Raw genomic sequence first — 144,179 nt, 5'->3', positions numbered from 1 at the left:
CCTATGCAATGCATGCAGATCATCACAGTGAACAAGTGTGTGAAGTTTCAATCCATTCCCAATAGTGGGTACTGAGATACCAGCTTTAATATACGTACAAAAACTTAAACAAAATCTGCCAAGTCGAAAAAGGGGCATAATTTTGTAAAAATGCAAAGTAGAGCTATGGAACCTGTGCAATGCATGTCAGCCTCATCACAGTGAACGGAGTGTGTGATGTTTCAATCCATTCCCATAAGTTAGATACTGAGATACCAGCTTACATATAAACCTTAACCAAAACCTTCTAAGTTGAAAATCGGGCCTATAATTTTGCTTAAAAAAGCAAAACAGAGTTAATTGAACTGTGCAAGGTAAGTCAGTTTATCACAGTGAGTAAGTGTATGAAGTTTCAATCCATTCCCAGCTTACATACAGAAACTTAACCAAATCGGGATGCCGACGCATGGATGAGTCCAATAGCTCTACCTATTCTTTGAATAGTCTAGCTAACAATTATATTAAAAGCTTCAGACCAAGTTTGATAAGATTCAATAAGCAGGTCATGAGAAAATAGGAAACCTTTAAGTTTAAACCTCTACAGACCCAAGTTTGACAAAGGTCCATCAAGTGGTTCATGAGTTATTTTTATTCTGGCAATCCCTAAAAGTGGTCAAGCAAAATAATTTGAAGGACCATACAAGGATACTACAGACCAAGTTTGGTAACAATCCATCAAATGGTTCATGTGAAAAGGTAGTTTTTCTATTTATAGCTCTGGCACCCCTTGAAAGTGCCCAAGCCAAACAGTTTAAACAAAACTGAGATGGAACAACACCAGGGCACTTGTTTGGAAAATTCCCCTGATGATAGGTTGTTTGACACAACTAGATATGATCTCTTTTTCATGTAATATTATAGTGCCTCTAAAGGAAGATGTGTTGCAATACTAGTTACATCAGTTAGGAATGATGAAAACAGTATTAGTAAGTGTGAAATGTAGTTACATATACATGGCTAAAACTTCCCCTTTTCGTCTTAAAACGTCGAAAAATTCCCCTTCCCGAGGGTATGGGTACCTGTCTCCAAAAGTTGTCTAGTGCCCTGAACACACAAGGATGGTTCAGACCAAGTTTGATAAATATTCCATTTATCATAAGCAGTTCATGAGGGTCAATCAAATGAACAGTTTACTATTTTATGCTTGGGCAGTCCCTAAGGGGTCAAGCTGAACCATTTCAACAAAACTGCGAGAATCCCACAAGAATGCTATGGAGGACGCTTGGTGACAATCTATCAACTGACTAAAGAGAAGTTTTTTTTCTTCTCTACTATAATATATTCATGTAATATTGACAAAAAAAAAAAACACGTAATATAACGGAAAGTTTATTCACAAGCACAATCCACGTTTTAAATTCTAAAGAAAACATTAAGTTTCATCAGTCACAACAAAAATAAGAATTTGATAAAAAAAAGCTTCTGATTACGGCATTCAAATAGTTATTTATTATTTATTGCATTTGCGATCGTATTTTTCAAGGAATTGAAGAATTATAAATACTTCTGTCTTCTGTTTCCTGTCATTCGCATATGTATTTAAAACGACAAAAATACACTTTTTAATTCGTCTCCCGTTTTCAAAGATGAAATATAGTCTCCTGTTTCTAAATACTGTTCTCAGTATTCATATTGATTATCAGACCATTAAACAGCCCTGTACAGCTTGTCTAGCGGTCCTGTCACCGGATGTCTAGACTCCAGGTCTAGAGGTCCGGTTACCAGACCCCTAGCCACTGCCTATTATCTAGACCATGAAACAGCATTTTATTAGTTCTGGCTACCATAACTTGACTGACGCTGTTTTTATTTTCTGATGGTCACGTCCATTAATACTACGTTATGGCGAAACCCCAAATTTGGTTAACTACCAGGTCCAACCGCAACATCTCGCACAGTCTCTCGTGAGAGGAGAAAACTGATGAGGTCATCCAAAAGTTCAGAGCATGTGGTTATTTTTGAAAAATCAAGATCAAAAAATTTGCTTATTTATGACATGTAATTTTATAACAGGAGCTGTCCGTAAGAAGCCAAGCTCGACTTTCGAAATATTGTCACAGAAGCAGGAAACTTATTACCCAAAAATGTTATATATCAAAATAGTTTTTAAGTTCGAAACGGGACATAATTTGACTAAAATGCATATCAGAGTTATGGTCGGACTTGATGCTATCAACTAGTTTAATAACCCGAAGAAACATGTTAAGTTTCAATTCCATTCTGCATTAGTTTTTGGAGGCATAGTAACTTGCATGTAAAATTTTTTACCAGAATTTTAAGTCCAAAAGGGGGCATAATCTTTGCTCAAAAATACATCGGTAAGGTTATGGAACTTTGACCCAGTGAGAGGTTGAGTAACTGACCTAGAAAAAGAATAAATAAGTTTCAAGTATATGCCTTTTGGGTAATAGCTGTATGTACTTGCACGCAAAAACTTTAAAACCAGGATTTTCTAAGTCCAAAAGGGGGCATAATTTGCCCAAAATACAAGTCAGGGTATGGACCTTGATGATTCTATCAACAAGTTTTATAACCCCGAAGACACATGTGAAGTTTCAATGTAATATCTGCATTATGTTTTGGAGATAGTAACTAGCATGTAAACTTTAAACCAGGATTTTCTAAGTCCAAAAGAAGGGGCATAATTTGCTCAAATACATGTCAGAGTTATGCGACTTGGCCTCTCATGTGAGGGATGGTAATTGATATAGAAAAAAAGAAAAAATAAGTTTCAAATCAATATGCCTTTAGTATAGCTGTATGTACCTTAGCACGCAAACTTTAAACCAGAATTTTCTACGTCCAAAAGGGGGCATATTTGGCCAAAATACTTGTCAGAGTTATGGGACTTGACCCAGTGAGGTAGGTAATTGCTCTAGAAAAAGAAAAAATAAGTTTCAAATTATATGCTTTTAGTAATAGCTGTATGTATTGCACGCAAAACTTTAACCAAACATTTTCTAAGTTCAAAAGGGGGATATTTGGCAAAATGAAGGTCTGAGTTATGGGAATTGGTGCTATCAACTAGGTTTTTATAACCCCGAAGACACATGTGAAGTTTCATTACAATATTGCATTAGTTTTGGAGATAGTAACTTTGACATGTTAAAAACTTTAACCGAATTTTCTAAGCCAAAAGGGGGCCATAATTTGCTCAAAATACATGTTTTAGAGTTATGGAACTTGACCAGTGAGGTTGGTAATTGACCTAAGAAAAAAGAATAATAAGTTTCAAAGCTCTATGCCTTTTAAATGATAGCTGTATGTACTTGCATGCACAACTTAACCAAGGTGTGAGCGGCGCCGAACGCCGACGCCGACGCCAGGGTGAGTAGAATAGCTAGACTATTCTTCGAATAGTCGAGGCTAATAACCATAGTCATTTTCCCTAAAGTTCATAAAAAAATACCTTAGACTTCTCGGGAGAAAAGGTTAATTACAGCCTATTGGTTTTCAAAATGAGGACCCTGATCAGGTGACAACTGCAATGGCAGACAAAATATGGCAGACAGGGGTACCAAGATTGCAAAATGTGTGGATAACTTGTGTTCAAATTAGTTGCATGTCTTTTTTTATGTCATATAAAAGAAAAAATGGATTAGAATATATTTTAAAGTAAAAGGCCAGTCATTGATGTCATTGATGAAATTATTGCGACCTGACAGACTTCTGGCACAATTTCTGGCTATGTTTCAGTGACGCGGATTCGTTTAGTCAGAGATCCGTTAAGCATAATAAACATCTCTGCGCTCTGATTTTTTTTAGTAGATCTCATTTTAATAGAAAACTACGAACTTCTTTATATTAAAATGATAACCTCATGTCTAGACGACCCCTTAAAGCGACCTGGTCTATATATATAGTTAGCGAGAGGACTAGAATTATATACTATAGACATCAGTCCACCAGTCAGAAAAGTCACTAATTAGCTATTATAGCTAAAATTAGCTATTATAGCTAGAAATATGCTATAAAAACCAATAACAAATGTTTAACATATGTGTATAATTAAATGTAAAATAATTCTTATCCCATTCAAATGGTTCATGAGACAGAGACAATCACAAAGATGGAGATCTATGGCAGTAGTTTTCAGTACATGTTGCGAATTTCTGACAATTGAAGCCATTTATAAATTTTTCTTATATAGGGCTGTCATTGCTTGTGTCTTTAGGCGTATTGACGATACGATATTCAGGAAAGACAAATATCGACGATACAACGATATACTGATTATTAAGTTAGGGATTAACGACTATTTGTTCATATAATACTATACACCTTCCTGTAAATGCTATTATATGTTTTTGGCCTACTTTCCATATTTCTGGTTGATTGGTGTTTGGTTGTATTTGCTATTTATGAAATAAAAAGAAATAAATACTAAATTGATAACATCTTTATTTTTAATTTTGCCTCCACGCCTTTTTTGCTTCTCCAAATTTACAAACTTTGTGGGACTTAAGTGTTTTTTGTGTCTGAGAGTTTATTTAGGTAGTTTTTTTCTCCCTGTAAAATATCGATTTTGAAATGTGGAATCGATAATCGATCGACAAAAAAAAAATCGTGATACAACGATACTGTTTCTATCGTTGACCAGCCCTTATCTTATACTACGTGGATTTATCACAATCGTGACTAATTCAGTGACGATTTATTGCAAAATACTGCCACAGTTATTGAAAATGTGACTACAAAGATCTTGGATTTGTGTTACAGTTGGTTCGCGGGTTCCGCGTTTCGCCGGTTTCCGAAGAATTCGGAATTAATATCGAGTAGTAAACAATAAGTATCAGTGATCAAATTTTGCTTTATGATCCCTCAATTAACAAGTAAACTATTCTAGAAATTTCAATCTCTCGGAGTTGTTTTAAAGATAAACAAAAATATGAATTATATTGCGCCAAATGTGTTGGGGTAAATGACGGTGTCCAAAGTGACGCGTTTTTGAAAGAAAATTTTTCACGAAGCAGTATATTTTTTTGTAAGAAACAAATTCCATTTCTTTTTTTTATCAAATTGTACTTTTATTTTGTCTGTATTTAACCACAGAAAAAACTCTTGGAAAAGAAAAAAAAAAAAAAAAAAAAAAAATCTTCAGAAGTTACTAACATGTGTATTTTACACGTTATCTCCTGTTCTCAGTTCCGACAGAATGTGTTGATGAAATGCCCCATATAGAAGAGGTATCCAGCGGGGGGATCAAGAAAGCTGATTTCATTATTCTTTGCAAAGAATATGTTAACAACATTCACTTGCCTTCTTGAATTAAATTTACTGTGCAGTCTGCTTTCAAGCTTGTCTGTTTGTCTGCTGTGCAGTATTTCCAAATGTTAAAATTTACTATCACCTGAATATATTTGCTATGCTTCTATAGGCATTGTAACACCTTTTGTAATATTTTTAGTTTTAAATGTCATGTCCAATTGCAGCAAAAACCCCTTCAACCTCTACACTGGTTGCACAGAGTATCATTATTAATCTTCACAAAAGAAGCATTTACAAGTTGATCAAGGAAAACACATTGGGACGGCTGTCAGTATTGATTTTTAAGTTCTTATATGAATAAATATCATATTGGTGAGTTTTGTAACTATTAGCATCCAAGGATATAGATTCCATGATTTGAGATTTTGAGTGGACTTATAGGTCTAAATGCTGAAGTATCAGTGAAAATATAAATTGTCAAGGAACTGTATTTCATGTTTTCTTGAAAGAAAGATAACTGACATTATATTTGTGGACAAAGTTATTTCTCCATTTTATTTAGTACCATATAGGGATTTCCAGTTAGATGGTTGTATTTCATTTGTGATGACATTCTTAGCCAAAGTATGTTTCTTACTACCTTATTCATGCTATATAATTTATATCAACTTTGCTTTATGTAAATGACACTGTTCACCGGTTAGAATTTTAAACATGTTTCGCGGCTGTCTGTAAATGATATGTATGAAATAAAGGCATTATACACATGTAAAAACATGTGGTTTTGTTATTTTGAAAATACATTGTAAAAACATTGATCCTCCGATTCCCAAAACAGCAGGACTAAAGCCAATCTTCTAGCCCCCATGTTCATGAGTATTGGATTTTATTATTAACATACTTCAATTAGCTTTCATAGACATGGATGAAAGCTCTGGCATGAATGTTGTTCTCATTGGACTTTTTTTACTGACAAAGCGCCATAGCCTTTTTTATATATTCAAATTTCACATTTGAATGACAAACAGGAATGAACGTTTTAAAATTTTAAGATTCAGCCGACAGTCTTTTACTGAGCTGGGTCTTCATGCATGCTTGGATGTGAACCCTTTGTAATAGCTAGGCATCCATACCAAAAGCAAAAACAGCATTTTATCTTCATACATTTTGTATTGATATATTACAAACCTACCTTTTCACCCAAAGTGTTCATTGTTTGCTTTTATCTATAATAGTCTTACGTATATTCTTACAATTTTTATTGTATCCTCAAACATAATTTTCTATGGGGGTTGTTTTTTCAAGATGATAAATAAACAGAACTGGCTTTATATATATTTTGATGTGACTTTGATGTGTATTTTGCACTTATGAACACTTAAGAGTGTTGAGCCTATCTTAATACTTTGTAAGTTTCCCCTTCGGGTGCCCCTCGCGTAATTTACACGGAAGTATAAAAAACGACGGAACGGCGAACACAAACGGAACCGGATAAATCGGCTGCAGTAAAACTTCATTGTTTTTTGTAAATTCGATTTATATTTGACATTAAATTAAAGATTGATTTTATAAAGGACTTAACACCTACTAATATGTATTGTAATGATTTACAGTGCAATCGCTCTCTTTAATTTACGCGCATTGTTATAAAATGTCCGTCGGAACTGGCGAACCAACTGTATTTTCTTTCATCTTACAAACCTTTTGGACGTAATTATGACCATTTTGCATCTTGTTTTCACATATTTTGCATTATTGGTATTGGTTTTATAGCTACTTCTAGCTATATATAGCTAGATTTAGCTATATAGCTAATTTGTTACTCTTCTGGGACCTGGTCACCAGGCTAGACACTTCAACTTTATACTGCCATAAAATCAACACTGATTACACTTACACTTCCAAAAATTATTATGACAAAGTGACTGACACAGTTATTAAATGTTATTTACTGACTAAAATATGGTTTATGTATAGTTTGAACATAAACAAGTGTGAAATACATGATAACATCCATTAGGAAATTAAAAGGCAACACGGAATCATTTAGCTCCGGAAATTGGTTTTCCCGCCATCATATTTTTTTCAACGACAACCGAACTATTTTTCTTTTCTAGCAAAATCTATTGGATATATGGAAAATCCTGTTACTCAGATATATCCCTTAAATCGTATACTTGTAAAAGTTGGAAGCAATATGCGATTGATGCACTCTAAAGCTTGGAAATATTTACAATTTTCTGTTTTTATTTGCAAAAGCCACCTGTTTTCATTTTAAGACCGGTGCGAACGTGAATGTTTAACATCGTGAGAAACATAAGCGATATGGTCTCCTGCTACCAAGATCCCTACAAATACTATAGGCACATATGCCTACATAATTCATTTTGATAAAAAGTTAAACTAATGCTCCAAAAATAGTCTGGATCTAAATAAAATGATCTACCACTTTCCCCAAATTTTCCCTTACTTTACCTTATATAATTAAGATATTTTGATTACGAACGTGAGTCTCAGAATGTTTATATGTTTATGTTAAAGATGGTTGAGGATATTTCATTTCTCAATATTAGAAAGTTCACATTTTACATTATATAATATGCATGGTAAGCTCACTACTTTTAGCATTCTGTTTCATGTTTTTTGTGAAGTTATATATGTTGATGCCCATATCATATGAAAATAAACTTGTAAACTCATAAAGAAAACCAACTATTTTCAAGTGGAGCGTGCCCCCAGACGCCCCAGTAAGATAAGATAAGATAAGATAAGATAAGATAAGTTTTATTTTAAGTCAGCAAAACATAATAACAATACAACATAAGCTCTGACTGGGCTTTTTAACCGACTACAGTACTATAAGTGCCTAATAACATTCAATGTAATCAGACTGGTTTCTGAAACTTTATTGACTAAATTTATTTAAATTTATCAATTTTATTCAACGAGTCTAATAAATTCAAAGTGGAAAGACATAGGTACGGTTTTCCTGCTGAAACATCATACAATGACGTCAACGTCAAAGCTTTATAACACTAGTGTTGAACCTTTATGTAATGGTTTTATTTCACTCCAACGACAAAACATGTGATAAATCGGCTTTAAAGTTAAAGGGCAAGGAATGCCTGACAATAAGTTAATTTGATATGAAAGCCAACTTCAAACCTTTTATAACGAAGAAAGATTTTTTCAAAATCGGACCACTATTGAAAAAGACATGGCAATTTGAAATTTGAGAAAATGGCTGATCGTAGAGACAGCCATTTCAGTGTGTTTGTGACGTCATTTACATACTGCTGATTTTTTTCATTTAGCAAATAACCATTTAAAAAGATTAATTTTATAGGTTTCTTGAGTGTAAGATGTAAAACATGGTAATTTCTTTCATTAAAGCTGGAAAAAATAGAGTAATAACTTTACGGAAATTAGTAAATATATACAGTTCAAATATGCATCTATAAATTTAATAAATCCACCATTTTGTTATTTGTTGCCATGAAAACAAAATGGTCGCCATTGTTATAAATATTGAAATGCTCATAACTTTCTCATTCTATAGCCGACTTTGAAAATTCTTTCACCTCTTTTAAATGATTTAAGAGATCCTAGCAGACAGAAATAACATAAGAACAACATCGCATTTTCCTTTAATTGCACTCCTCCCACAGTTTAAGTTTCTTTTTATACATTTTTGATAGTATACATGTGCTCTTAAATTTCTTTTCACCGTAGTATTTGAGCTTAAAACAAAAGTATGGCACAGTCTGTGGCTGTGGGTGTCCGTTTTCGGCGTTTTTGTGTAAGAAAAGAAAGAATGACGCACGACATTGTAACAGACTTTTGCATCTTTACATTATATATATTTATGATTTAATATCACATCGCATCCTACAAAAACGTTTTTACTTAAATACCGGTGGTATGTTAAAAACTGCGTTAACACTTACCAGACGAACAACACAAAACTGATAAGAGATCCTGTATTAATCATAATGTGCGGCGAAAAAGGCAAATGCATGTTTAGTGTATGTAAATATATACAACTTATAGAAATATCACCAGAAACATATCTTCATATGTACCAGTCCCAACATGTATAACACGAAACACCATGCAACATGTTTCAAAAGATGAATCTACCCAATCCTGTTTATGTTACGCAGCCAGTAAATTTCAAAGGTATACTAACGTATTCTTTTGCTGTGTTTATGGTTCTTATATTCATTTAATCCTATGCTCAACACCTAGTTCTTCCTACATCACTCCTTTTGTTATATTAAGCGTTTGTTCAACAGTCAACTCTTCCTACAACGCTCTTTTTATTATATTAAGCCTTTGTTCAGCAGTCAACTCTTCCTTCAACACTCCTTTTGTTATATTAAGCCTTTGTTCAGCAGTCAACTCTTCCTTCAACACTCCTTTTGTTATATTAAGCCTTTGTTCAGCAGTCAACCTTCTTCAACATCCTTTTGTTATATTAAGCCTTGTCAGCAGTCAACTCTTCCTTCAACACTCCTTTTGTTATATTAAGCCATTGTCACAGTCAACTCTTCTTCACATCTTTTGTTATATTAAGCCGTTGTTCAGCAGTCAACTCTTCCTTCAACGCTCCTTTTGTTATATTAAGCCTTTGTTCAACAGTCAGCTCTTCCTACAACGCTCCTTTTGTTATATTTACCCTACACTCAGTTCTTTCTACAACACTCTTTTTGCTATACTAACCCTATGTTCAGCATACAGTTTCCTTTAACAACATTCTTCCCAGGAACGCATAGTTTCTTTATAGAACTAACCCAATGTCCTATAACATTTTTTGTCTGAAATTAGTCCTATATTTTACAACCAGTTTCTTACTACTTCATACAGTCGTTTTTGCCATGATAACTTCCATTTTATTGCTGTACAAAATTCTTTTCGCTTAATTAATTAATACCATGAATAACTGAAACTTTAACTATCCATTTAGATATATAGGCGATTAAATTGACGAGAGCTTAGCATGCAAATTATACACTGGAAGCTTTTAAACTTTATAAATTATTACGTTAAAATGAACAACGATATATGTAAACACGTAGTACAAATTCAGTAAAAAGTTGCAAATTACATTGCACATCTTCCCTACTATTATTGATTTCAATATTTTGTCACCTAGCAACAGTTTGGTATGACATATTTCTGTGAAAACCAAGGTGTTTGTTTGTGACAGATCTCGCTATGGGTGCCACTAGTTTTATCTTTGTAAATCGTATAAAACAGATGTACATATTTAAAGACCCAAACTTTCTAACCTTTTCACAATATATATGCTGCAAAAATGGCACTAGCAGATTTGGTGATGAACAAAAGATGCTATGCTGTTATTTCATCTCTCCTCTTTAGCAGAAGCTTACATTGATTTCAGGAATCTATTAAAATATCACATTACGACACCTCAGCTATAAGAAGGATAATTTGAGATTTAGTAAATTTTGTATAACGGTTAAATACTCAAAAATACTTCTGACTGGGTTGACTTTAAATTTTGAAAAATTCAACTGGAGAAGTTGCTAAAAGAGCGCCCCGTGACAAGGTGTACTGCACATGCGGATCAAATTTAAATACGCAAAGGACAGTACGTAATTTCAAATACAGACACGGGTCAAGGATCTGGAATTTTATTATATTTTTTGAATCACGTAATGGGTAAACAGCCAGAACACAAAGTTTTATTTTGATCAAGTATCGAATGAACTTCAAGCAGATTAAGTCACACACGCATTGCATTGTGTATATTGTATCATGAACCGATTCTCCGGAGGAAAAATAAAAACATCTTAAACCATTTGATGTGCAATGCAGGGTGTGGAATGACGAATTTGTTGGGGGTTTTTTTTATTAAAATAGTTGATCCATTTATTGTATAAAGACAGTGGTAGCACGAGTTTGCAAAAAAAAAAAAGATGTAAAGAGAAAACATCTGGTTTTGTTATCTATAATCCCTATATTCTAGCATTTAATTTAACAAATAATCAATAAAAACGTAACAAATATTTATAATATTTTATTGCATCAAACACGTTTTACAAAATTATATAAAGTTTTTTCATTAAGCGCGTCTTGCAGTTTAAATTTAAATGATGACTTGCATCGATAATATAATAAGATTCCATTAGTCAAAATGGAATTTTTGCTTAACTGGAAACCTGTCGTACTGTCTGCCCGACTTCATGACCACCCCTCTCACTTGATTGTTGACGTAGAGAGCCATTTTCTCATTATCAGGGATATTCCTAAGCCGGTGCTATGAGAGCGGCATTCTCATTCATCAGCGGTAGACCTCTGGTATACATTTGAATGGATGCGTGATGGATGTTTAACCATTTAATAGTTCTCATGCACGAACAGGCTAAAGTAAACAAAATATCATACTGTTTTGCTTGTTTGCGTTCTTTGTTCCCAAAGCAAGATTTAAAAGATACACGTAACTTCTCAATTTGGCGTAATTTCGGATGTAAAAACACAAACCTTCCAATTTTACGTAATTTTGGACTTAAAAACACTAACCTTACAATTTGACGTAATTTCGGACTTTAAAACATTACACTTTTAATTTGACATAATTTCGGACTTTAAAGCACTAAGCTTTCAATTTGACGTAACTACAATGATGGTTACAAGCTCCGAGATTACATTCAAGATAAAACTAAGAATGTTATTGAAATCAACCGAACTTCGTTACCGCTTTTAGGTAATTGCAAAATAAAAATCATTTGCAACATTGCCCATTCTGTTGTCGATCTGTGGTCAAAACAGTTAAATACCACCATTCATTTTAATGTAATATATAAGATTTTTGAGGTCTGTTATAGACCCTCCTCAATAACTGCACAACAAAACAAAATATTTACATGTGAAACTCCGATTATAGGCTGCTTTTAGAAGATTGTATATGCTAAAACTAAAGTTTTGTTTGACTAATCTGTTCAATTTTGAGACAAATTGTATGATATTGTCTGGACAAAAACAACGGAAATAATCTTAAACAAAAATACAAGATGATCTACATAAGGGAGATATACTTTCAAAGAAGGCACCCCTTCTTATCCTCCCTTAGACAACCGTGTAAATTATGTCAGTGTGTACACATATAAACACAAAGCTATAAAGATACGTTGACAGCGAGGACAGAACAAACAAATACACACAGTTGGTGCGTATTGAAATGGTCACTGGCATATATATGAGGCCGCTTGAAAGTTTACCACAATCCACCATGTTCAAAAGTACAGGATAGTGTGATTAAAATGATCGCCGCCAAATGAGTCCCTAACACGTGCAATGGAAACAGAAGGCATGATATTTTAAACACAGAAATGCTCATGTAAATTTAAATAAAAAGAAAATGCATAGAAGGTCGATCACCATTATGGGACCGAAAAACATTACAGAAGGTAGATACCAAAATGGCATAGTCCAAATTGACTTTAAGGACTGTCTTTCTTGGCGTTTAGCACCTTCCCCGTCAGACACAACATAAGAGTGAAGTATGGCATTCACTACCCTTGCGATCTGTCTCAAAACATTCGAAAAATAACATATCATATGAAACTATTTATAATTTCAATGTGCATCAGAGGACAAATTTCATGGTCCAAACTATTAAATTCTAAAATCTTTTCAGTAAGGCAGTAAACGTTTTTTGATAGTTCTGACCAAACTCTACGGTACGGATTTGGTACGGTATGGGAGAATATGTCAGGTAGCCGGATAGCTCTGTCGGTAAAGCACCGCCCTGTAAGCAAATGGTCCCGGGTTCGAGCCCCATACATACTGCACATTTTTCTCACCCTGATAAGTGATCATGAAGTCTAGTATTACCACTATTTTGAAAGCTAAAAGAGCAACCAGCGAACTGATCTAACCAGTAATTAGATAAACAAAGACTGTTTAATTAAGGTAATTCTTACAATATATATATATATATAATTTAACGTTATTTCCATCAAATAGTGGAACATCCTTCGACACAATACAAAACATTTGTTTTTCAATTTTACTATTTATTAGATTACACTAATCTTTAAGAACTCTACTATTAATATGGACTCCTGTTGTTGATACCTTAACCACTAGACTATTGCCCCTTTTTAACTGATTAACTAACACTGAGAGAATGGGAGAATATGTCAGGTAGCTGGACAGCTCAGTCGATAAAGCACCGCCCTGTAAGCAAATGGTCCCGGGTTCGAGCCCCGTACATACTGCACATTTTTCTCACCCTGATAAGTGATCATGAAGTCTAGTATTACCACTATTTTGAAAGCTAAAAGAGCAGCCAGCAAACTGATCTAACCAGTAATTAGATAAACAAAGACTGTTTAAGGTAATGCTTACAATATATATATATATATAATTTAACGTTATTTCCATCAAATAATGGAACATCCTTTGACACAATACAAAACATTTGTTTTTCAATTTTACTATTTATTAGATTACACTAATCTTTAAGAACTCTACTTTTAATATGGACTCCTGTTGTTGATACCTTAACCACTAGACTATTGCCCCTTTTTAACTGATTGACTAACACTAAAATAGCATTTCTACACATTGTTCAGATGAAATGAGCGTTTTCTACATATTAAATACTGCCTAGGACTAGCTTTTGAAACTAACTTTGCACTGGAAAACAAGCTGTTGTATGAATTTGCAACAGAAGTTATTTACTGTTGTTTATTTTTCTTTAAAATATCTAGTACAATTAATATGTAGAGTCAAACCTGATTCAGGCTAACTACCTTTTTAATGTTGATATATTTTTGTGTTGTATTGTGTGTCCATATCATTCTGTGATATGTAGTCTGTACAGCGCTTTTGGACGTTTGTTTCATAGATGAAAAGAGCGCTATAAAAATCTGGTCAATAATAATAATAATAATAATAATAATTTACCAGTTTATCACCGCGTCTTCCTGGATCAGTAACGCATGACCTCGGATCAGATGGAGCGGTTTTGGTGACTTTTTAAAAGAAAACTGTCCTTTTCGATTATTTAGAAATTATTGGCAAAGACGGCATACAGCGATAGATGTGCTCCGGACATTGCGGAATACTCCTTGCTGTAAAGTTGTTTTCCAGCAAATCTAAGCACTTTTCTTAATTACTTTGGAAAACCATGCGAAAATAGCAGGTAAACAATGCCGTGACTCAGGAAAAAGCATTATTTTCAGTACGTTCCCTAATAAACATATAACATTACCTATTCCGTGATATCACTGATACATTCATGACCGAACTAATAGGTAACGCAGTCCTGAGTAAAAGGATCAGCGACTGCAAAATGCAGCAACGCAGGAGCTTGAACTACTTTTTATACTAAAATAGAATTTTATTTTTTTACAAAAACACATCTATTAATGCGTTTCTACCAAAATGACAAAAACAAATAACACTGGCAATGAAAGTTAAACATGCACGCATAGCTCTAAGGATTTCTCAGTTAAGAAATGGTTCGCCTATAAGTGACTATACTCAGATGTTTCTCACCCTGGTGATTTTCCCATGTAAATTTTCCTTTTTTCAGACTAAAAGTATGTTGATTTGAACTAATGCAAAAGCTTTTGGTCCGTGACCACAATCACAGACATTTCACTACGAACTATTTTACAATGATATCTAAATTATCTAATTATGGACTTAGCAATTCTTTGCGAGTTATTTTCTCAAAATCAAGGCCTGTAAAAACTGGCATCACACCTCATTATGGAGATGAGTTCAAAAAAGACTTCAAAGCCGGCGCTAATTACCGGAACTATATGAGTCCTTTATGTCAGCAAAGAAAGAGGGTGAGTCGTTGCATTATTGTTTCATTAATATAGCTTGATGTAATATATATGCTTTCATATATGCTCATCATAATCAAACCTGAAGAGACATATAGACACAAAGACAAAATTCTCCAGTGTAACAAATGTAATAAATGGCAAGCTGATATTGCACAATGGAAATATTCATGGAACAGGAAACCACAGTGTGGGACGTTTTTTTTTACCACAACCAGCATAATGTACACACATCAAAAATCAGTACTGATTTCGAGTTCTTAGATAAGTTGAAGCCACCGTGCTTGTTCATCTATTCAATTTTCATACACTTCAATTTAGTAGCAACATAATTATTATTAAAGTGATGTTACTATTACCAGAGTAGGGCGTCAAACATCTTTTTGATGATGTTGTTCTTTGGGTTGTCACTACTTATCACTATTTTCATAAATATGTTAAGTGAATAAATGTTTGTTTCCCTTAGAAAATATATGAAAACGAACACAAAAGAAAAATCCGAAGCTCAGGACTACGTTACTGCATTTTGCAGTCGCTGATCCTGTAGCTCATGCGTTACCGATCAGTTCGGTCATGAATCACCTTATACCGGTTTTCCAAGAAAAATTCTTTATTTATGACAAAAATATGTTACAGGAATGTGTCGGTGATATCATGGAAGTGGTTATTTAGTATTAATAGGTCCGTGTGCTCAATTTTGAGATATTTGACCATGATTAAAGTAAACCGCACATTTCACGGTAATTTTAAGACATTATTTAATATAATATTTTAACTTTAACAAGGTAGTATCAGTGCCATTGTAATAAATTTACTCCGAGGTTGCCATTAATTCATAAAATGATTTTCATTTCCGTACACCGAAGCCAGGCTTTATTCTACGTTTTCTGGATAATTGACGTTACGCCATCATTTCCGTTTCCGGTTTATCAAGCGTGCTGAACTACCTTAAGCCTTTTTTTGCTCTTATATAAAAAGTAGCATTTGTATCAATTTGCATTTGTATCAATTTATTTGAGCTATTTGTCATATGGTCATGTAGGTTATCTGTACTATGTTGTGATGCGAGCATGTGTGTTATTTGAGCTCTATTGTGATGTGAACACGTGGGGTATCTGAGCTATGTTTTAATTTGAGCATGTGGGTTATCTGAGCTATTTTGTGATGTGAACACGTGGGGTATTTGAGCTATGTTGTAATGTGAGCATGTGGATTATTGGAGCTATGTTGTGATGTGAGCATGTGGATTATTGGAGCTATGTTGTGATGTGAGCATGTGGATTATTGGAGCTATGTTGTGATGTGAGCATGAGGATAATCTGAGCTTTGCAGTGATGTGAGCATGTAGGCTATCTGAGCTTTGTTGTAATGTGAGCATGTGGGTTATTTGAGCTTTTTTATGATGCTAGTATGTGAGTTATCTGAGCTATGTTGTGATGTGGGTTATCTGAGCTATGTTGTGATGTGAGCATGTGGGTTACTTGAGCTCTATTGTGATGTGAGCTCGCGGGTTATTAAAGCAATATTGTGATTTGAGCATGTATGTTATCTGAATACCATGTGAGTCAGGCTCAGAAAAAAAACTAAATCGAAATAACGAAAGATAAAAAATAATTTTATCTTCTGAAAGTTGAAATCTACAAACTCCTGTCTTACTCCTGTCCTGCTCCTGTAGACTACATAAAGGTCGACCAACATGAATAAAAAGAAAATGTTGCAGGCTTGGTTTGATTGTCCCCATGTTAAGCAGAAGGGGTCTATGCAGAACTCAGCATTTTTCACATGCTACAAGTAGCACAAAAATACAATCTACAGACATCTTGCAGATGTGTTAATATGCATTTGATGTTAGAAAGTTGCCGTACATTGTTTTAGAAATTGAATTGAATTGAATTGAAATTCCAAAAACAAAAAAAATGCACAGACTACTGATAAAATTTTCAAATGATTCATAAATCAGCAACATAAATCTTTATATATATGTATGTTTGCTTGTTCATGTACAGGTCTTTACGTTGACAAGGATGAATTGTTAGAACTTGAAAAACATGTGATGGAATGTTCAGATAAAGGTAAACTTTCTAAATATGCAGGACTGGGTTCAAGTAAACCCCTCATTTTAGTTACAAAGATTAAAGTATAAAATATTTGATTGTAAAGTGATTGTGATATGTGCAATTAATTAAGTTAGATGTTGCAATTCAGTGGTGAAAATGTGCAATATAATTGGTTTATACGTCAAAAAAAGCAGTACAATGAAAAGAGAAAGGATCGTCATAATATACATGAATCTGATACAGAAATAAGCTTATTTAAAATTGTACGCTGTCATAAAAATGCTGTCCTTCTTGTTTTCAGAGTCTGTTTTAACAGGAGAGTAAACATGTGTACACAGAGAGATTCTCTTACCAATTACACATATAAGATACATATAAAAAGAAAACATTATATGTAAAATATAAATCGAGGTTAAGCAGCTCGTGCAAGACGATTCTGGGCTGTCTCCATTGAAGACAAGCTAATCAGTATACTTGTACTGTTATATGTAATGACTGGTACCAGTGTATGTGAAAACTGTCGTGGATAAGCTGAAATTAGTTGTCATAAAGTTGCTGTTAATACGACTTTTTATGTTCCCTGAAGGGGAAGCATATAATCGCCGCTTTGTCCGTCCTGCATTTCTTGTCCGGAGTATTTCTCGGCAACCGCTGGTTGGAATTTAGCAAAACTTCATAGGAAGCTTCACTAGGTCGGCATTAAATCTCCCACATTGAGTGTACGCACGCATTAAATGTACACTATTAAACCTATGTTAAACCTCTTACACTCAATACGTGCGTACATCCAATAAGGGCGATTTGATGTTGACGAGCTTCACTATCAAGTTGTCTTCGTGTTCCGATCGGATAATTTTTCACAGAGTAATTGCCCTTTAATTGATTATTCAACAGTAGTATACTATTGTACAATTCTTGTCCAGAGTATTTCTCAGCAACCGCCGGTTGGAATTTAGTAAGTCTTCATAGTAAACTTCACTATCAAGAGGAAATGTGCATATTATCTTCGTGTTCCGGTCAGATGGTTTTTCATTGACTTAATTATTGCCCTTTAATTATTCAACAATAGTATACTACAGTACAATTCTTGTCCGGAGTATTTCTCAGCGTGTAACTACTAGCTGGAATTAGGGAATCATCATATGAAGCTTTATTATCAAGAGGAGATGCGCATATTAGCTTCGTGTTCCGGTCGGATGATTTTTCATCGAGTTATTGCCCTTTGATTATTCAACAATAGGATACTATAGTACAATTCTTGTCCGGAGTATTTCTCTGCAACTACTGGTGTCATCATAGAAAGCTTCACTATCAAGAGGAGATGCGCATATTGTCTTCATATTCTGGTAAGATTATTTTTCACCGAGTTATTGCCCTTTGATTATTCAACAGTAATATACTATAGCCCAGTTTTCTCAGCAACCACCGGATGAAATTTAGTGCATCTTCATAGGAAGCTTCACTCTTAAGAGGAGATGGATGATTTTCACCCAGTTATTGCCCTTTGATTATTACTATAATACTTTGATATATCGTAGGAAGCTTTACTATCAAGAGGAGATGCGTTTCACTGATTTATTGCCCTTTGTTGAATTGCTTATTCAACATTAGTAAACTTTAGCGCCATCATAGTCAGGAGTATTTCACAGCAACCACTGCCTGGAATTCAGTAAAAATTCATAGGAAGGGATTGTCCAGTCAGTAAATTCCACTTCACTTTTAATATGCAAATTTCGGTGAGCATCCATCGGTTTTACCGATATGTCCTGTTTGAACTCATTAACCTATCAAATTGATTAAGATTTAGCCATCTAGGATACAGATGAGTAGACGTATTATCCCCGGAACCAAACAAGCAAGCGATAAGATGACAACTTCCGACTTTGCAGATACATCTACAAAACTAACGATCAGCGCTTTAACATATGAGCCGCACCATGAGAAAACCAACATAGTGCGTTTGCGACCAGCATGTATCCAGACCAGCCTGTGCATCCGCGCAGTCTGGTCAGGATCCATGCTGTTCGCTTTCAAAGCCTATTGCAATTAGAGAAACCGTTAGCGAACAGCATGGATCCTGACCAGACTGCGCGGATGCGCAGGCTGGTCTGGATCCATGCTGGTCGCAAATGCACTATGTTGGTTTTCTCATGGTGCGGCTCAATTATACGTTATTGTCAAATATACAAGTTCATTGTGTATAATAAAACCAGTAGTCCTTCCGAAAGTTAAAGGTATACTAGACCCGAATTACATATTTGAAAACATGAACAAATAATACATATAGTTTTTGTGCACAGTATAAATGTGTATTACCAATAAAAAACAACAATCGATTGCTACTGCAAAGCATTTGGTTATGAAAGTAGCCTTACATGCACAATTAATTTATGTATTTAGAAAAGTTAAATATATTTGATGAGAATTTTCTACATTTGAAGTAAATATCTAAATATAAACTATTTTAGTAAAAGATAGCCATTGGTTACCTCACTCTCACTTTTCAAAATGGCGGATATCCTGAAAAAACGCTCGTACATTCTTTGTAAGTGATACTCAAGTTTGAAGTTTTTTTGTGTAATTTAAATATTATCCAAGTTATCGCAATTACAACAGTGACCGATTATAAAAGTCTATGAGTGTATTTTTCTAAATGTAGTTTTTGCATGCGCTATTTGTAGAACTGTGTCTGGTCATGCATATTAGATGAAAGTATTCAGGCAACATTCAATACAAAAGTCACAATACGGATTTTTTTTCTGCCAGTTTGTATTTACTTGTGAAATACAAACTGTTTTCTTGACAATTTATATAGGTATACAATAAATATTAATATCAACATATCATCATGTGAAGATATAGCTGTAGGGACAAAGTGTTCAGCTACCAATCACGGGGATGTCGGTTCGAGTCCCTTTGTCTGTTCATATCATTTTTTATTTCATCTGTAAACTTAACAGGCAGGACAATTGTCTTACTTATCTTGTTTAATCATTCATTTATTCAAAGAAATACTCTACAATTCAGCTTGAGTACATGTCTGTAAACCGTACTAAAATCTTCAGGACCGAACAATTGTTGGTTCTTTCAACGAATAATTTAAGGAACTGGCGTCAGTATCCGAGAAAATGATATGTTTGATAAAATATTGTAAGAATAAATTCAAAGTAATATCGACAGAACTTACCATTACGCCATAACGTGGCGAGGACGCGTCCATTTCATGATAACTGATACAATAACAACTCATATTTCTTGTACATTATTTGACAAGTAAACGTCAGTATTTGTTTCATTTTAACTGTCACGTTTAGATTAGTCGGGTAAAATGCAGATAGCAACCGGAATTCTGCAAATCGTTTTGCATGAGTTCGAATTCTCATGAGGATTTTTTCATATATTTTTGTCTTCATTTTCATTTCTGTTCCATTCAGTTCTCGTATTCTTCGTTTCTTTCTTTGATTGTTTATATTTGCATATACATGTCTTTATATAACATAATATTGTGTTCATTATTTGCTATAGTACAGGCATTAAACTAATATCATCTTTGATGTTGTACTAAATATTTTTCGTCTGCCATACCGACTGCAGATCTTTATTTCTCTGTCGTGGCGAAGGAATCTAAATTTTTTATGCAAAAATGAAAAGGAAATTAACTGTCCTTGCTGAGTTTCGAAACATAAATAGTATGCTTATCTCTGAGCTAATTTGTTATCACTACAAAAAATGACATACGTAAGTTACAAAAATGTTAAATTCCCTACATTTACATACATTTAAATCTATTTATAACATAACGTTATCGTTGGGGCATAATAAACTTTGATATTGTGGCAGTATCGACACTGCTAATTTATGACGGATTATCTTTAAAACACCCTTATCAAGGTTTATGTTATGGAACGCCGTGGATGTCTTATATGGACATTTTTCATGTTAAGAAAATATAGGTTAATTCACTCGTTACATAAATTGGAAAATGCAATATATGGAACCGCTCTGTCTTTAAATGGAACCAACTTTTCATTATATGATAGCAAAACCATACATACAATATATTACATTGTGAATGCATATAAAGGGAAATCGAATCTAAATAATAATGTTTTGCTATCATATAATGAAATGTTGGTTCCATATAAAGACAGAACGTTCCATATAATACATTTTGAATGCATATAAAGGGAAATCGAATCTATATAAATAATGTTTTACTATCATATAATGAAAAGTTCGTTCCGTATAAAGACGAAACGGTTCCATACATTGCATTTTCCAATTTATATAATTTATATAATGAGCGAATGAACCTGTATACTCGGTATTCTTAAAACGAATGAATAACATGAAAATGTCCACATAAAACAGCCACGGCGTTCCATAGTAACTGCAAAAATGTTTTAGTTACAATACTATGTGTACTGATAACGCGAGATAGCTGGCGATTGATTTCAATACGGATTTTAATTAGATTATATACATATATAATATAATATTCTGTGTATGTGAGATATCTACATATGATAAATATAATACATCGATGATATTCAAGTATCCGCATAAATGACTATTGATTTTCTTGTCCAGTCAACCAAGAAGCGTGTTTATTATCTGGAGCAATACTATGTTTACTTGCAGCTATGTACAATGACTTTGATACATAAATGTTTAAAAACGAGAAAACGTGTATGTAATTATCCGCGTATTATTGTTTTGCTAACTCTGTTTGTATGGATTTATATATTCAAGACATCGAAACTTGTGTTAAAACCGTGTAATATAGAACGGCTTGACCCATGGGATCTGTCGCTGACGCAGTATTTTTCAAGGCTTTCTCCAGTGGTGTGTTCTCACAGGCAGCAGTTGATTTATGTAGACAAACTAGGTTTTCTTAGATTCAACGACTCTTTGGTGAAGGAATATAGAATTGATACAGCCGTCTTGCAGTGTTCATATTATTCACTGAAAAGAGGACTTGCAGATACTAACAATGTGACATTTGATGCGAAAATAAAGATTACACTCCCAGTGTTCGTGAAATGTCACATGTTTCGGATACAGTGTGTAAATCCCTCAAATATAATTATTTACGATTTTTTACATTTCAATGCAGCATGGAGTGAAAATGCTAAGAAAGAAGACGACATTGAGGATGAAAGCGAAGATAGGCCCAGTGTCATAGTGTTTGGAATCGATTCTGTTTCAAGGTCTCATGCGGTAAGGGCCCTCCCTAAATCATATGAATTTCTTTTGTCAGAATTTCAAGCGTACGATTTTTTGGGCCATAACAGGGTTGGAGAAAACACGTGGCGAAATTTTATTCCTCTCTTAGCGGGAAAGAGTCACAGGAAGTACCTGGACTTTCTGCATATGATTTTTCACGTAGATTCTTTACCTTTTATCTGGTATGAGAAAGAGATGGCCAGAATCGCAACATTCTATGCCGAGGATAGACCAGAGTTGTCTGCATTTACTGTATTTGGGCAGCTGGGTTTCAAGCGCCCGCCAACTGACTATTACTTCCGTCCATTCACTCAAGGTGTTCATACATTTGTACCCAAAATTGTCGACCATGTCACAAAGTCACATGACTGTTACGGGCCAAAGACAATGTTCGACATCCAAGTTGATTACTTGAAAGGCTTTTTACAACGCTACGAAAATAAAAGAAAGTTTGCAATGTCTTGGAGTACGCAGATTAGTCACTCCAGTTACAGTTTATTAAGCCGTGCTGATGAACCTTTCCTTAAATTCTTAAAGTGGCTGAAAGTAAGTAACCAAACAAAAAATGCGGTATTTATTGTAATGAGTGACCACGGTCCTAGACTTGGAGGGGCTGCACTGACACATGTAGGACGGGCGGAGAATAACAAACCGTGGATGATGTTACATATACCTAACAGCTTGAAAGCGAAACACAAATGGATTGATGAAGTGATATCTCAAAATTCAAAACAGCTGACCTCACATTATGATACATATGAAACCATATTGAACATATTTCAAAATAAAGCTTTCACTGGAAGAAGGACAATACCAGGGCATAATTCATTACTTCGCCGTAACTTGTTTAACCCAATACCCAGGGATCGAACATGTGCTGATGCCGGTATCGAAGAGCAGTTCTGCACGTGCGACGAAAAAATTCAAATTTCACCGTCAGTTGAAAGAGTTCAGTCAATTGCAAAGTTTTTAGTTGAGAAAATAAATAAATTGTTGTCGGGCTTTTCTCATCTGTGCCATACATACACTCTTCACAACGTGTCAGAAGTATTAGTGTCCTACTCAAAACCTGAAGAAGGTCTTGGAATTTACGAGCAGTTTGTGAAACATTTTTATTCAGACAATTCTGGACGCTATAAAGTAGTATTTTACACAGCGCCTGGGTATGCTTTTTTCGAAGGCACTGTGGATTTTGTTGACAAATCTGCAAGTAAAAAACAGAACAGTATGACTCTGATAGGTGAGCCAATCAGGTTGGATAGATATGACAGTAAGTCAAAATGTATACAAAATAAAATTTCACGGCCATATTGTGTTTGTAAAATTTAAAATGCAATGGAAAATACTGTAAACCTAGAAATGTTCGCGGATACAATATTTCGCGTTTTTCAAAACATGAACATTTTCGCGGATACAAATCTTCGCGGAATCACATCCATCGCGAATCCCGCGAATATGAAGTCGCAAGTGAACATATTTAGTATAATAAGGTAAGTATCACTGCATAGTTGCATTTATACTATTCTCGAAAACATTCAGTTTTATTGTACCCTTCAATTATAAATGCACCCTACGATTGTGCCCATTTGGTTGTAATGCTGTAGAATCAGAGATACATGTTATTCTATGCTGTCCGCTTTATACTGTTGAACGAAGACTTCTATTAGAAAAGGTTACTTCTATATTTGTAAACTTTGAGAGTCTAAATGACAATGATAAACTGATTCTGTTATTCACACATCCAAATTTGATAAGAATAGTTGCAAAAATCGGTTATGATATACTTAAAAAAGAAGTAATACTTTATATAATATAAATACAGTTTAATGCACCTGTATAGATAGTCTTTTATTTATTTATAATTTTTTTTTACTAAATTGTATGTAGATTCTTTTAAATAATTACAGTATTTTAGTGTTAAGTAAGAGATATCTGCTAATCTGTTCTCTACCAATCTGATTGGTGGGGATACTTGATTCTTTAAGCCATTTTTTACTAGCGCACATTTAGTGCACCTGTCTAATCTGGTTCAGTGTCTTATAACTCTTTTTTTAATTAAATTTTAGGACACATCTTTGTGTTATGATTAGCAGACATGTCTTGCTTTTTTTTACTGTAATATATGAGAATTGATTAAATTGATAAATATGGTGATAAATTGAAGAGTAATGCCGTGTGGTGGGTGATGTGGATTTGGTCGTCTGGTGTCTCTGTATGGCCAGTTAGGGGACTGCAGTGTTCTCTTATCAACTACAACAATTGCGTGTGGTGGATGGGAGGATGCTGTGGTTTTGTTCCTGGTGGCTTGGATCTGCTGGCTATATAGCTTGTTGGACCACTTGCATTGGCTGTCACACGGTGGTGCTCTTTCGATTATCATTAGAAACATATATTGAATAATGTGAAATATGTGATATGCAGAAATTTTATATATATAGTCTCTTGTAATTCAAATTTGAGTGGCCATTTACTTGTGTTTTATTATGTATATGTCATGTTTTTATACTGTAAACATGTAAATGGATGAGACTGAAATAAATAAACAATAAACTCTATAAACCCCTAATCATTTTCATCCATATCAACGGTTATTTACACCTCCGATTATTGGCAGTCAGTAAATTGCTGTTACATGTGTTATTACACTGTCATTTGTTTGCCATTTGAATAGGCGATTAATCCACACTTAGCAGAAATAGACACAATATTTTATTTACAAATAATATATCGTATTGACTGCCGACTGCAATTTGCATGTATATGTCGTTCGATAGATGCATATTGTTTTTGTTTTTATCCCCTGTTTGCCTTACGGATCGATATTGAAAATGCTGTTGCTTCATAAATAAGTAAATTGTTGATCAATTGAAATAATGTGGATTTGTGCACTCATGTTATACAATTACGGTACTAGAATATGAATTATAAATATCCAGGTATGTGTAAGCACAGAACCATTTTAAAGCTGAAGCTAGAATCTTTCGCGTTTTTGTTAGAACAGAGTTTTTCGCGGCTATTTAATTTCACGGAAATATACTACCTGCGAAAGGCGCTAATTTAAAAAGCGCGAAAACAATTCTAGGTTTACAGTAGTGTTAGATATGAGATTGTTGTCCGACTGCTGTTCCGAGTGTCGGCGGTTCTTGGTTGTCCAAGTCTGGCCGTACAGATTACTGCAAAATATTTGTAAATATCCTAGATATTTATTATCATAGACTGGTACAACATAACATAACTAAATACATCAATGTCAAGATATCATGTGCCATAAAAAAACTACGTAAAGTAGTATACATAAGGGTACCTCTGATATTTAGATTTCATAGTTCATTCAATAGTTTCAACCACAATCTAACAATTACTAGGCCAAAAGATGAAAAAAAAATCGTTTCGCGTCCTATGACATATGCCTAGTAGAACATGATTTTGCTTCAAATCCGACTGGTCGATATTGCGATACAGATTTATGACTGATGAAATGTTAAAGAATTTGACATGTAGTATTTGAGCCGTGCCATGAGAAAACCAACATAGTGGGTTTGCGACCAGCATGGATCCAGACCAGCCTGCGCATCCGCGCAGTCTGGTCAGGATCCATGCTGTTCGCTTTCAAAGACTATTGTTATTAGAGAAACCATTAGCGAACTGCATGGATCCTGACCAGACTGCGCGGACGCGCAGGCTGGTCTGGATCCGTGCTGGTCGCAAACCCACTATGTTGGTTTTCTCATGGCATGGCTCATTTATCTTTCGAAGTTAAATTTAAACACTTAAGTATATCAGTAGCTGGCAAATACCATTAAGGTTTGGATGTAGCATTTGGCAATTAGCACGTGGCACCAGTCTTCCATACATACATACTTAGCTATGGAAGGCCGAGCGCCATGCTAACTGCCAAGTGCTAAATGGCAAATTGTTAATGTAAATGCTACTTGCCAAATGCTGAAAGTCAATTAATGACAGTCACGTGGTAATTGTCAAACGATAAATGCTAACTTATACCAAATGTTTATTGCTAAGTGTTTATTTAAAAAAAAATGCTGAATATACCAGTGTATGAATCCATCCTTTAAATAGTCATTGGTCTTCGTTACATAACTTTGTCTCTATTAAAAAACTTTTTCAAAACATTTTAAGAGTAAACAGTGTCGGTCCTATGTTCATACACGGTATATGGCCGGCAGAACATGTTATTGTTTCAAGTCAAACTTGTGGAAACTATATGTCTTATATAATTGAAGGTTACATTCCTGAGGTTAAGAAATAGGAATCATTAATTCATAAAGTTAAAGAATTTGACGATTAGCATTTATCATTTAGCAATAAGCATTATCTATTTGACATTAAGCGTTTGGCATTTGGCATAAAACATTTGGTATATAGCATTAAGTAACTGGCATTTAGCATTAGATAATTGGCATTAAGCATTAAATAATCGGCATTTAGCATTAAATATTTGGCATTTAACAGTTAGCATAGCGCATCGACCTTCCATACTTATCAACGCATACTACTTTTTTATAATTTAAGTCTTCAATTTTGAAGTTTACATTTTACAATTCGCATTTGGCATACTGCAGTTTTAACAAAGAGAGCTACCGGTACAGTTTTTCACTGTCGCTCATATAGAATATATAAGGATAAAAAATAGAATTGCGACTTTGTCCAAGTTTAAGGGTTTATTTCTACATTTAATAATAAAATGCCAATATTTTATAACCTTTATTCTGTATCTACATTTTCCGATCTTTTAGACAATGCTATTTTGAAAAAGATATTTTGTTAGGAAATTGCTTCCAACTTTTTGTCAAATTGCTGAATTCATTTCCTCAGTTTTTCGGACTTAGAAAATCAGCGGCCATTTTGGTGAATTGAAACCGTAGTGATTATTTATAGCTTGAAGATGTTATTGTAATACGTTTATTTGAAATACAGTTTTAATTTTAGATATATTTATATTTGCTTGTATGGGAAATTGTCCTACAATAGTTTTAAATATGCCATAAAATCACTAAAATTCTTGTATTCTCACACAATAACAGCACAATTGTTGTTAAAGAAATTGAGTTTCTTGCACATGTATTTCATTATTATCATTATTAATTTCTAAATCGAAGAAGTATGTAACACATTTTAATCAATTTGAAAAAAAATCAAATAAAGGTTTTAAATGATTTATTGTTATTTTGTCGCGGGTCTTTTAAGGTTTGTCTGTATGCTTTGATCAGTGAATTAAAAAAGAAACAAAAATCAAATGTTATTAAACTATGCTTTTCCTCTGTTTTAATGATCACAATAAATATCACGATCACATTTTGGCCAACGTTTGTTCAACTAGTGATTTTGAATGAAATGCATTTTAAATGTGAAATATTTTATACGCACACTGATTTCCCTGGTTAGATTAATCAAAGCCTTGAAATGTCTGATGGTTGCGGGTTTTTGGTAGATTTATTTTCTGTTTAAATGCCAGTCTATGAATATACATGAATGAGAAACAAATACAAATTTAATGTGCCTCATATCTAAGATGAACTCTGCCTGACCCAGCTTGTGATGTAACCATGGGCTGGAATACCGTATCATTGATAGATCTTATATAATCTAAATTATGCGAGTGGATACAGGTTGAATAAGAACTGCATGTTCATTGATAATTCATCCGCATTGTTCATGAATGGGACTATTTTGTGTAGCACATGAACATCCTTTGAATGTGATTCGGAATAAAATAAAGATGCTATGATTGTCAGAAATACACTTTAACTTTGGTAGCGAGATAAACCCGCAACCAAAAATCTTCATAAACTAAGCTCTCCTTCCGTTTGACCGATCTAAGGGAAATAACTGTGACAAGCATAAAGTGTCAGTTTTGAAACTGAATGTATTAAAAAGACAATACACTTTTACACATTTTACTGCTGTTAATTGTATTTTCCTCATTGCTTTTATTTCACGATATCCGTTATAAATGCAGCATAATTTGAATTGTTGAGAATTCGTGACAAAATTGATATGCAATTCAATATGCTTGCATGTTTAAATTCGCGAGCGGCACACACTCGCGAATACTAGTAAAATATAATGAGTGCAAGTTTTGGGAAATCTGCAATATAATAGGGTTATTATAATTGCAGCTCGGTCTGGGATGGTGTATTCGGCTCGAGTGGATTTTGCCAGATTGGATCTCACGAGGCGCGAAAGCGCCGAATGTGATCCGACCTTGCAAAATCCACGAGAGCCGAATACAGAATCCCAGATATAGATAACGACCCTTTTACTATATACATTCAACCTTATTTTGTTATCGAATGAAATCTTCGAAATCTTCGAAGTTTAAACAGAACTGAGTGAAGTTTTTATGTTCGCTATTTATAGAACTGTTTCAGGTCATGCATATTAAATGAAAGTAGTCCGGCAACATACAATACAAAAGGTACAATACGGAATTGTTTTCTGCCTGTTCATGTTTACTTGTGAAATACAAGCCGTATTTTTGACAGAATTTATATAGGTATAAAATAAAAGGAAGTCTCATATAAAAAGTGATCAGCACCACCTATGTATTTCAAGGCAAACAAGCTTTATATTCAAGATATTGAGCCGATACGGTTTTTGTACTGACAGGCACTGTGAGCTGTACCTTTGACCTTCAAATTTCAAATTCAGCAGGGATCATCCGCTGGGCAATGTACACATTAAGTTTGAGGATCATAGGTCAAAGCATTTTAAAATTATTGCGCGGAAACGAAGTTGCTAGCACACAGACGGACGACTGGGTTATCATATAATATGTCCCTCTAGGCGTATGATAAATTGATTATTCAGAAGCGCCAGTAAGAGTAAGCGAATAAATGTCAATATAATGGCGGTTAAAACTAGCAGCTGCCCTTAAAAAAAAGATGCATGTCCCCTCAAAAGTTGTCATTCAAATGGAACGATGAACTGATAAAATGTCTTTGTGTTAAACGAGTCCACACGAAATAATGCATGAAGTCAAGTCGCGTCAATAGTTCATTTTAATTTTAGTCAATTTTTTCAAGCATAATATAACATTCTATAATACAATCGATTGCTTCTAGATGAAACGAAGGAGAAGTGCAAATCTACAGACCATTTGAGCCGCACCATGAGAAAACCAACATAGTGCTTTTGCGGCCAGCATGTATCCAGACCAGCCTGCGCATCCGCGCAGTCTGGTCAGGATCCATGCTGTTCGCTTTCAAAAGCCTATTGCAATTAGCGAAACCGGATGCGCAGGCTGGTCTGGATCCATGCTGGTCGCAAAAGCACTATGTTGGTTTTCTCATGACGCGGTTCATATAGATGTATCAAATAAGTCAGATTAAATATCTTCATGCATCAATAAAATTCCAAATTTTATAACAATTATTGAAATACTTTTTTTTCTTAAATACGGAACTGAAAGGGCTCGTTGATATTTTTATACCTTCTGATTGACTGGACTATTAGTTGAAAAATTTAAATTAAGCAAGCAACCTGATAACTCTTTGATCTTTGAGAAATTCCAAATTTTATAACAATTATTGAAATACTTTTTTTTTCTTAAATACGGAACTGAAAGGGCTCGTTGATATTTTTATACCTTCTGATTGACTGGACTATTAGTTGAAAAATTTAAATTAAGCAAGCAACCTGATAACTCTTTGATCTTTGAGATCCCGCTGAATACGATATAGTGAATACAACAGAAATTCATTTATTTGCTTGTATATATTCTCTTTATTTACATATTCTCTTCCCACCATTCACAAAGGCTGAATCAATCGTGTCAAGCATGATAAGGGTTAAGACATGACATTAAATATTTATACGAAACATGCAGACATGATTTGTGACACTCCATATTGACAAATGATGCAATGGTTCTTCCTAATATAACTTGATATAACATTTCATCATTTAACAATTTGCCTTTTGAAATAAAGTTTACCAAGTACTCTAAGTCATCTTGTGTATTATTTATCTTGAACATACACGAATATCTTCACATCAGATCGTTGTAATACCAGATCTTTACAAATGTATCGCAAAATTCGACTTACATGTACATCTAGTTAAATATGCTCAAACTGGAATGTTTTCCAACAAAATACTAACGAAAATCAATTGTCAATAAATCTGTGATGCAGAAACATTCAGCAGGAATGAACAGAACAAGACCAGCGATTGTTTATAACTGTATTGACGATTCATTCCGGTCGCATGAAGCATATGAAATTGCTAAACTATGGACAAAAGTAACAAATAGAAGTATTTGTTAGTGTGGCTTATGTAATGTGTAAGAAAGTGGCACAGCCAGAAGTCAAATATCTTTTTTGTTTGTAATTGTGCATGCATATTACACAGTCTTTGGAAGAAGAACAACTTTTGTTTGTCTATTTCAGATACTATACTTAACCATCTAAGCATTGTTAAGCAAATACCAGTGCTGTATTATATATCATACCCTGCATTGCTTTTGTAAACAGATTTATTGTGACCTTAAGAATTGACAAGTCCTCTTCAGAGCCTCGTTACCGCCTACACTGCACCTACAACCAGTGAAGGAATCTCAGTGTATCCTTCTGCTTGAAGATGGCTAATCTCTGTCTGTGTTCTAAAAGTTAGGAATATTTCCAAATAGTTGACTGAACTGTTGTATTTCTTATTTAGTTCATCTACTCAAACCATGTTGTAAGTTGAAATGCTAATTCATTTTTTTCACATCATATCTCCATAATGATGATGTTCGCCCATCGCTCAGCGAAGATTACCATGGCATCAGACTCTTAACTAGTTGCACGGGTTCGGTGTGTTCGAAGGTGACTCGTCAGGCCAATTCGGGCACGAAAGTACCTCCCACAGGTCGGGCGTTAGTGTTCGGTGTCTGTAGTTGAGGTGCTAGCTGACCTCATCTTGCGAAGCGTACGTCTCCACTTGGACTCCTCCAACCGTGCTGTCTCTGCATTTCTTGCTCCTGTCGATATTGCAGTACTCCACGCTGCGCGATCCGTCGCCAATTCCTCCCATGTGTCTATGTCAATGCCAAGTGTCTTCAGGGATGCGTTCAGACTGTCCTTTAAGCGTTTCCGCTGACCACCTAAGGACCATGTCCCAGCAGTTAGCTCACCAAACAGAAGTTGTTTGGAGATCTTTGTTTCTGGCATGCGGCAGATGTGACCAGTCCAATGTACTTGTGTTCGCTGAAGGATGACATATATCGAGGGGAGTTTAGCTCGAGTGAGTACGTCGGTATCTGGGATTTTGTCTTGCCATAATACTTATACTTATTTATCAAAGTACCATGTTTACTTTATGTGTGCGTGGCGTTCTAACTGGTCAGCCAGTTGCATTGTCTATTTATCAACAACCCCTCAATTTGACAAGATAACATGTCAGTTTCATAGAATTAAGGATTTTTTTAAAACTATATACTGACAAAACGACACGTTCCTTGTAAAGTAATGGTACAAAATATAAAGAGGATAATTATGCTATGACATAATTACAGAGGTTACAATCGAAGGCCAAGTAACTGTATTCTGAAGTTTAACCGTTACCCTGCTAAATTTCTATAATGAACTGGTCCATCTTTCAATTTGGACAGTACCATTAATGTTAAAAGGGGTGCTTACCAAAAAGATACTGACTGAATGGCGAACAGTGCAGATCTTGATCAGACTGCACGGATGTGCAGGCTGATCATGATACACACTGGTCGCAAAGATAGAATCAATCGTGCCCAGCATGATAAGGGTTAAGAATACGTTAATGTTAGTTCTATTGGTTTTTAAACATGTATGGACAAAAGTAGTAAAAACACCAAAATAAAAATAAATCACGTCTGTTTATTACCTATAAAACAATATCAATGTGGAGAAACAAGAACGCAGCGTCCTCATAAACATTATGAGCTATACATACAAAGAATAACGACGCTTCAGGTAAGAAACATCTTGTTACTTTTGAAATATTACAGCTATTGGATGAAAACCTCCCTGACTGTACAACAGTATACATTTTAAACATATAGCTTATTTTCCCCCAAAACGCGAACAGTTGACAAAAATTACACGAGTCCTCCCAAACTTGCAATAAATTTGATTTGAACCTATTTCGTGAAAAAAGTATGTCTAGTAAATAACATAATTGTTTGATTTTTTTGTGTGTATTCATATAAACATTTTACGATATTTCCTTGAAAACGATGAACTCCTTTTGAAAATGAGAATTACGAAAGTTCAGATTTTGATAGGGAACTCCCACACTGTATTAGCACTAAATGAGCCCGAAATTGTAATTCGAAGTTCACAAAGTCATCAATAAATGAACAATACCTGTTACAGTATATATCTTTTGCTGTCATTTTATTTTCATTTTATAAATGACAGTTAGTCCGTCTGTCCCGTACACAGCTCCTTTCGTTATACATTTATTAATGCTAATACAAGACTTGATGATTTCAAAACATTTTTGTAAATGCTAACAGCCAGAGAAAATAAATAAAAGGACGTACACTGTGACATTCTCCATATTGCCTCTATCTGTTTATCATTAGACGGGAAGTAAACCACTGGGTGTTTCCTTACTTTCCGAACGGGAAACTTGATATTAAATACAGTAACTTGCTTTCCGTTTGAGAAATAAAATTATCCGTTTTTTTTTTCACTTCTTGCATTTAAAAGGCCCGGTGCGTAAGAATATGCATGGTATCATTTAAGGCATCGCCACAGTCACAACTCAGTATCAGTTCATATTTTCAGGCAGAGTATTTTTCTCTTGAAAATTGCACTAAAGCCTTAACAGCTGGTCAAATTATCATCAACATAAGAAGCATATGATGATTTATAGTACATATGACATTTGTAAAATGTTAGAGTCTCATTTAGACCGAAAGATTACCCCAAAATATTGAAATTTTATGTGCAGTTAAACTCCAATATAAGAAATATTACAAAGACAAATTTTAGTTAATTTCATAGTACAATATGTATACTGCAAACTCTTATGGATTTTTGTCGAAATTGTTCCTGGTTATTGCATTAGACACAAAAAGACAACCCCATGTAAATTTAATTGTACATGCATTACTGACCACAGGTAGCCAGGTAAACCTATACATAATCCTATAATATCACCTGTTTATATACATGTAAATTATGTGTAAACAGATAACACAAATTGGATAAATTGATGGTGTTGGGATTTTTGTGTATAATTCAGTAATCAGGTAAAATTTCAAAATAATTTCTGAAGACTTTATTCTTCACAGTCTGCTTTACAATTGGCTGTAATTATCTTTGAAATGTATTGAATATATATTGAGTTTGACTGCACGTAAAATTGCAAAATTTTGTCATAGAAAAATATCGAATAAAGGCATAATACAGAGTGAAATGCACATCCTTTTACTTGCATATGTTCACATAGATATTTAAAACATAATTATGACAAATTTATTGACTTTATTGTTACCACTTAATCATCTTTTATTTTTATGAAAATTTGCATGTAAAATTTTGAGTCAAATGGCCGCCACTGTAGGCGATGCCTTAAGGACTATGCTATTTCGACAATGCAAAATTCGTATGTAAAACTGAGATTGTCGTAACAACGCGAGAAATGCACGGGGATCAAAAAGAAACTAATAATTATAAGAAAATGTATCTCCGAATAAATTATAAAGTATCAATGACACTCAAAAACATGTCCCAACAGTGCACTAGAAGAAAATGCATAGAAATTTTTGGGGTAAGTATTTGGTACCGTAAGTCTCTCATATATATACAATATATATATTCTTCAATCAAGGATATGTCAGTGTAAATGAGCTGAGCGTTAGCTTTCTAAGAAAACGCCGTTAAACTATGTTACACGAATCACACGTGCACCGCTCTTTTACAAAACTGTGTCCGCCATGTTTTCTTCAGTGAACGAAATAAAAGGAGTATTTTACCTTAGATTTCCTTATTGTAGAGTACGATTGACTTTCTAATCTAAATGAAACATCACTTTTTTATAACATCCCACTGTCCGATCTTTCTGATCACTTAACGATCACTCACAATTACAAAATAAAACCAACGTATCATCAAAATTATCACTTTACACGGCTTCATGGACATCACGGCCTACTAACATTAAATTTGTAATCATGCGCCAACCGAACAAATGATGAAAGATCGGTACTTTTTCAAAGACATGTTTTATTTCCTGTAATTTTCTGATATTCTAACCTTCAAACAACCGAATTGTATGCACAGAAATAACGAAACATTTATGCAATTATAGCTTTTAGTATAAATTTTGGATCTATCTTTTTCCAGCCCAACAACAGACATGTATATGTCACAAACCCGGCCTGTCCTCGAAATCAGTGTCAAAGGTTACTAGAACATAAATACAATAAATAAACAACCGCTTACTATGTTCTTGTAAGTCCTGTAAGATGAAACGGCTCGTGTTTATACATTCATATATATCCGTATCGGGAACATTGACAATCACAAGTCGATCCTTACCAGAACATGAAAACAGTTACTTTTATGCCTTTGTTTACATTTCAAAAGTAACTATCACATATACGTTCAAGAACGTAAATTTCGTGCTTTCCGACCCACATGGTGTGTAAACTTCTGTATTTAAAAGTATGGTGTATCGGCAAACCATTTGTAACTTCCGACGTGGTAAATGTCATTGTCAGTTATATTTACGAAATTTAATTGAATATTTATGTTTTATACTTGCAAAAGAAAAACTTGATGGGTCATGGTCGCTGCTTCGAATTCCTCGCCCATCACCGACGTGGGATCAAAAACCCACTTGAGGTGTGAAACTTTTCACGTAAGGAAGCCATCCAACTGAGGTTAGTGTCTCGATCTAGGTACTAGTCTGAGCCTCAAAAAATGTCTGGAGGGACCCTGGAGCCTTTCACCACCAACAAAACCTGGGAAAAAGTTCATTGTGTCGTTTCGGTGTTACTCACAATCAAACAAAATAAACATTGTTCCCGTTTTTGTTTGTTTGTTTTATATAAATGAATATGCAAAAGGGTTTGTTTGTTTCAGTGTAACGTCAAAATATAATATTACAAATTATATATCAACTGTGAATGCCACATGCATTATTGTTCACGAGGGGTTATGCTTTATCTTACAGGTAAAACAAATTATATTCCTATTGTATAAAGGGTTAAGGTAAATATACATGTATATGTGTGTGTACTCGTGGAATTAAATGTTAAGTGTAAAAAGTATATATTCACAGTTCAAATCATCCATGCTAAATAATACGTACGATATGTTTGCTTTCTCACTGTCTAACATGTTCGAAATGATTTATTCGATTTTTATCATAGAGTTCTAGTTTATTTTTCACCTTAAATTAAAGCAAACGTGTTCAAATATAATTTTAAACAAACTCTGAAGTTTAGTAGGTTGTAGCATTCTCTAGGTCAATGGGTATTTTTATTACCTTCTGTAGTCAGTCATATCTATTGTGAAAAAAAACTCTTTTTAACCAAAGTGGAAAAATTCAGGTACTTGAAAATGCAGCTTTCTAAAGTTAGAATTCTCGATGTCATTTGTCAGACATACCTTGTAAATAAATAATATTATTACAAAATTAATACTGCTATTTCTTTTATGCACTTTGCGGACTTATGATAATTATTTATGTGCATCTGTTCACAACGAAGCACTGACCCTGAGGACTATTGTATGGGAAAATATAAGAGTGAACTAAGTGTTGACTGAAAAAGGGCAACATTTATTTTGCCGAACAATACCTTAACAAATATATATTTTCACATATCTGGGCGAAAAATACCGCTTAACAAATTATATATTTTCACATACTGGGCGAAAAATACCGCCATTGCAAAACAATACATTAAAAAAATATATATATTTTCACATGTCTGGGCAGAAAATACCGCCGAAAAATACCTTACACATTTATATTTTCACATATCTGGGCGAAACATACCGTCCTTAACAATAGATATGTTCTCATATCTGAATGGAGTTACAGTCCAATACCATAACAAATATATATATTCACATATTAGGGCGGATATAACCGCCGAAAGCATATTAAGAAATGTAAATGAATTTGCATATAAGAGAAATCTTTCAAAATTAGAAAATTGTCACTTGAAAGAGGAGCGGAATAGCATGTGGTGGTAAGATAAAACCAGAAATTAGCCAAAATAAAATTAAAGAAAGAAGCGTGCTATTCACTCTTGAATGCTGACGAAGAAGGAAGATGCCGTTTCACGATTGGTTCAACGGTATAAAAGAAATTCATTGATTGGCTTTTACCGTAGTATATAAATTAACATATTTCAGAATAGGACCGATTTGCTCCAAATGTACAACAATGACATAAATAATTTTATCTACCTATAAAATTCAATATATATATATATATGAACAGTACAATCCTGTAAATGAGCACTACGTAAGCGCTCAGGCCCCTCTCGCACACCATACCTATAGTTCGGACTTCTTTAATGTGTAAAGGCATGTGCACAAAAATGACAAATTTTGCCAACACCTGGTAAATTGTAATGTGTTTTTTAGAAAAGTAATAAACGGAAATAGAAAAATAGCTCTCAGTTCATTTACACGGATAGTTTAGCTTTATTATGTATGTTATAGTTTTTCGCAGTTATGAACGATGACATAGAATACTTACCCCGAAAATTGTGACACGAACATACTGATAACTTTTCCCACTTTACTTTTTAAATTAAAGTAAGAGTTCAGCACTTCATGGTTTTGATGTATTGTCACATTGGAATAACGTTTGTTTTACAGTAACTTCGAAATTAATCAGAAATAATATCATGTACCCCACCCACCTAATTCATAATTTCAAAATAGCATAGGCCTTAATGAAACATACCATTGTAATCTTGATAAATATATATATGAATTTCTACCGTTCAATCTTTTTAAATGTCTTAATAAAAATTCTATTTAACGTCGAAATTACTTGATAAAAAAATCTGGAAACTTGACTTCCCGATCGGGAAGCTTATTACATGTATATAGATTTATATTGAATTGATTGACTTTCATAGAGTACTTAAGGTAGAACGCGACACTTTGCGAACTTTCGAGTAGCGTCTTGAAATTTGGCCTGTGTAAAGTTGACCATATTTCAAACAAGGTGCAGTTTATTTTATACCAATAGAGCCAACCAGTTTTTGTACACGACACGTCAAAGTTGACTACCAAAGCCCGTTTTTGAAAATGACGTCGCCGCGTATCCTTGGCAACTCTTACGGGTACTGCATGCAACGGCACCAGCCAAAAGTTTTCTTAAATTCTACACTATTCGACGAGAGTTAAGTTTTCCTTTATGCCGATATAAAATCATTGTTTTACGCCGACAAATATTTGAAAAAATGGAAAGAAAATCGCCGTTTTTACTAAAAAATTGACGTTCAGTTTCAGTTTCGCTACACTTTTCGGCTTTAAAGCGGCATATTAAAAATCCCTGAATTGAATTTTTGATATTTTTTTTATTAAACGGTGTTTAAAATGTATACCGAGTCCAAATGACAAATGAAATTGGAGGGTCCCCGACTCAAGTTTAAAATGAATTTCCCGAACGGCAAGTTTCTCTTATTATGTATCAAGTTTCATTAAAAAGATATCATGCACTGTTAAAGTTATCACAGGATCTCATTGCGTGACTGACGGACTGACTGACGGACTGATGGACTTACGTATGGACGGAAAGGGCACACCATAAATCCCCTCAGGCGAAACGCCTGTAGGGGACTAATGAAAAGTGAAAACTGGAAGGATATAAGCTTACATGTTTACAGCCTTTAAATCCGTAATGGTATGGCAAAATAACGGCGAAGTCGCATCTCAAAATCCTGTGACAGAATAGAATATAGTAACGTAATCGGAAATAAATTTCTTAGAAAGAACTTTGTAACAATTGTTGTTAATTATTCATTCTTTAAAATTTAAATTGTATTATTTTTCAATGTAACTGTAATTCGGTCTCATTCAAAAATGTTCCTCGTTTTGAAGGAGATATCGGCGGACGTACATAAGACAATGGATGCGTATTATGCTAGTCGCTGTTATCTACTCCTTTATTACACGAGTTAAAGTCACATTTTCTTTGACGTATGGGCAGAAGTACTCGAGTATTTTTGTCAACTGTTCGTGTTTTCGGAAAGAAGTAACAATGATATGCACATGTATACATTCTTACACTTCCGCTGAGAAGTATACTATCGGACGGTTACGGTGCCCTTTATCCCATCTCGAAATCTGATATATATATATATATAATAAGTTACAAGACTTGCGGCGTCATTTTAGTGTGGTCAGCTCATTCGGGCTTTTGTTAAATGAAATTGTTCAATGGCTTTAAGTTAGAAATATTATCACAGACACTTGGGGTTCTGACAGTCTGTGTTACTTCCCTTTCTTTCTATGAGAATGCTGTTATTCTGAACCTTACATGTTCTTCTAAATCCCAAAAGTAAGTATACTTCTGGGTCAAATCAATTAAAATATGTCTAGTGATTAGAATCCCTTATAGATATAGTTTGAGTTCATACTGATTATTTGACAGTAGTTTAGAAATTGCTAGTTTGTTAAATAGGTTATAGAATACCAAACCCTTCAAAACCCTTTCGACGAACAAATATTTGACTAGCATATTCAAATAATTGGAAGTAAATAAGTGTGTATATAAATATGTTGACACAATATGGAAGTTATTGGGTGATAAAGTGTGCTCGGCTGGTAAATAAAATCACAAATATTGGCAAATTGAAGGTTGATGCTTTTGAATGGTATAGTATCTTTATTAACGAATGCTTTGCTGTTATTGTTTGACATTTTTTAAATATTGTCCTATACTGACTAAACTTGGAAGATTTTGAAAGCTATGTCCATGGACCGATGTAAAAGAACACAGTTGGACAAGATGTTTTATAAGGTCCGGAGCCCCTCATATGGTTTGCCCGACCCCAAAGTGCATGTGAATAATATGAATGCCAAAGACTCTTTTGTAATAAATCTGAATACTAGTACTTCTTTTATACGTATTATGAAAGCGTGATTGTTGTTAATAAATCAGGGACCAGAATTCATATTCAGTATGAAGTACAAACACGATTAAAAATTTGTTCTGCAAATGCATGTATTATATAATCCTCCGCATGTATATGCCACTGTTCACTCGATACAGTCATGTCTAAACTCTCAAGGTAGATAACTCTGTCATTTATATCTTTAAATTCATTGTAGATAAACGTTTGGTAAATGTCTGCATAAGCGTCTGGCATCCAGATCACATGGTCGCTTGATCTTGAAAACGAGTAGGCATGAGGCCCTTTTATTATCACTTGAGCATTTTTATTTCTGTCTAAAAGTCCAATGATTCCCTTTTTCATATCCTTTAATGTTTCAAAGAAAACATGAGAATGATGGTTTAGAACGTGAGCGTACATATGCAACACAATTACAGTTTTACTTTGATCTTGTATTTCATTGAGATATGCACTAAAAGATTTTAAATAGTGTCTTGGAGTATTCCGAGTGCAAAACGGAAGTGGATGGAGTTCCCAAGTGAGGCTGAAGTTTAAGTTACTATTTACGCAAATAGCCGGCCGGTGTTTGCCGCTAGTTGACCATGTATCCGTGATCCACTGACAGGAAACAAGAGTTTCAATCTTGGAAAACATCTGCCTGGTTGTAGAATCGCCTATAAGTATCAACTTTGTGTTTCTAAGACAAGATTCGAGTTTGGACGGACTGAAAGTAGTCCGGCAGTGCTTGTTGGTCCAGCTGTGTTCATAGAAAAATCCACTTGGTGAGGCGAGTTCCCAAGACGAGGCTTTGCTGACTTTGCCGCATCTGTTTGTAGGAACGAACACAGACTGATTCTTTGCCCCTGATATTGAAAAAGAGCATGATAGCGCTAATATGATACAATAATATGAAAATACATTAAGTAAAGGCGAAAGAGGCTAAATAGAAGGAAGAAGGTTAAAATAATCTTATATTGTAAACTGAAGAAGTTTTTACGACAGAACATTGCGATACTGCTTTATTTTATGAAAAATCAATAAAATTTTGATAACATTTCTTTTGAGTTTTCAGTGATAAACTTTCTTTTTGACTCTATTTCAATGTGAATACCGGTAATACAAACGCAACATATTCTTACAACTTGCACTTGCTTTTCGGACAAAATTCTAATTTAGATAATATTGGTAACTCCACCACTATTTCTTACTGAAACATAATATGATGTTCTCCACAAATTTACTATTTTATTCATTTTTCCTTACAGAAGCTCTTCCACCAATGTAAGATCACATGCAATTTAGACGAATATGGCAATATATATACGTACAAAGTATTCTAAAGCAATTAAGAAGCTATAAATTTCAAATGTCTGCATAATAAAATATGTGTGTAGAAATCAAATAAAGCTGCACAGATTCCTTTGAATTATTGAGCGGTATAATTAGTAATGTGTTTCACTTGCTCAAATTTTACAGATTACCTCCCTTTACCCAGTCCAGGGCGAGTCATTCACTATGTTTTTAAATAAAGTTCTGCTATCATAAAACATTCGAATTTTAAAATAAATGCTATCCTATCGCTGATACTATACCTGACCCAAGAAGAATTAAAGCAATTTGGATCACACTAAATAAAAATATATAAATTAAGTTTCAGAACACCGGAATGTATAAACATTATCTGCATTATAAAAGTAAAACTTCCTCACCTTTCACTACTGTTAATTTTAAACTGGAATCTATTTTTCTTGCAGAATAGTTTCTGTAAAAAATACAAAGTATAAAGTAATGAAACAAAGAAAATACGCTATCATAAAACAAATCCAGCCATCTTTCCCTGTGGAACATTTTGAAGTAGTTTGGAGATGTTATTTATGTTTAAATTGATTAATACATGTAGTTTAATAAATTAATGCATTCAACGGTTAATATATCTTTAAAAATATGCACTATTTCATTTTGTATAATTTCCGTCATGTAAGCTGGTTGACACTTCCTGTTAATTTAACATTTGATGATATAAACTTAAAAAAAAGTAATTTCTTGTCTCAAAAATTGGTTACAAGAATGTGGATTTCCTTTTATATGCCCATCCGTACGTATTTACCCAAGACATATTGTGTATTTAAATCCACATTCATTATTAGGAAATACTGGTCCAGACTACATCTTCTACAAAACAGTTTAACCTTTAGCCTGCTAAATTATTCAGTTGGACTGGTCCACCATTCAATTTGGGCAATGCCATTTATCATTCAAAGGGGTGTTCACTGAAAATTTATTGACAGAATAGCGAACAGTGCAGACCATGATCAGCCTGCACGGATGGTCTGCACTGGTCGCAAAGGCAGAATCGATTGCCGCCAGCAGGCTAAAAGTTAAGAGTAGTTGTTGTTTGAAGAAAAAGTGAACGCTCGCTTGACTGTGAGAGGTCAAAAACTCTGTAACTCCAGTCTGTTGCCATAGTGATATTTATTTTGATGTTAACATTTATGATCTACTTACAAGGTCATCAACTCATATGCTATCTCTGACAGTGCCTGTTTTTCAAGTCCTTTGTTCCAAAGATTTTGGTCAGCAACCATAGTCCAGTCATGACACAGAAGTCTTGCATGTCTGAAATTCAGAAGGGATTACAAAAGTCTACTGTTATTTGGTAAAATATGTCACATTTTGTATAAAATGAAAGTGATTCGCCACTTTCTAAAAGTTCAGTTCAGTTAGTGGGTTTGCGACCAGCATGGATCCAGACCAGCCTGCGCATCCGCGCAGTCTGGTCAGGATCCATGCTGTTCGCTATTAGTTTCTCTAATTCCATTAGGCTTTGAAAGCGGACAGCATGGATCCTGACTAGACTGCTCGGATGCGCTGGCTTGTCTGGATCCATGCTGGTCGCAAAGCCACTATGTTGGTTTCCTCATGGCACGGCTCATATCTTTATTAATTATGGGTTGGTCCAAACATTCTTTCAGTGTTACAAAACATTGAAAAAAATTGTTTTGAAAAAAAGTTACTAGTACTTGGTTTCAGGTGTTTAAGTCCTTGTTATTATCTTGTTTCACTGTACATTTCAAGCTCAGGGTGATTTTGTAAATTTCATTTCATTTTCTACTGTTTAAGTATTATCCTATGATGTTTTATATAACATGTACCAAGAGACTTTTCTCATTTGTCACTACCAGTACTCCTTATTTGTCCAATATGAAAACTTAATTCACAATCTTTCTTAATATGAAAATATCGCTTAATATAGCCTGTGTCTACGGAAGCTAACAGAGGAGATTGTGCGTTTTATCTCATGCCCGCAAGACACTAACTCGTTGGAACGAGGTAAGTCACTGATACGCGACCTTTAGATAGTATCTCGTTCCCACTAGATCTAACGGCAGTATCTCATTCAAACGACATAATCATCCAATCAGAATTAAGTATCCTTGTAGACCTCCCACGAACTGCAATTTGTAAAAAGTGTCATAACTAAGCGGATTCATGACAAGCTCATTCTTGTTCAAACATTCTGAGCAAACCTTAACACCATTTTCTAAAGACAAAAGCAGGGATATTACACCTTAAAACCCTTTTGCATAAAAGTAGGCCGTTTTGCTATAAAACCTACAACGTAATTACTAGCCGCTAAGGTCTGGTGGGACACCTGGAGGGTTCGAGTCCAAAAGTCAAGGGTATATCTTTCCCAATAACACTACCGCAATCTCCTAGATATATCATTGAAAACGCAAAATCACAAAAAAAATAAACCACGGCTTTTAATACTTCCACACAACCCACCATAGATACAGACTTTGTATGAAAAGATTAGTATGCATATACATAAGTAAACTTGTTACTCATTTTAATCTTTCTGATGAAAATTTCTTATCGAATGGACTCATAATGTAGGCTATACTAATTCTGTATGTTTGGATAAGATCTGCACTGTTCGCAATTCCGTCAGTATCTTTTAGGTTAGCACCCCTTCTTGACAGTAAATGGTACTGTCCAAATTGAAAGATGGACACGTTCATTATAGAAATTTAGCAGGGTAATGATTAATAATGATTCTCTATGTCTTGCTAGAAAAATAATACCCAGCGACTATGCATCTAGCTTTATATTATTTATTCTTAATGGTGAACAAGTTGGATATTGTCTAGAAAATAAATCTTAATCGTGAGAAGTCTTTAAGATATAGGCAGACGATTTAAAAAAAAAAACATTGTGTCTGAAATCATTCGTCCTCCACCTCTGATTCATGTGGGGAAGTTGGCAGTTACTTGCGGAGAACAGGTTTGTACTGGTACAGAATCTAGGAACACTGGTTAGGTTAACTGCCCGCCATTACATAACTGAAATACTGTTGAAAAATGGCGTTAAACCCAACACAAACGAACAAACAAAACGAACAAAATGTTACAGTTTTTAGATGAACTGTTGAGTAAGAAACATGGAAACTCCATCAAAACAGAAAAATAAAGTTCATGTATGTATTTTTATAACAGTATAAACTATCTTCAGTTTGAATATAATATATAAAGTATATTTAAACCACCGCTTTATGAATATATTTCCTATAAAATAATTATGTTCAAAGGGAAACATACTGGTTGCTCATATATTACATAAATGTCATTTTGATTCCATAACGTACGACATCACTGAAAGGCACATCATTCGAATACCCTAAATATATGCCATTCATGCGAAATGTCTATGAATTCGTCGAATACCCTGAATATACGCCATTCATGCGAAATGTCTATGAATTCGTCGAATACCCTAAATATACGCCATTCATGCGAAATGTCTATGAATTCGTCGAATACCCTAAACACGCCATTCATGCGAAATGTCTATGAATTCGACATCAAAACACTGGACTTATCACTATTTCAGTCTTTGTAAGTCCCGTTCATTGTAACGTTAGCAGTCATGTCGACAACGTCTAAACAGCAATACTTATATCCACAAAGCGTGTCTTCTTCTAATGTCTGTCGATTTAATTTCTCGAAGATGACTTTACTTGTGAATGTATACTGTACATAAAGGACAAAATCTCACTTTAAGTTGTGTTATACACCAATACAGTACCTCGGTTTTCCACAAAACCAGGGTCTACCATAATTCTCCTGTGTAAAGTTACACAATTCGCTATATCCGGGCACTTGATTGACGTAGTTACATGGCGTCTCTTCCACAATTGACGGTTCGGATGGATGTGTGAAAATTGCCGAGTTCATAAGCACTGGCGGACACATATACCTGGAAAAAGAAAATCTACATGTATGATATATAATGTTACACTATTCTATGTCATTCCTGGGATATCAGTATTAAAATTATCTATTGCTATCCGTAAATTAACTGTCACGGTGATCGGCTGGTTTTTATGTTAGACTAGTTAATTTAATATGATCGTCATTGAATGAATTATCAGTCTGCACAGCGACTAAAGCCCACTGGCCACCAGCTAAATGATACATGTTTAGACTAAGGCATAATTATTTACTTGGAGTAAATGAAAACTGTTTAATGTGCAGGATTTTTGGTAAATCTGTATGAGAGAAAATACTGAAAATAGACAATGAAAACATTTTAGTGTAAAAGTAGACGATATAAGGGTAAAAAAAGTTCCTAACCACTTGCCTATCTTTTTATAAATCATACCGTCTTTTGAAGGCTGTGGCAATCACCTCACGAGGTGAAATAATGGCGGCAACAATTTCCGGCTGTCCCACCCAGAATGCTTTTAAAACTGCTGAATAACTTCCGTCTTTGTTATCTATAACTTTGGCGGTAGAACTTGCTCCAAGAGATGGTTCCTTCATCCATGCTCTAATCTGCAAAAAGGATTCCAAATTAGTTAATATGTTAATTAGTTGCTTTTAAATACAATTTGTGAGATAAGGTTTATCATTAAATGACTCTTTATATAAATCGCTCGCCAATATTTGTCTATAAATAATCAGATAATTAAAATTTGTCTGAAATTTTTAGAGCAGAACCTGATAAAGAAAATATGTGTAGTAACTTGTAATTAAATAACCAGCACAATTAAAACTGCTGTAAAAACTGAATTTCAGCAATAGTATGGAGACTGTCTATCGATTAACTCACAAGATCGCCTCCCGTTTTCTTTCTATAACCATGCCCATCATAAAGCAGGATTTTGACATTGACTGTGTCCCCGACTTTTCTGACACTACCTCCTTCAATCCAAACCCTAGAGTTTAATGGATCTGCCAAATCCAAAATGTGTTGGACTTCAACGTCGTGTATGTATTTTTCTTCGGGCCACAATGTTCCCTTTGGTGAACTGGGAATTCTGGTACAAGGTGCATATACAATAACAGGGTCACTGGTCGTAACATGCCTGTCTGGAAACATTTCATGAAGCCTTATTCTGTAAATATAACATTTAATGTAATAGTTTTAAAACAAAAAACGCCATTTTAATAAAAAGTATTGCGGGCGACAGAACGACAAGACGAAACTGGCAGACGTCAGATATTGGCGTAATTATAGAAAATCGAAAAACAACAATGTCCGGCACAAAATAATGAAATATAACTTAATTTAGGTATTTGAACTAAAAATACAAACTTCAAGTTGGCACTACTTATTTTAGATATATTTGTAGCTAACTGCATCAAAGTACACAGTCTGAAAATTATTTATTTAATCTGAAAAAAATTATCCTGGGTAAAATATTTGAAAAAAATGAAGACAACTCCGTTGAAACTTTATTGTAAGCTTTTGTTACTCCGTGCATAGTACCTCATGCAAATCATGCAATTATTACCATTAGGCATGAAAAAATCATGTACAATTACTGCAATGGTCAGCACTTCGAAAAGAAAAATATGTAATGATCAAATCATTTAATGCCCTTGGGACAATGTGACATTTTTATGGCGAAATTTGTCAACAAACAGACGGTTTTTTTTTAAAACTTAAAACCAACAGAATTTCATAAAGTACAATATATTGAGAAAGCTATTGCTGGAAAAAGAACAATCTCTGCTTCCCATATATATGCGTCAAAGTATGCGAAAAATATTTAGAAATATGAGAAAATCAAAGAAAAAATTTCAGGACTGTCAGATGCATGACTTTGTTGTCCTGTGTATCAATATCTGTAGAGGTATAATCGTATCACTATGTGTAGAGGTATAATCGTATCAATAATCGTATCAATATGTGTAGAGGTATAATCTTATCACTATGTGTCGAGGTATAATCGTATCAATATCTGTAGAGGTATAATCGTATCAATATGTGTAGAGGTATAATCGTATCAATATGTATAGAGGTATAATCGTATCAATATGTATAGAGGTATAATCGTATCAATATATCTCTAGAGGTATAATCGTATCAATATCTGTAGAGGTATAATCGTATCAATATGTGTAGAGGTATAATCGTATCAATATGTATAGAGGTATAATCGTATCAATATCTGTAGAGGTATAATCGATTCAATATCTGTAAAGGTATAGTCGTATCAATATCTGTAAAGGTATAATCGTATCAATATCTGTAGAGGTATAATCGTATCAATATGGAGTAACTATTGTACGTACTTATACCAGATTATTTTCACTAGCACTGAGAAATATAATTGACAGAGAAAAAATGTTTCTTGTTTATGCTTCCAAATTTGGTTGTAGAAACAATCACAGTGATACTGACTACATATACAGAATGTATTGTTTGGTGGATCTAAATCTGATTGCGTTTTTATTGATTTTAATAAAGAATGTGATACCAACGTTATGGAATTAACGTTTTAAAGTGATAAGAATGCTGAAATACATTTATAAAAATATTAAATCTGTAAAAATTAAACAAGAGGATCATGATGGCCCTATAACGCTCGCCAATGTTTCATAGCTTAAGCAGGTATAACAACAAACATGTCTGACAAGTAACTTTGAAAATTGACCTGTGGTGTCGGAGCAGAAGTTTTCCAAAGAGCTGTACAGAGGAAACTAGACCCGATCCGCGCAAAACAGTCATTTTTTTTTTGACAAATCGAGATGGCTTTAAAAGAAATTAGTAAAGGGTTACCCAAAATCAGAGGTCGTGTAGAATCTCCAGAAGGTAGATATGGTGTGTATGTAAATACATTCTCCCCCGAGATCGCAGGTCGTGTAGAATCTCCAGAAAGCAGATATGGTGTGTATGTAAATACATCCCCAATCCGTCTGTAATCTCCAAAAGCAATAGTGTGTATAATACATCTCCCGAGATCGCAGGTCGTGTAGAATCTTCAGAAAGTAGATATGGTGTGTATGTAAATACATTCTCCCCCGAGATCGCTAGTTCTGTGTTAGAATCTTCCAGAAAGTACAGAATATGGTGTGTATGTAAATACATTCTCCCCCGAGATCGCAGGTCGTGTAGAATCTTCAGAAAGTAGATATGGTGTGTATGTAAATACATTCTCCCCCGAGATCGCAGGTCGTGTAGAATCTCCAGAAAGCAGATATGGTGTGTATGTAAATACATTCTCCCCCGAGATCGCAGGTCGTGTAGAATCTCCAGAAAGCAGATATGGTGTGTATGTAAATACATTCTTCTCCCCCGAGATCGCAGGTCGTGTAGAATCTGCAGAAAGCAGATATGGTGTGTATGTAAATACATTCTCCCCCGAGATCGCAGGTCGTGTAGAATCTCCAGAAAGCAGATATGGTGCGTATGTAAATACATTCTCCCCCAAAATCACAGGTCGAGTAGGATCTCCAGAATGCAGATATTGTGCTTATGTATATATATTCTCCCCCGAAATCACAGGTCAAGTAAAATCTCAAGAAAGCTTATGTAAATACAGTGTATAATTTTCTGAAATATGTCATCGAACATAAGTAACCTTAGTGGTTGAGACTTTTCTAGTTTTAACTTCGCAAAGTGAAAAACGAGAATCTTAGTGACAAAGCATTATACATGTTACAAGTACTACTGTAAAACATTGTTTTCAGTAAAGTGGTACCTCTAAATACATGTATCATTATACAATTGTGAGCGTGTGCTCTTACAATCTTTTGTGGGATACGTTGAAACGCTCGCGACTGACGCCGACTATTTCACAAGAAAACTTATGTATTCGAAAACACGGGGAACAAAATTATTTTCTCGTAAAAATGCAGTCGAAGGTCGAGCCATGCGTTTCTTTTTAGGTACTGATAAATACATTCCTAATTATGAGAAGTATGGTGAGTTTGCCTGGTAACCACCGCATGTGAAACAATGGAGGTCTGTTGCATGCAATAGTATAAACTTATGTCAATGAATGATGCTAGAATCAAGGACGTAAACTGACGTAGATAGTTATGTCCTTGCTAAAATGAATTTTAGGATTTTATCAAAGTAATAATAATTGTAACAAGAGCGCCGCCAAGCGGGGCAATATACGCCCGAAGGGTTACATCAGACGTTGGGAGCAAAATTTAAAGAACTTGACTGTTGAAGCCAAAATGCAGGAACAACAAAAAGAAGAAATTCCAAAAAAAAAAAAATTCTAAGTCCACAAAAAACTTCTTACCAGGTAAAGTTATGTCAAAATACATCTAAAAATTGGATGTACCATCCATGTTGTACCACAGAAAAGTGGTCTCGGTTTTTCCCTACTGCCAATAATAAAAAGTTTCAAAATAAGCTATTTATAGTAACAAAAAATGGAAGTAATTCAAAAAAAAAAAAAGTATTGTAAGAGAACAAAAAGGAATCTGCCAAATAAAAACAAGAGCAATGCAATGCATAGCAATATACACAAAGCAAAGTCATATATGACCTTTGACCCCTAAGTGTGACCTTTACCTTGAAGCGAGTCATCCAAAACATGCGCTCTGCAAGTCGCCTCAGTGTGGTGAACATTTGTGCCAAGTTTCTTTGAAACCCTTCAAGCAGTTCAAGAGTTACAGAGTTGACACAGCAAAGTCATATATGACCTTTCACTCCTAAGTGTGACCTTGACCTTGAAGCTAGTCATCCGAAACAAGCGCTCTGCATGTCGTCTCAGTGTGGTGAACATTTGCGCCAAGTTTCTTTGAAATCTTTCAAGCAGTTCAAGAGTTACAGAGAGGACACGAAACACACTCATATGACCTTTGACCCCGAAGTGTGACCTTGACCTTGAAATGAGACATCCAAAACATGCGCTCTGCACGTCGTCTCGGTGTGGTGAACATTTGTGTCAAGTTTCTTTGAAATTCTTCAAGGGGTTCAAGAGTTACAGAGCGGACACGAAATTGCTAACCGACGGACGGACGGACACCGGGACCATAACATAATACGTCCCTTCGGGCGTATAAAAACTGGTATTTCAATGCAAGAAATATATATCAAAGATTGATCTTACACGTGTGTGTTCTATGAAATACTTGTATTGTTATACTGGCCTGCATACCAGATGGGTTAGTTTCTAAGGCATTGGCCATTAATTTAATAATTTATCAGATAAAAATAAGTCTTATATTAAAAGATTTACTTAGTGAGGTATTGTCACGTAATATGCATAGAGAAGCGTGCTTCCTTTGAGAAATTTAGAATGATTAAGCAAAGGTCTTAAGACTGATAAAACTATATAATTTTATGGCAATCCTGCCTAAACAAACATATGAAAGACGTAATTTAAAGAAGCCCAAAGTTTGAACAGAATTGCTTTATTAATGAATGCGATAAGAGAAATATGAAGTGGGTAGAATTTTCGTTGTCTGTTTTTGTGTGTGTTTAGGTTATCTCATGACGATGTCAATGCTCGTATGCAGATCTCGTTTACCAAATGTAGATAGATAGGACTACATGTTGGGTTTTGGGATCACATACAGGATTACATCTTGTAAAGGGTTTGGAGACTACATACACTACCTGGTGACCATGTGCAAGCATCGCGGTTCATATATCAAACGTACAAATATGTTTTGTGACCACATGTAAGCATCGGCGGATAAAAGATAAGCCGATTGGTGTTCACACATTAAACCGGTGTTTTGTGATCACATGTAAGTATTGGTATTCAAATGAAAGATCACTGTTTTGCGATCACATACAACCATTGTTGTCCACATGCAAGATTAGAAGTTTGTGATCACGTGTAAGAATCGGTGTTCAAGTGCAAGATCATGTTTTGTAATCACACTTAAGAATCGCTGCTCACACGCAAGACCAATGTTTTATGATCACATGTAAGAATTTATGTTCACATGCAAGACCATTCTTTGTGATCACATGCAAGAATAAATGTTCACATGTAAAACCAATGTTCTATGGTCATATTAGAATCGATGTTCACATGTAAGCTCAGCGTTTAAGTATTTCTTGCTGAAATGTGATAGTCTACTACGAAATATTTTTCAAATAACAAAATATGACATGAAACCAAACCACAGATAATAATTATTATACCATATTTTAAAGACATCTTCCACCGCTGACCATACAAGGATAATCAACGTTGTCAGTTTAGTCAGTTTGGATATTCTCCGGTCGTATTTCCTGGTAAGCTCCATAAATATTAAACAGATCTTCACAAAATGACCAACAGAATGTAACCTTGTATTGGTGTTGCCAGCAAGATAAATTATAAATATGGAAGCACAAAATAAATTCGAAACGGCTCATTTACGATGTCTGTTGTAAAACGCGGTGTTGAACAGAAAATATTTATAATTCATTATTTTAATGTTTCAATAATAGAGACTGATGATTTATTTCTATAAAGAAATGAGAAATATCATATTGATAAGTTGCTACTAACTGAAATCAATGATCCAAAAATAGTTCATAAAAGTTGAGAAACATGAATGGATTGGAATGGAACCTGAAATCAAATAGGTTTAATATTTCATATTCTATGTTTAACTTTTCTGTTCATGATCACAATTAACCTTCTAATAAAAAAAATGCCATTTTAAGAACAAATAACTTTCGTTACAACTTCTTTGGTTGTGTCTGAAATCATTCGTCCCCCACCTCTGATAATTCATGTGGGGAGGTCTGCTGTTACTTGCGGATAACAGGTTTGTACTTGTGCAGAATCCAGGGACACTGGTTATAGGCCTAGAGCTGGAAGGTGAAACCCTCCCCCTCTCTAGGGATTTTTGTAGACCCCATTATTTTTGAAGCTCCTTGTATGTAGATCATATTTCTGAATTCTGCCATCTGGCAAGCGGGTTCTCTATGAGTTACAGCCCGTTTTTTATGCTACCTTAACAATTATTTAATAAATGATAAAACTGGAATGTGGTGATTTATATGGTAGAAACAACCAAAACCATTAGCAAGTTGGTTTAGTAATATGCAGAATATGCTGTTGTCAATGTTCCCGCTAAGTTTTGTTCTCTAAATCGATCAATTCATTTTATAATTTATGTTACCATTATGTTTTATAAAAATACTCATATCAATTATTTCAGTAGGTTTAATTGTCAGAAAAAGTCAGATATGTCTAAAATATAGTATTTTCAGATACATACTACATTAGTGTTCAAGATTGTATCGTTCAACAGTTAAAGGAACAAGTACGTTACCATTATTATATTCGTTACTAAAATTAACGATATATTTTTTTCATTTCTCAGTCAATAGATTGTTTATGTAATCCTTGTAATAATGTTCAAACTTAAATAATGCGAGTATCTTATCAAGTTCGAACTAGTTTGATATAAAAATGCATATAACACAGCACTGATATTGTAACCTACGTTACGATACGTTACTGAATATGTATTTTAGTAACTGAAAAATACACGCTTACAACCGCTTATCTGTTTAACCAAATAAATTCACATAAATCAAAATTGAGAAACAATTAAGTTGCGGGGTTCAGTCACCTAAGCCGTCATAATCACTGTCTGTTTCGTATATGGTGTCAATTATCTTGGTCATCTCTACTTCTTCATAGTCATCATCAGAGTCATCAGAGTCACATGTGTTGATGTGTCACAAATAATTTCAGCTAGTTCTTGAAGTACTATATCATCGGAACACCAGTAGAATTGGGTAAATTGATAGTTCACATGTGTTATGTGCATTTTAAGTGACAATTGGCACAGTGGAAATAGACTCATGTCCATACCATTATATGTACTCGGGACATTGCCAGCACGTGCTTGATACTTGGCAAGAAACATGTCTAATGTAGGTTTGTTGATGTTGTTGTATTCTTCAATCCATAGAAATGATAGATTGCACAGACAATAATTTCGACGCCGTTAAAGAGGTCATCAGATCAGTGATGTGTATGAACTACTTCTGCTAATGTTGCAACATACACCTGGTTTTTCTCTACTAATTTGAGCGGTGTTACTTTCCCTGTGCGAACAAAAGCTGGTTGTGTCAACCACTCAGACAGTGTATTGCAGGCAAAATTGAGCAGATTCTTTCTCCTTTGCTTATAAAGATGTTGTGAGCATTTAAATTGCGTCTCTTACTGCTTGTTCCAGTGTAAAATAAAACAGTATTTCATGTTTGTGATATCACCAATAACACAAACGCGTCTCTATCTGGGGATCTAACTTTCGTGTAGTGCTAGTAGTAGTGATATCTATGCAAAGAATATTAATTATGTGACTGCTTCTTCCTTTGTATAGAAACAGTAGTATATAATGTCGAGCTTGAACTTTGTTTCCATCTTCTCTTGTGAGTAAATAACACTTTTCACCATTGACAAAATTCAGTTGTCTTCCCTTCATCTTTTGGGCATAGGAATAACATTTTCACTGTTCGAAAATTAGATTGATCAACTGTGTTTTGTTTTCACTATTTGGCATGAGTGCTTTTCAGTCACATTGAATTTTGGTTTTCACTCCTGACAAGTAAGAATTTTGGAGCAGATCCACGTCTTCCACGCTGATATGATTTGATCGACTGAGGACTGTAAGTGTCAGTTACAAAATCGACACGAGCTGTCTTAGGTAGTTGACGGAACACAGCTTCGACTACGTCTTGGAATGTTGCAGGGATGGTTACTAAGCTTTGCAGCTGGGCGTTACTGTCAATCAACAAAACAATGTCATCTTTTTGGACGGCTGCAGCCTCTACATAGCGGAGTAGTTTTGACTTGTCTGATTTCATTGGCATTCCAGTCGCAATAGCTATAACGGCCAGGTGACAGGTCCTAGAGGAAAATAAAGTGTCAATTCTAGATCACTGTTGTGCTGAACAGCCAAAAGTAGCAACTGTTCATACACATTACGTTCTGCTCTTATCTATAGTAATTTTGTTTTGAGAATTTGTTACTTTCCTTTTAACTTCAGCTGTGGCAAATGTTTTAAGTTTTCTTCTGTTAATGGGGTCTTGGAAAGGAACACTGATTTTTCAATCAATCTTCTTTTGATAATCCATCCATTGTCTTTTCGCCTAATTCAGTTGCCTTAAGGTCATGAGCGACTAATGTTTTCGCAGGAATACCAGACGACACACAGTAAATTTCATCTCTGTTGGGTATTTTATCAGCCTGGATTGGTTCGTGAAGGATTCTAGGCCATCATAACCCTGTTAACTTCTTCTTCACTCATGCCTATCTGAGCAGGTTGTACTTCTTTGTGGTTGGACATGTCTTCTCTATGTATGTCTGCATTCAGAAGTGTTGCTTCAACATACCTGGCTCTGTAATGACGGGTCATGCACCAGTGGAAATATGCAGCATAGTTTCTACTGAAACCAAGTATGCCAACCTCAGACTTTGCATGTCTGTTAGTTGTCTGCTCTGTAGTAATATCTACAGCATTTCTCAATGCCAGTACAGAAGACCTAGATTCACTAAAATCATTACTTCGGAGTAGCTCCTCTGCGCCTGGATCAACATTCATCAATGTCGTCAGGTAAACGAGGAGGTAGCAGGCATAATTTTTGCGGTCAAATGCGAAGAACAAAGAGCACAGTTTGTACAGAGATGCTATATATAAACCAAGAGCATTAATTTGTGTTTCTTTGATGAGCAACAATATCGTGTGAATTATGTCTACATACATCAACCAAAATTGAGCAGTTTTGCCACTTTCACCATTTCTGATTTCTGATTTGAACTGCTCATGTCTGTTGAAATACTCTTCGAAGTCAGGAGAGTTATTATTTCAAACACCTTTTCTTTGCATGGACTTTCAGTCCGTTTCTGTAATATTAGTGTCTTCAGAAATGTTTTCCTTGCGGTGTTCTGTCTCTTCAAACTTGCATAGAAGAAAACGCTCAAAGAGCTTCCGTTACAGTCCTGTGCACATTTAGGGTATGATTGTAGCATTTACCTTGTAATACTTTATCAAGTGAACCACTAGAACAAATTCTTGATTCTATTACAAGTTCTGCAAGACCATTGCCCTTCATTAATTTTCCTACAGCAGATTGTTCAAAACACACCCATTCTTACAATTATGTTACCAAGTCCATCTCTAGACTGCAGCCTTCTTAGCAACAGACGAGTCACATTTCACTATAGTATACTTCTGGCAAAGTTCATTACTTGCATCTACTGATGTTTTTAACATATGATGGGCTGTAGCATTATCATTGATTGAATAATTCGAAGGTGGCATATATAACTGAAGCAAGTTTGAGCACTCACTCTCTGCAGATCATTTCACACATTTATTTATTTATTTATTTATTTATTTATTTATTTCATTTCATTTCATTTTCCACCCGAATTTCGGTTGGAATAAAAGGCCTATACCACCCCAATCATTGCGTGTTGTTAAATCTGATGCCATTATTATTGGGCAGATCAGACTTTTTAAATAATAATTTGAAATTTTGCAAATCGAAAGGAAAAAATCGTTATTTATGACATACACTGCACATTGCACTCATAAAAAAGCCATCGCTCACGGGCGCGGAGAATAACTCTTACATTACAGGAAGAAGGTGCGGACTGGATTTAACTAAGAACATCAAGTATTTTGCATACAATCAGCTTGAAAATTGCGGATATCTTTGATCATGTTCGAATGTCTTAAAAAAAAAACAAGATAAAAATAAAAAAGAAAAAGAAAGAAAAAAAACCAAGCACACACTTTCATATATATTTGACCATATAGTAGACACTATTTAGGAAAGCATCATGAATTTTTTTCTATTCAAAATGTGATCGATCTGAGGAAAAGAAATCTACTCTGTGGACATGTGAACAAATTCAGTATGAATACATGTGTACTGAGTAAAAATTTAACATACTTTTATGTCTTTTTCATGTGTTTAATGTGTTCAGGTTGCAAATTATTTAGAGCAGACATACAAATTCGTGAATCCTGTTTCTAATTAACAGCTAGGCCACCTCTGACAAGATCTCAACGCGTTGTATTCAGTTATAATAGATTAAACCTCTTTTTTTATGACTGAACGTAAACAAACTTAAGTTTACTTTAAAAAGCAATTTGATATTCTGATGAAGATCTTATCAATCTTTTTTGTTTAGAAATATCAAGGGTTTATTATTGTTTACTAGTTATCAGTCTAATGACTAATCTATTATAGCCGACAAACAAGTCGAACTGCATCAATTTATTACATTAAAAGGTAATCATTCAGTCTATGTAAACGACAACCAATCCCTCATACAAAATGAATGTATAAAGTTTTTGCAACGCGCAAACAAATTATTTCGACATTATTTACAGGTATATGATTTATGAGTCGGAAAGGTTATCATTTATCAGGAAATATTGCATGTATTTATATGATAATTCTATAGGGAAACGGCATCAAGGGCGCTCTAAATAATTTTCATTGATATATTATTTACAAAAATAGAACAGAAATTTATACAGTTATTTATGCAACATAGTACCTCTTTACATATTCTAATATATTTAACAAAGCTAGTACACAGATTTACACATGTAACACATGTATAAAAGAGCCCTTGACATAACCATGCAATAATCATGCAATTACTTTAATGTATATCACATGCTTATCCAATTATTTAGACCTACATTTTTATACATTTTTATATATTTACATTCGCCCTATTCTCTTCCATTGAAACTTTTGACGTTCATTTCGTATGAACAGCAAAAGGAAAGGCGCGAAAGTTGCGTCATCGCTGCTTAGTGATAACCGACCGCTATTTTGACGACGTCCGCGTATAATAAGGGAGAATGTTCCTTAGATGACGTCGCAGTTGTTCCGTCTGGTGAACAGAATGGCCGGGAAGCTGATTTTAATGTTAAATACTACAAATTATATGCAATTCATAATATTATATAGTTTACAAATGGAAAGGAAATGTAATGTAAATATAAGAAATGAAACTATTTTTTTCGGTGTTCTCTAACGCAATTCGTGGATTTTCCGATCCTATTCTGTCGTTCATTTCGTATGAACACCGAAAAAAACATTTCATTTCTTAAGTGAATATATATCAACTCTATAACTCAATGAAAAATGCTTATTGGTATTATATAGATATTGCATTCCTGAGAGGGTGATATGAAAAAATGTTCACCGCGAGATATAGGGCCTATTCATATTTCGAGGGGTGAACATTTTTCATATCACCCTCTCAGGAATGCAATACTTATTTTATTATACCGAAAATAGGCCAATACAAAGTCAAAACATTTACTGGAAAATCAAAATAATGATTTAAATGATTTATTTAACATTAAAAGTAATTAGCCTACTGACCAAATAATGTAGACAGAATTAAGGAGATTTTACTTGTTTGCACTCAGAAATTGCGGCCACTTTGCAGTGTAATAAGATTTTTTGATAGAATAAGCGCCTCGTCTGAAAATTTAATTAATCATCTCAGTCAATGCGAAAGTATCAATCTCTCAACGGGAGATATGAACAAATAATATCACAAGCGCAGAAAAATAAAATGGCGCTGTTGCGCATGTGTTATGAAATTATGGATCATATCACATGCGCAGAAATTGAAAATAACGATTTTGCGCATGAGATATAAAATCACTGGGGGATATGATATATTATTCCAAGTTAAACTAATTGGACATTTATGTGAGGTATAATAATATTAGTTACACTGCATTGGTAACAGGCTACGCTGTCTCGAAAATCCATATCAGGCTCGAGCGAATCAAGCTGTGTGCCGACTACTCTTTTAGATATGGCGCAAAACAAGTGCATAAAATCATTACTTCAGTCTACACTTCAGTATATATATGATGTAACTTTCCTAAGATGATGAAAAACCCAATACATTTCTATTAAAACATAAAAAATTTAATCCTCAGTGCAATACAAACTGCGGTAACCAAAGTAAAAAACCCTGGTAACCAATGGAATATAGTGGGTTGTAAATGGACACTTGTTCACTGACACTGGAATTTTGAAAAAGAGTACAGTAACCAAAGACACAGTGTAAGAAACCCTTGTAACCAAAGTATTTAGTTACAAATTGACAGTGACATATATTAGGCCAAGACAATGTGTTTAATGTGTTAACATTTTATTAAAGGAACGGTATTTGGTAAAATTAGTACATAATTATGGATATTCAGATTTTGTAAAGACACTTCAGTTCAACATTTTATTTAATCTCATCTTTGTGTACATTTATATAATACATACATAAAAGATTTAATTTAACACTGTACCACAAAGCCAATCTATACAGATTTGCAAGAGACTATAATATACATTAGATAAAATTATAATAGTTTAAAGCTCATATTATCTTACATTTTAGAACTAATCTAAAATATCTGTATGCTTAAAAAAGAAGAAAAAATAAATGTTGGTTTTTCTTTTTGTAACAATAAAAACTTCAATGTTTTACACTATTCACTGTTAGACCATAAAACATTTGTTAAACCTATGGGTAATGAATATCGTTTCTCAGCTGTAACACCGAGTAACATTATACCAGTAATAAAACAACAGCTGTCCATCAGACAGCATGCTCGGCCTTTCCCAGTGCTTGATTCCGAATCAGAGCTTTGACATCAAAAAGAGCAAAACTCTGTCAAAAAACAGTCAAATTTCAAATCTAGAGTTAAGGGGATTTCTTCTTATTGTATAACCCTTGCTAACAATTTGAGTTTCAAGTCCAAAGCTTTGATAATAACAGAGACATTTGACCTGCCAAAAACTTTCACCAACAATATTCCAGTCATAAAAGGGACATAATTCTGACAAAATTCAAATCAGAGTAATGGGGACTGTAACTATTTAATATTTCAAGTCTTAAGCTTTGATAATAACAAGAGGTATTTGACCCTATCAAAAACAAAAAGGGGCATAACTCTGTCAAAACTCAAAACAAAGTTATGGGAATTACTTCTTAAAAAAATTAACCAACTGAGACGCCAACAAAGGGGGCGAGTGCAATAACTCAACTTTTTCTTCGAAAAGTCGAGCTAAAAAATATAATATCTATTTATTGTGTTACAATAAAATTTCAAAGTTTAACAATATTTACAATAAAACCATAAAATATTGGTCAAACCTATGGGTAGAGAAAATTGTTTCTCAACTGTAACACCAAGTAACAGGTTCTGTCTATACATTTTACCGTATCATTGTTGGAGAATAAAAACACTATTTTCTCATCATCTGTAAGGTTATTAAAATTTGGTTCAACTTCTAAAACAGTAGATAAAAATTCTTGTCTTAAAACTGAGTAAGTATCACAGTACAACATAACATGTGCTTCATTTTCTACTGATGATTTACAAAACGGACATAGTCTATTTTCAGCTGGAAGATTTTCATATCGCCCTGTTTCAATGCGAAGTGGGGCCACACCACACCGAAATTTCGCATACGCACTTCTATGTTTCTTAGGTATAAACATCCCTATATAAGGTTCCAGTTCATAATTCTGTTTAAATAACTTGTAGGTCCTTAACTTATTGCCACCACTACAACTTATTCCTATATCATTATTCAAAGAATGATGATATTCAGTCTTATATACAGACATCAATGCATTCTCAATCTTATCACAAAAAAATTTAGACGACATATGATCACAATCCTTATATAAACCAGGTAAATTTACCTTATGTAAACATTTGTGAAAATCATGTTGCAAGTTTTTACAACTATTACTACTTTTATTTCCACAAGCTTTAAAAATTTTGTAATTGACTCTTATCATTATTCATTCTACTAAACCTATGCCATTGCTGGGATATCACCCTCCATTGTTTTACATATGGTGGAATCCATGCTAATTCACCATACAGGGCAGCATTTGGAGTATATTTTCCAACTCCTATGAAGAAACGCATATCTCTGTTTTGTACTGCGATAATACAAGAGAAAGACATGTTACCCCACACAGATGCACCGTATGAAACAATTGGCCAAACCAAGGAGTCATATAACTTTTTAAAAACATTATATGGCATAGATCCCAAAGCTTTTGACTTAGCTATCAACAACACTAACGCTCTACTTGCACTTTGTGCTACGCACTTAGCAGTTTTATTGAAATCTAAATGTTCATGTGATTTTTTGTCAGTACATTTGCTTTATAAATACCAGATTCTGCTGTCCTAACGTCGTCAGTTTTTAAGGGAGGAATTCCAGATTTTCCCCATATTTGACCATTAATATATTTCCAGACAGGCTTAGAGTCCCTTTTGATATCCCCGATTAGCTTATTTACATATGTATCCCGAGCGATTTTAACTTCCCTTTTTACTGTTTGGCTATTTTTTTGCCAATCATTTTTAAGTCTGGTGCTACCGGTTTTCATAAAGCCTTTTGACACTATTTTGATCTTATTTGATATCCATGGTACTGATTTTGATCCCTTACTCTTTTTTTACTCGGAATGTTTTTCTTTATTGACTCTGATACTGCTGGTTCCAGTTTCTTTCTACGCTTCGATTGATTTGATAACTGTTAAAATATTCATCATTACTGAAATCAAACATTTCCTCTCTCATTGCACTGTAGTCACCTTTGGAGTAAACTAATAATGATGTCCATTTTATGGCTGGTGTTAATGATCACATGATGTCGTAAACCAAACAATCTATGACTGCAGGATTCCAGTCTGCACTGTAACAAATGTATCGATCTTTACCATTACATAGAGATAGTACCTAAGTTTTTCAAATCATAGGTTTGAAGTTAAAAAGCTTTGAAATGAAGAGAAATGTCCATATATTTCTCAAAAACAGAAATATAGACAATATTTTAACCAGAAGTGCGGAGTTATGAGCATTTAATATTTTCATGATAACGAAAATTTTGTGATCAAGGAAATGTAACTCTTCTTGAACATGGAGAGCATAAACATCAAAGGGACATAATATAGTCAATATTTTCTAATTGGGTGCATTTGATTTAACATTCAACTTTGATCTGGATTGCTAAATACTGATCCATGATACTGTGTGCTAAAAATTTAGAACATCTGGAACAGTCTATTAACAGCAAAACTATGCTTTAGCAAATCTAAATAGAGTTAAGCTCTAACTGGACTCGACCCAAACCTCTCACCCCTAAGGCAACACCTAACCACTCCCTATAACAGCAGTAGCTATAGCTATGCAGTTTAATGCTGATTCATTGCGTGAACTGAACATAATGGGTTAACTCCGATTATCGGCGTATTCGCTTTGTTACCTAACGGCAATTTTTGTGTAAAGAAAATATATCTAATGCTGCCAACGTCATAATTGGTCAAATCTGCCCAAATTTCTCTGACGTGTTTGTTCAGAGTATGAACTACTAACTGGCAGTACCATACAATATTACTTACACTGAATCTTTTATATTTGCCCTTTTTTGCAGCTGCCGAACGCAAAGACATGAGATTTGTCAAAATATAATTATTTTACCAGTTTTGAAGGATTCAATTAATGGAAATTACAGTTACAAACTAAATACTTTTCTGAAACACTGGAGTCCATTAGCATTCACTGTCAATCAGTATTATACTGAGATCGACTGTCATCATTCATTCAAAGTTTCATAGCAGAGTCCGTTTGTTTACATTTTTATCGTAACCGGTGCACTTGTAAAAATCACTTTAGTTTGAAAAATCAAAGTATGCGAAGAGCTATGGTACGGTCTCTACATTACATACAGTTTGCTAGCTACCGTTCGGCCTGAAGTATGCAGTAGTCGGCAAGATTAAGGGTTTTGTTTACCAGTCTAAATTCAGAAAATATTGAAGTAAAGGGTACATACATGACCCAAAATGTGTTCCTCTGCACAATTGTGTCCATTTGTAACCCACTATATACGTGAGTTATTCTTTGGCGCGTCTTTAAGATGATAAAACCGGCACAGAGGGACTAAATCTAATTTCATTTACAGCAAAATAATGACAATTACGTGCGCCAACGCATCATATGCTAAAAGAATTTGTTTTCCAACTCTTTTGCTTTAATTCTTGTGTCGTGAATATGTTCTGTTTTGCAGTTAATGATATTGTAAATATGTTAAAAGCAAATAAAATATAATTAAACTAAACGTGTCATTGAAGAGAGAAAAAAAAAACGCACAAAATTCAGTCCATTGCACACTTTCTTTTGCAACAGAATACAATAATAATATAGATTCATAGTTCAGGCCATGTCATATTGATTTGAAGTTCTCGTTCTCTTGCTCACATGCGCAGAAAAAAAGGTAAACTTTTTTTTCATTGTGCGGCTGAATAGTAACAATGATCACTGGACAAATTATTAACACTAAAACTTAAAATGACCCAGTCTCTCACTTTTATAATTAAATCTATTTCTGTTCAATTTCTCTCATTATGAAAATTGGTTCTAGGTCCAAACTTTTCAGATTGGTCTAGCAAAAAAAATCAAGATCAAGACCCTATCTTTTCATTTCTTAGTACATGTATATATGAGCCGTGCCATGAGAAAACCAACATAGTGGCTTTGCGACCAGCATGGATCCAGACCCAGGATTCATGCTGTTCGCTTTCAAAGCCTATTGCAATTAGAGGACCTGTTAGCGAACAGCATGGATCCTGACCAGACTGCGCGGATGCGCAGGCTGGTCTGGATCCATGCTGGTCGCAAACGCACTATGTTGGTTTTCTCATGGCACGGCTCATATATAGTTTATTCAAATCCAACATTGTAGAGAACATTATTATTATTATACCAGAATGCGTTATTCTGGTCTTCTCAAAGAATGCTTTATGAGAAAATGTCGACTGAAGTCTTTACTGTCAGGCTTCAAAGGATTAAGATATAGTATGGACATTAAAATTCGGGTATGTTTATATTATTGCTATTTCTAACTGCGGTCCACAGTTTATTCAGTAATAAGATTAAACCTTGTTTAACATCATAGAGAATTCGTAAACATATTTAAGTGGACTTAAATGACATTCAAGTGTTTGCGTTCCCGAAACTATTTTTTCTTCAGAATTTATGACTGTACAGAGGGAAAAATTTTCAAGAGATCAAGGAATGGGTTTCATTTGGGTAAATTTCTGGTACATCATATTTCACCGGCTCCCATGTCGTAAGTTGCAATTAAGATATTGAAAAATCAATTAGTCACGTAAAGAACAGCATACTTCTCAGCAGTGTATTAACAAAGACGTAAAAATACAATTTAGCGTGGTTCTATTTTTTTTGTCAATTTAACAAAGAAGGACGTCATGTGTTGTATATTCTGCCATAGACAACGGTCGACGCACGGACCGGTGAGAGAATTTTATGACGTCATTTATGATATCAAATAGCCGCATGATGCACTCGGGTAAATGAAGTTGAACATAATTTTATCTTCATGTTTAAATGAGAATTTTAGAATGAAAATAAACAATGCTTTCTTTCTGGTTTATCGTCTGATTTACCACGGTTCATCATTTAGATGCCCGGATATTTATCGATCAGTCGTTCAATTTCTCCGCATGTTGTTAATCATACGAAAAACAACGTAAAAACATTGCTTAGTTAATAAATAAACAAACAAAAAATCACGAGATGTAAATGCACGTTTTTACTGAAGTACCAGGACCGAATTGTGAACAAACAATATTGTCGAAACTGTAACAGTTAATGTAATAAACTCATTTATTAGCATGACCTCTAAGCCTTCTCTTTGCGCTGTAGATGCCAAGACGAAATCTATTTGATACTTATTGATAACAGATCAGTTTATAGATTTAATTATGCAAGATTATAAGCCATAACCTTTTTACACATTTTAATACATTTGTCAATGCAAATTTATCAAAAATTACTTATGCAATATAGTAGGTCCTATCCTTTTACATATGTTAATGCATTTAACAAAGCAAATTCATTTAAATAATACACACATTTATACATGTACTTTTATAAGATTTACAAAAGAGCACACGACAGAACTCGCAGTTAATTACTTGAATGTGCATTGTATGTTTATTCGATTTTTTATACATACAAATTCTAAATTTCTTTTATTTCACATGTATATATAAAAATGTTAGAAAATGCTAACTGGTATCTGCAAATCTTTCTTTTGCTGATTAAAAAAAACCTGCGGATTATACGTTATTTTGATTATATCAAAACTGAACAATGGAGATACTGTATTGAACTGGTATTATTTTCAAATATTTAAAAAAGTCCAAATGTTATTGTTTAAAAAGTATATTTAAAGTATAATTTCGTCTAGATAATTTCCTATACTAAATTCGGAAGTTTTATTTCATTCACAGATTTTTTTTTTTTTACTTTTTCGCTGACCATTTATATAAGTTAAATGAATATTAATACATTTTGTAAAACGTTTTCAGATTTCGTGATTGCATGTTAACTACATGTATTTCAGCCGTTAAACGTCTGTGTCACAAAGATAATAAAATTTATATTAGATCATCATACAACATTCTCATACTTGTGTGCGCTCAAAATCATAGCATTAAGACAAGGATTTGAAAAGCATTTTCTGGTATTGATATATGGCTTTGATGGAATAAACCCTTGCTCCGATCAGATTTTTTAATCAAAACCAGACAGGAGGGGCGGGTTTCGACATATTTTTGTCCGTTTTATCTTAAATGCTTGACTTGTTGACATTTAGGATGAAGCAGAAAATAATGATAGTTAACAAATATACCATGCGACATTGTGTACAAAATACACAGTACAAGTTGATAGAGCTTTTTACCAAAAATAGGTTAACGTATTTGATAAAAAAGAAAAAGAAAAAAAGCCTTTGGTATATATTCAAATATCCGCTTTGCGAACGTCTCAAAAACTTATAAATTGCACTATTTAATAATATTAAAGTAGTACTGAAATCTGATATGAGAAGGGGCAGCCAATATACCTAAGATATAAGTTGAGCATTTTGCCAGGACCTTATCAGCTTGAATGCAGTCAGTGATGTTACCACGGGCTGTACAACTATATCCGTGATGTTCATGCATGAAACTATTTATTATGAAGAAGCGGGGGTAAATTGTTTTGCAACAGTCGGTCTCGTGGATCGGTCGGTCGGTTGGTTGGTCCGTCTGTCGATAGAGTGAACGGTTTCCGCCCGAAAGCGCTTCACTGAGAGCCTTCAAACTTGGTAGCATGACTGGGCTTATAGAGTAGTTCAACCCTTATAGTTTTTGGAATCAGTAGGTCAATTTTTAACTGTCAATGTCACAGGGATCTGAACCTTGAAAACGATTTCCGCCCGATAACTTGAGAACCACCCGACTGAGAACCTTCAACCTTGTTACATAATCGGGCTGATAGAGCAGAGGTCCCCTACAGTTTTGGAGGTCAGTATGTCAAAGGTCAAGGTCATAGGGGCGGTTTCCGCTCAATACTCAATAACTTTAGAACCACTAGACCCAAAACCAACTTTAATATCAAATTTGGGCTTATGAAGTAGATCATCCCTGTAGCTTTTTGGGTCAGTACGTCAAAGGTCAAGGTCATCGGGACCTAAACCTTCAAACTGGTTTCCGCTTAATAACTTGAGAACCATTCAACCTTCAAACTTGAAAGCATGATTGGGCTTATCAAGTAGATGACCCATATTGTTAAAGGTCATGGTCACAGGGACTGAAGCTGGAAAACCGTTCCTACCAACTAACTTGAGAACCACTTGACCCATTATCTTCAAACTTACTGTTCTTTGTGTCGATAGGTCAAAGGTCAGTGTCAAATGGACCTGAACATTGAAAACTGTTTTCCATCAATGACTTGAGAACCACTGAACACAGAACCGTCAAACTTAAATGTATGATTGGTCTTATTAAGTAGATGATCCCTATTGTTTTTATTATGCGATAATACAACATGTATACACAGTGTTGAAACTTATGTCTTACGCAAAGCATAACACATTTTTTTCTAGTTTAAGCTATGTAAACATTTCCAAATTTGTTTGCCACGTCAAATGTGCTTATTTCAAAGAAACAATTAAGGCGTCAAGAGTTATCAGGTCGTGGCGGTATCAGATCCGATCCCCTTATACGTGTTACCATGGTATAAAGCAGACGTCAGTATTAGAAGTCATTTTTTTTAAATACAGAAAGAAAAAAAGAAAAAAATGCCGTGTAAAAAATGAATAGATTTGGCTGACGTGCTGGTTAATAAAGCGACGAATAAACGTGGCAGAAATAGAAAAAAAAAATGTCTGAAACTTAGAAGAAACTTAAAACAAAATAAGCTTTTTTAAGGTTTAAAAATATTTTTTTTTATTAGATACCTGATATCGAAGAGGTCCTCCAACGTTAACCAGGCCAGAATCAAACAGACTCCCAAAATTGCTATTCTCGAGTATTGAATGGATACTCTAGCTTTAATCCTAATACACTCCATTTTCATACACCCCAAAACATTGAATAATTAGAAAAATGCCATTTCACTAAACTGGATTAAATTTTTTAAAAACAAATTCGACATTGATCCACAGATTCACGTTTAATAATGACCAATACAACTTTCCAAAAGTATTAAAAACGTTGCGCATCGGTACGTGTGACTTCTACAGCAAACAGACGGGTAAACGAAGGTAAACAACCTAGCCTCGTTTACGATTCAATTGTCGGTTTATTTGTCTGCCATATCAATCTTTATGTCTGAAAATACCCTTGATAAGGCTATATACCAATAAAAGAAATTGTTCTTTGTTTCATATAAAATTCAGCTACTTCAGACCAATTTTGTTACAGTTTCTAGATTTTCACTTCGTCGTAGACCTATTTTCCACAAGATATCCATACATTTGCTTTAAGAAAACGAAAAGAAAAAGGGGTGTTGAATAGTATGCAGTGAAATGCAAGTCAACTGAAGTCAGGTACCCTCATATTGCCGCATTTCAGAAAGCGGTCCGCAGAATAAACACCCTACTTTCGTTTTCAAGTAAACAACTCGAAAACATGCAAGTATTAGCATGAAACGTGTCCTATTTTATGTAAAATTCATTCCACGAGTGAAATAATGCCCATTTGGCCCCCGATTTACGCGCAAATGCGCGAAAAATGGAAAAATTAGGATCTATTTATTAGGGACTTCTTTCGACTACACCACGGAAGCACATTTTGGACCGAATTACTGCATTATAACCATAAGTCTTTTTTCCATTTTTTTCTACAACGTTTGTCTTCTTTTTTAAAACAATTCTGTCAGCGAAACTTATTTAATTAAAAAAAATCAGTCTTTCATAGTCTGTCCCGTAAAATGCACCTGATACATGTAATATTCGCTGCAAATGCCCTTTCAGTTAGATTTATCTGAACTGCAGAATGATGTCAGTACAAATGTTTCCTCACAGACGGAAAGTCGACAGAAAAACGACAACAACACCTGCATGATGAAATTATCATCTCACAAGAATTATAATGTGTTGTTAAGTCTTGATTTTCCCAAATAAATTGTGCTTTTCGGCAATGCTTACCGTCTGAAGTTCGGACTGTTGATGTATCACAGCGTGTCACATAGATATTTAAAAATATGTCGAAAAATTGCATTTTTTTCTTGAGAAGGTGGGCCCGGTATCACACTCGGCAGTTTCCGTGCGATTACGGTATCTCCGAATCCTACTTCGGCATTCTTCGGTTGTTACACATGGACTTCCGTATCCGGCGGGAAATGACGAAATCGCAGACGATGGATTATCTAATCGACGAAAATTACCGATCCACTACCTTAAATCTGGCGCCATTTTTTTTTATCTTTTTATTATTATTACATTTTTCTTTTGTTGGGTTTAACGTCGCACCGGCACAATTATAGGTCATTTTATAAACATGTTAGTTGTAATATCATACCTAGCACATACAAGCGCACACAAATCTTGAGTACCGCTAACGAAACAATGTAAATAGTTATGGTCACATTTAACTTATTAAGTGTTTATTTTATAACAGAATAAATGACACCAGGTAAGGATTCGTGTATTCTAAATATTTGGTCATTGCGTAAATATTTGAATAGCCATGTTGTGTGAACAAACATGTAATTCCGTATTAGATATTAAGATCGGTCTTCACCCAATATGAAAGAGATGCTCTCATTTAAGGGGACGCATACTTTGAAATTAGAAAAAAGTGGGTGGGGTATGATAAAATTTACCTGCAAAAAAGTACAAGGTTTTGGTACATGAAATGGATACTGTCTCAACTGTTATAAGTACACAAAGGATTGCTCACTAAAATAAAAATTAGAAAACTGAAACAAGAAAGTTATTGTTGAATTACATAAGACTTATTGTGTACATTCAAAGTCAACAATTAAGACTTTTTGGTGCGAAAATAATAGTGCTTCAGCTTGTCCAAACATTTATCAATGTCCTACAGATTCTAATTTAAAGAAAGAATGTGAAATATGGTCACTGTCTTGCTTTTCATTTCGCATATGTAAGCTAAAACACATTATTTAGTTTGTTTACAAAGTAGTGCATAAGAAAAGATACGGTGGTCAAGGAATGCCATATTCCAAAACTAAAAGAGTATATTCCCATTAATACATTAAACATTTATCATTACAGAAGTCTAGTGGCTTACAATAAGGGCCTAGAAATGTTGCCATTATTAATTTTTAACTTGGTATTCATGAACTACAATGCACTTAAATATCAAAACACATTCAACAAACTTTTGAAAATGTATTGTCTTAAAAATCCCTAAAATAAGGTATGAAATTTGGTTGAGAGGTCCAATCAATGTGTATATGTGCAAAAGTAACATTCTAATCTTGTTCACAAAAGTTACTAATACACAGCAAGCATGTCAATGATCAAAACTGGACGAATATACAGTTATCCTCACTTTAATGTCATTTATAATTTGCCCTTGAATTCTCCACCATACTTTTCATAACTCTGTTTGCACGAGTTGCACGATAATGCTGTCATTCACGTAAAAAATGGGGTCAAATAAGTTGTAAATGCAATATCATCTAAACGTAATTAATGGATTATGCAGTTCAAGATAAACTTTATCTCATAACGTAACGAACATGTATAATGTTGTAACAACAACTTTACTTACACTGATTTAAGTAGCAGTCGGTTTATAAGTGACTTTATTGATTCATTTTGTGTTTTGTTATTGTTGTCAAAAAGTATAACGGAAGTGCCTCACAACTGAAGCGGAAACCAGTTTGATGCGCAAAGTAGTCCATTGTAAGTAATATTTTTTGACAAATGTCCACAGAAATTAATAATTTTCTAATATTAAAGACGAATATCTGAATAGGATTCATTATTTGATAAGAAATTATAATCATCGACATGTTTTTTTTAAAAATCGTACACGTGCTGACACCTAAGTTGTCTCCCGTTGTTTATAAGAGTTACCTTTCGTCCGGCGCAGTAATACATTTGCAGTGAATCGCCGAGAAGTCGTGGGAAAATTAAAAACCATGTAAACAAACTGAAATTAACCACCTTTTCAAGATGAATTTCGAGTGATCGCCATTATGCATTTAACCCGCCTGACCTGTGTAGCATCTTAGATATCTGTTCTAAGGTATTCATAGTGTAGAATGTGATGTTATGCCCTTGCAATGCTAATCCCACTCTGATTTTTTTGTTTACATTTTTATCAATGAGAAATATGGCGTCCATCCCGAGCTGAAATGACGTGGCTTTAAATATTTACATGTTTAAGCAAACCTGGTGTGTTAGAAAGAAGATCTCATCCCTTCAACATTATTTGGAACACTGTTATTGTAAAAAACCTGTTTTTTCCTTATACAAAAGCTTAATATTTTGTGTTGAATGTACTTTCACAAAGACCTCTGTTTTCCTATTACATTCATAGTACCACATCCTTATCCACAAAATACTGAATATTACAGGTGTCCATCAGTATTATATCAGTTTAGGAATATGTTTTTTATTTTCCCACCATCGATTTCTTGAATATGCACCCCTTCCGCATTCCTGTATGAACTGTGAATGTAGCAATATGCGTTCCCTTAATTTATTTACACTTCGCGTAAATCCCTAATTTAACAATTCTTGTTCATACCTTTCATCTATAAACAAAACTTAAAAGTGTAAATTAAATCTGTTCACTTAAACAGCTGACATATACACATTTTCGTGAAACAATGACTAACACATCCTTTCAGTTAAATCTACAACGTAAAATCATTCTAGAAGAAACAATGGCTGCAAGTTTCAAAGGAAATAGATGCAGTCATACACATTATGTGAACCTAATTTTATATTAAGTATTCAATAGAAATTTGCAGTCATTCTCTTTAACCACTGAGAGAAAAATCCAGTGCATTTTAAAACCCCTGACAGACAAGGACCGGACTGACACACAGTAGATAAAAAAAAATGACAAACCAATTCAGTTTCGTTCATTTTCATACATTATTTTTATTCCATATCTATTTTTACGTCATTATTCTTCAAAATAGTCAAAGGATACGTGCAAAAATTAGTTTTGATATTTAATTACATTTTCACCACGACAAAAAATTGAAAAATTGCTAAAATGCCTATTTTATGCATATTTATATAATGCATTTACTCTGGGAATACATATCATGTATTTTTTTGTTTTCTTCTACAAATCCCGGAAATTTCATTTAGAAGTTCTTCGGTGAAGCTCCAGATGTGCTTTAGCCTATGGTCATGCTTCACTTAACTTCAAAGGAAACAACTTATGTTATGACATGCTATGACCGGAAATCTCAAAGAATCGTAGAAAAGTCCTGTCACATGTTGTACTGGGTGGTCTTGGATATTCATGGGTCGTCAGTAGTTTTCAATCATGTTCTTTGGGAGGGCTTCAACAGTTGTGTGGTTGGTCTGCTAACAGTCTTGCACGGTCTTACATTGGCGTGATTTATCGTGGAAATCTTTAGCCGTCCAACAGTCGCAGAGTATGTACGACTAATGGCGTGTCTAACTGCAACCAGCTATACGACAAATGAAGATCAAGCCACAGCCGGTCACACAACCGATCGTGAGTATTCTCGTCTTTGGTAATATACAACAAATTCCTTAAGGTCTTGCTGGCGGGCATAAGACGACCCGAAGGCCTCAGTCATATTTGCGCTGTGGTTAGCTGCGACCATGTTAGTCGTGCGACATAGGAATGTCATGATCTGGATGTAAAGTTTTGTTTGCGATGTCAGCCTAACAGTCACACAATAAGACCTGTTCCCGTCTAGTCTGCGGCTTGTAGTAAACTGATAGCATGACTGGTCGCGAGACCTTCAGGAATTCGCCGTACGCCTCCACGCACGACTGGTTGTAACTTAGTTAGCCGAGTGACTTGCCAGGCAGGGCCATCAATCTGTTCTAACAGCGTTTTGAACCCGAAACTTCGACTAAAACACTTAATAATTTATGTACGTCCCATGACAGGTCACTGAATGCCACGACTAATTCCACGACCGTCATGCATCGGAGAGTGAGAAAGAATTTCCAACTAGCTCTGGTGGAGGATAGGACAAACACGATTATTGAGTCACCTATAGAAAGGGGAGGTAGATGGGACACAGCATCCGTACAGAACAACCAGAATATTGCAAGCCCTTGAATGAAACCCGCAAGGCTCAAGACCCTGGATACAGAACTGTGGAAAATTGGAAAATTCTCGGATAAAGTCACGGTCGCAGCAACTGACTGAGCTCAGCTCTATTCTATGCTCTGAACGGGGCAAACATGACTAAACAAAACAAATCGTACGACTTAACAACTATCAATCCGTGCGGCTAGTCGTGCATAAGTTTGGGATTGTTGGACTGCTGGAGTGCACGGACAATGTAAAACTACATATATGGTGGGGCCCGCCCGCTTAGCTCGTTGGTCTACGGATCGTGGGGTCGTGAGTTCGATCCCCTGTCGGGGCGTATGTTCTCCGTGGACATTGTCTGAAATCATTCGTCCTCCACCTCTAATAATTCATGTGAGGAAGTTGGCAGTTACTTGCGGGGAATAGGTTTGTATTGGTACAGAATCCAGGAACACTGGTTAGGTTAACTGCCCGCCATTACATGACTGAAATACCGTTTAAAAACGACGTTAAACAAAAACAAACAAAAAACATGTATGGTGGCTGATTTCTTTGCCATTTCGTCTTTCCACCCTTGACCACGCAACGAGAAAACACGAGATTTAAATGTCAGGGACGCGGTGCGAAAATCCACTATTAACAGCAGGTGCGGAGGACGTAAACCCAATAATCAGCGGGGGCGCGGGGCGATTATGTAGGCCTACTATTATACGTAATAACCTATAAAAGATCGAGGGGATGTTAGAAGTTTCGATTAGTGTTATCGCTCATCTATCTATTTAACAGCTCGTAACATCCAAATGTACTTTTTGCAGAATATATATTATGAATTCACAGGCCTATCATCCTTTGCTGGCAAGTTTCAGCAACAGAATAATTTAGACTAAGTTGTAACAGGAATCTTACTCATCATCGAAGTGATTTTCCTCATTTTCCCAATTAGATCCACATTTATATATGGAAATTTAACACGTTGACTCACTCCTAACCATGTGTTTGAACAATATTTTAACCACAGCTAGGCACTCTGTAGAATTACTTTAAAAGAATCCCTTTTTGAAAGAATGTTTTGCGGGTAGGATATAGATCTAGATATATCCACAAGACCATAAATTTTAACTCTTTCAAAAATGAATTCTTTTGAAGTAATTCTACTATCTGAATACATGGAGTAGATCTACTGGTACATGTATTTAAACCAGCAACAGTTCGGTACAAGCCAATTTACGAAACACATGAAACATTGTCATCAATTCAACAGTGGCAGTTCACAGGCACGGGCCGAGTGTTTATTTATTTTTATTTTTTGTTTAATATAAAAAAATCTTTTTTTTTCCACACAATTAACCTCCACACAATTAACCTTTTATATGTTAGTCAAATGAAAAAAAATCGATGACAAAAAATCCGGTCACAGTATCATATTCAATGAATCCGGTCACAGTATCATATTCAATGAATATGATACTGTGACCGGATTTTTTGTCATCGATTTTTTTTTTTCATTTGACTAACATATAAAAGGTTAATTGTGTGAAAATAAAAGATTTTTTATATTAAACAAAAAAAAAAAAAAGAAAAGAAAAATAAATAAACACTGGACCCGTGCCTGTGTGGCAGTTATGTTAGATATAGATGCTGTCAAGTCACATAAGCGTGAAAATGCCCAAACTATTCAACTGGATAGATAGGCCATCACATGCGACTTTTTTTGATTTTGCAAGGTGCGCAAGCCAAGTGTCAAATGGAATAGAAGCTCGAGTACAGGTCGTCTATCCAAGCGCGAAACTTGGTGGAAAACCACGATTACTCGAAACAGAAATTCCGACACGGGCGTAGGCGTTCTTGCGGCCGAGTATTCTTTTTCCATGAGCCAGCTTTTTGTTTGATAGAAAAACTCTTCTGTATCCACTGGAAGCTGACCTTGAAAACCAGCAGAAGTGCAGTAGAAGAGCAAAATTAGACCCTAGGGTTAGAAACGTGCTGTGCACGAAAAACGGAAATCGAATACTGGCGCTTTTATGAAGTTCTCACTAAACTATTGTACCACGCCGGAACTCTATCCACTCCGGTATGGTACGGGTACCCATCGTCTGTCCGAATGTCAAATAAGTTGTACAAATGACCTGGCTGCACTAACTAAACTACTGTAAATAGGAAATACATACCAGCAAAGTCTACCGAAGTTTTCTGGTAGTCTTTGGACCATGAGGAAGTATCAATTTTGGTTTTTGAACTGATTTTATAGTGTTTACTTGTTTGAACTAAAAATAATTTTCCCCGCACCCCATACGACCCCCACAAAGCAAAAGCAAAATTCCCATTCACAAATTCTTTTTATTTTTGTTTATAATTTGGTTAAATTCATTTAAAAAAAGCCGCCTTTTGTGAAAAGTAACATTCGAAACTTCTTTATTGTATATATGCTCTTTATTGTATAAATGCTCTGTATCGATTCAAAACATTACATATCTTAGTGAACGAATTGATCGAGAGGGCTATGGGGGATTTCTGGCTACTCAAGTTGTGGTGTGTCCTTAGGCAGGGCACTATATTATCTCGGTTACCTCAGTCGACCAAAATAGGGTTGCTCAAAAACTTTACAGAGCGTATGTTCATTGTTTCACAAAGCGACGGTACAGAAGAAAGTACTTTTAATCTTACACACAGATTTGCTGAAAACCATCCAAACTTAGGGTGTACGTGAAAACCGCCAAATGTACGTGACGGCCGTCATTAAATAAAACACACCGCAGATATACCATAATGCAAAGCGCGAATTGCGGACAAGGGTGCATTGTTTATATATTACACATAAATACTAAATTTTTATGTTAACCTTTCAGTAAACTTCGAAGAGAATTGAAAAAGTAAAATACGGAAAATTACACTTTGCCTGCATAACATTCCTTGAAAAACCTGTTAACAAATTAAATAAAGGAATCATTAAGCATTATATTGGACGTAGGAAATATACAGTCATATAAGCGTTTCGCTAGACCGGGGCCATTCAAAAGATGTGTTCAAATTTTTTTTTAAAGCACAGTATATTGCATACAAATTACTAAGTACTCAACATTCTACAAATAACATAATGAAATATAGCATCATAAAGACAAAATCTTTATCACAAGTATGCAAATAGGATTCGAAACACCGAGTGCAAGATTATAATTTTGATTCATGATTTTCAAACTTTTTGCCGATCCTCATTTAATTGCTTGAAATGTCAGCTGTGATCGTGGTCCATTAAATACTTCTAATTTAAAATATATATGACAGGATTTTTGTAGAACAGTATGGTGTTGCATTAGATTAGCACCATGTTTTATCAGATCACATCTAAAAATCATTGCTAAAAGTCAAATATCTACATGTCATACTGAAGTGTCATTTGTAACATATCGTTACAGATGCATTTCACAGAGATGTTAATTGCTTCAAAGAAGAACTAGATCCAGGTGGCCAAAAATAGTGTATAAAATATTGCCGACTTTCAGTTATACATATTGTTCAAGACATTGCGATATTTCAACAGGATTACTAGGATTTGATCATGTGATATTTTTACATTTTACAAAATACACAGAAAGGTGATAAATGTTTAAACACTTGCGAATGAGGCACACATCAAATAATATTGATGACCGTAACTGGGATGTCACAAAGAAAAATAATAGACCAACATCATCCTTTCATAAACTGATGAAAATTCGATTTGCTATTACTAACATTAATTTAAAAAATTCAAAATTGTGCTGTCCACATATTAAAGAAGTTGGCAAAATATATTTCTTTGCATTGGAAGAACTGTTCCGTATCTAGGTCTAGTGTATACATCGTTTGAATTGCATCAACTTGAAAATACATAAAGAAATAAATGCAAAATCTGTGATTTACCTGGAGCAATGATATAAATAAATTTCTATCTTCTTCCCAGGATTTACTGATGCTAATGTACAGGAAAAAGTACTGATTGTTTGTCCGAACATTGAGACCTGTGCTATTTTTAGATAGCAGACATTGTCGGTGACGTCACAGATCCTTACATATGAGAGAGCGCTATTAGCTATAGCCGCCGCGTAGCTTGACATTTTTTCTCGAAAATTGAAGGATATCATTTCGGGAGCAAACATTGTTCAATTTATTTACAAAGCACGCCTTTTTACAGTGATATTTATAATATACCAGCTGTACGTGGAGTCCATCATTCTTGTTTTGGGTACTATTTCGTCAAATTCAATGAATGTTCTCGGAAAGTACAAGGATTTCAGCCTTAAAACAGGTATCAAAATAAATCGGAAGTAAAGCCGCATATGATAGAATGCAAACCGACAAAAACAAAAATTATTAAGTACTAGATTACCTTGTTTTTATGAAAAAATCGGCTCTTCTAGACGCCATTTTGTCCGTGTCACCCGACAGTTTGCGTCACGTGATTCCCCGCCGTGTATAACATCTTTAGAATCCCATGTGGCCTATGGTGATGATACGGTCTTAGTATTGGCGGTAAGGTCCAATATACAACGCTGGACCATTGATAGACTAGCTTCTCTTTAGCATAATAAGCTACTGTGTAGCTACTGTGCAGTACCATGGAGGTAATATAGAGATGGAGTGCGGACGAAGGCACTTCAAAGGTACACTGTGCGGCACCGCGGCTTTGTTATCCTCTGATAAATACCTGTCAATCAGTAGTAACTAGGTGTTAGTCGCATATCATGTTCCTTACGGAGTTTATCGAGTGAGACCCGATGAACAACCGGAATAGTCCGATAATGGGATCGGGATGTTCCGATATTTTCCGTTTAGTAACTACCTGACACTTCAAATACACATTCTGACGTGTTTTGGAAATATAGGATTGACATCTTGGCAATTAAAGTTGACGAAATACACGCATTTTCATGTCATCCACGGTCATGCAATTATACCTGATTTGCATCGAATTTGTTCTTTTTGGAAAGACTTTATTGTAAGTGTTACTTATGGCAAATAATGATTACGAAAGCTAAGGTTTTGGAGGGATGTTCTTTTCCAATGAATTAATTCAAGTAACAGGGATGTGGAGTAGTGATTCTGACAATGACTAGCCACATTGTCCACGTGAACACCCAAACGATAGAGAAATGATTAATTGCGAACATGTAAAATGCGAATTTGAATGGCGGCACTATTCCTGTGCCAATTTGAAAGCTGAAACTATACCGGAGAGTCCCTGGATATGTCCAGAATGTAAAGACAAGAAAGATATGAAAACGAAATTTCACTTTATAATAAATGACCTCCAGATCGTGCGACAAAATTGTAGAAAAATGTTTAACTGTAACAGTGAGATTTTACACCAGCTTCGAATCTGCGAAATGAATCAAATAATCGAATAAATAAAAAGATATATAGATAAATACACGAAGAAGGTGTTTGGTAACTGAATAACTATTTAAATAAATAAAATTTAAGTTATATGAACGACTTACATAAGCTTGTAATCAAGACCAATTATGTAAAATATGCAGTCTAATACATGGTCGTTATTTAAAATGCTCACAATTGCTCACGTTTTTAATACCCAGTAAATGAAAATTTGATACCTTATCTTTAATTTAGCATGTCTACATTTTTTAGGAAATTTTAGGAAACCTTAAAGAATTTAGTTTAAAATGACTATATAGAAAACTATATGTGCTTACTTTAATGAGTCACTGTTATCTGAAGAATTACAATATCACAGAAACGCATGCTTTAAGAAGTAGTACATTTATTCTACCGATGAATCCCCCGCAGTGCGCATTGTTTGTATTAATTAGTTGCAAAATGTGACACGTGCGCATATGTCACCCACAACTTCCGTTTTGTTGAAACTTTGATGCATCTGCTGATTTACGATAAAACCGCGGTGCCGCACAGTGTGTTCAAAGGATTATGTTAATTACATGTGAAATGGTGATAATTAAGTTACTGCGGTGATATATCTCGTAGGATTCTGAAAGGAGCTCAGCAAGGAACAACATGTGGTATAATAAATAATTATCACCAATTATCTCGTCCGCACTCCATCTCTATATTACCTCCATGGCAGTACACAGATTGCATGTGATATTTCTCACTTTTATAGCAAACCAGTTCTCACCTTTATAACGAGTTTAGAAAGCCTGATTAAAGTAGGGCTAAACAAACAAAGTGATAAGATACAACAGTATGTTTATTTTTTAAAAGCATAAAGGTATAGATTATTGTCACCAGTAATGATTGTGTAAATATTACCCGAGACTGCTTCAATAGTTTTGTGAGACCAGTAAATTCATTTTGGATGGTACGGCATTGACGGAGTTTATATCAAACAAATATTACTTCCTGTTTTCGTTGTTGTTTTTATTTTTGGGAAAGGAAACTTGGCAATTTTACAATGACAAATATTTCTATATTTATCGTATAGGTATAGTCCTTTCATTAATTTCCAAGAGATATTTATCTTCCAATTTCAGTCGCTAAGTCACATGGCTATGATTCTTAATGAAACTATGCTTATCGTCGCACCACGTAATTTTACGCACACCTATTTCGACGCCATTTTTGTTTTGACCTCGTTTTCGACTAACTTGGGGTTTCCGATGACGTAGTTACTCGGTGTAATGACAGAAAACATCATGGTTAATTTTACCGTTAAAAAAGTTGGAAAGTTCAGGATTTGAAGAAATTTATCAACTTACATTTACCCTATACATGATTTTTAATGTTTGTACTAATGCAAATTTTCATCCATTTTAAAAACGTCCCTGTGGAAGCTTAGATTAAAAAAGTTACTGGAAATTTTGTTGTACGTCTGCAGCCGACTTTGGTGCTATCAAGGTCACATCACTGCCATGTGACATCTGTAGTCGCACTATTTTATGTACTGTTTTGGAATGTGTACGCATTATATATCAATGCGATCATTACTACTCACTTCATTTTTTTTCTCTTGTCAAGTAGGCTGCGAACACTGGGTTCATCTAAAGTTTTGTATAAAACAAAATGTGCCCAATTTCTCAGTAAACACTGCAGTCCAGAAAAATGAAAGAAAAAACATCAGACAGTGTGTATTAAAAAAGCACAGAGATGATTTATGTTCTTAGCACCTTATGTTCATGAATGTTTAAATGTTTTCAGATTTATTTATATCATTTGGCCTTAATATTGATTATCTACTTGCATCTGCTTTTGTGTCAAGTTTTATTGCATCGTCCATGACAGTTATGGTGTAGCACATTACTTACAGTGATTGCACAAATATTTAAGCCAATCAAAAGCTTCGTAACAAGTATCATGTAAGATGCGTCGAAATAGGTGTGTTAGAAAAAAGTATGGCCGACCACACTAGTTGTTGTTTACCTTTTGATTTCTGGCAGTCAGTTGTTTAGAATAAGATGTTTTTGATATGATTCAATGCATAAAAGGTTTGTGCACATGCAACATCTAATAGAGTCACGTATGTTACTGAATAAAAAAGCGCGGCCATGTTGCTTGTTATGTGCGTCGAAACTGGTGAGTCTGGGATATTCAAACAGACGGGTTGAATATGAGCAAGAATCCCAAGATAATTTATTAGTTAATCATTTTATTCCATTGTTTAAACAAGGGCTGAGTCTAGCTTTGTTTGTGTAACATAATTCTATTTTTTGATCGTTTATTAACTTATTTGTGTTCATTTAAAGTAACTTGCCCAATCTTCAGTGCGAAAAATTTGTGCTAGATAGTATCACCAGGTGGTATAGTTAGTTAAAGCTTCTGTTCTCTTAGAAAATCTGATCACATGTATTGATATGCTGCCATTTATTCATTGTTGTCAAGGTAGATAATCTGTCTTCTGTTTATGCCAAATTTATCCTTGGACCTGGGCAGTGATTAAAGCTCAAAGATGGTTAAAAAGGACTTAACAAATTAAATTTTAAAAACAGGAAGTTACTGTACAGGTTTAGGGCTGGATATTATCGTCTGAAAAAAAACAAAACACAATACATTATCAATATATTTGGAAACGATACAAATGTTTTCAAATACATGACTTTTGCTTTTATATTGAATCCTTAAATATGTTAATAGTTAAGTTATATATGTTCTTTAAATTCAATAAAATTGAACATGTTTGTTTATTTATAAAACTTTTAAATTATTAATTGGTTGTTATGTTTTCAGTGATGTCTTAAAGTTGACTTCAAAAATATAAATTTAAATGATACTTTCTTTCATGCAAGGAGCAATTATGAGCATCTTCGTCATAATTCCATATTTGTTACATTGATCAATGGAAATAGATATTTCAGTTATTCTAAACTATTTTCACCTTCTATATTTATAATGATCATTTGTGAAATTGTCTGAAAGTGTCAACAAAATTTAGAACACAGGTCATTGACAATATTTAGCTGACTCTCATTTCCAGGGATCAGTTTTCAGATTGATGCACGAGATGTTTTCTCAAGAAATGAAAGTGAGATGAAATAAACGTATCACCTGTCGATTAGTAAGACTAAGACAAAATATGAAGCTTTGAAAGATCAAAGCGCAACTTTCCTCCAAAATAATTTGTTTTTGAATTTTTCAGTGATTGAAGACACAAATGCTGCAGTCATTTAACCTTGACAGTATACCTGATGATGCATTGTTTGAATCAGGGACTGAAGGTTGGAATCAGAACTCATCACAAGGGTCTTCTGTTACCAGGCAACATACATTGGGAGATAGAACAAATACAATGACTCTACAAAACCAGGAAGAAACTAGAAATATGCCTGGAATTGGAACTCAGGGGCATCAGAGAATAAACACTGAAAGACAAGACAGCAGGAGGCAACAGGTTGGCTTTATTGCAACTTAATTCAGCTTTAACTGTATTTGATAATTTATAATATTGTAAGAAAATGCAGAAATATTTTTGGATGATATAATGGCAGTTAGTTAGACAATGCCAGGCATTTATTTGTTCTCAGAACATATTGAACAGTGCACATGAAATGGAAAATAGATGAATGAATTTTAGATGACATTTAAATGAGTTAGCATAATGAACACTTGATTCAGTGTTAAAAGAATTGTTAGTGAAAGCTCTTTATGCCCCCACATTTATGTATAGTGTTGCTGCTGCCCGTACATCCCAAAATCTTGTGTGTCCAACTTCTCCCACATTATCATGATTATTAATATTACCCTGATCTCTAGGTCACCCGGTCAAATCAAAGGAAAAGCTTGTGAACACTCTAGAGGCCAGAGTTGTGACTCAATCTTTATGAAACTTGGTCAGAATGTTTTGCCTTGACGATCTCTAGGTCAAGTTGGAAACTGGGTCATGTGGGGGTCAAAAACTAGGTCAGTAGGCCAGATCAAAGAAAAGTCTTGTTAACACTCTAGAGACCACAATTTAAGTTTGAAACTCATGAGAATTGATCAGAATATTTGTCTTGATGACCTCTAGGTTAAGTTGAATCTTGGTCATGTGGGGTCAAAAACTAGGTCACCCGGTCAAAGCAAAGGAAAAGCGTATGAACATTTTAAGGCCATAGACTAATGATAGTTGTGACTCAGTCTTTACAAAACTTGGTCAGAAACAGGGTCATGTGGGGTCAAAAACTAGGTTGCTGGGCGAGATCAAAGGAAAATCTTATTAATTAACACGCCAGAGTCCACAGTTTAAGTTTGAAACTCATGAGAATTGTTCAGAATGTTTGTTTCTTGATGACCTCTAGGTCAAGTTTGAATCTGGGTCATGTTGGGTCAAAAACTAGGTCATCGAAAAGCTCGATAACATTTTAGAGGCCCATTTATGACCATACATGTATCTTCATGAAATTTTATTTGGTCAAAATGTTTATCTTGATGATAGTCGAATTTCGAATCTGGGTCATCTGGAGTCAAAAACTAGGTCACCTGTTAAAAGAAAAGGAAAACCTGTGTGTGCAATAGGGGCTGCATTTTTTCATTTGAAGTGCATGAAACTTTGTCAGAATGTTTGTCTGCATGAAATCTCGGATTAATTTTTTTGGGGTTGCATGGTGTTAAAAACTAGGTCACCAGGTCAAATCAAAGAATAAGCATGTTTACACTTTAGGGGCCACATTTTTTATTCAATCTTCATAAAACTTGGTCAGAATGTTTTTTATCACAATATCTTTGATGATTTCAAATCTGGGTCACGTGGGGCCAAAAACTAGGTCACTAGGTCAAATCTAAGGAAAAGCTTGTATACACTCTAGAGGCAATTTTTTTGCTCCAATCTTCTTGAAACTTTGTCAGAATGTTTGTTTTCATGGAATCTTGGACAAGCTTGAATCTGGGTAATGTGGGGTCAAAAGCTATGTCACAAGGTCAAATCAGAGAAAATACTTGTTTACACTCAAGAGGCTGCATTTTTGGTCCAATCTTAATGAAGATTGGTCAGAATAGTTGTCTCCATGAAATCACTAGGACAAACATGTTTACACTGTTATGGTGTGTTTCTCAGGTCAGCGACCTTAGGCCATCTTGGTCCTCTTGTTTCTAGCATTATTGCCCTTTCTTAATTTCACAAAATAGGCCATGGTGAAAAAATTTGGTGTGGTTAACTGCTCATAAACTTTCCAAAGCTGCTCAGATGCACAATCTTATCAGATAAAATTTGCTTCATGTGAAGATGGTCTGTACTAAAAACTTTGCTAATTAGAGGATGGTGCAGTATGTGGGGGCATCCATGTCCTATGGACCTGGACACAATTCTGGTTTTAGGTCTATAATTATTTATGTGGCTTGGCTGCCATGCAAAGTACAGAAAATGACATGCAGTGGCTGTATTTGCTTATAAATATATATAAAATCCTTTTTTAGCTCCACTATTTGGAGAATAGCAGTGCTATTCTACCCGCGGCGCCCCAGCATCGGCGTGTCCTTTCTTGGTTAAAGTTTTTCGGCAACCTTTGTTTTTTTGTCATATCTTTGTTAGCTCCACTATTTGGAGAATATGGGTGCTATTCTACTTGCCCCGGCGTCTGCATGTCACTTTCTTGGTTAAAGTTTTTTGGCAACCTTTGTTTTTCTGTCATGTCTTTGTTACTATTGCTTAAAGTAGAGGTTTCTTATTCAGACATAAATTTATTTTACTGTCAAATCGCCGATTAGTGGAGCGTGCTGTCTTACGGACTGCTCTTGTTTAATTTGATAATGGGTTTGAGAACTAACACACTAATGTCCTAGACCTACATGTTCAGTAGAGATATAAATGATAGTCAATCCATTACATGTGTCCCTCTCTTTCTTTGAGTATTTTTTCCTGATACTAAACATGGTCATATTGTGATAATGTGCATATTACAATAGCTTCTGTCATATTCATTATTTCTGTGAGATCAAAGGTCAGGTAGTTAGTAAGGTGTGTCCTCTCATAGCATTTTAAACCTCGAGATCAATTTTTGTAAAAGTCTTGGCTTAAATCATTAAAATGTTTTCACATAAAAGCAGTTTGTAGATTGTAACATTAAGCTGCGTAGGTTTAAAGTCAAGGTTTACAGCAAAATGAGGCAGAATATCTTGTCTGCTTCTATCTTTTTACTCCCATGAAAGATTACACAAATGTAAAACATTGTTCTTTACTTTTAAATTGCTTATTTTGCCAATGTGATTTTTGCTCTGAAATCACAGAAGGAAAATAGATCTAGCTTTGTTAAAAAAAAGAAATCAGTTTCCTGCAGAAGTAAAAATTAAAAAGAAAAATAGGTGGGACAATTTTGATGGGTCAATTAGCAGGTAAGAACCAGGACACCAAAAAATATTGCAGTGATAAATTGCAAAGGATGGTTGTTGTTGATACAATTTATTTCAAGTAAAATACACTATCATTTATCTTTTTAATAGGTGTTTCAGCCAGTTACCAGATCCTCAAGTCCCCCAGAAGCATTGTTAGCAGTGTTTGATGCAAGCAGTGATCAGGTACAATCCCATTCGACTGTGTCCAGGCAAGAGCTTGGAAATGGTGGGGCAAGAGCAAAAACTACCAAGAACAAGGAAAACAGGAATAAAAATTCTGCCATTAAAAGGAATGGATTTGTTGTGAATGCAAATAATGAGGACAGATCTAGGCGAGTGCAAAGTCAGAATAAAACTTTTTCCCCAGACTGGGAACCACATTTGCAGTTAAAGCGTTATGATGACGAGGATGACTTGACTGGTTCTGACACAACTTGTAGGAAAGTTGTGAATCAGTCTAAACAGAGAAAGCAGAACATAAATAAAAATGCAATGAAAAATCAAACTGTCCGGGTACCACAATCTGGTAACATAAATAATGATTCCTTAATGAGTCTTGCTAGCATACCATTACCAGCTGGTTTAGATCCAGTTTCAAATCCGAGAAATATAGACCATATTTACCTGAAAAATGTTACTAATCCACAGCAGAATAGAGAAGTTGCTCCAGAGAATGATCTTGAGACAGATTTCTTTTCTGTTCATCATAAAGATAATAGCAAAGTGCAAAATGCTAGTCAAAAGATATTGGATAAGCCAAATATTTCGCAGATTCATAATAATCTATGGGATGAGCAGAATAAGGAGAAAAACAGGGGGAACCAAAATATAACACATATAAGAATGGATCAGCCTAGGAATAATACAGTACAAGTTGTTCAGAATATGCCACAGGAGCGTAGCACAACTGTTTTGAAGTTGACAAATCCTTTGTCATTGCCAAGGGCACTTTCTGATTCTGGATTGAAAAACGCTAGTATACCGGTGGTAGTTCCTTATGAACTTAGTAGCTCTGCGGATAATTTAATGCAGATGAATAGCACTTCTGCTAGTGCAGGCTCGTCACCGCACAGTCTGGTATCAACAGTATCCTTTAACACTTCTCCAACCTCAACTCTAGCAAATTCTTTGATAACAGACCCGTTGAATTTGAGTGACAGTTTGTCTTCAAATCTTTCATCCAATATTCTTTTTGGTGATGGAGTTTCTAATGACTATTTATATGCTCAGAAGTTGCAGCAAGAATATGATCGCGAAAATGAAGCATTGCAGCGTCGTCGACAATACGACATTCTCCCAGATCAAAGAGCATATCTCATTCCTGCAGAAGAGCATTTTAACCAACAGCTGTCGCACATTCCTGCTCCAAGTGCAGGCGATCAGTATAATTCACAAGATTTTATAACCGCGAATGAATATCAAGTAATGAACGACAGTCTGACAAATGACATTGAGCCTGTCTATGATCCACAAGAAGATGACAGAGTACCTCAAAACCACGATCCAATCTATATTCCCCTTGAAAGCGAAGTGGAAACTGTCCAAGAAACTGAAGAGGATGTAGAAGAAAATGCTAGACCTGGCAGGTCTGAGGTAGTTATTCCACAGCAAATACAGGCTGATGAACAATATCCAGAGACATTTCCTTCCAGAGAACCTATTGTTGTCAGATATGATGAAGGTATTCTGTTTTCATTTGTTTCTTAACACTAATACTATTAGATACAGGGTTTGTTGGTGACTAAATATGGAAAAGAGTCTATATGTAGAAGCTAACAAGATGTATATTCTGTATTTTGTTGCCAACAACGGTTTACCCCTTGCCCTGCTAAATTTCTAAAATCAACTTGTTCATCTTTCAGTTTGGACCGTACTATTAGCTGTTAAAAGGGGTGCATACCAAAAAGATAGTGACTGAACAGCGAACAGTGCAGATCATGATCAGACTGCACAGATTTGCAGGCTGATCTTGATCTGCATTGGTCGCAACTTTAGGCAGAATCAGTCGTGTCCAGCATGATAAGGGTTAATGCTTTTACCTTGCTGCAAACTCTACTTGTATTACTATAAGAGTTTGGACATTACTAATTACTGTGAAATTCCACAATTTTGATAAAACTGGCAAGTTTGTGAGGACACAAATTTGTGGATTTCAACTTTTGAACATAAAATAAATGAAACGTTTACATGTTTATTGTGATTAAATTTGAAATTTATGGATTGACTGAATCACGGAATCCAGGACATGAAATTTAGTCCCCGAGAATGTTAATGATTTCACAGTGAATTGCAATCTATATCTGCTAGTAACTTACCATAATGGAATTACTAACGCAGTAAGTTCCATATTGGGTAAGCATGAGACATCTGTTGACCAATAGAAATGCCAAAAACTTGTGAACTTGAAGTTGGGATAGTATCTAAATAGGTTTGAGATTGTTATAGATATGAATGAAAATACCTATTAGACTTGAATGTTATTAGGCTGTTGAGAGTCTGTCAAGATTATTATGGTTTTAGCAGTCCTGAATTTTGCTTTAATTAAAGAGATAGTGTCCAGTCATCGGTCTTTTAACTTATTGTGGAGTTACATACTTGCCAAAGGGTTCTTACCATAATTGTTTCAAGTTATAGGTCATGAAAAGCAGAAATATTGCACAATTACTTCATGACAAAACATCCAGAAGCATTGTATATTGACTGTCCAAAATAGCGTAACTCCAATACAGTCTAAACAAACAGATTACTATTTAGCCTGTTAAATTTCTATGATAGACTGGTCCATCATACCATTTATTATTCAAAGGGGTGTTCACTAAAATCTTACTGACTGAATCTGCCTAAAGACGTGCAGGCTGATCTTCGTCTGCACTGGTCACAAAGGCAGTATCACTTTCCACCAGCAGGCTAAAGGTACAACAGTTTTTTTTCTAACCCAATTTTAATTTTCTGCTCTATTTAGGATCTGACAGAATTACTCAACCAGAGCACTCACCAGAGATGTCTGACTCTCTAGTAGCACGAGGTGGTGCCAAAAGGCAATCGTTGGGACATTTAGATGATGCAGAGTATGCAAGGAGAATACAGGAACAGCAAGATGAAGAGTTTGCTAGAATGCTTCAGGTACATGTTAACCCTTACCCTGCTAAATTTCTATAATGAACTTGTCCATCTTTCAGTTTGGACAGTACCATTAACTGTTAAAAGGGGTGCTTACCAAAAAGATACTGACTGAATGGCGAACAGTGCAGATCATGATTTGACTGCACTGGTCGTAAACTCAGAATCAATTGTGTCTAGCATGATAAGGTTCAACACTTAATCGTTTATAAGTATGTTGCATTATTGTGGGCGTGTTCGGGTCCATATCTTTGTTCAATCGACCGAGATTTTTTTCAAATAACTTGGCATGAATTGTGTACCACAGTAAGACGACGTGGCAATGCGCAAGATTCCCAGGTCCGTTAGCTCAGAAGGTCACAGGTCACACTTAACGTAAAGGTAGTGCATTGATGGGCGTGTAACGTCCATATCTTTGTCATCGATGGATGCGATTTTCAAACAACTTGGCATGATGAATGTGTTATCAAGTAAAAACGACTGTGCAGTGCGCAGCCCAGGTCGTAGTCTCAAAGTCAAGGCTTCATACTTAGACGAGAGAGCATATGTTTTTGACCGTCTGTCAGTCTGTCGGTCTGTCAGCTGTCCGCAATTTTCGTGTCCGGTCCATATCTTTGTCGTCGATGGATGGATTTTCAAATAACTTGGCATGAATGGTGTACACAGTAAGACGAGTGTCGCGCGCAAGACCCAGATCCGTAGCTCAAAGGTCAAGGTCACACTTAGACGTTAAAGGATAGTGCATTGATGGGCGTGTCGGGTCATATCTTTGTCATCGATGGATGGATTTTTCCAATTAACTGCTGAATGTGTACCACAGTAGACGACGTGTCGCGCGCAAGACCCGGTCCGTAGCTCAAGATCAGGTCACACTTTAGACGTAAAGGATAGTGCATTGATGGGTGTGTCGGTCATATCTTTGTCATCGATGGATGGATTTAAATAACTTGGCATGAATGTGTACCACAGTAAGACGATGTGTGCGCAAGACCCAGGTCCGTAGCTCAAGGTCAAGTCACACTTGACGTTAAAGGTCATTTTCATGATAGTGCATTGATGGGTGTGTCCGGTCCATATCTTTGTCATTCATGCATGGATTTTAAAATAACTACCTATGAATATGTGGCACAGTAAGACGACGTGTTGCGCGCAAGACCCAGCTCCATAGGTCAAAGGTCCTAATCTCTAACATCGGCCATAACTATTCATTCAAAGTGCCATCGGGGGCATGTGTCATCCTATGGAGACAGCTCTTGTTGTACTGTTGTCATCCAACTATGATCTCAGACTACCAGTACTCTTTTTTTTTTTTTACTCGAGTAAAGTAGTTGGAAACACTTTTTCAGAAGACTGCTCAAAAAAGGGTGGAGGAGTGGGTGGGGAGTGGAAATGGACATAAAAAAATTGTTCTTTTGTTCGATTCTTAAGAATTTTACTTTTGAAGTATAATGACTGTCCAAAAAATTAAGCAGAATCCAAAATAAGTCTGTTAATATATTTTCATTGACAGGAGCAGGAAAGTGAGGATGATCATCACCATAGCAACATGGTTAACCTAGCTACCAACTTTGAGCAAAACAATACCCGTAGAAACTATCAGCCATTGCATACCAGATTTGGTCATACTTGGACCAACAGACCATTGAGAGTGGGTCCGGTATGTAGATTTTAACTTAATTTACGTGCATTTGTTAAAATTTAATGCACAATTACTTTTATGGTGAGATAAAAACAAAAATATATACAAAATAAACAGTTCCCTTTTGGATCTCTAGAAGTGTTAATCTAAAAGGAAAGTTTGATTTGTCGGGTGTTAAGTCACATGAACACAATTTAATTTAAATGGTATCTTTTCTGCTTAAAATTGCGGATGTAAACTATGTGTGCCTGTAGATATTATTTCAGACATAGGTGGGCTACCAGGGTTGAACCACAAACCTTACTTTAGCTAGCCATTTTGCTTCCATACAGGAAAGAATTTTACTTCCTTTGCATAATTTTGAGTGCACAGCAGTGAGGGAAGTGGGTCACAGAGGCCCTGTTTAAAGGAAAGGATTGCCAGATGGTAAAGTTCATCCAGGAAGCTAAATGCAGCTCCAAAACACCGTGGTGTGAGTTGTTGAGAACGTCTTTTTCAAGATTTTTTTTGTATTTTAAAGAACATAATTGAGCCATGCCATGAGAAAACCAACATAATGGGTTTGCGACCAGCATGGATCCAGACCAGCCTGCGCATCCGCACAGTCTGGTCAGGATCCATGCTGTTCGCTTTTAAAGCCTACTGCAGTTAGAGAAACCATTAGCGAACAGCATGGATCCTGACCAGACTGCGCGGATGCGCATGCTGGTCTGGATCCATGCTGGTCGCAAAGCCACTATGTTGGTTTTCCCATGGCACGGCTCGTATCAGTATACACTGTATTCAGCTTTGATTCTTGTACAATATTTGATTACTGTTTTTAGCCAATTGGTGGTGCAGCAAACAATGTTGCGGACAGTCGTGTACGAAGTCGGAACACCTGGGACCGTCCATTATTGCAGAGGCAGGACGACAGTGAATTTGCATATCTCGATAATGTCCACAGTCTTTCCATAAATGAAGGTAAATATTTGCCTTTTACTTTCCAAATGCTCAGTCTATTACAGATTCTTCAGCACAATATTATAGAAAAATGAGCTGCACCATAAGAAAACCAACATAGTGCATTTGCGACCAGCATGGATCCATGTTCGCTTTCAGAGCCTATTGCAGTTAGAGAAACCATTAGCGAACAGCATAGATCCTGACAAGACTGCACAGCTGCGCAGGCTGGTCTGGATCCATACTGGTCGCAAATACACTATGTTGGTATTCTCATGGTGTGGCTCAAATAGTTCTTAGGTCTTTATCGCCAAATGTTTTAGGTGGTTCAGATGACCAGATATTTCAGTTATGCTGGCTTATAGGCAGACAGAGACATGGCTTTAGATTAAAAAAAAAACCTGAGGCAGACAACTGTCTACATAGTAAGGTATCTATATACTTAAATTTACAGGCAAGTAGAGACATAGCTATACACTACAAGAAACTTTGAAGCAGACATTTCAACGTAGGTCTTAGGGTAATCTCACATGAATTATACATTTGTACTTGCTTTGCTTTGTATTTTCTTTACTACAAAGACACCTTAGCATCTATGGATGCTGTGCTTGTAAAAGTTCATTTTAGAGTGCAGCTGTAAGAATGTTAAAAAACTGTGTTTGCCTCTGTCAATGGTTCAGTGCTGTTTGTATAATGAAGGAGGTTTCTTTAAGTAAGTACTGGGTAACATAATTAATGAGAATATGTGTAACAGTTTACTAATAACTTCTACCTCAGGTTATGACATTCCTCCGGGACAGGATTACTATTACCGTTACCAAAATGATCCAGATTACATGTTGGATGAGAATGGAGAAGACAGGCTAATCAGTATCAACGTAAGTGTAATGTTTATATTATATATACGGTTATATTCATCCTTTTCATGGACTATTTATACACCACAAATGGTAATTTAGGACAGTATATTGGAGCCTGACTTCTGTGAGTTTTTCATGCAGTGGGTTTTGTAAAGTTAGTGAAGTGAACTACTTTTAAAAGAGTTGCAATGAAACCTCATACAAATTTTCAATGAAGCTTTTAGGTTTGTAAGTTATTATTAAGTGGAAGGTCTTCAATTAGTTAAGTGGAAGGGCTTCAAATAGTTAAGTGGAAGGACTTCAAATAGTTAAGTGGAAGGGCTTCAAATAGTTAATTGGAAGGGCTTCAAATAGTTAAGTGGAAGGGCCTCGAATAGTTAAGTGGAAGGGCTTCGAATAGTTAAGTGGAAGGGCTTCAAATAGTTAAGTGGAAGGGCCTCAAATAGTTAAGTGGAAGGGCTTCGAATAGTTAAGTGGAAGGGCTTCAAATAGTTAAGTGGAAGGGCTAGAAGGGCTTCAAATAGTTAAGTGGAAGGGCTTCGAAAATAGTAAAGTGGAAGGGCTTCGAGGAACAGTTAAGTGGAAGGGCTTCGAAGAACAGTAAAGTGGAAGGGCTTTGAGGAACAGTTAAGTGGAAGGGCTTTGAATAGTTAAGTGGAAGGGCTTCGAATAGTTAAGTGGAAGGGCCTCAGATAGGTAAGTGGAAGGGCTTCGAATAGTTAAGTGGAAGGGTTTCGAATAGTTAAGTGGAAGGGCTTCGAATAGTTAAGTGGAAGGGCTTCGAATAGTTAAGTGAAAGGGCTTCGGGCTTCGAATAGTTAAGTGGAAGGGCTTCGAATAGTTAAGTGAAAGGGCTTCAAATAGTTAAGTGGAAGGGCTTCGAATACTTAAGTGGAAGGGCTTCCAATAGTAAAGTGGAAGGGCTTCTAATAGTAAAGTGGAAGGGCTTTCAATAGAATAGTGGAAGGGCTTCAAATAGTTAAGAGAAAGGAATAGTTAAGTGGAAGGGCTTTGAATAGTTCAGTGAAAGGGCTTCAGATAGTAAAGTGGAAGGGCTTCAAATAGTTAAGTGGAAGGGCTTCGAAACGTTAAGAAGAAGGGCTTCAAGTAGTTAAGTGGAAGGGCTTCCAATAGTTAAGTGGAAGGACTTCAAATAGTTTAGAAAGGAATAGTTAAGTGGAAGGGCTTTGAATAGTTCAGTGAAAGGGCTTCAGATAGTAAAGTGGAAGGGCTTCAAATAGTTAAGTGGAAGGGCTTTGAATAGTTCAGTGAAAGGGCTTCAGATAGTAAAGTGGAAGGGCTTCAAATAGTTAAGTGGGGCTTCAAATAGTTAAGTGGAAGGGCCTCAAATAGTTAAGTGGAAGGGCTTCAAATAGTTAAGTGGAAGGGCTTCGAATAGTTAAGTGGAAGGGCTTCAAATAGTTAAGTGGAAGGGCTTCAAATAGTAAAGTGGGGCTTCAAATAGTTAAGTGGAAGGGCTTCAAATAGTTAAGTGGAAGGGCTTCGAATAGTTAAGTAGAAGGGCTTCAAGTAGTTAAGTGGAAGGGCTTCAAATAGTTAAGTGGAAGGGCTTCAAATAGTTCAAGGAGCTGTCATTAGCTGTTGTTTATATTTAACTTGGATTCATAATAGCAATAAACTACATATGTATTTAGATATGTATTTTTTGTATTATCGTGAAATCACCTATAGTCCTATCTCTGATCATTTGATCAAAAGGATCATTTTCGCTGATGAAGGCATCTTGTAAACGAGAGTGCAGAGGTAGCATCTTCATCAGCACAATAATAGAAGTCTTGTTTGTTCATGTATAGTCAGGGCTCCAGAAATTTTTAAAAAACTCATCTCAAAATTCTGGCTATCTAGAAGACATTTTCCAGACCCAGCCCGAATTTTGGTTATATAAAGTAAAACACTTGATCCCTGTATAAATTCAAAATTGCATAATTTTTGTGATTTAGTCATTACAGTGGTTAGATGTTCACGCAATTTGTTCTTCATTTTAGCGTGATCCGCAGTTACTGGCTACATTGCTGATGACGAGAGCTCCCGACATGATGATACCAAACCACATCGACCTCAATGATTATGAGGCATTGTGGGAACTAGCGGAAAATCTTGGTGAAGTTAGGCGTGTAGGAATGGACGAAAATGATATTTCGTTGTTACCAGTGCATACATACAAAACACCAACTTCCGGGGAAAGTGAAAACAATAAAACAGACTGTTTAGTGTGTTTAAGTGAGTTCAGTGATGGAGAGAGACTGAGAACGCTACCATGTTGCCATATATATCACATTGATTGTATAGATGAATGGCTTAGGGTGAGTAGTCATAAATCTTTAGGCAGACTTTTCCAGCTGGTTTTAAAGATATGAGTGAATAAAGTCATAAAAAAGGGGCATAACTGATCATGAAACTATATTATGCACCTAACCACATGATGTTGATGATGGCTTTTTTTAAGATATTAGATGGAAAGAGTAGAAATAGTTAAAGAGGAGTTCACATCTTGTGTGATGAATGGACAGTATAAACTTTGTATACCTACCAGGTGTTCAACATTTTTCATTTGATTTTATACAAAACGAAAAATGTGCATTTGAATATCATATAAATACAGTACCAGTTTGTTTTTAACTGATGAACAAACACTTTCGAAGCAAGAATATTATAAAGTATTATAAAGAAACTTTAAATTTCGGAATATTTGTTAAGACTATGCATTATGAAATAGATACATAAGTCAGTAACTGTTTAGGATATCAGTATTTAAGTTTTATATTACTTGTTTTTTTTGGGGTTTTTTTTTCAGAGAAATGCAATATGTCCAGTGTGCCGCCAGCCAGCTGTACAAAGACAGTGAAACTGTGATCTTACAACAGAATAACCAAGACATTGCTTCCAAATAATTCATTAATTCTGGAATTAACGCATGTTTTTATGTTGTATACTATCTGAAAAGTGCATTGTGACAGCTCAGTGACAATTGATTGAAATAATCTTACAAAGAATGCATATTTTTCTTGCCTTTGTGGATGTTTCTATCATACATTGAAGTGTACAATAACGACAAATGAGCCGCACCATGAGAAAACCAACATAGTGCATTTGTGACCAGCATGGTTCCAGACCAGCCTGCGCATCTACGCAGTCTGGTCAGGATCCATGCTGTTCGCTTTCAAAGCCTATTGCAATTAGAGAAACTGTTAGTGAACAACATGGATCCTGACCAGACTGCGTGGATGCGCAGGCTGGTCTGGATCCATGCTGGTTGCAAATGCACTATGTTGGTTTTCTCATGGTGCAGCTCAAATATGGAGAATATCAGTTATACACCCATCTCATTTAATCACCTATATCTTAGAAGATAAAGACAATTATATCCTGTCGAAACAGGAAAAATATTGTGTGAAGTATCATTAATTAAGGAAGTGAAGTATAGAATTAATGCCGCAGCAGTGGTGTCATATTGTAAGTGTTAAGAATTAAACTCTTATAGTAAGAAGTATATGAAGTGATAATAAAGTGATTTTTTTCCTTGTTTCATTTGGAAAACCACATTTAAAAAGTTGAGTCGCTTATCCACACACAGATAGGTTGTAAAATGTTTGCCATATTGGTCCTGATATTGTTGTTGACATATTATTGAGTATGGGCATATCTAATACTATCTCCAAATGAAATGAGGTTTACTTGGTAAACATTAGAGGAGATTGGTCCCCTGCTCAATTTGACCAAGCAGGCCAAAGTTTTCTCTCCTCCAAGCCTTTGATTTTATCTAGTAAAAATCTTTAACTGAATTTGTTGACATTAATAGCAAATTAAAAAAAAAATCTGATGATATTTATCACTCTTTTTCTGAAAATTAGAATAATTTTGAAAAAATGTAAGAGGGGATTTTCTTTGCCAGATTTAACACAGGAGGGGGGAGGAAGGGCTTGTCCAGGAGATGTGTCTGTTTTCCTTACTTGGTAGATGTGACTGACTAATGATTGAACAAAAAGTCATGGATTGTTCTATGGTAATTTGAAGAACTGTTTTTAATGTAAGAATTTTTTTGTAAAAATTTAAGAAGTGTCGCTGATAATTTTACAAAAGCACAGTAGATTATTCATGACATTGTTTATCTCAGTATCATGCATCGTTATTGTTCTTCCTTTTGTTTACAACTGCACTTACTTAATTCAGTTCCCAGTTGTATTATAAAGTGTTTGGAAGAAGAAAAACCACTTTTAACATTGCTGAGATAACAGATTGTACAGTGGTATACATGTGTACCAAACACAGAAATACAGAACCTGATGTAAGCTAACCTGGTGCAATTTTTTATTATAGATATGTGCGTTTTGTTGGGTAATATGTACATGTAGTGATGTTTTAGCAATTTTATTTAATCATTGAACTTTTTATATTTATATATAGTTGTTTTGTTTTTTATGACAAGTATTTAAGAATTTTGTTTTAGGTGTTTACATTTATTGTGTCCTTGTTTGATACTGATGAATTAAGTTATCCTGTAAAAAATACAGTTTTTTTTATTCTGCTTATATTTAAAGGCACTGGCCTCCAGATCGTACAACAACAAAAACAGAAAACATTTTTAGGTATCAGGAAATTATTGCTATATTTCTTAAGAAAGCTTTGAAACTTAATTACTGACAGACTATATGTAATGGAAACACATGAGAATGAGTTGTTTTTACTAATTTTTACAGTGAAAATTGAAAAGCGTTTGTAATGCTTAACTCTAGGTAAGTTGCCTTAATCATAAATATCTCTGTTAAACGGTTGTTAAATACACATACCTTCATAGTGTATTGGTAAAGACAGCGGGAAAGTTTTTATTGGCGTGGCGACTCGAGTTCGATTCTTTACTCCAGCATCTTTTTTTTCTTGATTAGGCATTTTTAAGATAGTTTAGAAACAAAAACTCATATTCTAATGTTTGTAATATGACCAAACTACAGTTTTAAAGGAAAATCATTTGTAGCAAAAATCTGGAGGTCAGTGCCTTTAAATACAGAATTCAAGGACTTTCCAAGTATATTTTTCAAGACTACAAAAGACAAAGGAAGAAATTAATTTCATTGTAATTTTGATATTGGTGACAGTATTTAGAATGCCTTAATATCTCTGCTTTAGCTGAAACATATACAGTAAATCTCTGATAGCAAACTTGGATATAATGAAAACTTGGATAAAATGAACAATATTTCATTGTAGTACCTGATTTTTGCCCTCTTTTTTTCAAATAAAGGTCTATGGATACAGACCTGTTTATACTAAAAACTCGGCTATAAGGAACCCATTTTTGAACCAAGGGCAATAATTCATGCAGGAAATTTAAATTATTGCTTATAACGAAAATTTTCAGATATATTTTCATCATTTCACATGAATATTTTTTTCCATAAATCAAAATTAAAGAATTTGAAATGCTTGTTGCTGAAATTAAACGTGTAACACACACCAGATGATTATATAAAAGCGCAAATTACACGTTTTATCACGTTTGATGTAACGGGAGTGAAATAAAGCCTTCACATAAAATTGGTAATACAGTAGTGTCATAAAGCTTTGACATCGAAGTCGTTTATAGAATAGTAGATGTTGGTCAAATTGACTTGTTTATAATAGTTAAAAGATAGTAGGTTTTTTTATGTTTCAACAGGAAAAGCTAACATGTGATAAAAAGAATATTACATTTTTGACTTTCCACGTTAAATTTATTCAACTCGTTGAATAAAATTGATAAAATGCTGGACAGAGCCTCGCATTTTATTATTTTATTCAACTCGTTTAATGAATTCAATATGAAAAGACACTCATGTAATATCCTCAATATATATCAGCTTAGTTTTCTTTATAGCAATTCGATTAATATAAATATATTGTTTCAGAATGTATTTTGTTTAAAAAAACAAAAACAAGACCACTTGAAATGCAATTTTCTTTAATGGACTGGTTATTTCATACAAACTAGACCAGAAATAACTAAAAGAAAACATGATTTTACCACAGAATGTCATTAATATTTATCAAAGAGATTCAACTACACATATGACAAACTGGTAGGTTCAACATCCATGTATAAACAAACTGTTCACTACGCTATACAATCGTCTAAGGTCCGGATGTGTTTGCTATATCCAAGTTTTAATGTACTTCAACAATTTCCTTTATGATCTTTATAAATAATTTTTGCGCATTGATTTATATACAGAAAGAAGGCAAAAACTTTAAAAACACAGCTGTTTTTTCTTAGATATGTGTGTTTCTTTATTGGATGTTATTGAAATTTATGGTGATTTATGTATCAGAAATACACTCAAAGCTCATAATAATCTTGTTTTTCTTAACCTTGAGCCTGTTAGTTTTCTAAAATGGACTGGTCCATCATTCAGATTAAGGAATACCATTTATTATTAGCTTATCTGATTTTTTTGAAAGAAAATGATGAGTTATTATCATCACTTGATTGACGTTGGCGTCGGCGTTGCCTGGTTAAGTTTTATGTTAAGGTCAGCTTTTCTCCTAAACTATCAAAGCTATTGCTTTAAAACTTGCAACACTTGTTCACCATCAATGCCTGACTCTGTACATCAAGAAACATAACTCCATCCTGCTTTTTGCAAGAATTATGGCCCCTTTTGGAAAATATCAGATTTCTTGGTTACGTTTTATGTTTAGGTCAGCTTTTCTCCTAAACTATGAAAGCTATTGCTTCAAAATTTGCAACACTTGTACATCAAGAAACGTAACTCCATCCTGCTTTTTGCAAGAATTATGGCCCCTTTTAGACTTAGAAAATCAGATTTCTTGGTTAAGTTTTGTGTTTAGGTCAGCTTTTCTCCTAAACTATCAAAGCTATTGCTTTAAAACTTGCAACACTTGTTCACCATCAAAAGCTGACTCTGTACAGCAATAAACATAACTCCATCCTGCTTTTTGCAAGAATTGTGGCCCCTTTTGGACTTAGAAAATATCAGATTTCTTGGTAAAGTTTTGCATTAAGGTCAACTTTTCTCCAATTGCTTTAAAACTTGGAGCAGTTATTCACCATTAAAAGCTGACTCTGCAAAGCAAGTACCATAACTCTACATTGCCTTTTTGCAACAATTATGGCCCATTTTTGACTTAGAAAATCATGGGTATGACAATATTTCTATTATACGTAGACAAAAAAAATTAGATGAGCGTCTGCACCCGCAAGGCGATGCTCTTGTTCGAAGGGGTGTTCACTGAAAATTTTTACATAAAACAAGATAAGACTCATATACTTTGATAGTTCCTCTTTGTTCCTTATAGTATCTTTCTCAGTTCAAAATATGTTGGGTTTTTTTGGTGAAAAAATACATAAGGTTACGCTACAAATGATAAAACAAAACTGTAACGAAACATTGTAACTTGTCTTTGAAATGTCATGACGTCCTCCCTGTTTATGGACGTTGATTTGCTATGCTTTGTTTAAATAAGCTACTGTAAGAAAAAAGTGCCATAAAGAAAATCACACATTTGATTTTATTTTTACTTGTTGAATATGGCATGCAAGAAAAAGATTCTATCATTGGCTGTAGTAGCTGATGGGAATATCCGGCTCTCGGATAACGGGATAAACAGTTACCCTCGAGTCGAATATTCCCCATCGCATGTACGACCAATGAAATGATCTTATATTGCTAGATTTCATATGAAAGTTATTGTCCAGCCATTCATAAAGGTGAAATTCCTTTTTAAAATCGGACATCTATTGAAAAGGGTAGGACAATTCGAAATTTTAGAAAAAAGCTTACCACTGAGACAGCTGTTTTAGTGTGTATTTTACTTATTTGGCAAGTTAATTTTTGAAATTTTAATTAATTTCTATAGTTTCTCGAGTGTGAAGTCATTATTTTTTCATTCTAGGTTGAAAAAAGTTAAAAAAGATTATATTACAGAATTAAGGAAAACCAGTTCAAATAGGTGTCTAAAAATAAATATTTTGTTTTCTGTTGCCATGGAAACAGAAGGGCTGCCGCCATTAGTGACAGCTCTTGTTTATATATATATATATGAAAAAAAATCATTATACACCCATTTTGAAAAGCGGACGTATTATGTGATGGTGCATCCGTTCGTCTGTCTGTCCATCTGTCATAATTCGTGTCCGGAGCATAACTTTATAACCATAAAAGGTATTGACTTTAAACTTGGCATATAGGTAGATGGCGATGAGAGAATGCACAGAGCATTTGAACCTGCTCTGTAGGTCAAAGGTCAATGTCACAAATTGAGCTAAAAGGTCAAAACTGTCTTTCATATTTTGTGTCTGGAGCATAACTAAATACTCAGATCCTTATATATAAGTTGCCAGTCCATAATTTGTGCTGCATTACCGGTATGTTGGTCTACTGTACAGAAGATGGGTGGCTCGACCCAGATGCCAATCCATGGGGAAATAATGCCTGGAGAGGCACCTGGTGTCTTCCTCCACCATGAAAAGCTGGAAAGTCACTATATGACCTATAATTGTGTTGGTGTCGTATTAAACCCAACAAAATATACTGTATATGCAAATACTGCATTTGATAACAATGAGATTTGATATACAGAGTTAAGCTGATTTATGTTCATCACATAGATTTTCTTAATGTTTAATGTGGTAGTGTAGGAAAAGAATTTTCTACTAAAATATTGGTAAGTTTCTCCATGCAATGAAAATTCTTTAAGACATATTTTTTTTTAAAGAAATATGGTGGTGGCCTGTTCTACCAAACTAGTGTTCCTAGATTTTGGATCAGTACTCCGCTGTTCACTGCAAGTAACTGAAAACTTTCTCATATAAACAAGGTGGAAGTACAATGGTGTCAAACACATTATTTTCTGTCAAACCGTTACAGAAAATATTCATCTGGCCCCAAAACAAAACTCATAATTCCTTTATTCAAAATCCTGGGTTCAGTGTTATAAAAGTAACTTTGGAAACCTGTCTCAAAACTCCAGTTTCTGATTGGTCGTTTCTGAGCATACATTTGAAAGTAACCAGTAGCAAGACTGTAATCAGAGACTGGTTTCAAAATTAACATTAATAACATTGAACCTACCAAGAGAAAACTGAAAGTAGGAATAAAACAAAATCTTACCCCGCAAGTCTTTAATTTTATAGAACAAGAGCACCGCCAAGCGGGACAATATATGCCCCAAGGGTTACATCAGAGGATGGGAGCAACATTTAAAGAACTTGACTGTTGAAACCCAAAGGACAGGAACAACAAAAAGAAGAAATTCCAAAAGAAAAAAAAAATCTAAGTCCACAAAAAATTCTTACCAGGTAAAGTTATGTCAAAATACATCTAAATATTGGATGTACCATCCATGTTGTACCACAGAAAAGTGGTCTCGGTTTTTCCCTACTGCCAATAATAAAAAAGTTTCAAAATGAGCTATTTATAGTTACAAAAAGGAAAGTAATTAAAAAAAAAATTATTGTAAGAGAACAAAAAGGGATCTGCCAAATAAAAACAAGAGCACTGCAATGCATAGCAATATACACAAAGTAAAGTCATATATGACCTTTGACCCCTAAGTGTGACCTTGACCTTGAAGCGAGTCATCCAAAACGTGCTCTGCATGTCGCCTCATTGTGGTGAACATTTGTGCCAAGTTTCTTTGAAATCCTTCAAGCAGTTCAAGAGTTACAGAGCGGACACAGCAAAGTCATATGACCTTTCACTCCTGTGTGACCTTGATCTTGAAGCTAGTCATCCGAAACAAGCGCTCTGCATGTCGTCTCAGTGTGGTGAACATTTGTGCCAAGTTTCTTTGAAATCCTTCAAGCGTTTCAAGACTTATAGAGCGGACACGAAACACACTCATATGACCTTTGACCCCTAAGTGTGACATTGACCTTGAAATGAGACATCCAAAACATGCGCTCTGCACGTCGTCTCGGTGTGGTGAACATTTGTGTCAAGTTTCTTTGAAATCCTTCAAGGGGTTCAAGAGTTACAAAGCGAACACGAAATTGCTAAAGGACGGAAGGTATTCTTAACCCCTACCCTGCGAAATTTCTATAATGACCTTGTCCATCTTTCAATTTGGACAGCACCATTAACTGTTAAAAGGGGGCTTACCAAAAAGATACTGAATGAATGGCAAACAGTGCAGATCTTGATCAGACTACACGGATATGCAAGCTGATCATGATCTACACTGGTCGCAGTTGCAGAATCAATCATTTCAAGTGACAAGGGTTGACATAATATTATGAAGAGAAAATTGTCCAATGTACTAAAATAATCAAATTATGCAATTAACAAGTAATTATGTCAACATTATAATTATGACACATGCCTCCTTAATTGCTTGACAGAATAACATAGTCCAAAACAGGGTCTTACGTAATTTTTAAACAAATCTGACATGAGATTCCTGATTAAATGAAAATGCCTACTTTATGTTGATGCTGTACATCAAGTTTTATTTCAACTAAAGAAGTCTATAGTGGTCCTTAGTTGCTCACCGAGGCTGACTATTTTACCTAAAATATATGACACACTGAACCATGAATTCTTCAAATTATGTTTAGTATAAATCTAAAGACTTTTTACTTTAAAGCTCTGGAAAAGCCCATAAAAGCAGTCAAGCAGAACCACTTGAATAGATTGGAGAGAGGACCAGTTACAAAGATGCTATAGACCAAGTTTTAGCGACAATCCATCAGTTAGTTCAAGAGGAAAAGTTGTGTTAAGGTTTTTCTATTTTTACCTCTGTTGGCCCCTAAATTCAGTCAGGTGGAACCATTTGAAGCAAACTGAGTGAGGACCTTACAGGCATGCTACAGACACAGTTTGATAAATATCCATCAAGCAGTTCATGAGAGGTATTTCTGTGTTTAGCTCTAATTTTATTAATGGCCCCTTAAATCAGTCAAGTGGAACTATTTGAAAAAATGGAAGGACTTTACATGGCTGCTACAGCCCAAGTCTGGTGACAATCCGTCAAGATCTTCATAAGAAGTTGTTTATAGGCTTTTTTTTCATTTTAAACTCTCGCTGCTCCTAAAATTAGTCAAGCAAAACCGTTTGAACAAATTTGAGAGAGTACCTAAAAGGATGCTACGGTACAGACATTTGGTGATGTTCCATCAAGCAGTTCATGATAGGAAGTCATTTAAAGTTGTTTTTTTTTTCCATTTCAAACTTTTGCGGCCTCCATAATCAGTCAAACGGAACCATTTGAACAAATCCCTTGTAAGGATGCGCTGCAGACCAAATTTGGTGATGGTCCTTGAAGTGGTTAAGGAGAAGAAGTTGTTTTAAAGCTACTTTCCCGCAGTTTGGGTGAAATTTTTCAACATGTTCATTTCCATCAAGTTTGGCATAGAATGTATACATGTATGTGACATTGAAAATGATAAAGTGGGTGAAAATAAAAGTTAGGTATTGGAGAAAATGCAAGAAGAATGTAACTTTTTTTTATTTATTTCAAAAGCGTTGCAACGGTTTACTACCTTCAGCTCAATATCTTTCAAAGAAATTATTTTTCACCTAAAATGTATGGGTTAGTCCCTTTTAGGTATGTTTTTAGTTAGTTCTGGCTGCCTCTTAATCATTGAAGCAGAACAATTTGAACAAATATAGGAGAGGACCTCTTAAGAACGCTACATACCAAGTTAGCTCTGGCAGCCCCTAAAATCAGTCTAGCAAAACCATTTGAACTAGTTGGAGAGAGGTCCTTTCAAGGATCCTACAGACAAAGTTTGGTGTTTTTCCATCAAGCAGCTCATGGGAAGAAGTCGTTTAAAGGTGATTTCCCTTTGTTAAGCTCTGACTGCCCCTAAATTCACTTGACTGCTCCTAGATTCACTCAAGCGTAATATTTGGAAAAGACATAAGAGATGACATTATTAGGATGCTGTGTAACAGACCAACTTTGATGGTGATAACACCAAGCAGTTTATGAGAAAAAGTCGTTTAAAGGTGAAAAGCTTACACCAAATGACAGATGGTGGACACATGCAGCCCCATCACAATAACTCACACAGAACTTTTGGTAGGCTAAAAAGGGCCGTAACTCCAGAAAAATGATGGACATGAAAACCCTAAAAATGTGCATATGTCTGTTTCATGTTGATAATTATGTCAAGTTTCATTTCAGCTGTACAGAAACGATAGGTGTTAAGAGTACACACTGTTCTGATGTATTCGTAATATTTCAAAGTCTAAAAAGGGCCTTAACTCTAGAAAACACTCAAGACATGAAAGTCACGTTAATGATGATGTCAACTTCATATTTCTGATATATATCAAGTTCCGTTTCAGTTGGAGGGAATATGTAGCAGGAGTTTAGAACACTAGTCTGGATATTAACATGCAGTAAAATTTATGTATTAACATTAGCTGCTAAAAGTCAAACACTCGTATGATTACTTTGACATTTTGGTTTGCCATTCCATCAATATAACCAGTAAAACAAATTTCACAATGACTCAATATTATTTTAACATTTATTCTACTGGTACTTACAGAAATCAGCAGACCCATAATTATAACTATCCGGTATTGATGGTGACATTTATGAATAAAACAACATAATGTGATATTATTTCATTACTAGGTATATATATGTATAATGCCACGGCCCAAGTCTATTCTACATCTGAAAAATGCACAGAACAGCTCTTTGGCAGGAAAAGAGGTGGGAAAAGATGTATATTTATAGTATGAATTTAGGATATTAAACAAATTGTGAACATCGACTTAAATTATGTGATGGAGAAGAACCCTAAAAAATTGAGATTCCAGTAGAAATTGTGTTGCAAGATAATTCTATTTAATTATTGACTTGGAGATTGTGTTGCAGAAAAATCTTGTACATTCTCTCAAAAACTGTGTTGCAGAGAAATCCTGTTTGTTGACTCCTAAATTGTGCTGCAGAAAAATCTTTTATATTCACTCAAAAACTGTTGCAGAAAAATTTTACTCAGAAAACTGTGCAGCAAAGTCCTGTTCATTGACTCAAAAACTGTGTTGCAGAAAAATCTTATTCGATAGGTCAGAAATTGTGCAGCAAACAGTCAACACCCTGTTTATGGAAACAGGATTTGTGTTGCCTAAACATCCTGTTTATTGACTCAAAAACTGTGTTGCAGAAAAATCTTATTCCGTAAGTCAGAAATTGTGCGGCAAACAGAACACCCTGTTTATGGACACAGGATTTGTGTTGCCTTAATATCCTGTTTATTGACTCAAAAACTATGTTGCAGAAAAATCTTATTCCATATAAGTCAGAAATTGTGCAGCAAACAGAACACCCTGTTTATGGACACAGGATTTGTGTTGCCTTAATATCCTGTTTATTGACTCAAAAACTGTGTTGCAGAAAAATCTTATTCCATAAGTGAGAAATTGTTCAGCAAACAGAACATCCTGTTTTATGGACACAGGGTTTGTGTTGCCTAAACATCCTGTTCATTGACTCAATAATTAAGTTGTAGAAAAAGGCAGAAAATATTGAAAGTGTCGCAAAGTTAGATTTACCAAGCAAGTAAATCTTGGTTGTAAATTGTACTTACAGAAAAACTACTACAAATGTTGAATTTTTTAAGCTGACTTCCAAGGAGAGAAATTTTAAGTTTTGTGAAGTAAACAAAGTTGTTTGCTTGAAACTGCAAAACAATCTTGCTAACAAAATAATCACATCAACAACTGAAAATATTGTGCTGAAAAGAAAATATTATTCAACTATTTCATTCCATCATTTTGCTGGGGAAAGTAATCAAACATATACAAATATTGTGATGTAGAGAAAATAGTGCTGATTTCTGGTTCAGTTAAGTTAAATAATTTACACAGCACTAAGATTATATTTGTGTTGCATAGAAAAAAGTGCTGATTTTTGGTTCAATTTAGTAAAATATACACAGCACTAAGATACTGTGTTGCAGACAAAGAAGTACTGATTTCTGGTTCAGTTTAGACATATAAACTCATCACTGAGATTCTGTGTTGCACAGAAATATGTGCTGATTTCTGGTTCAATTTAGTAAATAAACCTATCACACGTTACTGTGTTGCAGAGTGATTTCTGGTTCAATTCAGTAAATAAACCTATCATAAGATACTGTGTTGCAGAGAAATAAGTGCCGATTTCTGGTTCAATCTAGTAAATAAGCCTATCACAAGATACTGTGTTGCAGAGAAACAAGTGCTGATTTCTGGTTCAATCTAGTAAATAAACCTATCACAAGAAACTATGTTACAGAGAAACAAATGCTGATTTCTGGTTCAGTTTAGTAAATAAACCTATCACAAGATACTGTATTGCAGAGAAAGAAGTGCTGATTTCTGGTTCAATTTAGTAAATAAACCCATCACAAGATACTGTGTTGCAGAGAAACAAGTGCTGATTTCTGGCTGAATTTAGTATATAAACCTATCACAAGATACTATGTTGCAGAGAAATAAGTGCTGATTTCTGGTTCAATTTAGTAAATAAACCTATCACAAGATACTGTGCTGCACAGAAAAAAGTGCTGATTTCTGGTTCAATTTAGTGAATAAACCTATAACAGGATACTGTGTAGCAGAGAAAAAAAGTGCTGATTTCTGGTTCAATTTAGTTAAATATACACAGCACTAAGATACTGTGTTGCAGACAATAAAGTACAAATGTACTGATTTCTTGTCTAGTTTAGACATATAAACTCATCACTGAGATTCTGTGTTGCACAAAAAGAAGTGCTAACATCTGGTTCAATTTCGTAAATAAACCTATCACAAGATACTGTGTTGCAGAGAAAGAAGTGCTGATTTCTGGTTCAATTCCGTAAATAAACCTATCACAAGATACTGTGTTGCAGAGAAAAAAGTGCTGATTTCTGGTTCAATTTAGTAAATAAACCTATCACAAGATACTGTGTTGCAGAGTGATTTCTGGTTCAATTTAGTAAATAAACCTATCACAAGATACTGTGTTGCAGAAAAAAAGTGCTGATTTCTGGTTCAATTTAGCACTAAGATACTGTGTTGCAGACAAAAAAGTATTGATTTCTGGTTCAGTTTAGACATATAAACTCATCACTGAGATTCTGTGTTGCACAGAAAGAAGTGCTAATATCTGGTTCAATTTAGTAAATAGACCTATCACAAGATACTGTGTTGCACAGAAATAAGTGCTGATTTCTGGTTCAATTTAGTAAATAGACCTATCACAAGATACTTTGTTGCAGAGAAAATAGTGCTGATTTCTGGTTCAATTTAGTATATAAACCTATCACATGATACTGTTATGCAGAGAAAGAAGCGATTTCTGGTTCAATTTAGTCATAAAAACTTATGATTTAGATACTGTGTTGGAGAAAAAGAAGTGCTGATTTCTGGTTTAATCTAGTAAGTCATATAAACTCATCACTAAAATACTTCCTTGCAGAGAAAGTAGTGCTGATTTCTGGTTCTATTTTTTTCCATATAAAATTACTCAAAAATTATGTTGCTGGGGAAATATGCCTATTTCTGTTACAAAAATTAATTTAGCCATGTAAAGGTACTGAAATATTGTGCTATAGAGAAAAAGAAATGCTAATTTCTGTTTCCAGTTAGTCGTTATTACTTCACTTACTTCACAAAGATACTGTGTCGCAAACAATAATACTTTCCCTTGAAGAAGCTACTATAAAGAATATTTTAATCAATTATGTCAACACTGTAATACTGCATTACAGATAAGCTATTTTCCTCAAATTTACTGCTACAATGCACTGAATCATTGAAGAATTGTTTCCATTAATTCTAACTGCTACTTATTAATTATATTAGCTCACTGAGAAACTGTGTTGCTGGGAAAACATTTTTTTCCCACTTACTGACTCCTATAAATCACACAAGCTCACTGAGAAATTGTGTTACATGGAGAACATTTTGTTTTCACTCTGAGAATCTTACAAAATAAAACAAGCTCACTGAGAAATTTTGTTGCATGGAGAACATTTTTTTCCACTCACTGGATCTTTTAAACCACAAAAGCTCACTGAGAGATTGTGTGACAAATCAATGAGAACATTTTCCTCTCCCTTTAAATCACAAAAGCTCACTGAGAAATTGTGTTGCATGGAGAACATTTTGTTTTCACTCTGTAAATCTTACAAAATGACATTAGCTCACTGAGAAATTGTGTTGCATGGAGAACATTTTGTTTTCACTCTGTAAATCTTACAAAATGACATTAGCTCACTGAGAAATTGTGTTGCATGGAGAACATTTTGTTTTCACGCTGTAAATCTTACAAAATGACATTAGCTCACTGAGAAATTGTGTTACATGGAGTTACAAAATGACATTAGCTCACTGAGAAATTGTGTTACATGGAGAACATTTTGTTTTCACTCTGTGAATCTTACAAAATGACATTAGCTCACTGAGAAATTGTTGCAGGGAGAACATTTTGTTTTCACTCTGTGAATCTTACAAAATGACATTAGCACACTGAGAAATTGTGTTGCAGGGAGAACATTTTTTCCACTCACTGAATCCTATAAATCACAAAATCTCACTGAGAAATTACCTTGCTTAAAAGTTGAATCTGAGAAGAATAAGTTGTTTTTACATCAATTCAGTTTGAATGGAATCATGAACATTACTCAATCAAATGAACATTGGAAATTTTTTGATACTATTAAAACTGTACGGTTTTCTATTACAGTGTCAGAGTGCATTATTGGACTAATAGGAAATATTTTATCACTTATCATCTGGATTAGAGGCAAAAATTGTTCTAAACTAGCATGCTCCACCTACTTCAAATTTCTATCAGCAAGTGATATTTTCTGTTTAGCCTTCATATTTTATGCTGAATTACTAGCAGTCTGGTATCATATAATAACTCATGCACATTGGGCAATACTTTTGTTTTTCTATATTTTTGCACCACAGCTCTCAGCTTGGATCATTGTATGTATTTGTGGTGAAAGAATGCTCAGTTTATGTTTCCCTCTCAAATTTCATACACAAGGTTCAAGCAAGAGAGCAAAAATATCTTTTCTCTCCATTTTTCTTATTTTTACTGGGATAAACCTGACCTGTTGTATTTCTTTTTTATATCCTTCAGAACATGGCTTGTATTTAATAATTAATGAAATCTCAAACATATATGGGCTTTGTGTTATACCATTTCTGATAATAACAACTTGCAACACCATTTCTGTTGTAAAATTATGCAAAAGGAGAAGATCTGATGTTCACAGTGGCAGAAGTCAAACAATTCTGACAAAATTCACACCCATAAGTATAGGATCAGGGATCCTTCACTGTATCTCTATATTTCCAGTAATGTTAAATGCTCTTTATTTTTACAACAGGATTGATTTAGGTTTATCTCGTAGAGAAAAATATATTTTTAATAATGTAGCTACTGCTACTGTGTACTTAAACAACAGTCTAAGTTTCCTTCTCTATTCTTTCACATCAAAAGATTTTAGAAATGATTGTAAAGAACTGCTATGCTGCAGACGCTAAGTCTCATTCTGCCCTTAACCCACTAAATTTCTATAATGAACTTGTCCATCTTCCAATTTGGACAGTAATATTAGTACTATTAACTGTTAACAGGGGTGCTTACCAAAAGATACTGGCTGAATAGCGAACAGTGCATATCATGATCAGACTGCATGGATGTGCAGGCTGATCATGATCTGCGCTGATCGCAAATGCAGAACCAATTGTGTCTAGTATGGTAAGGGTTAAAAAAAATCACTTCACATCAGGTCACTGTGAGTTTCTACAGCAGCTTGACTTCAGAATTCTTTGTCAGTTTTTCTTTCAACTTGCGAGAGTACAACCACAGTCACACACTCAAAATATGTAACATATCAAACTTAATGACAACTCCATCAGTTGCACTTGTACATAACATTGCAGATTAGTTATGAATAAATTAATTTGAAAGAACTTTTGTTACCATTACACATCTCACAAACCCTGACAAATTACCTAGTTAAGCATGTTAACCAAGAAAAAACTATCACAGTACTTACTTCGAATAAGGTTTATACATTCATTTTTACTATCTTTTAAACTGTTGACAGATATGTCTTCAAATGAAATTTAAAGTTTGCAATGGCTGTTAAGCAAAATTTGCTTGCACTGGAGTAAGACACATTAACTTGCTGGTTGGTTTAGTATAATTTTATTGTTATTTTTACAATTTTCTTTTAAATGTCTCTATTAAATGGTGGTAGTTAAGGATCTTTTTGAATTTTTAAGATAACTTCAATTTTCCCTACCTAAAATGTTGCTTTTATACCAACTTAAGGTTTATAGCAATCCATTTACAAATAAAGTCAATTTTTTTTAAAAAGTAAGTGTGACTGTTAAAAAATGCTGAAATGTACGTTACAGATCAAAGTTGTTTACGATGATAAATTCAAAACTAATCAAGACATTTTGAAAATTTAAAAGTATTGTGATAAGCAATCGGAGTTCTATAATTAAAATGATTACCAAGAATGGTACTGTCTTATATTTAAAGAGAAAACAAGGAAAACATTGTTACGGACAAGGTGGATCAAACGAGAATATGTTGACAAATAATATTGGAAATAACATCAGCGGTATTTTCAGTGTATAGTCTGATTTTCACATTTGAGAGTTTGTCTATTGATTAGGGAAATCGGCATGATTTGTTTTGCCTTATTTAGATTAGACTCACTTGAAGTCACTTCTAGTCACTATGAACTAATTAGAATGGTGTAGTGCATGGTTGCGTGGCGGCTTGCCACATAGGCGGTTGGAGTTCAGTAATCCTACAATTAATTTACTTTCAGCGAAATTCTTTGAGATGTAATTAAATTCAGATTTCATTCATTTTAATGCAAAAACCATGCATAAATTAATTTCTTCATTAATAATTAGCAGTGTGTCAGTGGAGTCAGAGTCCACAATACATAATTTGTCTAGCCAAACATTACATAAAATTACAACTTATTATATTTGCACGTGTGTACATCGATTGTGCATTATATAAAATATTGTGTACATACAGTAAAACCTGCTTTAGCAGTCACCCCAAAATGGTCATTCATTCTATAAATTACCTGCATTTCATCCACTTTTCCCCACTCCGTTTGCTTAAGACAGGTTTTACTGTACTTGAAAAAAAAGATATTACAATACGCAACAAACTTCCATATAATTTCATTTTATGTATTATGAATTTACGTATTTTCATTTTATGTATTATGGATTTACATAAAGCTATAGTGTCCCAAGAAGATTTTTAATGTTAAGCTTAGCCTTAATTCAAAGCATTCTGTGTTGTTTGAAATATATTTATTTTGTTCCATTGCATTATTATATGACATACATTGTTTAGTAGGGTAGAGTATAAGGGTGAACTTATACTTCCTTGCTATTGAGCTAGCTTTTATAGCGACATGGTAGTCTGCCTTAGGTCCGAGAGGTTCCAGGTTCATGCAGTTCCTGGTCTGTTACATTTGGCACCCAACATGTAGTATACACAAGTCTATGAATGTGATATATATTCGCCGATAGGGGAAACTAGTTTGTATTTTGGAAAGGCATGTGAAGTCATTTTATTTATTTGATTTATATATATAATTATATATTCAGTAAAAATCTATAAATTATATACATATTTTGTAGAATTTACAGATTTCATTTATGCTACTAAAATGACATGTGTGCTGAAATTATTTGGTTTGCCTATGATATGCATAAATAAAGATCATCTGTACTTAAAACCAAATTTCTTGTTCTGTTGTTTTTTCATTTACAGGTAAAATCAGTCAAAAGAAATGACTGAAACTCACAAATACAAACTCTTGGAGTACTTTGTGGCTGTTTAAACGCGGCAACTATTTTATTACAAAAATAAATAAATTCCATATTGCCAGATCCAAGTGTAATGATTCTGCTTTTACTGATTGAATCCAATGATAAATCTGCTCATGCCTGTACAACTTAAGTCTTGTAAAGCTTCATGTCTTTTAACCCTTACCCTTCTAAATTTCTATAATGAACTTGTCCATCTTTCAATTTGGACATTATCATTAACTGTTAAAAGGGGTGCTAACCAACAAGATACTGACTGAATGGCAAACAGTGCAGATCCTGATCAGACAGCACGGATGTGCAGGTTGCTCATGATCTACACTGGTCGCAAAAGCAAAATCAGTTGTGTCTAACATGATAAGGGTTAATGTATACTATCTCGGATAGACTGGCTCCCGTCCCTATGTTTGTTCTTATTTACACATATATAAGTTTATTCATTAAGAGGGAAGTAACTCCAGCAGGTTGTTTCTACATTGAACATATGTTCGGAGCCAGGGGCAATAAAAAATGTCAGTGTAGAAACAACCTGCTGGAGTTACTTCCCTCTTAATGAATAAACTTATATATGTGTAAATAAGAACAAACATAGGGACGGGAGCCAGTCTAGGTTATTCCCGACAACTTGCTTAAATTTTGATATTTGAATGACGGACAGACGGTCTTCGTGAAAATTGCAAGTTTCTATTTTTCAGCTCAGAAACAAACAAAATATACATTTAAGTTCCATAACGCATCTTGCCATTTGACTGTTTTAAGCGATTTTCTTCATATGACACACTGCGTTTTTATATACTGCATGACTTTTGTTAGTGAAGTTTGATGTTTGTGAATGTAAATTATAACAAGCAAATTCAGTGAATTTATATCCCCCGTCGAATAGCTTGTTTTGTGAATGAGAAAACTTTCTTTTGAAAGATATAATAAAAGAAGCGATAACTCTGCAGAATATGAAGAGATTCTGACGAAAGTAACGCGCATACAACCGCCCTATATGATCTATATTTGCATTAAGTTCCATGAAGATCCATCACTCTTCAGAACGAATTGTGCGCACGTGTCATCACTAAACAGTGATCTATATTTGTATTAAATTTCATGACGATGCATCAACGGATTTTTTTTTTGGCATTTTATGGATTGAAAAACAATAAAAGTACAATAACTCTGAAGTTACTGAAGTGATCCTGATAAAGTTGCACAAGAATCACTGCCTTTTAGTGATCTACATTTGTGTAAAGTTTCGTGAAGATCAATCAATAGGTTAGTTATATACTGTCAAAAATTCATGTTTTTTTCCAAATTGGGTGAAAACTCTGCTTTTACTACATCAAGGCGAATAAGACTGTATTTGAACAAATAATATGTAATCAATAATTATGTGAGATTTGGTGGTTCTAGCTAAAATACTTTTTAAATTTAATGCATTTTCGAATAGCCGGACGGACAACAACGCCAAACCTGTACCACTTCAACTTCAGCGGGGGATAATATCATCTTGTCAAATAGATCTTTCACAATCGAATCGCTGGACATTGCATTAAACGGAACAAAACAAATATGGATGAATTATGAAGACGAACAATATTCGAAAAAAAAAAAATCATTTAAGTGTCATTCTCGGGGTAACCTTGTTGCATAGTAGAGATGTAGCATCCTGTTGCAGAATAAGAATATATGGGTAGGTAGATTTAAAACTATCTACTGATGGATAGTTATATCGAAGAAAGGTACGCACACGGTTCAACAAAATCATCATGGTAAATACATATGTATGTATGGAAGGCCGGTGCGCCATACTAATTGCCGTGCTATATTAATTGACGAAATGCTATATGCGAAATTACCTTATGTCAAATGCTCATTGCTGAATGTCAAATATCGACTATTATATAAACTGTAATTGTGATTTCAATGATAATTGTTCGGTGCGAAATGCGCATCAAGAGATAACAAAAATGGTGATTCCCGAGTGTTGTTCTCCGTTTAGAGTATACAGTTTCAGTGCCATGTTTAAACGACAAGTAGAACATGCTAATGCTTCAAGTCAAAGTGACAGAACATCGGGTTTCCAAATAATTGATTATTACATTCATTTAAACAGACACATAGAAAGAATGAATTTGACATTTAACAAATCATGTATGACACATGCCATTAAGCATTTGGCAATTAGTATGGTGCACCGGCCTTTTTTCTTTTTCTTGTTAACGGAAACATAGACTTCCATTATGGTTCACTACAATACCACAGCGATAACTGTGTGATAAACAGAAACCGGCCACCACAGAGATAAAAAAAAAAAATAACTGTGTAAAATATAAAAAGATTTTGCTCATCAAGAGTGGCAGCTGTGTTCAAAAATGTACGATGCGTCTTATATACTTCGGCGTTACATCACGCTTCCTGCGTTAGCAGGAACTCCTGTAGCTGAGTGCCTAATGCTGCTAAAACCACTTTTTCCTTACCTCTGTGGGTTTGAACACTAAATACTATCGCTTGTACTCATGTTATCTTTAGCGTGTGCACAAAGAGACTAATGTGTCGCACACAAAAGAGCCTCCAAGTGAGCATACAATAGTTTTAACGTGCGCTTGCAAAGGATATCTTGTGTGCACGTAAAACTACCTCGGTAAAATATACATCTCATGTCCTTTCTATGCCACCGTAGATAACATTGCGACAAATATGCATCCACGTGTTTGTATTTTTTTAGGAAAAAGATATCCGTGTATAATATATACTGGGAAGCAATACATACAATTCAAATATTATGGAATAACATTGAATTATCCCCCTTACCGTGCTAAAAAGTTTGGCCTGTTTTAGCTTTTTACTTTTGTTTATTTTGTGGGCTTTTTTTCGAACAAGCTAAACATTTGCTAGTGACAGAGTATAGTATGAAGCATACCAGCAATGTATCGACATGGTAATACACTCTCAAGCCGTCCTGAACGTTATAATTGCAGCAGTAATATAGGTTCGAGCCCATTTTCTGACTCAAGAACAGGACCAAAATTACAAATTTTAACAGTTTAGAAAGTTCTTCATTGACACATATTGCCTAAATTACTGAAACTGATTTCATAGTGTGTCTCCCACAATCCCCGACAAACTGACTTTTTTTTCAATATCACCAATCTTCCAAAGCACTGTAGTAACCTCAGTCATAAATGGCTAAAACTTTTATCCTGCTGGCAGCAAGATATTCTGCCTTTGCGACCAGTGCAGACCAAGATCAACCTGCACATCCATGCAGGATGGTCTGCACTGTTTGCTGTTCAGTCAGTAAATTTTCAGTGAACTACCTTCGAATAACTAATGGTATTGTCCAAAATGAATGATGGACCAGTTCATTATAGAAATTTAGCAGGGTAAGGGTTAAATATCTTCGTGTTCTTGTAGAATGTACAGGTACACAGTCTGAATCATGAAAAATGTGCAGTATATGTTATGAATAAGGTTGATATCTTGTTATCGCTGGTAATCAACAGTTCAATGGTACATTTTCAAAAAACTCAGTACAAAAGAAAGAGCTGTGAACAATGATATAAATTGTTGGACCTGCATGTTACACAAAAGAGTATACTAGTAAACCCAAGTAAATCTTGTTCAAGAATTTTTTTGTTGCAAACTTGTGTTTCACAAAATTAATATCAACATGATGGCATACTCTCAGTAGAAACAATTTGTCTTCTGTATTGCCATTAATCTGATATTATTTCATACGTGGAATACTTTTCGTTCCCAAAATTCAACATCCTTTTAGAAAGACTGCTACTTCTGTATCTATTTCAATTAATTTCAACACAATTCATTGTACACAGCTTTTTGAGATTAAAATCACTTTTCATAGTTATTTCTTTTGTGTTGTGTTTTTTGGGCCTTTGTCAACAACAGTGAAATACTGTATTAACCTTTAGCCTGCTGGCGTCAAGTAACTTTGCCTTTGCGACCAGTACAGACCAAGATCAGCCTGCACATCCATGCAGGCTGATCATGGTCTGCACTGTTCGCTATATTCAGTTAGTAAATTTTCAGTTAACATCCCTCTGAATGATAAATGGTACTGGCCAAACTGAATGATAGACCAGTCCATTTTAGAAATTTAGTATGGTAAAGATTAAATACACTGATGAACTGTCAAATCATAGACATTACCATTGTTCCTTTGGTAACTTTGCCAATTCAACAGACAGGAAGCTTCAACATGTACCCGAGTGTCAAATAAACAGAAAATTGATACATTCAAATATCTGTTGAAGTTAAAATCAGAATTTTAAAGTTACTTTTATTTCAAAGACAATGTTTAAAAAGAAATTAAGAAACAACAAGAAAACAGTACTAGCATTTGATAAGAAAGAGTTTGTAAACATCAAACGCGGAGCTGACAAAAATAATTTTATAGTTATTTGATTTTATCAAAACCTATTTAATTTATAATAATTTTACAATGATCACAATAAAAATACTGCTTAACATGACAATATCAACACTGTACATCTAAGATCACAGCCTGTTGCTCATCACATCCGTATTTTCTGGTTACAAATATCGTCATAAACTTGTTGTGTCAGAGATTCATATTGTCCTGTTTTAGTGTTCATATAAAACAACCTGTCTTTCACAATATTCGGGTTAAAACCTTCTGCCTGAAGAGTTGTCTTCTTCAGTTTGTGGGTACCTGTAATAAAAAGAATATAAAGACTACTCAGTGATTATGTACTTATATCCTCAATCTGCTGTATAAGTTGTTAAGTTAGCGATGTGGAAATATTAGCATATTTCGCCAATTGACAAAATTTACTAACACATATTTTTTGTACTTCTTTCAGAGTAAATACCAGCCAACCAGCATAACAGATGTACCATAACACTGGTAGTAAATGGGAGAAATATAATCCGTATTTTTAAATCGGATAATGACATGCAGTTATTATGCCAGACAAATTAGTGGTTCTTATGACATGCCATTGTTACGCAACTTGAAATTGAGAATTCTAATATTTCCACATGCTGAATGTCTGGATTCAAATTCGCTAACTTTTTGACCCGTGGAAATATCCACTAATACAGTAATCACTGATGCTGCGAAATCATTATTACTTGTTGAGGATTTATTTTTATGGATCTTGTTGTTGTGCCAATCCTAGAAAATAAATTCCACTAAAAAAACTTTCATTTAATATATCTTCAAGATTTAAATGCCATGAATTCATGTAACTATAAAATAGCTGTTTTCCTCAAAACAACTAAATTTGATGCCAACAAAACTTGATGAGTTTAACTAGAGGTTTTTTGTGATAATGAAGGACTTGCTTTGAATCAAGCACACCTCGATGTTATTGTCATGACTTGTACTGTAAAAGCACATACCGGTATTTTCGCTGGGTCAAAATTTTGCGAATTTTAAATTTTGAGTATGTTCGAGAGGTTTAATATTCACGAAATTGTAAAAATTATATCCTACTTGAATTTGAATTATACTAATGGTGAATATTTATGCGAGGATTAATTTTCGTGAGATGTAGGGCCTCGCGAATATAGCGAAAATTAAACCCTCGCAAAAATGTCTGCTTTTACAGTATTACAAGTAAAGACTGAAATATGGAAAGGTTGAGATCTTATACCTGGACAGGTAGTGACTGTCTACATAGAATAAGAGCCTGCTAAAATTTCTGAATTTTTTCTATCAAGTTACATGCTACACAGAATTTACACGTTTAACACTTCAGATTTAGGTTTTACAACCATATTTTGAATGTGTCTGGCTCAACTGCATGAAACTTGTTATGTCCTGGATTATGACATTTAAAGAATGATATGCACAATGTATGTGTACAAGCATGAACTCTCAATCTGGATTCTGTAATGTTTTCAGTAAGTAAGGCCTTCTCAATTCAGTTATGTTGTCAATAATTTCAGCTCTAACTAAGATTTATTAGACTGCTGGAGTAAACAATAGTTAAACCTTAAAACAGTCATATACAACTATTGTTAATATTTATTTTGCAATTTTATAAATCACAACTAACACAGTTTTAAAATAAAGATATCAAAATATACACATATATATATATATAAGATAAAATAGAATTATATATAAAATACCTGTAGTGTCAGCTGCCTGTCTCATTAATCTTATAAACAAAGGTCTTGTGTAGGATGGTAAGGATTTCTGTAAAGCCATGGCCAATTCTTTTAGGTCTATCTGATCATTGGGGTCTACAATAGCTGCCATACCAGCCCTGCCTTCAGACCCTAGAAAAATTACAAAATTATACATGTAAGAACATATAATGTAACTACATGTACTACATAAAATAATATGCAAAAATGTAAAATATACACCGCAAAAAAGCTGAAAATGAACATCGGGTATAGCATAAATCCATATCTGTTTCTTAAACTGATCAATACAGAAATTGAACAAGAGCTGTCAGCAGACAGCAATGCTCAACTATTCAACAGCCTTGTCAATTGAATGAATATAAAAGTCTAAAAAGGGGAATAATTTTGTAAAATTGCAAAACAGGGTTATGGTACCAACACATTGCATATCAGTTTTCGACAATGGACAAATGTATGAAGTTTCAATCCATTCCATTAGTGGGTACTGAGATACCAGCTTACATACAAAAACTTAACCAAAAACTGCTATGTCTAAAAAGGGGCATAATTTTGTAAAAATGCAAAGTAGAGTTATGGAACCTGTGCACTGCATGTCAGATAATGACAGTGAAAAAGTGTGTGAAGTTTCAATCAATCCCCATTAGTTGGTACTGAGATACCAGCTTACATATAAAACCTTAACCAACAAGAGTGCCAGAATGTCACAATATACACCCGTCATAGCAAATTTCTTTACACTAGCACCTGCATTTGCGAATGGAATTTTAATTTTGTGGTAGTAATTATTGTAATTCTTTTGTTTATCTAAATCCACATAAAAACTCCTTACCAGGTAGAGATACCTTAAAATACACCTAAAATTTGAAAGTAGCATCTATGTTGTACCACAGAAAAGTGGTCTTGGTTTTTCCCTAGGGTCAATTATAAAAAAGTTACAATATAAGTTATTTATAGTAACAACTAAGGGAAGTTAATCTTAAAAAAAAAAAAAAAAAAAAAAACCCAAAAATTGTAAGTCCACACAAAAATCCTTACAAGGTAGAGATAGGTCAAAATACACCTAAGAATTGGATGTAACATGCATGTTGTGCTACAGAAAAGTGGTCTCAATTTTTCCCTACGACTAGTAATGAAAAAGTTATTATACAAGCTATTTATAGTAGCAACAAAGGGAAGTAATTCTAAAGAAGGGACCTGCGCATGACACTTCGTCTCATGATGGTGTACAATTGTGCCAAGTTACATCAAAATCCCTCCATGCATGAAGTAGAAATGCTTCGGAAAAAGTCATTCTTGTATCTGACCTCTGGCCTGTAAGTGTGACCTTGACCTTAGACCTAGGGACCTGGTTCTTGCGCATGACACTCCGTCTCATGATGGTGAACAATTGTGCCAAGTTAAATCAAAATCCCTCCATGCATGAAGAAGATATGCTCCGGACAAAGTCATTCTTGAATTTGACCTTTGATCTCTAAGTGTGACCTTGACCTTAGACCTAGGGACCTGGTTCTTGCGCATGACACTCCGTCTCATGATGGTGAACAACTGTGCCAAGTTTCATCAAAATCCCTCCATGCATGAAGAAGATATGCTCCGGACAAAGTCATTCTTGAATTTGACCTTTGACCTCAAGGTGTGACCTTGACCTTAGACCAAGGGAACTGGTTCTTGCGCATGACACTCGTCTCATGATGGTGAACAACTGTGCCAAGTTTCATCAAAATCCCTCCATGCATGAAGATGATATGCTCCGGACAAAGTCTGTGGCGCATAAAAATTGCTAACTTGAAGAAGGGGCATAATTTTGAAAAAAAGCAAAATGAGTTATGGAACCTGTGCAATGTATGTCAGTTTATCACAGTAAATAAGTGTGTGAAGTTTCGATCCATTCCCATAAGTGGTTACTGAGATACCAGCTTACATACAAAAACTTAACCAAATTGGGACGCGGACACGGAAGCCGACGCCAATGCATGAGTAAGTCCAATAGCTCTACCTATTCTTTGAATAGTCAAGCTAAAAATGTTTTTCAGGCTAAATTCAATGTGTGTGCTTTCAGTAGGGTTTATCATACACATTCATTAACACCAGGAAAACATTTCCGAATTACAAACTTGCCATATAAAGGTTTAACTTGTACTTTCAACATGAAAAAGATGCAAGAAGAGTTACCTGGTACTGCCACACCATACACGACTGCATCGTTAAGTTTGATTACTTTGCTGATTGTAGTTTCTACCTCAAATGTTGACACATTCTCTCCTCGCCATCTAAACGTGTCGCCAGTTCGGTCTCGGAAATGCATGTACCCATACTCATCCATGACTAGTACATCACCTGCATACAAAATTTAAATTTGTTACCATAATTCTCCTTTGAAATTCTATTTACAAATATTTTTATTGATAACTGGTCTTATACTGCATAAGTAATGTGTTGACTGTTTCTGTTTGATTATTTTCTTCAAATAATACCCTAAATTTCCGAAAAAAAGCTGTGGTGTATTTTAAATTTCCGTAAGGATTTGGTGGCTTATTATCGAGACCGGTTTATTTTTGAGTCCGGCGAACTTTTGAGTACATATATCCGGTAACGGTTTAAAAACTGGCGTATTTTCGAGTACCAAAATACAGATATGGATGTCATATTTTTGCTTTTTAGTAAAAACATCGACGTCAGTAAATACTTATACTTCTGACGTATCTGTTTTGTTTCAATTTCTTAATGAAAATAATCCGATGCTAACAGATAATTACCCATTAAAAAGTTTTGTAAAGACCGGTTATGTTAATTAGTAGAACTGACGTGACAAGAAGTGTTTGAGACAGGAATTTTATTGCTTTTAATTTTTTAATTTGTCCAGGGTTTTAAAATTAGCTCAACTTGCATTGTTTTACAATGAGTGGTTTTTATTCCAAAGTGTGTTTTATTGTTAATACATGTGGAAATAAATCTGCTATGGTAACCTTTGCTATCTTATATGGTGTCCTAACTAGGTCATTGATACTATTTCTGATACAAAATAGTGGACGGGTTATTTTTGAGTGTGGCTAATTTATGAGCTCTTTTTTCATCTCACCACATATCTCCAGTTAAATCTTGAAAATTTATATATATTCTGCATAAAAACTTGTAGTAGAAATTACGATTTTGGTAAAGGCTAATAACTATAAGAACACTTAGAAGGAAGCACAAAATGTTTCCTATATACTTTATTATAGTTCAGCATTTCTTCCCTATTCTTACATTTTAATGCCCAGGAACAGGGCACACAGGCAATCAGTAACAATTATTCAACAAGCTGACACCTCACCAATCAGTCTCTTGTGAGTAACTTGCCTTTACAATACAAGGTCACATAAGAATTCCTATAATATTCAAGTGTTGTAAGTCTGTCTCAAGATCAAGTCTTATCTATATTCAGTATAATGTTGAAATGATAACATGAAAAGTGACAGGTTTCAAATCAGAAAATTTAAACCCTGTTTTTGTTTCATTTATGTACATAATAAATATCGAAAACTTACTGAAGTTATTTATTAGTAATAATTTTTCCACACTCCCTCAGACAAGGTTTTATTACTGAACTAGAACTGAGAAGTGTTTGTAGTGTAACTCACCAGTGAGAAAAGCCATATCACCCTTCCTGAATACATCCTTAGCAACTTTCTTATCACTAGCTTTTTTACAAACATATCCGTCAAACTGCCTTAATGGATCTCCTAAAACAATCCGCCCCACAAGTTCTCCTGGTTCACCTGTAATTCAAGAAAAAAAATTCTTTTTGTTTGTCTGTAAGCTTATTTATAGATGCCAACAGAAACCCGTAAGGGTGACACCTCCGGAAAACTGTTAGTAAGTTTTTTAGTTGGAAGATAGTGTAAGATACAGAAGACGCTCCAATCCCAGAAGCTTCCCTGGTTGTTTAGCACGCCAGGCGTAAAGCACCCATATATGGGTGTCATATAGCAATATTAGTAATTCTGGTTGGAGGTGTCTGAGACTGAAATCACAGCCCCTGGTTTCAAAGTCAGTGCTACAACTGGACCATTGCATCTGCTCTTGTTTTGTTTAAGCATGTTTAGGCTGTGCTATGTAGCCATACCTGTTTCCAACCATTGCTAATAAATCATAGGCCCAGAATAATTTAATTCTGAGATTTTGAAATTCAGGTCATGGCCTGAGCTATGGGTACAATATAAATATTAAAATATTATTTTGTTTATTTAAATATTGGACTATGTTTCAACGCCTGGATCTTATTTTTGGAACATGCCTAGGTACTGGTGGAGATATTTTGTTTTGTAATGTTCGAACAGTAATAATGATGTTACTTTCAGAGCAGTTTGGATGAAATTTATCAATCTACAGTTTTTAATATTCATTGTATAATTATGTCAAAATTTTCTAGAAGTCAAATCAAAATAGCAAACTGTATAAATCTGTCAAAAAGATCATAGTTTATTTTTGCACAGAAATAAATCTTGATACCTTGACAGTTAAAATGTTAAGTATCTGCTCTAAGCATTGGAGGTCAGTGGTTCGTTTACCAGCTACAACATACCAAGGACATGAAAAATGGCACTCAGCATTTACAAGGGTAATAACGGTTGATCTGCCAAGGTCAGTATATTCTAGCAACCCACAAGAGCTTTCTAGCTCATTTAAGTTGTTCATTTTAATTCATCTTTAATAGTGCTTATTTTCATCTGATATTATACATACCTGGTTTAGCTTTCACACAGACACCATTTCTGTCCCTCACTATGTTATTCTCCTCATCAACCTTGACCAAGGTCACTGGGTACATAAATGGGGCAATCATTGAAGTAAATCCACATGCTCCAATATGGTTCGTGAAATTTACTGAAAAAGCAAAAAAAAAATTGTAAAAGCGTCTACGGTAACAATGGACTAGCTTCAATTCAAGGTTATAAATCTAAATAAACAAATAAAAGATGTTTTTTTTTAAAATTGATATCAGCAAGTTTATACCCATATGAAAAAGCCAACCAACACCACATTAATTCAAGGTTATGATATTGTATGATTTTTGAAGATTTAAAACCATCAAATTTCATAATCCATAAAACTTAAAAGAATGTGATGTAAGTACACAGAACTAATCATCATTGAAGTCACTAATAGGCTGGATCAGGAGCTTCAAATTTTGATAACGAGTAGTAAAGTTATACTGCAAACAAAACTTGTTTTGCTACATACTTCTCCTTGACATCTGTAATGGTAAATCTCATTACAGACATTTTTTGGAGGATTTAATACTGTTTTGCAATGGAAAAAATTCTCAAACATAGACGGTATTCAATTAGCTCCTCCATGTTCCTGGGTTTCTTAACAACACTAATTTGTTCTTCACAAAAACAACTTCAACACACAAACCAAAAGTGGGTGACCAATTATGTTAAATGATAAAAATTAAACAAATTTCTACTGTCAGATATTAGCCTTAAAAGGCAATCAAATTCACAAATAATGTCAACTGGAAACCTCATAAGAATTATCTTACATATATTGCAGTTTCCTTCTGTGGCTCCATAAAATTCTCCCATGATTTTAACACCAAATCTTTTCTGGAAGTCTCTCCACAACCCTGGTTGAAGTCCATTGCCGAACATAACCCGTACTTTGTGCTGTGTTTCTGAAGATCGGAATGGTTGGGCCATCAGGTATCGACAAATCTCTCCAATATATTGTGCAGCCTAGAGCAAATATGGGGAAGCTAGTGATAGCATTGTATATGTTACATTACATTATGTTCAAATTTAAGCAAAGAGAGTAGCTCTTAAACTATAATACAATGTACTTTATAAATTATTTTTCCATATATCAGCAGAACCGTATTCATTTAATAACTCTCAGTTCAGTTATTAACTTACAAATTTTTCTCATGGAAGGAGCATGCAATTTCACAACATGCGTTAACCTTCAGCCTGCTGGCGGCAAGTGAATTTGCCTTTGCGACCAGTGCAGACCAAGATCAGCCTGCATTACTGTGCAGGCTGATCATAGTCTGCACTGTTCGCTATTCAGTCCATAAATTTTCAGTGAACACCCCTTTGAATAATAAATGGTACTGCCCAAATTGAATGATGGCCCAGTCCATTATAGAAATTTAGCAGGGTAAAGGTTAAGGTAATGGACCCATAATGCAACTGGCTATTTCCGTGTAATTACACACCAGTAATCTCAATCTGAGATGTTATCATTCGCCATTCGTTAGGGCAAGGCAATTTTCTGTTATGGCTGAATAATACCAAAATAGCATATGATGAAACAAGTTGAACGGAAATTTAAGTCTGTCATTACAAGTTGATGACCTTAACATGTGGGTGGGGATCGAAAATAGTTATTTATTTTTTTTGTTGGGTTTAACATCGCACCAACACAATTATAGGTCATATGGTGACTTTCCAGCTTCGATGGTGGAGGAAAACCCATGGTGCCCTCCGTGCATTATTTCATCACGAGCGGGCACCTGGGTAGCACCACCTACCTTCCGTAAGCCAGCTGGATGGCTTCCTCACATGAAGAATACAATGCCCCGAGTGAGGCTCGAACCCACATCGGTGAGGGGCAAGTGATTTGAAGTCAGCGACCTTAACCACTTGGCCACGGAGGCCCCTTTGAAAATAGTTAGGATTCCTAGATTTTACAACAGATGCTCCTAAATATCATACATTTTGTTACTTTAAAGCCAAATTTTCTACAAATTAACACTTACTGTGCATTTATATTGAACGCAATCATCCCAGAATTTACTTGCTGAAAATTTCTTTTTTATAACAACAGTTGTTCCCCTTAGGAAGGCCTGTCCAACACCAATTATCCCCCCTGCCGTATGATACAAAGGGAGAGCATTATACAGAATATCATCACTTCCAATCTCCAGGAATAAGTTGACTGCATATGACATATAATAAAACCTGGAAAATATATAAAGACAGGTTTACGAAATGTAAATGATATTCTTCTATGGTAAAAATTTTAATGCAATATGAACAAGGCAGTCTGAAAGACAGCTAAATCCCCTGCCACTGCTATGGATAGTGAAAGGGTAAACCTTTGACCTTATGCTGTGACCTTGACCTTGAACTGACATGGCTGACTCATGAATTCTGCACAACGTCTTGACGAGGTGATCATTTGACCCAAGTTTCATGAAAATCCTTCAAGGGGTTTAGAAGATACAGAGCTCAAACCTTTGACCTTGAGTTGTGGCCTTGACCTTGAATTGACATGGCTGACTCATGAGTTCTTGATAAAGTGATCATTTGACCCAAGTTTGATGAAAATCCTTCAAGGGGTTTAGGAGATACAGAGTGGACACAAAATGGAAGGCTCAAACCTTTGACCCTAAGTTGTGACATTGACCTTGAGCCGGCATGGCTGGCTCATAAATTCTGCACATCGTTTTAATGAGGTGATCATTTGACCCAAGTTTAATATGAATCCTTCAAGGGAATTAGGAGATACAGAGCAGACACAAAATGGAAGGCTCAAACCTTTCACCCTAAGTTGTGACCTTGACCTTGAGCCGGCATGGCTGACTCATGGGTTCTGCACATCGCCTTGATGAGGTGATCATTTGACCCAAGTTTGATGAAAATCCTTCAAGGGGTTTAGGAGATATAGAGCGGATACAAAATGGAAGGCTCAAACCTTTCACCCCAAGCTGTGACCTTGACCTTGAGCCAGCATGGCTGATTCATGGGTTCTGCACATTGTCTTGATGAGGTGATCATTTGACCCAAGTTTTATAAAATTCCTTCAAGGGGTTTAGGAGATATAGAGCGGACACAAAATGGAAGGCTCAAACCTTTGACCTTGAGTTGTGACCTTAACCTTGAGCTGACAAGGCTGACTCATGGGTTCTGCACATCATCTTAATGAGGTGATCATTTGACCCAAGTTTCATGAAAATCCTTCAAGGGGTTTAGGAGATATGGAGCGGACACAAAAGTTTTACGGACAGACAGACGGAAGGACGGACAGAGACCATTCCTATAACCCCCCACCATTTGTGGCGGGGGATTAATGATGAAAAACATTTGCTGACATGATAGATACAAAGTTTAAAAAGCATATGGCTAGAATCTGTGTTCAAGACAGCTGCTTCAGCACACCCACCAGTGTAGCCTGGTAGATACAGCGCAAGACTATGAATTAACAGGTTGCGAGTTTGATCCCAGGGCACAGCAGGGCAGAGTATATGTTTTCAGAGATGGTGTGTTTGAAGCTATTTGTCCTCTCCACCTCTGAGTCATGTGGGGAAGTTGTCAGTTACATAAAGAGGACAAGACAGTACTGGTGTAGAATCCAGAAGCACTGATTCAGTTAACTGACTGTCGCTACATAACTGCAATACTGCTGGAAAGCCGTGTTAGACTCTGTCAAACAAACTAATAGAACTGTCCTGTTAAACAGTGGTACATGGAATCAAGATCTGTGTTAACCTTTAGCCTGCTGGCAGGCAAGTGATTCTGCCTTTGCGACCAGTGCAGACCAAGATCAGCCTGCACATCCGTGCAGGCTGATCATGGTCTGCACTGTTCGCTATTCAGACAGTAAATTTTCAGTGGACACCCCTTTGAATAATAAATGGTACTGCCCAAATTGAATGATGGACCAGTCCACTTTAGAAATTTAGCAGGCTAAGGGTTAATAACAAACAGGATTCCAAAAAGCATAAGTAAATGTTACAAATGAAAAGCCTCCTAGAATACAAGTAATATTTAATGGAGCACCATTATTTAATGTTCATTATCAAATATCCACAAACATTGTACTGTTTCGTCCACCTGACTCTGTAAACAGGGTTTTCATGAATGCAAAATCCATTTCATAATGTACACTTTATATCATTGTACGGGACTCTGAGGATATTACTATGGTCTTAAATAACTTTTAAGATATCTTTAATAATATCAATTCAATAGCCAAAAATGTATTTTTTCCCTCTGTAAAAATTGAAGAAAATTACACTTCCAGAAAAAAATAAAATAAAATTGTGATTTTTATTAACTAAGAAATCCTGAAAGTACTATAACTGTCAATTCACAAACAGAGTCAAAATTGAATCTTTAAAAAAAACTTGGTGTCAAAATGGCAGCACTGGAACATGCCCTATCAAAATTGTTTTTGCATGATTAATTCAAAACTAATCAAGATATTTTTATAAATTAAAAAGGATTCTATTTATAATGACAGAAATATCAGTGGTATTGTCATATATTGAAAGAGAAAACAAGGAAAAACCTTACTGCAGAAAAGTTGGGTCAAACAGTTTAGTAGAGAAATAAATTTAACATCATGTTGTTGTTTTTTTTTTATTTTATTTGAAGTTTTAAGTTTTTTACTCACCTTGAATGAGATATAATGGCTGCCTTTGGTAGACCTGTGGTCCCAGATGTATATACATAAAATAGTTTGTCTGAAATAAATGACAACAGGTACTTTCTATGGAAAGTGAAGAGGTCATTTTCAAAAGATTTCTAATGACAATTAAATTGGATGCTTGTTTTAAATTCAACATACTATGAATTCATAATATCTGTAGGAGCTCAAATCTCTGAAATTTAATCCTAATGAACGTGTAAAATTTCTAACTAAATTTGAAATCCACAAAGGTATATCCTCATGAAATTTAAAGCCAACTGATTTATTTGATTTCACAAATTCAACACTTGACCACAGCTAACTTTTCCTTCTTCCTATTATTAATGATAGTAAATGGAATACATCCGACTATAACAAATTATTCCTCATAGTTTTGAATTAGTAGTCCTGCAGACTGCGATATCAAACAACTGAAGTAAAACACTGTTTCTTACCTGTAAATCTAGTTTTAGGTGCAGGTGGTTGGTATGTTGGACTTTTGTCTAACAAAGGGTCTAGAGAAATGGCACTGACCCCAGACACTGAACCCTGACCAATATAATAGAGCTGAACTGTGTTGGGAAGATCTTTAGCTATATCTTGAACAGCTGAAATATAAACAAACATATAAAATAGAATTTTACCATCTATTACCATAAATGATATCACATTTATTATTGTTTTGTTAGTAGCAGTAGCAGAGGTATTCGTACATGCAGTATTATGACTAGTTTTAAACTACTAGTAACCCGCCCGCTTAGCTCAGTAGGTAGAGCGTCGGTCTACGGATCGCGGGGTCGTGAGTTCGATCCTCGGGCAGGGCGTATGTTCTCCGTGACTATTTGATAAACGACATTGTGTCTGAAATCATTAGTCCTCCACCTCTGATAATTCATGTGGGGAAGTTGGCAGTTACTTGCGGAGAACAGGTTTGTACTGGTACAGAATCCAGGAACACTGGTTAGGTTAACTGCCCGCCGTTACATGACTGAAATACTGTTGAAAAACGGCGTTAAACCCAACACAAACAAAACAAACTACTAGTAATGTAAATGCACAATGTTGGTTTAAACCATTCTATTTCTTCCTGACAGCTGTGGCCAAATCTTGAGCCTTAAGTCAGTAAATAAGCAACTCCTTCAGAAAAGCCAATTTGTAAAAGTATAACAATTTCAAAGACAAAAATGAGACAGTGATAAGTGGCCGAAAAAGAGAGTAATGTTTTACTAAATTCTAGTCTTTTGGTTTAATTAAAAAATATGTTTAATACTGGACATTATGTGTAGCCGTAATACAGCTGCAACAATAAACCTCTGGAAAGCAAAACACTCAGTTTTCAGCTGATTTGGAAATTCTTCTTATTGTCAAGCATTCTACATGCATCTGAGCCATGCCATGCAAACACTATTAGTTCTGACTCATTTGCTTTGCTTAATTATAGCAGCCTCATTGAACCATTATAATAGTTTTCTGTTGTTGACACCTTTATCTTACCTGGGGAAAGCTCCTGGGAGAAAACAATCCCATGAGCCTCCGCTGCATGTATACAATGCAACAAGGACTTGTCCCTCAAGTTATGATTAATGAGAGCTCCCACTGCACCAATCTTAGCCAGTCCAAGCCAATAGAACACAACCTCTGGTCTGTTCTCCATCAGGATGGCAAAAACATTGCCCTGACGTATCCCAGACTCATAAAAATAGTTGGCAATGGAATTTGTCAATAAATCTACCTCCTGGAACAATAAAATACACCCTTGGTAATTACCATAAAATCTGTTATAGCTTGGCTGCCACTTATCTTAAAATATCACTCTTTTCAACTTGTTATGAATTTGGCCTGTGCTATTAGAATTAGTGGTTTAAAAACTTAAATTTTATCTATATTATGTGGCTGCTTTAAATACAAATTTAATTAAAGAGAACATTTTTGGCTAACTATATGGACTAAATATCTTAAATAAAGACATAATTATATCAGTATCACTTATATGCAGATTTAAATCAATAAATATCTCAGTCGTTTACAGTTATGTAAGTTAATCAAAAAACATTGTATCGTCAATTTCAGTAATATACAACATGAAATTCAATAAATAATTATCAATTTCAAGTAAATGTGAACTAAAAATCAAAAGATACAGACAAATGTTATTGAAGACATAGCAATATAAAATGTTTCAACAATCAAGACAATGCAAGATATAGAGTTGTATAATGTAACAAAGATATCATATAAAATTATAACCTGAAATGTATATCTTTTATCTTCATAGATAAAGCATGTTTTATTTGGGAACTTTTCTACTGTGGCCTGGAATAATTTCGGAATGCTGCTTCCGGTGTTGTTGTACTTCTTCACATTCCATTTCAATGTCAGCAGCACAGATAATGCCCTGAAAGAGGTCAAATGAAATAAGCCTGTTAGATATCACAAACAGACATGCATCAAAAGTGTTGCACAAAAAAGGCATATATATGAAAAGTCTTACTTCCTTGTATTGCATAATTCCACAGGTCTGAAACTTAAAATATGTCTGCAGTATTAAAGATAAAGATGTTCCCCCAGAAACTCAAAACTTGGAAATATAAGCTATTTTAACTGACTTAAAATATATTGGTAAATCTTAGATACAATTTGTATAATGCTTTAATAAAGTATTAAAACTGATAATGATAATATAAAAGTTATTGAATGGACTTCTCTACCGTGTTAAATGTCATGTCCATTAGTACAGTTTATATCAAATGCTACATGAATATTTAACACATAATTATCTGAGTTCAAGTAATTATTCATTCTAATCTACTCAAGAATATGTGAATGTTTGCTGATCATGCATCTCTACACTTTGTGTTAGCATGTTGCAGCCTATGTAATAATTCTTGACCCAGTTACTTAGAAAAAAAATGCCAGTAGTAGAAATAAAGACTCGAGCTAATTTAAAGCACTCAGAGCCAATGGCATTTAGAACATGTGCACATACCTTAAATCTCTTGGTAGCGTTTTGATGACAACTTTCATAAACCTCCATCCACCAGTAGCTAAATAGACACCAAAAACTGCTAGTGTTGTCAAGAGACATGATAAGCCCAGGTAATAACTGAAAAATACACCCAACATAAAAAAGCTAACAAGCTTCAGGGCCCACATGTTGCAAACCAAGTCAACAACTGTCCTTATATACCTGGCTACACTAAATGCCGTAGTCATATGTAAAATAGTTATGTTATCAGCATTCAAAGTTCATGACATTGGACTTCGGTCCTGTTTAGGGTTCAAAGGGTATTTGTTGATTTATGTTTACACAAGAAACCACTTGTCAATTATTTTGATCATGGTAACAACAGCGCTTTATCATTCATAAGCATGACATGTGACATTATTTCCAAGCGCCTATGAGAAATGCCTAGCAACACACCGGCTTTCTACATACGATTGAAAAAGTAAATCCAAAACTTTAATCAATTATTCGATAAATACTGCCTATGAAAATAAATTAACACAATGCATTTTTAATCAATACAACTAATTAAACAAACAAATTGTTTAAAAAGGATCTAAGTACCAAACGTGTCCTTTTGCGCATGTTTACATTTTATTGTTTCTCACGATACGTAAATTACACGTGATGCTGCGAAGTCACTTCCGGGAACTTGAAAACAAGAAGATTTAGCAAAAAAATTTTCATATGTCTTCATTAGATTTACTTTTAACGTCATAGATCCGCTTCAAATATATTGTAATACTAAAATGTGCCAAACACAACAACAAAAACTGTATGACATTACCTATTGAGTGATAGACACACATGTTTCAGTGTATTGTTTACATTCTTATGTTTCCAAATCTGTGTTAAAAGTGATTGATAAAAGTTCATTACATTAAACAACAGCAGTTGATACTTGTGACACATCCGTTATGCCTCCCAAGTTTGCAAGGATACCAGACAGTTCAGATAGACACAGTGCTAGAGATGTTGAACGGGTATAAATAGATGTATAATTAAATTCTAGTGTCCTAAGCCGTCCAGTAACCGGATGCCAAGCCTGCGTTCTAGCCATCCGATTACTGGACGCCTAGCCTATCCGCTAGGGTTTTTCTAGCGGTCCTGTAATCAATTTATTTAGAAAAGTATAATAAATTAATTTCATTTACCATATTTTGTTTGCAAAACATAGCATTATTTACCTACACACAAGTAATTAGGCTTCATTCGGACCAAAAATTCGATATATTCTCAGCAACAGGTAAAAGCGGAGGTGTGACAAATATGATAATGGGTAACAATATTAAAAAACAAATTCTTATTTTGTGATCATTCCATAAACAGTCAGGGGTGTAACTGTTTCAAGTTACCGCAGTTTATAACCCATTTGAGTTATTGCTTATATTTTCATAACTTGTTTCAGTTATCATAAAATATTACAAAGCCCTCCTGTGCCAATTCCTCATTTTGAATGTGACTAATGCAATTATTTCCTGAATCCTTGAACTCTTTATCTTTCCAGCTATGCAGTAAATTTTTTTACGCAAGGCTGATAAAGTTTTACTCAAAAGGTTTAAAGCTATAAAACTCTTAACATCCCATTATGCTTATCAGGTCATGATCAGACTAAAAGAGAATTTGATTAACCACAGATTGCTACTTATTTCACTGTATAGGTCACTTTGTGAGAACGGCAAAAAGACTTTTTTTGAATAACTTACCTGAGTTAACTTATATTTTATAACTAATACAGGTTATAAAATGCTTGAAAAAATAACTGAAATAGGTTACAAAACTTAAATCAGTTACACCCCTGACTGATTAACATGCTAAAAGGTTGGTTTTTTTTAAAAATATTTCTCATAAAATTTCTTTGTTAGTACCAGATATTCTGACGCAACACTTAACCTTTACACACTTAACCTTTACATTATTTTGAAACCTTTATTTGCCAAACATTTATTGGGACAACAACAACAACATAACTGAAACCCCTTTTAAACAATGAACATAACTTTATACAATATTAATGTGCCAGCATGTTTGAACACAAATTTTGATTATATGAAGGTAAGCAACTTTATAATTATCTATGTTAAAGTACAACATTTCACAGAAAAATACATAATTCATAAATAAATTGATTAGACGACTAGAAAAAGCCTAGCTTATAGGCTAGGTGTCCAGTTACCGGACGGCTAGAAAGTAGGTTAGGCATCCAGTTACCGGATGGCTAGACACTTCCTATATATTTATGTTCTAATACCACATTTGCATTTTGAAGTGTCTAGCCATCCATTAGCTGGAGGTCTAGCCTGATCATAAGATATTTTTTCTGAATTTAATCTTCAACAAAATAAAGCTTACACAAAATTGCGTGTACTGTATATACAAATATTATTTAATTTTTATAAATTTAGTGTCAATTATATACATGCATGCCTCTTTCTTGTAATTCTGAGCCTTTTCACTGATCCCAGCATTTTAAAAATTAGCACTTTCAGCTATTTCGTGTTTTTAAATTTTATGCATATTGTTGCAAACCATATGGTAGTTAAAAGAAATAAAAAGAAAATTGTATTTTTCACAATAAAATAGAAATATACATTGAACAGAAAATGTTGGCACAATTAACTAACTGAATAGCGAACAGTGCAGACCATGATCAGACTGTATGGATGTGCAGGCTGATCTTGGTCTGCACTTGTCACCAGCAGGCTAAAGGTTAGATATGAAGCTCAATTTCATGTATTATTTCTTTTTGTTAATGAATGTCCTTTACCAGGGTGACCAACCAGTGTGACTTTTCGATATCGTACTTTGGGGAATCACTCAATTCTGGTAATAGTTTTGCTTATTGTTTCCTTATTGACTGATTTTAATAATACAAAATGCGTTGAGGACAGAAAAACAAGTGCTTTTCTAGAAATAAAACATGTCCCATACAATGTCAATACTTTTCTCAATTACTTGGCCCAAATGTTTCTCTCATGGAGCAATTGTGTACGTAACGATGTGCACACTGGGATTTGGGTGAAGTGTTTGAATGAAGTATTAAGAGTGTGTAGCAGAAGCTTTGTGCTGAGGAAAGAATTAGTTTTCTTCTCTTCAATGCTAAAAACGAAAATCAGTCAAGTAATTAAAAAAATATAAACAAAAATGTTACCTGAATCGAGTGGTTTCATAATATGCGTATGATACCAATATGTCAGGTTAGTTGGCCACCATCAATGTTCCCACATGCATTTAAAGTTGGGGGTGAAAACAGAGTTTTTCTTGCACTTTTGCCTCCCCTAACTAAAAGTTATATAACAGCTGTCTCCAAAACTGGGGGTGCAAAGTACCATTCTGGGGGTGAAAAAAACCCTCATTTGGGGGTTTCTGGGAACACTGACCATGCTTTACGCTGAAGCAATTTTCTTAGACAGTCAGGGGTGTAACTGTTTCAAGTTATAGCAGTTTATAACCCATTTGAGTTATTGCTTATATTTTCATAACTTGTTTCAGTTATCATAAAATATTACAAAGCCCTCCTGTGCCAATTCATCATTTTGAATGTGACTAATGCAATTATTTCCTGAATCCAGTTGAACTCTTATCTTTCCAGCTATGCAATAAAAAAATTTACGCAAGGCTAATAAAGTTTTACACAAACTGTTTAAAGCTATAAAGCTCTTAACATCCTATTATGCTTATCAGGTCATGATCAGACTAAAAGAGAATTTGATTAACCACAGATTGCTACTTATTTCACTGTATAGGTCACTTTGTGAGAACAGTAAAAAGACTTTTTTTGAATAACTTACCTGAGTTAACTTATATTTTATAACTAATACAGGTTATAAAATGCTTGAAAAAATAACTGAAATAGGTTACATAACTTAAAACAGTTACACCCCACACTGTTTGAGTAATAAATTTGTCATCTTGGGCTGATTTCGTCTCGGTATTTGGCATCATTAATTCTCCTCCTGACAGAGAATTAAGTTCGGTAGTTTAGTTAATTTTAGAAAGCTTTGGAATAACAGAGAATAAATAGAAGAGTCATTGTATATGTTATCATCGAGGACAAATTTCAATCACTCGATGACAGCTCTGCATCCCTTTAAATTCATGATACATGTAGTAAGTACAGTAAGTGAACCGAATGTTAATGTTATTTGTTTGTAATTAACCTTTAACCTGCTAAATTTCTAAAATGGACTGGTCTTTCGTTCACTTTGGCCAGTACCATTTATTATTTCAAAGGAGGTTCACTGAAAATTTACATCTATTGAATAGCAAACCCGGTGCAGGCTAATCTTTGTCTGCACTGGTCGCAAATGCAGAATCACTTGCCGCCAGCAGGCTAAAGCTACCTGTTAATGGGATATTTCCCCTTTGGATATGAATATCTTTAAAGTATAAAAAATAAGTTACTTTTTAAAGAGTTTCTGTACCAACTAATTTTCTTTTCAGCAATCATTGTTGGATGGGGACTCAGAAGAGGATGATTTCTTTCTCAAGTATAAATTACAGTTATTACACTTTAAGTTAATAAATATGCAATTAATCTATACTATATTTTAATCCTGTAAAAACAATTTCCCTATTTTATTAGTCTTCATACAGCTCACATAGCTGGGATTCTTGTTAGAAAGTTTCTTTAGAAGCACAATTACCCTTTCCTTTAAATATTTTAATATAAGAATTTTGTAGACAATTTAGCAGCTCATGTTAATGTTATTTGACAGGAAAATACTAACATACTGTGTGTTCTTCTTTTACAAGAGGATGCCGTTTTCTCAAAGTTTCCTAGAAGCCTCAGTGCATATCAATGATTTAATGTCACAGGTTCCTGTCTGTTTTTGTTTTGTTTTGTTTTAATTTTTGCTGAAATATTGCTCCATTATCTCTATCAAGAAATTCTTTTCCCCTACCACAATGTTGTCTTTCCCTAAATTAAAAGATTTCGAAATTACCGTAGATATTTGTAGTCATTTTCACTTGTCTTAAAAAATGATCATACAGTATAGGAAGTAAATCAATTGATATTCGCTTGTATTTTTTTTAAGCTATGATTTAACCATGGTTACAATTCTTTTATAGTAGAAAGTCTTATTTTCTTTAAAAATGCTGCAAAACTCACACCTGACCCCTACCCCATAGATGGCCCAACAAAAGAATTTAGTCAGTTTACTAGCTTTACTTTATTTCAGTGGTCCAAGAGTAAATACACAGAGGTTAAATGATCCAAAGATTGGAAGGTAATGGCATTATGAATATTATAAAATTGTTACAATTTTCTAAGGCATTCAGATGTAATGGGGGCTGTATGATAATTCTATGTGAAAATCTTCCCCTTTTAAGACTCTGCATTCACATCTGTACTGAGCAGTATCAAGTGTAGTGAGTCTATCATGGAAAGAAGGAGTGTGTATGTTTCTAATTAAATTTCATTGCTTTTCAATGTTGTGGTTAAATTTAATTTCCTTTTATTCAGTGAAAAGTCTGAAGTGTTCCCTTGACTTATAGGTTTTAACAGCTTTAAATACAGTATTTAGAACACTCTTGTGAAACTCAAAAGAGCATTGTATTATTTTTTTTACATATCTTAAACTATGTGCTACATTTGTTTCAAGTTGAAGGGTGAAAAGTTTTAGGAAAAAATGAATTTGAAAAAGTAGATAATCAAACTTGCATTTTTGTGTGTTTGGGGGGGCACTTAGATTTACTCTAGTCAGTACATCTGTCCATCCTTCAGAATGTCTGCCCAGATGTCTGTCTGAATTTGTGTCTTGCATACCTCAAACATCATTCGACATAGTCGTTACACATCATAAAATCGTAATTCAGCATATGAAGTTGCGCTCCTGGGGTTTTGTTTGGGATTTCCTTTTGTCAGACCAGAGTTATGGCCCTTGACTTAGTCAAAACTATACATAAAGGGCCTAAAAAATTGTATCACATGCATCTCAGGAAGAACCCACATCTTATGCTGCATTAACAGGTTCATAAAAAACAAGAGATTGTACAAAAATAAAGAAAAATTAAAATTGATACTATTCCTTATAACATTGTTAGTATAATTATGATATAAGCATTGTTGACTTATGCTGAGGTCAGTATGCAGTTTTGTTGACTAACCTGAGAGTAATTTTGGCCAGGGACTTCATGTACATTCAGCAGGTAAACAAGACTGCAAATTTACCTAAACATCAGTTAATAATTGTATGATGTTTGTGGAAAATCAGTCTATATCAGCAGACACTTTGCAGTCAGGTATACTCACTTATACCTGTATAGGGAAGACTTGTTATTTTCTGACCATATTGTACATTGTCATGTTTTTCAGCCTTTTGCACCATTTAGTAATGCTTTTTTTTGTCACAATAACTTTTGTACTGGATATTTTATCTGTACTGAAGAGTGGCTTATAGTTTTCTAAATCAAGCAACAGATAGATTTTTGAAGATTGATGAAGCCTTAAGTATATTTTTGCAGGTTACGTGGTCAGGTAGAGGAAGTTGTAGATGTTATGAAGGACAATGTTACCAAGGTGATAGAGAGAGGGGACAGACTTGAAGATTTGCAGGACAAGTCTGGTAAGTGCTTGAGAGAGAGGGTACAGGTGTAAAGTTTTTTAGGAAAAGATAAGTGATAGAAGACTTGCAGGACAAGGCCATTAAATCAGGACAAGTCCGGTAAGTGCTTAGAGAGGTTCCAGATTTGAAGCGCAAGTACGGTAAGTGCCAGAGAGAGGTGACAGGCATGAAGTCTAGCTACCAGTACCATTTTTCGTATGACAGATCTTAATTATCTAATAAATACAATATTAAATATTTTGAATATTTTTAGTGCACAGAATCCTTTACAGCATGTTTCATGTTCACTGTTACTGTAATGTGCATTATACATCTCCTATTCTTTTTCTACAGACAGTCTTGCAAACAACTCTGACATGTTTAGAAACAGAGCCAAAGCCTTACATAAAACAATGTGGTGGAAAAATTGCAAGGTTGGTATTATTTATGCGCATTATTTACACATTTTTCTTTGTTGAATAGAATTTATACTGCAAAAATAAAAACGTGAAGTTCTGCTGAATACCTATAGAACGAACACTATGCAGTAGAATTATTTCTGGAATTAATAGCTGTTCATTAAAAAGGTAAAGGTAAAAATAAACTTTATCTAATGTCACATATACCCAGCATACAACACCAGTTATAAACCCCTTGTGTGACAATCTTGATATCCAGTAACAGTTACTTACATGTGTTTACTCTACCTCCTGGTACAACCTTTTAAAAACTGAGTGCCAGGCAAGGGAGCTATACCAGTACCATTTTTCACGTTTTTCGTATGACAGCCAGTGATAGGAACCCAGATATCTCTCTTTCTCTCAAAGCGGACACTCTACCACAGCTACTTGGTTTGAAGTGCCAAGACAGAATATATACATGTGTTTAGCTTCCAGGTGTACTTTAAACATAACATATCATTTCTTCATCGCCAAAGAGTTATTACTGGAACCACAGTTTATTCATGTATGCTCCTCTGAAGAAGACAGGCATATTGTTCTGGTCAGGCACTTGACAATTTGGTTTCTAGTCAGTAGTTTGAGAACACACTTCAGATTTCATATGATGATTTCCCATGGTCAGTAGATGACCTCTATTTATTTGGGATCTGTAGTTCAAAGGTCAAATTACCCTTGAATATGAAAACAGTTCACAATCAGTTACTGTGAAATCATTAATATTTGTGGGGGACTAATTTTCGTGGTTGAGACAATCCACGAAATTTAATCCCAACGAACAAGTAAAATTACCATTCATTTTATGTTCAAAAGTTGAAATCCACGAATTCATATCCCCACAAAATTGTCGTTTTGACCAAAACCTCGAAATTTCATGCCCACGACGCCTATGATTTTTAGCCCTACATCATCAGATGGTGGGCTATTCAAATCACTCTGCGTCTGTGGTCCGTCGTCCGTCCTTCCGTCCGTTAACAATTTCTCGTTATCGCATCTCCTCAGAAACTACTAGGGGGATTTTGACCAAACTTTGTCAGAATGATGTATTGGTACCCTAGTTGTGTCCCCCTGAAAATCAGACTGGTTCAGCAATTTTTAGTGAGTTATGGCCCTTTGTTTATTTCTATAATTTACATAGATTAATATAGGGAAAAACTTTGAAAATCTTCTTGTCCAAAACCACAGAGCCTAGGGCTTTGATATTTGGTATGAAGCATCATCTAGTGGTCCTCTACCAAGATGATTTAAATTATTTCCCTGGGGTCTAATATGGCCCCGCCCCGGGGGTCACATGGTTTATATAGACTTAAATAGGGAAAAACTTTGAAAAACCTCTTGTCCAAAACCACAGGGCCTAGGGCTTTGATATTTTGTATGTGAAATCATCTAGTGGTCTTCTACTAAGATTGTTCAAATTATTCTCCTAGGGTCAAATATGGTCCCGCCCCGGGGGTCACATGGTTTACATAGACTTATATAGGGAAAAACTTTGAAAATCTTCTTGTCCAAACCACAAAGCCTAGGGCTTTGATATTTGTAATGTAGCATCATCTAGTGGTTCTCTACCAAGTTTGTTCAAATTATCCCCTTAGGGTCAAATATGGCCCCGCCCTGGGGGTCACATGGTTCATATAGACTTATATAGGGAAAAGCTTTTAAAATCTTCTTGTCAATAACCTACAACATTCAAATTTGGACCACATGCATAGATTTGAACCTTGACATGAGTTGACCTTGATTTTGACATAGTGACCTACTTTCACATTTCTGTAGCTACAGCCTTCAAATTTGGACCACATGCATAGTTTTATGCACCGAAAAAAAACTTTGACCTTGACATTGACCTAGTGACCTACTTTCACATTTTTGAAGGTACATGCTTCAAATTTGGACCACATGCATAGTTCCATGTTTTCTTTTCTCTTTTTCAGATGCGATTGATCATGGCCTTTGTGATTATTCTGATTTTGTCTATTATAATCAGTAAGTATTTGTGTTGTTGTTTTTTTGTTTGTTTTTTTTTTAAAATAAAGAATATCAATAGAATTTTCAGACATTCTGCACAGACTTATGGAAAATTCAATTATACATGTACTGTATTGACATGGGTTATGTATGATACCAATTTTTGTTGACAAACTGAAATACATGAATATTGAATTTACTTTTCAGTTGTTATTCAAAACACTTATATTAATGTTATTGCACACCGAAGGCTTTAAATTATGTAGCTTAAGCCTAATTCTAAAGAATTTAGAGACTCTTATCCATTGTTGGGCTATGTCTCCATAAGTTGCGTTCAAAATAAGATATTTCTGTATTTATGTACCTGTCATTAATAATGGGCAGAGGGAATACTAGTAGTGTTACCTCTGTCTGTCTGTGTGTATGTGTGTCTATGTTTAGAAAGCTTGTCTTGCTGAGAAATCTAAAATGCATTCTCTTCTGTATATAGACATCACATAGAGGGGGTTCATGTCCTATAGACACTTGGTTAGTTCCAGTTGTGTTTGCTGGTACATAAAAAAATCTGCAAGAAGATCCTTTGGAAGCATAGAATACAACTAGGCAAAAACAGTAGCAGACTTGGTTTGATTGAGTCTGCTTATTAGAGGTAGTGAAATATGCAATACCCCTCACACCCACACAAAACTCATTACCGATATATAAATATAAATTAATGTCTGAAAAAAGTTGTATTTTCCAAGCTCAAATATGCATCGTTTTTAGGTGAGTAAAATCTGGAGCTTTCATTGCTATACACACAACCTGTTCTTTATTATTAATAGATTTTTATGCCTCCAGCATCTACTGATGCGGGCGGCATATAGTGATTGTCCTGTCTGTCCGTTCTTCCGTCTGTACGAGTTTAACCAAATGGGACCGTTTCGTCTAGCAACAATACCCCTAACTAGAATGACTTGATACTAATGCAGATGTAACCTGTGACCATTCCTCATCTTCAGACATCACCTGACCTCAGTTTGACCATGAACTTGACCTCGTTTTGGACTTGCGTTGCTTTGTATCGACAAGGATGCCACTGGGGGCATCAAGCGTTTATTGAACGCAGCTCCTTGTTTTCTTTAAAATTTGTTTTTAAACAATGTTTGTTCTCTTTTATTTCAGTTCCAATAATTGTTAGTCAAGTTAACAAGAACAAGGGAGGATAACCCATTCCAGGTGGACTTGTGATGTTTGTACATTTACTTCTGAGGGAAAAAAGAATAAAGGGATCTAGTTACCATTTGGTTGCAAAATATTAAACAGAGATTTACCATCATATTTTACCAAAGAAGAAAGAGTTTTCTAACTTTTCTCAATGTAATACTGAAATTCTTTATCAGACAAAACTTAATTTTGTACTTGATAATTAAGGAGGTGTCTAGGTTTATGTGGCCGTGGACCATATAAATGTTGGATGTACAATACTTTAGTTATACATTCAATTTTACTCTACAAAAGCAATGTTTAATAGATAAGTTTGATTTATGGTTTCTGATGTTTAATTTAAGTTTGAACCCAGTGTGAGGCGTATGTTCTCCATGACTGTTTGATAAAAGACATTGTGTCTGAAATTCATTCGTCCTCCACCTGATTCATGTGTGGAAGTTGGCAGTTAGTTGTGGAGAACAGATTTGTACTGGTACAGAATTCAAAAACATTGTTAGGTTAACTGCCCGCCTTTACATTAAACGTCAGTGAATTATTGGAATATATGTGTTAAATATCTGATAATTTCAAAGTGAAAAATTCCAGATATGTTTTTTCACTCATATGGTACTACAAAATAGGTAATATTTGGTTAAATTTATTGAAAAGATATAAAAAAATGTTTTTTTGAAATGTTAGATCAAAATATCTTTACTCTTGAACACCAGATTTTACATTCCACTGGTAACACTCATAAAAATATTATATCTTGAGTTCACTATATGAAAGATACTTTGATCTTAACACTGAAACAAATATCACCTGTATTATATTGTCAATTGTTAATATTTACAGTCATTATTTGCTTTGTATTGAAAGAAAAAAGCTTTTATTCTCGTATAAACAACATTGGTGCAATAATACCAAGGGTAAAACACATAAATGAAATGACATTGTTTGCAAAAATCTTTCAAAATTGGACAACAAAATTTCAAAAAGAATGTAAATTTATGGCTAAATGAATATTTCTGATGGTAAGAATCAAAATTGAATTACAATGACTACATGTTTTTTTTCTTAGATTTAAGAATATTTCAAATGAAAAAAAACAGGAACTGTATTTTTATTGGAAGGGGAATTACAGTTCAACATTGGTGGGCCAGTTTGACTGTTCTGTTTAGATGTTTAAAAGATTTATATCCCCTTATTTATTTAAATTCTCTGGTACTCATGGAAGGGAAACATGTTGTTTTTGTGGCAAGCTACTTTAAAAAATGTAAATATAAGATTGAATGCTATTTTCTTTTGTGTTTAGACGGATATAAACCACAGTGGGACTACTTTCAAATCATCCAAAAATCACTAGTGCAATTCATGGATTTGCAAGAAGTCCCATTGTGGTGTATTACCGTCTAAACACGCCAAAAATAACATTTAATTCTTAAATATTTCATATAAATTTGTAATTTACACATTTAAGGTTGTGACATTATATGAGCCGTGCCATGAGAAAACCAACATAGTGGGTTTGCGACCAGCATGGATCCAGACCAGCCTGCGCATCCGCGCAGTCTGGTCAGGATCCATGCTGTTCGCTAACAGTTTCTCCAATTCCAATAGGCTTTAAAAGCGAACAGCATGGATCCTGACCAGACTGCGCCGATGCGCAGGCTGGTCTGGATCCATGCTGGTCGCAAACCCACTATGTTGGTTTTCTCATGGCACGGCTCATGTATTGCTTTGTTCTGTGATACTATAGTGTGTTCGTTTATACAGAAGATTGAATTATACTGGTGCAGAAGTGGATAAAGTTAGTAATTGACAATAGAGAAATGTTTTTCGATCATGTACAGATTCTGAAACCTGCAATGATATTTTTCCTTTATAATTATTTTCAAAAGAAGCTATCAAATACTAAATAGTGGAGGAAATCAGTTTATTTATTAATTGAAGTAAAATGTGAAAAGAAAGTGAATTCTACCCATTTTCATTATATGATTAAGGTAGTGGAGTGGTACTTTTTTATGACAATTGGCAAGTTACGTATTCTCTGGATGCAATTTTGGCATGTATTTGTTTTTTAATGGAAAGTTGTGTTCATGTTGAAATACATTATAGCCAAAGAATACCAGATTGCTTAAACAGGATAATTATGTAATCACAGAGAAATTGCTGAGTGTCATTACAGGTCCAGTCCTATACTGGAACATTTTATGTTGTGTCTATGTCCAGGATATCCAGGAAGTTTTCCTGCTGATATCTATGTTTTATTTTTGTGTGTAGCAATGATAGAAGAAAATCTTCTGGTGGAATTAATATAGAGCTATACATGACAGTGCTCTGTAGCTAAAACTTTCAGTGTTTTTATTTTCATCAATAAATTTTGTGAACAGAGCATCAGTTCTATTAAGTATCTTAGGTAAAACCCAAAATTCTTAACCCTTATCATGCTGGACATGATTGATTCTGCCTTTGAGATCAGTGTAGATCATGATCAGCCTGCATATCTGTGCAGTTTGATCAAGATCTGCACTGTTCACTATTCAGTCAGCATCTTTTTGGTTAGCATCCCTTTAACAGTTAATGGTACTGTTCAAATTGAAAGATGGACAAGTTTGTTATAGAAATTTAGCAGAGTAAGGGTTCATGATTATGGCTGTTTTTTATCACATTGTGATCTGAATGTTATACAAAATCTGTCTAGTCTGCAGTATTATATTCAAATCCATGAAGTTAAAATGGCATGTCGAGTTTCTGCAATTTTCTGTGATTTTGCAGACTTGATTAATTAGTTTCAAATATTATTTGTGCAATAGTTGTATTGTATGATAAGTGGCTATTTTATGACAGCATGGGTTTATTAAATTATACAGAGGTATGTACACATATTTTTTTGCCTTCTACTGAGTTGTAGAATTTTAGATTTGCCGTTGAAAAATGATGATACGACAGTCTCAAGTTCTAGATAGATAGAAAATACAAAATGGTTTTCATAAGTATGTGGCATTGTATATGATTACTGCACACCAGCTCCTGGCTTTCTATGGCATTGCATTAATTCTTAAGGAAGAACTACCACGGCTAATTTAGGTGTATGACAGTATTAAATGGCTAACCTTGGAATTGTTTTTTCGTCCGCAAAGGCATAGAAACCCTTCAAGAGTATCTACCCACTATATAAGGTATACATTTGATTGTAGGATATGATTGTGCCATTAAAGAAGATATATATGCATTTTCTTGCAAAAAGTCAATTTTGCGATGTGTTCGTAACTGCACATTTAATATGCATTGTCTACCTCATTTTCACTAGGAAAATTTATCTGCCTATAGAAATAAATGAGCAGTGGTTGCATGGTCCAGGTTAAAAATATCTGAAATCACAGAATATAGAATCCTTTTATTGAAATTTGAGTAGTTGTTATCAACCTGCGAGCATTCTGTCAACCCATGCAGAAGTACAGGGTGAATTCAAAGGTGATGAATACTAGATTTCTTCCCAGAGAGCTAAACTTACTTTCTTGGAAACTTACTGCCCCTAACTTGAAGGTAATTGATAGATTTTTGTCATGGAATGGTTTCATTAGAAAATTTCGTAAGTTGGAATTTACAGTTATCAAAGATGTTAATTGACTGGATACATAGATATTTAAGCCATTGCAGTTATTCACATCCTCTGAGCACTAACTGTTTTTGAAAAAAAAATCCTTTTTCTAGCCTGTTTGCCCAGTCTGTATAGAGCTCTTTAACATAAGTGTAAATATGACAGGAGCATGACTCCTTGTGTAACTCATTGGTCCATAGTTTATAACACATGTTTGCTGGACTATAGTCAAAAGTTTGGGGGGAAAATAAAAAAAAAATATTTTTCATGTCATGTGATAAAACACTTAATAACTTCCTGGTGAATAGTCAAAAGCATTTGCACTATGAGTGCTTCAGCCTTAAAGTAAATAGTTTTGGCTGTTGACTAGCAAGTCATTCAATAATAGTATGCTAGTATATTGTTATTTATTGTGTGCATACATGTTAGATGAGTTAGTATGGTTCAGGATATTTTCAAGTGACAAAATGTATTTAATAGAAAGAACAGAGCATGTTTTCTCAATGAATTGCTGGCCTATAAGAGTGAAATCTGAAATCTGTCAGGCATGCAGAATTTGTTAAAACCATTGAAAAACATGAAATAATGGAGGATTTGTTTGTTTGAACTTGTAAGAACAAATATCTTTCACTCTTTAACACCTGCTATAAATTTCGTGAAAAAACTTAAGTTTTGCTTAGCTAAGTCTGTTATTTTTTGCCCTTTATGTATCTTCAGTGTTGGCTTTTTCATCTGTATCAGAACCATACATGACTAATTCATAGATCAAAACACAACAATTATGACTTTTACAAAAATGAAGTATAGAAATAAGAAATATACTTAGTAAGAAAATACTTAAGTTTTTTATATTGTGCTTAAATAGAAATATTATATTTGCGTGACTGAAATAAGTACTGCGGACAAATTCTACTTACCATAGTATAATTTAGCTATAAAATTTACATTGTTATAGAAAAACTCAACATTGAATATCAATAACTTAAAAATAGCAAGATTTTAACAAACTTAACTATGTAATTACTTAAAGGTGGATAATCAGATTTTGGCCATGTAACGGATTTGTTCGAAACTTTAGCATCTGATCATTTACGCTCATTTATGTTCACTTAACACTTAATACAAATTAGATTTTCACTGGAGGTATTTTTAAAATTTCATTTTCCTATCCTGGTTGCCCAACCAAGATAGAGTTATTTTATCATAAGTATAAATTTGATAAACATACTTTGCCTAAGGAAATGTATCAATATTAGACATATTATAATATATTTGTAAAATATTTGCATTAAAAATTCTGTATTTAGATGGAATTCATTAGAAACGCAAGTTTGAAAAATTATTATTACCTCCCTTTGCCTATCTTGGTTGCGCAACAAAGATAGATTGGAAATAAATGAATTCAGAAGCTACACACAGCTTTTAAACTTGCATTTTGGTTCAGATTGTTCAATAGTTGATATGTCTATCAAATGCAAATGTAAAACTAGACATTGTATCGAAATAAAAAGAAATACCCAGCTTTTTTTATACTTTCACATTAAAGGGGAGTAATTACAAAATTTTATAAAAATAATAAAATATACATTTCAAATAGGAATCTAACTCTATGTTATCGGTCTTTTTGTTCCTTAAATAATTCTCTACCAGCATATACAAAAAGTAAAAAATGTCATTAAATGTTGTTTAAATGTGATTGACCACCTTTAAGTTATTTTCTTGAAATTGGGGCCAGATCCTAGATTTTCACTCTTGACTGTGCCAACAGTAAGCATATTGCATCTGATGTTCACACAATGAAAGATATTTAACCCTTACCATGCTAAATTTCTATAATGGACTGGTCCATCTTCCAATTTGGGCAGTACCATTTATCATTTGAAGGGATGTTTACAAAAAATTTACTGACTGAATAGCGAACAGTGCAGACCATGATCAGACTGCACGGATGTGCAGGCTGATCTTGGTCTGCACTGGTCGCAAAGGCAGAATCACTTGCCGCCAGCAGGTTAAGGGTTAAATCTTACACTGAAACAAACAAACATCCTCTATTTATAACAGACAGGGTTTAACTTATGTACATAATATACATACAGTTTCATGTATATAAAGTTGTTATGGAAAGCTAGTTTGTATATAGTGCCTCTTTCCTTTTTCTTCTGTGGTTGGTGACTTCAGTCATTGTAGTCGGTCTGTCTTTCAGCTTAAATATGTGCTTGTATCCAGCAAAGTTTATGCAATACAAACTGTTAACAAAAATTGTTAAGAGAGATTACTGTCAAATCATTTAATTTCGTTGGCATGAAGTTTCGTGGTTTTGGTCAAAACAGCAATTTCATGGGGATATGAATTCATAGATTTTAACTTTTGAACATAACATGAATGGGAATTTTACTTGTTCATTGGGATTAAATTTCATGGATTGACTCTACCACGAAATCCACGAAAATTAGTCCC

General features: G+C 34.6%; 5 protein-coding genes across 6 annotated transcripts; 3 read left to right on the top strand and 2 right to left on the bottom strand.

The window, feature by feature from the left end:
• The first annotated feature begins 21,550 nt into the window (after nucleotides 1-21,550).
• LOC123550214 (uncharacterized) lies at nucleotides 21,551-29,873 on the top strand. The gene has a single exon (XM_053524909.1). The coding sequence runs from the start codon at nucleotides 21,698-21,700 to the stop codon at nucleotides 23,684-23,686; it is 1,989 nt and encodes a 662-aa protein (XP_053380884.1). The 5' UTR covers nucleotides 21,551-21,697; the 3' UTR covers nucleotides 23,687-29,873.
• Nucleotides 29,874-37,256: 7,383 nt separating this feature from the next.
• LOC123550203 (NXPE family member 3-like) lies at nucleotides 37,257-66,272 on the bottom strand. Its single transcript, XM_053524908.1, has 7 exons — nucleotides 66,012-66,272; nucleotides 45,540-45,825; nucleotides 45,090-45,262; nucleotides 44,514-44,684; nucleotides 41,934-42,044; nucleotides 41,138-41,190; nucleotides 37,257-40,291 (listed from the first exon to the last, which is right to left on the bottom strand). The coding sequence occupies exons 1-7, from the start codon at nucleotides 66,128-66,130 to the stop codon at nucleotides 39,492-39,494; spliced, it is 1,713 nt and encodes a 570-aa protein (XP_053380883.1). The 5' UTR covers nucleotides 66,131-66,272; the 3' UTR covers nucleotides 37,257-39,491.
• Nucleotides 66,273-77,605: 11,333 nt separating this feature from the next.
• On the top strand, nucleotides 77,606-97,481 carry LOC123550187 (uncharacterized). 2 transcript variants are annotated; one of them, XM_045338630.2, is made up of 9 exons: nucleotides 77,606-77,722; nucleotides 79,871-80,122; nucleotides 83,146-84,718; nucleotides 86,000-86,160; nucleotides 87,668-87,814; nucleotides 88,621-88,759; nucleotides 89,516-89,616; nucleotides 91,605-91,922; nucleotides 92,414-97,481. In XM_045338630.2, the coding sequence occupies exons 2-9, from the start codon at nucleotides 79,886-79,888 to the stop codon at nucleotides 92,462-92,464; spliced, it is 2,727 nt and encodes a 908-aa protein (XP_045194565.2). In that variant the 5' UTR covers nucleotides 77,606-77,722; nucleotides 79,871-79,885; the 3' UTR covers nucleotides 92,465-97,481. The 2 variants fall into 2 exon arrangements, with proteins under 2 accessions (XP_045194565.2, XP_045194557.2); XM_045338622.2 differs by lacking the exon at nucleotides 77,606-77,722 and adding an exon at nucleotides 78,861-79,031.
• Nucleotides 97,482-113,702: 16,221 nt separating this feature from the next.
• Nucleotides 113,703-128,311, bottom strand: LOC123550176 (long-chain fatty acid transport protein 4-like). Its single transcript, XM_045338611.2, has 12 exons — nucleotides 127,942-128,311; nucleotides 127,203-127,350; nucleotides 126,450-126,690; nucleotides 125,411-125,563; nucleotides 124,941-125,010; nucleotides 122,302-122,503; nucleotides 121,087-121,279; nucleotides 120,285-120,425; nucleotides 119,180-119,317; nucleotides 117,732-117,896; nucleotides 115,539-115,688; nucleotides 113,703-114,111 (listed from the first exon to the last, which is right to left on the bottom strand). Exons 1-12 carry the CDS (start codon nucleotides 128,166-128,168, stop codon nucleotides 113,954-113,956), a joined length of 1,986 nt encoding a protein of 661 aa, XP_045194546.2. The 5' UTR covers nucleotides 128,169-128,311; the 3' UTR covers nucleotides 113,703-113,953.
• Nucleotides 128,312-128,582: 271 nt separating this feature from the next.
• Nucleotides 128,583-140,513, top strand: LOC123550164 (vesicle-associated membrane protein 4-like). Its single transcript, XM_045338600.2, has 7 exons — nucleotides 128,583-128,942; nucleotides 132,403-132,449; nucleotides 133,143-133,190; nucleotides 134,428-134,528; nucleotides 134,862-134,941; nucleotides 136,897-136,948; nucleotides 138,095-140,513. Exons 1-7 carry the CDS (start codon nucleotides 128,877-128,879, stop codon nucleotides 138,136-138,138), a joined length of 438 nt encoding a protein of 145 aa, XP_045194535.1. The 5' UTR covers nucleotides 128,583-128,876; the 3' UTR covers nucleotides 138,139-140,513.
• Nucleotides 140,514-144,179: the final 3,666 nt, after the last annotated feature.

Source organism: Mercenaria mercenaria, chromosome 15 (assembly GCF_021730395.1).
Source record: "Mercenaria mercenaria strain notata chromosome 15, MADL_Memer_1, whole genome shotgun sequence".
Classification (NCBI taxonomy): Eukaryota; Metazoa; Mollusca; class Bivalvia; order Venerida; family Veneridae; genus Mercenaria; species Mercenaria mercenaria.
The sequence above is the reverse complement of the archived record's forward strand: the minus strand, read 5'-3'. Positions and strand labels throughout refer to the sequence as shown.

What these genes read in the sequence shown, in the direction of transcription:
- LOC123550214 (XM_053524909.1), top strand. Translation starts at nt 21,698, where the DNA reads ATGACTATTGATTTTCTTGTCCAGTCAACCAAGAAGCGTGTTTATTAT.
- LOC123550203 (XM_053524908.1), bottom strand. Translation starts at nt 66,130, where the DNA reads ATGAAAATGGAGTGTATTAGGATTAAAGCTAGAGTATCCATTCAATAC. An exon ending in AGAAAACGGGAGGCGATCTT is followed by an intron (nt 45,263 to 45,539) that starts GTGAGTTAATCG and finishes TCCTTTTTGCAG; the next exon opens with ATTAGAGCATGGATGAAGGA. An exon ending in TGGTTTTGTGGAAAACCGAG is followed by an intron (nt 42,045 to 44,513) that starts GTACTGTATTGG and finishes TCTGAATTTCAG; the next exon opens with ACATGCAAGACTTCTGTGTC.
- LOC123550187 (XM_045338630.2), top strand. Translation starts at nt 79,886, where the DNA reads ATGCTGCAGTCATTTAACCTTGACAGTATACCTGATGATGCATTGTTT. An exon ending in TGTTGTCAGATATGATGAAG is followed by an intron (nt 84,719 to 85,999) that starts GTATTCTGTTTT and finishes TGCTCTATTTAG; the next exon opens with GATCTGACAGAATTACTCAA. An exon ending in ACAGGCTAATCAGTATCAAC is followed by an intron (nt 89,617 to 91,604) that starts GTAAGTGTAATG and finishes TCTTCATTTTAG; the next exon opens with CGTGATCCGCAGTTACTGGC.
- LOC123550176 (XM_045338611.2), bottom strand. Translation starts at nt 128,168, where the DNA reads ATGACTACGGCATTTAGTGTAGCCAGGTATATAAGGACAGTTGTTGAC. An exon ending in GCCATTATATCTCATTCAAG is followed by an intron (nt 122,504 to 124,940) that starts GTGAGTAAAAAA and finishes TATATTTTCCAG; the next exon opens with GTTTTATTATATGTCATATG. An exon ending in GCGTTCAATATAAATGCACA is followed by an intron (nt 121,280 to 122,301) that starts GTAAGTGTTAAT and finishes TATTTGCTCTAG; the next exon opens with GCTGCACAATATATTGGAGA.
- LOC123550164 (XM_045338600.2), top strand. Translation starts at nt 128,877, where the DNA reads ATGCCTCCCAAGTTTGCAAGGATACCAGACAGTTCAGATAGACACAGT. An exon ending in AATGATCCAAAGATTGGAAG is followed by an intron (nt 133,191 to 134,427) that starts GTAATGGCATTA and finishes ATATTTTTGCAG; the next exon opens with GTTACGTGGTCAGGTAGAGG. An exon ending in AGATTTGCAGGACAAGTCTG is followed by an intron (nt 134,529 to 134,861) that starts GTAAGTGCTTGA and finishes CTTTTTCTACAG; the next exon opens with ACAGTCTTGCAAACAACTCT.